This window comes from Pyxicephalus adspersus, chromosome 5 (genome assembly GCF_032062135.1).
Source record: "Pyxicephalus adspersus chromosome 5, UCB_Pads_2.0, whole genome shotgun sequence".
NCBI classification, from domain to species: domain Eukaryota; kingdom Metazoa; phylum Chordata; class Amphibia; order Anura; family Pyxicephalidae; genus Pyxicephalus; species Pyxicephalus adspersus.
The window spans coordinates 75,771,211-75,915,389 of NC_092862.1; the positions used below are offsets into that span (position 1 = coordinate 75,771,211).

Sequence of the window (144,179 nt, forward strand, 5' to 3'; positions counted from 1 at the left end):
TTTCCAGTGCTTATTGTAGCTTGTTTTAATGTCGTGTGATTTTCTATTGCTGACCAATGCCTGTTCCCTGACTTACATTTGTAATCAGTCTGGACGGACCCCTGCCTGTGACCCCGACTCTGCTTGTGCCTACTCCCTCTGTACCTTGCTTGGTGGACTGATCACCCGTTTATGACTTTGGCTTTGTACTTTGGATTGGCTGGTAGTTCTTGTACTGCTTATGTGTGGGCCCCTGGTCTTCTGCCAGCCTATCCCCATACACCATTCTTTGCGCACTAAGTCCTGGGGGCAACCATGTGCTGGGAGACAAAAAAAACAGTCTCCCGAGGCTGAGCTAAAGGTGAAGACTGCGGTGTTGGATTGGGGGACTGATGTCTGGGGAATACTCCTGACCAGGGCCTTACATAGGCTTTGTCAATTCTTATAAAAAGAGGAACAAACATTCTTTTTCAATCTGTATATATCTGCTTTTCTAAAAGTGCCACCTATGTTGTTCACTAAATAGAATGTATACGTATGTTTTATTGGTCAGCGCTGAAGATGAGTCGTACTCAGAGAGGGCAACTCCCATGCAGTTCTTCTCTGGGTCCTAACACATGAGAATGACATAATCAACTTATGATTATGATATTAATTCATATTCTTACATTCACAAAACCTCTAAGTGAATGGAATGTGGAAAAAGTGCAATTTTTTCATAGTTGAGTGAATCCTAAAAAAACATTTATAAGTAGACCACTAAGTGTTCCAGCAGACCAATCATCATAGGTTTTCATAAATTTGTATATATGTTTGTATACATACGTAGGTAATGTGTAAATACTTCACCTGTAGGCATCCACTTTGTTCTATGAATATGTCCCACACAGATCAGTCCTACGTTGCTCCAGTGATTTGTTCCTGAGTATTCCATTTTTGTTTCCCTGCCAGGAACAAATTTTAGCTCCTTTCTGTTGTGTCTGTGTTTGTGCAATCAATGTTTTGTGATACAACTGTTTATGAGTGTTTATACACAGGTCTCCTTGTGACTTTCTACACAACGTACAGTCAGAGAGATTACAGAAAAAGGAAATGCTGCAGTTCACTTCCAGCTGTATTTATTAATGGTTAGTCAAGAAATGACTTTATGGACTAAAACAGGTATAAAGGTCCACTAGAAGATTACTTAAGATGGAATTTAAAGGCTAATTATCAGAGTGCATGTGCCACATTACATAAACGCTTATAAACATTAGTGTCACAAAGCATTGATTGCATTAACACAGACACAACAGAAAGGAGCTAAGGTTCGTTCCTGGCAGGGAAACAAAAATGGAATAACCAGGAACAGATCACTGTTGGGGCATCCAAGACTTCTAATAAACCTGATTCTGCCCACAAGCCTCTCTGGTTATCTTTATTTACTTGGCTTTAGGATGGTTGACCATTGAGGAATTTTACATATACTTTTATTGACAGGGGAACGAACCCATTAATATTATGTTCCCTGCCTAATCTATATCATAATTGTTACATACATTTTCCAGTTTTGCTGTCTTGTTTTTCCCACTCAAATATTTCTTCTTCTCAGTTTCAATCTACAGATAACTAATGTATTTTCTGTCTGTTGTTAAAATAGCTTTCATTGTATCTGCATGATATAAATAATGAGTATCTTCTGAACTAATTCACTTAGCCATGAATTGGCTCTTGGGATAGGACTGCCATCTCCCGAGTGATGAACTGTTTCTGCAAAGTACACTGTAAAGGTCCATAGCCTTTCTGTAAAGGTCATGCTGTAACTTCTCTTCATTTACCATTTGCTTCACATTAATGAAGTTTATTGTATACGTCTTATGGATCGATGTGATCTTCAGTGAAGGATGCACTTGTTTCCTTTAGTTAAGTACCAGTAGCAAACCTTGACTGCAGAGTGAAATATTATTGTAACTGCGGTGTGCACTATACATTCTGCAAACAAATAAATATGTGGCTAAAACTATTGGCTTGTCATAACAAGAAGCATTCTGTAATATATTCCTTTCTGATTCCATACATCAGGTTACAATAGTAATTAATTCACAGCATGATAACGACCAATCTATAGTTCCATATATCTAGTTAATAATGTTCATTCATACAAATTTGTCATTTTTCTTTATGATATCAATTCAGAATATACTATTTATATAAATCAATCACTAAACCATATATTAAAAAAATCACATTCACCTTGCCAGTGAATGTTCTTTATTAAATTTGATCGCAGACATTCTCCACACATTTATTGTATTTATATTTTGTTTATTATTTGAATTATTGCGTATACAGACATCCCTGAAATGGCCCTTTAACCGAAGGGTCACCTGTATAGAATTACATACCTGATAAAATTAGTACAGAATATACTTACCTTTCCAGTGGCCCATTAGTTGAATTACTATTTCTTCTCTAATTACCAACTGCTGCACGTATTCCAGGTGAATAGAATATCTTCTCTTTGTTACACATCGCTGTTTATAAATGTGGATGAAACAATAGCCTGCAGTGCGGGAAATACACATCTGCTCATCTGATTTGTTAAATACCTGCAGCAGTCAATCAGAGAACAGGAGGGGTTTTAAAAACTGGCAATATTTTAGTAGGTATGTAATTCTATTCAAGTGACCTTGTCTGGGAGAGATAGTTTCTATTTTTTGTATGTTAAAAATGTTACTTATAAAAAGTGTATTTTTTTATAACAATGGGAAGACACAGTGGCAGTGATACATAAGGGCATGTGCAACAGCTCATAGACACTGTGCTCCACTGGGGAATCCATAGGTACTGAGCCTGCAAACCCCTGGCACTTTGCTGCGGTGATAACTCCACCACCAGTGAGACCTCAGATCAAATGGCTTTTTGTGCTCTAATGCAGCAAGCAAGTTTTAGAGTCCAGAAGTAGAAGGCCTTCTTCTAGATCCAGAGGTGTCAATTCTTTCTGGTGCACAAGACCCACACTGGAGGAAGTAGCACACGGAACAGGGAAAGCCAGATTCTGCACCTGTGAGGGACACAGAAATATATATTGGATTTATTCTTAGAAACATATCTAATGCAGTGTATTTTACTTATAAAAGAGTTACTTACACCACCATTTATGTGCTCCAACACAGTGCAGTATTTTTCTTATTCCCCAATGCCTTTTTCCACATGCTGTGCAGTATTTCCCTATTCTGTATGCTGCACAGAACACACAATACTCTCCACCACCTTAATCTGTATGGCGAGTGGTCCATTTTGTATTATCAGCTATCTTTTTTAATGCTGCACAGTATGCTCTATATTTCATGCTATTTGGTCCAAAGGGTTTTATGCATATTTATGCAACTTTTTGTCGTTCACCATAGTGCACTGCATTTATAGAAAAGTTCTAAAAACAAAAGAGTGGAAAATCCAAAGGGAATTGAGCAGTTGACACTACAAAGAGGGTGAATGTAACTATAATACATTTACCTGACAATGTTGTGGCCATGAATGCACTGTATAGGCTGATAGAATGTACAGCAAATGGTATATATAATTTCTATCTTTCTATCAGAGATTTAGGGTGGTAATTTACAAAAGAAGTGTAAACTATTAACTAAGCTAAGTCCATATGTTAGTTATATATTATTATATATATTATATATTATTGTATTATTATATAATATTGTATAAAATCATATGGGTCAATGTGAAGTACTGCCAAGATAAAAAAAAATCCATAGTACAATAGGTGACAGAGTGCACAAAAATGCAATTTATGCCTCTATGAGGTTTGCATACACAAGTATGATATGTGTCTACTTCTGAATGATTGAAATCAATCAAGACATAAATATCTGTACTAACAATGCCTTATTTGAATTGTTAGCATGATGTTTGAGATTTTAAAAGCTGCTGCTTTGTTGCATGTACCTTTCATTCCCTAATTTACAATAATTTGTGTCACATTACAGTTTTAAGTAAATATATTGTGGCATAATGTTTCTTTCTCTATTCTAAAACTTTTGTGTCATAGAGGCACAAAATACATACTTTCTTAAATATTCAATACACAAACAGGGACCACTGTGATGAAATTGGAGTATTTGCTATAGTATCTTTTGTGCTCTAGTGAGAAAGCAGGCCTGAAGCAACGGAATAGGCGAAGGGCCTCATGACAGGGGGAGTATTGAAGGCCGAATAAGAGGGGTGAAAAGTTCAAGAGGAGCCATGTGGAGGTGAAGGAGAAAAATGCAGGTAAGAGAAGGGGGGTTAAAAGTTCAAAGAAAAAAAAACATAAAAAAACTGGAGGGTTGAGAAGGTGAAGATACCTCGTGCAAGGATGTTAAGAAAGAGGTTAATAGTTCAAAAAAAAAAAAAAAAAAAAAAGAATATAAGAAAAAGGATTGGAGGAGAGGGTGAAGGGGTGGTGAGACTTATGCGTTTAAAAAGCAGGGTTTTCTGGGGTGGGAGCAGAACCTTGAAAATTTTGCTGTTAAACTGCATTCCCACCCTCCCTCCCTATTGTAAGGAAGGTGTAGGGTTATTGTCACAGCAGCAGTGCCCCGGGGCAGGTTTTTTGTTGTTCGGGTCCATGGAAGTTAGAGGGGGGGTAATGTAAATATAGAGGAGATGGGGACACGAAAAAGTTTTGGTTTGGGACAGTAAGGTTGGCCTTGCATGACACTTGGTTGTTGTGGAGGCTAAGTTGGAGTATGGGGATCCGCTAATTGTCCCCGAGGCGGGGTATGAGCGTCTGGGGGCCTGGCAGGGGATCGGTGACAGCTGGATTACTAAGGAAGATTGGTGACTTTCATGGACCTGTATGAAGAATTGTTCCGGTTTATTCTAAAAATATGGTTTCTACAAAAGGTTGTTGTGTTAAAAAACATGTGTTAATAAAGGGGGCTGCTGTGGCCAATTTTTTCTACCAAAGAATGTGTAATGGTTTTTTCTTTTCTTTGTTGTGAGCGGTTTTGGGGAATGGGTGAATTAATTGGTTATGGCAGAAGAGGACTTTTCATGCTGTACCCTGGTCATGCATTCACAGGGTGTATAAAGGTCGGTGCACTCATACAATCATAGAAGTATTTCAGTTATCTTTGCCCTGCCCTGTGTATTTCTTTTATTATATCCAACCTAAAACTTCATCTTAAGCAACATTTTCCATCTAGCTGCCTATTTAAAATGTTGAATCATTCGTAGTGTAAGTTTGAATTCAGGACTTTCTGGTGCAGTATAATAATAAATAATGTGTGTTTTCTGTTTAATAACAAGCATTGTGTTAAATCAGCAAAATAAATGAATGGGCTGACAGCAAACCAAACTGTCCTAACAAACATACATCATTTTTGGTAATTGAAGACACTAGAAAGGTGTCAAAGAGCCCAGCATTTCTTCTCAATAATGGTAAATAAATCAACATAGATTTTCAAAATTCACAAAATAGTGAACTGAAGCTAAGAAATGTGACATTTTATTACATTTCTAGGGGATATGCACAGTATTTGCAAAGATTATATGAAACTATTGGCTCCTAATTCACTGTGTTTGAATGGCATCATTTGTAGCTCTAACAGTAAGAACTGCACTTGATTGGTTAATATACTGAGGATTACATATCCTACAACATATTATACAAATATTCATGCAACATTAAAACATGTTGTCATATACTATATATCTTGCTGTGCAGCTTGTGGAAATAAAACAGCCATCTCATTGGAGTATATTTATAAATTATTACCCCTGTCAATTTGGCTGGGTTTTTGTTCCCTGCCATGCAAATGCATTGCTTGTTTCAGTGCATATTAAAACTAAGACTCTTTCTGCCACATCAACAGTCACTAATATTAGTAAATGCTCGATCTTCTAATGAATAAACTGCTGAACCTAAGTTGAATTGGCGGGAATAGTTTATAAATATATCCCATTGGTCATAAAGACCTACCTGGCATTTTTTTTCATCCTTTGGAGTCTTTGCCAAAAATGTGGCACACAGTTTATAAAAAAGTTTGTTTTGTCATGGCCCCAGAGTTATATCCTCAATGGGCTTTTTTGCCAAGTGTTATCTAATTGTAATTTGACCTAACATTCAAAGGTCTTATAGTTCCAGAATTGTAAATAATTCATATATTTTTATGTTTTATAAGTTATTAACTAGCTAAAGGGTAAAAAAGGGCATGAAAATTGTTACAAATATGTTGGAAAGGATGAAAAAATATATGACGCCACCACTTTCTTTTTCAGATTACATTATTTCCCATTAGAAATACTACCGCCTGGGACTTGTTATTCTGTAGACAACACAAGCTCATCAAGATTTTTTTGTTCCTCCTGCTGCTTTCAAATGGCTGCTGTGGAGATTTTCAGAAAACAAGATAGCCCTATTGCTTTCAAAATAATTAGCTACATGTGATACTCTGTCAGTCTGACCTTTCTTTTTACTTTATTATCTGTCTCTGCCTTCTCTTCAGAATCAAAGGATAAGAGAATAATACACTTCTTTACAAAGAATTCAAATGAAAATGTAAATATTATCAAAATCCCATGGAGAAACATTACGAGAGGGAAGATTTAACCAATTTACTAAAACAGTGGAAAGCGTAATGTACAAAGTACAATTTGTGGTATCCAACAACAAGCAATATAAATAATTGTTTTCACCTGTTTTTTATCCTACACAGATTACTGAGGACGGGTTATTGGAATATTATGTTTATTAGGACAGTCATAGGTGTCACAGTCTTTGATAACCCAAGGTCATTGATATGCTCAGTCCAAATTTAGTAGCATGTGTCTGTTAGCTTGACAGTAACTTTTTAATGACAAATAAGGTTTTTATTTGGTGTATTGTTTTAATAAAAACGTAGCAGAAATGTAAAAAGATCTATGATTTAAAACAATTTTTTTTTTGTAGTGCAATCTGTTTAAAATGGATAGCATTGAAGGTTAGCTGTGAGCCGAAGGTACCAGTGTTAATCTAAAAAAGTTTTTTTTCATTGAAAGCTCCTGCCTGCATGTGAACACGTGTCATAGCTGACGTAGTTATCACATGATAATAACACAAGTCAACGGGTCATTTTCATCAGTGATAAATTTTTGGGGGGTTTTGTAGTATGTTTCATGCCAAGTGCATCTGGTTTTATGTCCAGCGTGTCTGGCAACCAGGAAGAACCAGTTTAAAAAAAAGTAATAAAAAACCTTGTAAAATAAAGCAAACTTACATGGTTTTTAGTACCTTGTTGAGAAATTCTGAGCACTGCAAAAATGAAGGAAGGGATATTTATAGGTCCACAGATCAAGTTTGTTTTGTAGGATGAATGTTTTACACAATCCCTCTCAGCAGCAGGGTTAGAAGCTTGGGAAACATTCAAGTGACTGCGCGCCCATCTAAAGTTCTTTCCAGAAAATCCAGCATTATGCATGACGAGCAAGGAGAACATTTTCCCCAGAACATTCAGTCAATGAACTGTCGCTACCAAGACATACAGAATAAGAGCAGGATAGCCGACTACTGCTGGGTTCTGTACCATGACAGACACAATCCAGACTTGGCATACACATGAAAATTATACTCTACATAGTCCTACAAGTGTTTTTGAGGAAAAAGTGGTAGCTGACTGACCCTTTTTATATATCTGTCACTTTGTGCCTATTTCACGTTAAACTAAATATATATAGAAATCTTTAGTGGTGAATTAGGTAAAAATACATGCAAGCACATTGTAAAGTAACATTACTCAAAAAGTTCACCTGACTGAAAAAAAAATGAAAGCAGATCTAAAATCAGAGTGAATGACTGATTTGGAAAAAAGTCTAGTGGTCCCTGATGATTACAAAAAAATGTTTTTCTGTTGCCTTAAAATGTTTTGAATAAAATATGTGGAACCACTTTAATTGATTCTTAGTTATCGGGGGAGTAGGATTACATCTACAAGTTTTGTTGGTGGCTGGGTCTAAAGTTGGGGGTGTTGGGCATGCTGGGAAATTACACAGATTGTGTGTCCTGAATCTATTTAGTGTATATGAATTTAGTGAAGTTACCTTGGCGATTGCTGCCAGATCTGTTCCCAACACGTCTCTGTTTGATTCTACAGTAAACATGATTAGAGGTTTATTCTGCAATACATTTAGGTAGAAGTCTGCAGGGAATTTTTTAAAAAAACTGTTTAGACATGTATGCAAAAATTAGGCTTTTTTTCACCATGTGGCAAGTTTAAGGTTAATTGCAAAGCTCTTAAACATGGTATTCCCACCAAAATTGCTTGGGGTATCAGGGAGACAAATGGGAGCATGCCCCAAGTGAAAAAAAACACAGGAAACTATGTTCAAGGACTTTGCAAATATAATGAGGGGAGTTTGCTATAACCTTAAAATTCAACAGGGTCAGCTGCATTTTCTGACTTTACTTAACACAAATATGATTTTTAAGAAAATAATAATAAAACATCAATCACTGGGCACATGTCCCCACAGTTCTCTTTGACCCTCCAGCAATATTAGTGACAATACCTTGTTTATGAACTTTTTGATTAGTTTATTATTGTCAGACAAAACTTTCGCAAAACCACATATTTGCAACATCACGTCATCACTAGTACTGACTAGTGCTGTTCGAATATCTCACTATTCGATTCAACAGCTATTCCATCAAATAGTGAAATATTGTTCAGGTGATCGAATGTCAATGGTGGGAGAATTTGGGTTATTTTTAGGGACTATTAAGGGCTTCAAGACCAATCAGATTGATCTTGCAGCCCTTTACTAGTTGCATGTGCTCTTGAAGAGAGTTTCTCTATCCAAGAACACAGGGAGTTCTGTGTTCTTGGATAGAGAAACCCTATCCAGGAACACATACTACAGGACTGCAACAGCGATCCTGATTGCTGTTGCTAATAGTATGTGTTCTTAGGTATGTGGAAACTTGTCCCCATGCAACCTCCAGTGCCCGGGGATCGCCTGCAGTCACAGCTGTGACCGCAAAGTTCCCACGGTCATGTATACCTCTTAACATCTTTAGATGGATAATAGGAGCAATTATTAACACTGAGCAGAAAGATATAATACAAAACTTCACATGCCTAAACACTTAATATAGCAATAAAAAACACATTTTAACATCACATTCTTAGTAAAAAACAGTGGAGAGGAAAAAATGTTACTTTGAAAAAAGCAAAAATATATAGGGACTTAACTATTATACTTTACTACTATACATGGAAGTATACATGATGTGCATATCTGTCCACCCAGTAATAGGATTTACACAACACATAAAACCTAAATGACACATTGGGCCTAATTTAAAAAAGCTTTCAAGGCTGGAGAGGTTGCACATTCATCAGGAAAGCTGAGTGATCATGGAGTGGATTTCTTCTTCAAGTCATTTGCTATATGTTAGCAAAAATTTTCAATCCTGGACCAGATCCATTTCAGGTTTGCTGAATCACTCAGCTTCACTGACAAAAGTGTATCCTCTCCAGCCTTGGAGAGCTTTAATAAATCAGAGCCATTAATGGATACAGTTGTGCATTAATTTGTGGCTATGGTATCTCCCTGGAATTCAGCATTAGAAGAAGGACTTATGTGAGGAAAGAAAGAAGTAGGACTTTATTGAAGTGCTAAGCTATATCTTCTAATTATTTTGCCCTCTCTCACCATCAACATTCTAAAACATTTTTAAATAAAATTAGTTTTCATGACATACTTCATTTTAGACCCCATGACATCACCAGGTCTCTGTGCTTCTCTTTACAATGCAGGCAGATCATAGCTGGTGGGAGGGGTTGTCAGGAGTTCTGTACATAGGTTTTTGAAAACATTAAAGCACCCTGCCCCAGTATTATTCTCCAGCAAGGTGCAAGCAGTTGGCTGGCTGTGTGGTGAAATCAACAGAAACAGTTTTAATACAGGAGAGGAGCCTGTACAAATGTGCAACACTGAAAGTAAGCTTTAAAATATTAAAACAAGTAGAATAATAGTTATGCAATTTTTAATTTAAAATGGCCATACAATATTGATAGAGGATTAATGTTTTTTTCCTGGAATAATTACCTTATATGCAAATGCTGTATTGTCTTTGTGTTGAAGTAGATAACAGCAACCTTGACATTGCAGTGTACTTAATAAAAGGAAAACACTCGCTATAAAGTGACATTAGTTATTTTTAACCTTTATAGCTACTGTAAACATTTCTAAATATAATTTTTGCACACATACATATTTTAACAATCTGAGCTATACAACATAATAATTATGATACCATCTAAGAATGTAGGCATATTATTAAGTCATTTGTATAGGTGTACACCATATTGCATGAACAGCAAAAGCATAAATGTATTTTCAGTTGTGTGTGTAATTTAATGAACTTGATCTATGTGAACAACCCACTGGCTGTCTAATTTATCATCACCAGCAAGGATGTAGTGAGATAGGACAAGCTTGTGCTCTTGCTGCAAGTAATTCCTAAATGGACATTCCCACTACATTTTATAATTATCCCCAGTGTTGTAATAACATTTATTGCAGGTCCTTGGCATCCATCAAAGCCTTGGACTACACTTTAAATTACATTTCTTTGCTACTAAAGATTTACCTACTTGTTGCTTATTACCTCATTAACACAACATTAATTTTAATATACTGCAAATGACGATGCTGTCATAAAAAGTTCTATATAGCTTATCCTGCACTTTCTTAGTTTTGAGTGGTGAAAGTTCCGAAAGTCCTTTCAGGTTTTCACAGCCATCCATGGTTCTATCAGAGAGATTTTCACTCACTTGTACTAAAGATGTTTTGCCAAATAGAAGGTAAGTAAGTAAGGTCATACTATATAACCAATGCAAACAGAATTAAAAATGTTCTTCATTGGAGTAAAAGAAGGCTGATACCCGTATCAGATTTTTCTTTCTGTTGCAAATGTCCCATCTGGTGAAACCCATCAGCAGGACAGGACATGAGAATAAATCTCTCTAGTTGAGTCCTTGAAAGTTTTATTATTTCCTCTGTATATACAAAACTAGAGGAAATCTTTGGCTTTACTTAATTGCCAGGGTAACCCTATCTAATCCTACCTTTTATTTCATTTTCAAAATTAAGTAGGAAAGTAAAAGTGTGGGGGATTTTGCAATGCAGGAAAAGAGAAGCTTTGCCTTAAATAGAGGACATCAGGGTGAAAACAGGAATCTCTTGTCAAGGGCATACATGATGCTAAAGCCCCAAGAATTAATTAACTAAAATCCAATAAATGAAAGGAGTAGGTCTGTGAAAATAAAGCTGAGGGGGAAAGGGCTAGCTGCCTTGAGACTCTCACCCAAGTGGTTCACTTAGTATGATCTCTTTCTTTTTGTGTCGGAGTTTAGACATCAGTGGGGGCAGGCAAATATCTCCAAATACTCTTTCCTACTCCACTAAAACTAAACTCCAATGGATCCAACTAAAACCTCTGGTTTCTACGGAGGTTGCTGGAGCTTCCTTGATCTGTGGCTGATCGACCTCCTATCTGATATCAGTCACTTTAGACCTGGTATTTTCTAAACTCTGCAACCTCACCCTCCTTGACAACTCATCATTTCCCCTCTCTGATCATAACCTTATCACTTTCAACCTATCAAGCCCTTGCCCTCCCTTGCCGCATCCCAGACTTGGCCAATGGCAGAGAGATATCCGTAACCTTGACCACAACCTTTTCTCAAACTGCCTTGCGTCCCTAACCCCCTCCCTCTCCAAAATCACCTCCCCAGACGAAGCTGCCATGATGTTAAACCACTCTTTTTCCCTGGCTTTGGATAGTGTTGCTCCTGCCACCTTCCGCTACCCCCGCCCTGCAAATCCCCGACCCTGGCTAGCGCTGCGTAATATGTTGGCGCTATATAAATCCTGTTTAATAATAATAATAATAATAATAATATTAATAATAATAATTATTATTATTATTAATAATAATAATAATAATAATAATAAAAAACAGTAATTATATAGCGCCAACATATTACACAAACATGCATATTTCAAATGACAGACAGATACAAACGGAGACACAGGAGGTGGTGAGGATGCTGCCTAAGAGCTTACAATCTAAGAGGAACATTTTGCTGTCTGTAAGGTTTGCATTCTTACCACCACTGTAAGTTTTGTTTTTCACTGGCCTCCAATGTACAGGGCATTTTTTCCCAGTGAATTGGTTTTAATAGTTCCCCAAGACCTACAAATGTTTTTAATACTTCCTCTGGGGAAAAAGGTTAAGAAAAGTTGATCCAGAGAAAAGCAAAAAACTAATTTGCTCCAACAGGAAAAAGACAATTGTATATTCCCTGGATCAACACTTTTCCATGTCATTAGCTATAATATTTGAAGCCAGGCATATTTAGTGCATTTTAAAACATTTCCAGACTTCAAAAAAAAAATCTTGAGTTGGCCAAAACTAGATCTTTGAAAGTCTATTTCACATTTTCACAGCTCCAAAAGAAAACTATATGAAGAATAAACCTATTTTATGCTAGACAAAAAACATACCCTTTATTAATTGCAAAGCAAACCCTAAGTAAAAAAATCTGGCACCAAGGATTTATCTTTGAAAGCAGATGAAAATCCTAGTGTACCCTACCTATCATACCCAACACCAACTTCACTGAGCCACCTACCATTTCATAACATGAGGCTGTTTAATGAGTGGATAAATAGAAAACTGCAATATCATAGGAATGGCAAGATAAACAACAACCTAGATAGATTTGGCAATACTCTCTTTTTTTTAACGTATTTTTGGGATTCTTTTTTTCTGTTTCATGTAATTTATTGCATCTATATGGAATATGGTTTTGTCTTTCCTGCTTTAATTGGTCCTTTGTCACAGTTGACAAGTCAAATGAACATGTTTTCTTTGTCTTTTGTGTGAAATGTTATCGTTCAGGGAACAGCTAGATATCCCAAAATATCCAGTTATAATACAATTTTCACTTCTCTGCAGCCACAAGAAAATCATTTTGCAGCCTACATACCAGATGATGAATGGTTTTCAATCATGTATCATAGTTACTTTTCTGTGTAGGAAGATAGAAGATTGACAGCTTTTATATAAACACAAAATTTCTGCAGTGTGGATGAAACCTGTATATTGCAGTAAATACCGTAGACATATCTATTTTTACAAGTGCAAATTATATAAAGTTGCTCAATCATAAAACTTGAAATTGGACTTGTTAGCATATACCCTGCTAACAGTTTGTATCTATTTTACAGATGCAAAATATTATGGTGTATTTTAAGGTAAATAGACGCTGTTTCTGAAGTCCCTTTCATAATCAAGCCTTTTCATCAGTAGAACACACTTCATGCACCACAGGAAAATGGAATTTAAACAAAGTAATTTAAGTACTCATGTATATAATGTTGCTGCAGCAAAGTGCAACACCAGAAATATGGTGTGCTTTATTATGTGTCCTGGGGGCCACAGATATGAGTAATAATACTGGACAACATACATTTTGTATATTTTAGGAAAACTAGAGCTCTAGGCAAGGTAGCAGTTTTAGTTATTTTATCTCTTTCATCGACATCGATAAAGATTAATGTAAACACAGACAAGCCTTCACACTTGCACTCTCTGTACTAGAATAACATCATCAGAGACTAATTGCCTTCATCTCCTGATAAAGCTGTCACTCAGTTCAACCACACTCTTTCATCGGCTCGGGATAGTTGCCCCTGCCACCTTCTGATACTCCCCGTCCTGTAACCCCTGACCCTGGTACAACAATCACACCAAACATCTACATGCAGCTGAGCACAAGTGGAGGAAATCTGGCCTCGGCGCTGACTTCATGGACTACAAAGCCAGACTACAACACTTTAAAACTGCACTTACTGTCACCAAGAAAAGTTATTTCTCTGCTGTCTTTTCCTCTCAAGCTTCCAACTCTTGCAACCTCTTCTCAACTTGACTCCTTCCAAAACCCCACATCTGCTCCACCCATAACTATGTGCTCTGCTCAAGACATTGCCACCTACTTTAGAGATAAAATTGTCAAAATCAGACATGATGTCTCTGCTCGCCTTGTTACTCCAACCATATCTACCTCTTCACTTGTAAAACATCTTTAGCCTTCCTCAGCCCTGTTACTCTGGATAAAGTCTCCTCTCTTGTCTCATTATCATGGTAATTATTATTATTATTATTATTATTATTAATAAACAGGATTTATATAGCGCCAACATATTACGCAGCGCTGTACTATAAATAGGGAAATTCTTTTTCTCCCACTCTTCTCCCTGTTGGTGTTCCCCAAGGGTCAGTGTTTGGACCGGTTTTCTCTGTACACCTCCTCTCTCGGTAGTCTCATATCCTCCTTTGACTTACATTATCATCTGTATGCTGATGACACTCAAATCAATCTGTCCACCCCTGACCTGTCTCCCTCAGTCCTGGATAAGTTTTTATGCTGCCAGTCAGCCATATACATGGCTTACAGATTTTTGAAACTCAACCTGGATAAAACAGGACTCATCATCTTCCCCCTCAAATTCGAAATCTCCGCCTGACATATTCCTAACTGTTAACAATGTTATTCGTTCCTCCCCTTGTCTTTGCGTCACCCTTGACTCGGCCCTCTCATTTACCCCCCATATTGAGAACATTTCCAGGTCCTGTCACCTTCAGCTACGCAACATCCCCAAAATCTGCCCCTACCTGTCTCCAGAGACCACCAAACATCCTCCTCTCTGGTACTCCACTAACCTGACTCTCTCCTCCACAATCTATCACAGCTCAACGACATTTTTTTTTTCAATTGACAGGGATTTTTTAATATATTTAGTGTATTTCAGGTCTGCTGAATTAAAAAATGACATCGGTTTCTTTGAATTGGCTCTAGTTCTTGTGATACAGGATATGGAAAAGACGATTTTACCAAAAACAAATATTAACACAGCATATTATTATCAATCTTTATTTACACCAATGTTTTGCATTTTATATACTTTTTAAATGTAGCATTTTTTTCATGAAACTTTCATTTGCCTTCTTTTTATTCATACATTTTCTTTTTTTACAGAAATATGAAAGAAGTTGTTTAAATGACCCGAACATTACAGAATTTGTGAAACAAGCATATCTTGCACATTTTGGTATTAAACTGGGAGACCAAGATAAGTATTGGGCTCCCCATATGGTATGCAAAATTTGTGTCTACGTCACTGGAAAAAGGGAAAACTGAAAAGTTTGAAATTTGGTATACCTATGGTATGGAAAGAGCCCAAAACACATCATAATGATTGTTATTTTTGTGTTGGGAATGTAATAAGTTTTATTCGTTACAAGAAAAACAAGTGGGAGCACCCTGATTTGGAATCAGCAAGATGACCTGTGCCGCACGGTGCTGATGTTCCCATACCAGTGTTCAGTACACTCCCTGATATTCCTGTATCAGACATGGAGGATATACAGAGTTTGGAGTGTAATCCAGGAGCGGTGGAAGTGAATATGAAGGAAGTGTTTCATCAAACCAGCAGATCTCCCAAGAAAAGCTCAATGATTTAATACGTGACCTAAGTCTGTCAAAACACGCATCTGAACTTTTATCATCCAGGCTAAAAGAAATGAACTGTCTGAGACAAGAAAGGTATTTCAGTGAAGATGGAGACTTTGTGTACTGTTGTACCACCCCTGGACTACTAGCCCATATGGGAGTACCAGAATACCGAGCAGAAGACTGGCTGCTTTTCATAGACGGTTCCATTTGAAGTTTTAAATCTGTTTTACTGCATAATGGCAACTGCTATGCATCAATTCTAATTGGTCACTCAACAAAACCTAAAGAAGAATGTAAAAATATCTAAATGGTCTTACAAAAGCTTTGCTATCATGAACACCAGTGGTCCATATGTGTTGATTTAAAAATGGTGAACTTCCTACGTGGACAGCAAAGTGGATACACAAAGTACCCATGTTTCATCTGCTTGTGGGATAGTAGAGCAAAGCAGGATCACTGGAAAAAGGTGACATGGCCTCCAGGGGAAAACATGAAAAAAGGTGCAGCAAACATCATTAACGAGCCAATGGTTGACAAAGAAAAAATCATTCTCCCTCCACTACACATAAAGTTGGGACTAATTAAGCAATTTGTTAGAGCTCTGAACAAGGGCGGTGATTGCTTCAAATACATTTGTAGATTCTTCTACTTCTTGAATAAATACTGAAAAATTTAAAGCAGGAATCTTTGATGGACCCCAGATTTGGAAACTGATAAATGATTCAAATTTCAAGTACATGACTGATACTGAAGTTTCTGCCTGGCACAGCTATGTCATGGTTGTCAGGAACTTCTTGGGTAACCATAAAGCACAACATTATAAAGGACTGGTACAAAACTTGCTCTTAAACTTTAAAAATTTGGGTGCTACTATGAGCATAAAGGTACACTCCATAGCCATTTGCAATAATTTCCAGAAAATCCTGGCAATTTCAGTAAAGAACAAGGGGAGAGGTTCCATCAAGATATAAAGGTGATGGAAGAAAGGTATCAGGGCAGATGGGATAGACACATGATGGTAGACTACTGCTGGAGCCTTCAACGTGATTGTCCTGATCATCAGCATAAAAAGAAATCATACAAATGGAGTTTTTCGATGACTTCTTTGTGATTGGTTCTGTAAATATACTGAATATAGAATATATTGACATTATTTCAAAAATTTAATTTTGTATTGGTAGGCATATCTAGTTTTTTTTTTGCTTAATTTTCATGTTTCATTTATTTTCTATGAGGTTAATTATTTCAAAAACTAAAGCCAATCTAACAAAACCAATACAATATTTGGAATATGTGCATCAAACATAACATAAAATGACTTTAATCTGTTTAGCAAGAAAATGTTTGTTGACCAGTGTTATGAATGCTGCAGCCAGAATTATCCATTCCTCCCACTACTCCTCTTCTGCTGCCTTTCTTTGTAGTTCTTTTCATTAGCTTCCATTTTCCTTAGTATTCAACCTCTTGTGCTTCAAATCCCTCCACAGTTCTTGCCCACCTACATTTCTGACCTGGTGGAAAAATACACCCCCATCCCCTCTCTTCACTCCTCCAATGACCTACTAATGACTTCCTCACTCATAACCTCATCACACGCACGGCTCCAATACTTTTCTAGAGCTGCCTGACTCTTTGGAATGGTCTTCCTGATCCTATTCGGTTTGCTCCTACTTTCTGCTCCTTTAAAATAGCACTCAAAACCCATCTTTTCAAACTTGCCTACCCATCTTCTTCTGTCTCCTAAAACCCTCACTGCTTCCCACGATTCCATATACTGTCTCCTATTATGTGATACTTCCCCCATCACTTAGATTGTAAGCTCTTCTTAAATGATTATTATGATGTATTATATAGAACTGACACAGCAGTGCTTTACAGAGTCCACAGGCATGTCACTAGCTGTGCCGCAGAGGAGTTTAAAATCTAAATGCTTCTGTTTGTATCTGGCATCTCCTCCTGATCTACTACCTCTAGTGTAAACTTCGCTTACTAGCTTTTAACTACAACATTTGATGTACCTTCATCTAGAACAGTGGTTCTTAACCTGGGTTCGACCGAACCCCAGGGGTTCGGTGAGTCAGTCTCGCGGGTTCGGCGGAGGTCAAAACACACCAAGCGCTTATGATTCGTGATGATACGCCCCGCTTGTCCATAATTGGCTGGAGGTGATCACGTTTGGTGTCAACAATTGGTAACGTACCCTGTTATTGCTAAGAAAGCTTTGGAAATTTTCATACCGTTTGTTACAACATATCTTTGCGAGCAATCCTTTTCGAAGATGCTGGACATAAAAACGAAGAAAAGGAACAGACTTTGTTGTGAAAATGACATGAGAGTGGCACTTGCCAAGGTAAAGCCGCGCATTCCTGAACTGGTCTCTGGGAGGCAACAGCAGAAGTCACACTGATATGCAGTAAGTTTCATTATTATGTTATTATTATTCGAAATATAGAACTTTTTTGTTTTCAAAATAGATATATTTTTTTCCCTCACTGTATACCTATGTTTTGAATTTGTAAAAATCATATTTTTTTTTTCCAATAAAGAAGGGTTCGGTGAACACGCATATGAAACTGGTGGGGTTCAGTTGTTCCAACAAGGTTAAGAACCACTGATCTAGAAGGTGTTCTTTATAACTGGAGCTCTATTTGGGCTTTTTTCACCCTAACGTAAGGCCATTTGGTGCAGCTACCCCACTGAAGCACCGTTAACAAAGCTACATAATGTTTATCAAATCCATATTTTTTATAATTATAATTTGAAAGTTTGTGGTTTCATTGACAGAATTTTGTTTTGTCAGAACAGAGGATTATCTCATCAACATGAACATTGATTTGTGTCTAATGTTGACTAATAAGAAATCACTTAATAAAAATTCTTGTTTCAGTCAGGTAAATATTGTTAATAGGAAAAATGTTTGAACTTATGGTCCTTAATATAGGAAATTCGTAGGAAATGTTGCTTGCCGTGACGAAGAGGTTCATTGTTTTTCCAAAACAACGTTGGAACATGAGTAAAGGGATGTTGAAAGAACTATAAAGGGCTAACATTTTTCTACTTATAATAATATGGTGTCCCTGTTGTCATTCACCACAACCTTTATTTTTATATAGTATATATAGTTTGAGGTAAAAATTGTTTTTTAATTTTGTTTCATGCGTATCAAACACATACATTTACATAAATTACATTACCACATATTTACATGGTCAGTTCTTCAATACAATAAGTTGTGTGTATACTGTATCTGAATAATGCAGTCAACCCATTATGTATTTTTAACACCATAGCAACCTAATGCTAAATAATGTTTGTTATCATTATGTTATATAAAGTTCCTGATCATAGCATTTCACATGTTTAAAGTTTCTGATAACCTTGGATTGGCTTTTACTGTGTGAAAATGTTTTTGAGTTTACCATTTCTCATTGTTCTCTAATATTCATTATGTGAATTCAAAACAATTGCTTCATCACTGCTTGACACCTACCAACAAGCTGTGCTGTTATAAAAATGAAACACATTAGTATAAAACATGTTTTTGTACATCCCTAAATATCGTTTTGCTCTTGAATCAGTTATGCTATTCTCTATATTCCCACAGAGTTTGCATAAGTATACCTTGTCAAATACCAGACATGATTATCTTTGCAGGAATACTGTAATGTGTGTATAATAGAAGAAATTAAAAAAAAAATATTACACACATTCCAATACCAATAAATAGGATGTTAAAATCATGTTTCCAAACACAGTCAGTTAAGTTTCTAATTAGTATAAAAGTATTTCAAAGAGGTCAAATAAAGTGTATTTTAATTTGCATTTTAGTCAGCACTTTGGTCCTAACATTTCTTCTAAGCTGTTTATGTTTAAAGTAAATTGTGAAATTATATTTACATGGAAAGAAAAAATTAATTGCACTGGCTCCATTTTCTTTTTCCTATCATGTTTTTACCATCAGAGCTGTACTTTAATCCCTCTGAGAATTTATCCCTGGGCAGACTGTGGTTTATGAATTTTAATTACTTTATTTATTTTTGTGCATATAATATTAGTCCTGCTGACCAACAACACTTAGCTTCATCATTGAGAATTTTAATGCAGTCTTTTGAGCCAGTATTATTTTAGGAATAGAATAAACTTTTTACACGCATACTAATTTTTTCAGGACTGAACTTTGTTTTGGTAATCATTTAGTTAGAAATTATGACAATGGGTGGAATTTTTTTTAAAGAATTTTCTAAATATGACATGTGTGAGGTATCAGCTTCAAACGACCAGCTGGCAATGAAGTATCTCCAGGAAACAGCTTCTCCTTAGGGCTCCTGCTCGCATTTATTAAACGAAGGTGGAAAACAAACAAAGAAGTCTTCACTTGCAGGGGTGGTGCCAGCAATACAAGAGTCTTTTAAATCAAAAGAATAGCCTCTTAGCTGGCAAAATAGATTGTTGAAGCTGGCTTCCAAACCATCACTTCACCTTACGCAGGCACAAGCTCAGGTAAACTGGCTCACAAATTTACGGGACCCTTGCTGCACCAGGTGAGCTATATAGGCTTGTGGGTCTCGGGAAAACGTGGAACCTGGAATTGGGAATCTGCCCCACCCTACTCTTGCAGATTTCCAATAAACGTGTCCCCAGGGTGGAAATTTAAAACAAACAGCAGTGAAAGCTAATAAAAATGCAAATAAAAGTGCACCGGTTTTACCTCAGTAACTAAACCTGCGGATCCCGGTCCCATATAACGCCCATCCAAGACTTTTCCCAGTAACATAGTTGCCCTCTTTGTCCCTGTGTTACATAGGCCAGTAGAAACAGGTAACCATTGCTTATTGAACCTCAGAAAAAAAGTTTGCCAAAAGTTGCAAAAATTATATTTTTTTCCAAAGTCTTGTTTGTTTTCTGTTTTTTTAATGTCTCTTGTAGTGGTAGTGGCACCCCTAAAATTCCTGGCCTACAATTCTCTCTATATATTTAAATTATGCAAATGTTTCCACATTTATTGTTCAAGATGCCACACTTATCAGTGACCAAGTAACTTTTGTTCCATACAGAATAGCAGAGATAGGCCTGGGACTCTCCAACATCCTACCTAATACAGCTTTACATGCTCTAGGACAAAGTGTGATGTTGTTGTGCAAAGACACTAGTAGCAGTGTTACCACCGATTCACATTGTTGCAGAACTATTCCTATTGGCCTGTTTCCTGGGCCTTTGACCACTTAAGCCTGTAACCAAGTCAACCAGCATATACGTCCCTAGCATTAGAAACAATTGCACATGCATGACAGCAAACTGAACAACGAGGACTCGGGGACTCGGGACAAGAGGAGACAGAGATTTCCATGACATACTGACTGATAAGGTGTAGAACCAAAATCATTACTGAAGCTAACTGAGGCACTTTAGATTACTGAAGCACCACAACTGTTTTATGGGGTGAATGTCAGTTCCAAGCTACCTGTAAGGAACTTACCCATCCTGCGAGCCCGCGGTGTCCCTGGGGATCCCAGCCGCAGAGGGAGACGCCGCTGTAGCAGGGAGCATGGGCGAGGCTGCTGCTCTGCTCGCAGCTTGTCTCTCTCTGCAGGCGGAGGGATCCGTCCTGGCCAAACTACTGTTCAGCCAGGCGGCATCCCTTGCATCCCTTCGGACGTGGTTACTGAAACTCCTGCTCTCAGCACTCCTTTGCATGTGGCACTCGGCTGCCTCGCCGCGGGGCGGGACATAGTTAGTTTGAGTTCCCTGCGGCCAATCGGCTGCAGGGGATTCAGTTAGTCTCCTATCAGACGGCGCCAGGTGGCGCAAGGTCATTGGTCACTCTGGCCATTTAAGGAGAGCCTGTCCTGTACACCATTGCCCACTATAAGCCTCTGTTAACACAGTGTGCTTGGGTGCGTCCTTGTGTTGGTTTAAATTTATCTGCTTTTGTCATCTCCATAGTGACCTGGTCTGAAGTTGACTCCGCTTGAACGCTGCCTGCCCTGACCTTGGATTGTTAATGACCATTCTGCCTGCTATATGCCCTGACCTCGGATTGTTATTGACCTGTCTTTGCCTTACCCTCTTGTACTTCGCCTGTTTGGACTTAACCCTTGTCGTGCTTTATGACATTGAATAAAGCCTGATTGAAGGATATCTGGAGTTGGTCGTGGTTTGTGTGCCGAGGCGCATTACACTAACGCATTGTAGATACAGCAGTAGAAATAAAGGCCACTGGCGCCACAGTAGCACAAAAATTGCTATATCATACAATAAAAAACAAAGACTGTGTTTATGCTACATACAATCCTGGTATATATGTTATGGGACAAACAGCCCCCAAGTTACTGGGAGAATGCAACTTTTATAGAGTTAAATCTACTTCGATGTGGAGGCTGAACGGTGGCTCTAGTTTTTTGTTAGCAGATATTACATTAATTCAATATAAATATATTTCTAAAATAAAAATAAACATTGGCAGCATACTATTAAACCACTTAGGCTCAAAGACTTGTGGACCACTTATGTACCAGGGCAATTTTTACCATGCTACTATGACTTTCATTTGTACAGCCACATTGGATATTGTGAATGTTGGTCAGCTTTAAGGATAAGTTCTTACTGAACATATACAACCTTTCCCACAAGTATTATCTACAGTCAGGGGATTTCCTGATATAGTCGTGACATCAGCAAGACACAAAATCAATATATTTTGTGTTTTGATTTCTAAGCAGCTGATTATTGGGTTATTTGTGGGCTGATAATAAATAATAAATATCTCTGCATAGGTTGGAGTAATAAATGCTCCTGTATACCTGGGAGTAAAACATGACCTAGTGGGAGTAAAACATGACCTGGCTTCAGTGGGGTAAATAAATCAGTCAGTGGGAAAAAAATTACACCAGTCACAATCAGAAGGAGTAAAAAATGGCTTTGCATGTCAGCTAAAAAAATATATACTTTTACCCTAAAAACATTTGTACTTTTATTTATAAAAATGTAAGCGAATTATCATCTTCCAATGAATATAACACATAACATTTTTTTAAGACAAGGTTATCACACCAAAGAAGAAATATTTATTTGAATATGAATAAAACATCACATTCAAAAGAACAAAATCATGTAATACACTTGAACAATAGGCTGCAGAGTCGATATATAAATTCCCACTAGAGTGACATAACTTTTAGGATATTATCCCAGAGAGTAGACCCATGGAAGCAAAAGTTACACCACTTCTTCAGATTATAATTGCAGCCAAAAGTAAGTCTGTATAAATTTAAACACACTAAGACAGTATCAGCATTTATAGAGAAAAACTGTTTAATCCCAAGAAATGCCTGGATTTTTGCTCAGACCTTCAATATTTTAGAACTTATCTTTTTCAAAAATCCCCAAGTGGTTAGTTAGAAAACACATTTTTGGCCCCAGAAATATTACAGAACATTATAGAAGTAATACACATTATTTTAATTTTTGAGAAATTGGTCTATTCGTATCCATATAAGAATGTATGAACTCCAGTTTCATGAGAATTCATTATTTTGAACTGGAATTATCATTTATCAACAAAAGGTTAACTTATAAATATATATATATATATATATATATATATATATATAAGGCAAAAATTAGTGCAAACGTGTATTGAATAACACGTCATTGAAAGTATTTTTAAATGCTTGCAGTGTAAATACCGGTAACTTGTAAGTACCTGAATTTGACCTGGTATGAGCCTCTTTCACTCCCTATATAGCAGGGCTGGAGTGTGAAAGGTTAAAGCAGCACAGTAACAATTTAGTAATGTGCTGACAAAACGTATGCTGATAGAAAAAGAATACATGCCTTATGGGACAATGTCTTTATGTCTATGTTCTTTCTGCAATAATGTGTGTTGCCTGATTGCTCTAGTTTTATGGCCAAAGCTGAGCCGCACATGGACAGTGTCAGCTTTGGTTTCAGAGTAACCCGGCAATTCCAGACTTCCTTGTTCGTATTTGAACACATGGATGAACAATGGGTGCATGAACACCTGCGTGCCTGCTCGTAAGTCGCATTGCCATTTAAGATGTCCAAAGATCGTCTCCAGGAAGAAAAAGAGGAGGAAGATGGCTGCACCCAGTGATGGAACACAGATAGGTGATTCACGAGGCTTTAGTTCTGGTTTGACTTGAGTTTTTGTCTTTATGTTGACATATTTATATTTTACAATCCCAAAAAGGGCCAAGGCCAAAAATTTTTTACATTCATTTGGATAGATGGATGTACAATTACATGTATAAGGTTATAAAGTGTTACTTATGGGTTAAAAAGGAATACATTTTATTTAAAAAAAATTTTTTTTTATTTAATGCTGAAAGTTAAATATAAATGTTTACATTATTTCTGGTTGCAGTGATCCATAAAAAAAACTCGCTTAGTGCTTCATTATGTGCACCTAAACAAACACGGGAAAATAGGGTGTTTCTAGTCTAGTGTGCAGTGCTCATTTAACCCCTTTGTCTTACATATACACTAACAAGACCTAAACTAAGTTTCAGGGGATGTGAATATACTATTGTGTAAACATCAAATGGTTAAAACAAAATGATCAATAATATATTTTTAGTAAGGCTCATTTAATTTCTTCATATGAATATTTTGTATTCAGTTCATAAAGCTTTATGTTCCTTTTTCACGTCCTCTATGCTATTTGTTAGCTCAAGTTGAAACTTAAACATGCAAGTGAATGAGTTTTAACAGTGACTCATAGGTCTCTACTAGCTTTTAAATATATTAACCCCCCCTCCATATTACAAAAACATTTGGTTGTTGCAGTATGTCCTTGTGTTCTTTTTGGATGTGAAAAATACATGTCATTAGGATATTTTCTTCTCCTGAAATGTTTATTATTTTCTATCCCTGGACTATAGGCTGACTTAATTAATCTTTCTAAGAAATCTTTTTTAATTTTAGAGGGAGAAAAAGATAAAACAACAAAATTTATTACAAGAAACTCAATTCAGATAGAAGTTTTAGACAATCTTATTACTGTTAATCAATCTATTCTCTAACCCCAGCTTTGCCACAGGCAATATTAAATATGATTATCAGTGGTGGTTTATCAACCACTTAAAAATTCACCACTTTATCCTGATTGGTAATTCTGAGAGGCAACTCAATAATGCAATCTGCAAGGTAATGACAGCAAAAAAAATATTTTACAGGACAAGTAATGTTTACTTGTAGTTCAGAAAAAAATCCTGCTGGCAGCTACAGAGATTGTGTAGATATAGCTTGTATTGTAGATATACAATTGTACAATATTATTTTTTACATTGTAGATGACTGGTCATTAAACACTACTGATGTTTCTTTTCTTAGTCTACTGAAATACATTGCACCTGAATGGTAAAGTGAAGGCTGAGTCTTTGTAAAGTGGAAATATGGAGTGCCTCCATTCAAGCAGTTAAACCCTCTACTCCATTGAGACCTTCTATAAGTTGTTGAAGATGAAAATGAAATACAATATGGCAACCTGGAGCCCTTCTGTATACTATTAGTATACAGAAATGTCATGTAAAATTTTAGGCATCCCCTGTGTTCAGGTAAGTAAGCCTGACAAGGTACGATCAACTTACAGAACATCTTAAAGTTAGAATTTTAGTTTTGATGAGCAGAATTATTTTACAAATCATTTTTCAGAACATAATAAGGTAGAAATCTACTAAAAGTTTCTTAAAATTCTTGTAGTTTTTATTATATTAAAGTTCTATAGTTAAACGGAGATACAAGCTACTTAAAGGGAGGAATCATGCTTGACCTTTAGGATGAGGATTTCATTTCAAAAGAGAAGTAATGAAAATTATCTAAAGGGTTAAAAAAGAGCATGACAAGGCTCTACTCAATTGGCTATATATATAAAACAGGAAATCTGATATTCCTTTCAAAATCCGCCCCTACCTGTCCCCTGAGACCACCAAACTCCTTGTACACGCTCTTATCATTTCTCGTCTGGACTACTGTAACATCCTTCTCGCTGGTATTCCACTAACCCGACTCTCTCCTCTACAATCTATTATGAATGCTGCAGCCAGACTCATCCATCCTTCCCTCCGCTCCTCTTCCGCTGCATCTCTTTGTAGTTCTGTCTATTGGCTTCCATTTCACCTTAGAATCAAATTTAAGCTCCTGTGCTTTGCCTTCAAATCCCTACACAGTTATTGTCCCACTTACATCTCTGACATGGTTAAAAAATACTCCCCTGCTGCTCTCTCCGCTCCTCCAATGACCTACTAATGACTTCCTCACTCATAACCTTATCACACGCACGAATACAAGACTTTTCTAGAGCTGCTCCAACTCTCTGGAATGGTCTTCCTCGTCCTATTCGGCTTGCTCCTACTTTCTGCTCATTTAAAAGAGCGCTCAAAACCCATTTTTTCAAACTTGCCTACCCGGCTTCTTCTGTCATTTGAAACCATCACTACTTCCCACCACTACATATCTCCTATCCTATTGTGTGTGAAATTTCCCCACCTACTAGATTGTAAGCTCTTCGGGGCAGGGTCCTCTCCTCCTGTATCACTGTCTGTATTAGTCTGTCATTTGCAATCCCTATTTAATGTACAGCGCTGCGTAATATGTTGGCGCTATATAAATCCTGTTTAATAATAATAATAATAACATTCCATGGTGAATCAATTACTGCCATTGAAACACGTGGATCTGGAAAATTCCCACAAGGGAATTCTCAGCTTTAAAAAAAGAGCCCAGTATCCAGAAGATGGCGTGACTTCACTAGGAAATATACGGTTGTCAAATCCCCAATCAAGAACCTTTAAAATTGTAAAAATCAGAGCACAATTTTTAAATCAAAATTAGATTAAAAAGAAACACAATTGTATTTTTCTTTAAAAAAATGATTTTTTTTTTCTAAAACATTTTATTGGTGTTTTTTTAATAAGTTGGAGCGATGGCTATCTTGGATTTAGTAAATCTTGCATGGTAATATAAGAAGATCACAGCATCTGTAGACAATTTTGCAATGGGAATGTTGTTGCATTATTTTTGATCTAGGTAATCTAGGTTTTGATTATACTAACTACTAGTTAGCAAATATGATTTACAATTTGTGTTTTATTTGCCCTTTGTCACTATGTTACAAAAATTGCACAATAAAGTTCGACTGTGGTAATTTATGTGTGTCTAACACTGAATCAAACTTAGTCTATTTGTTATAACATTTTTATGGCAATTTTAGCATTCTCCGTTTTTCAACATGAAAAAGATACTGGATCAGACTTTTTTTACCGCCTAGTACTCTTTGAAATCATTTTCAGGTAACCACTGCTAACCACTGCACACAGTACATTAGTATGGTAATTAAACTGTTTAAAATAAATAAGGGTATATTAATCATTTTTTTTTACAACCCTATTTCTATTTATACAATTTTCAGTAATATTTTAAAGAAAATTAACCATAGTAACAGAAAAAAATGACCAGCAACACTGTTCCTCGGGTCAGTCCCCTCCCTGATGTGGGCACACTTCCTCACCCCTAATTTACCTCTTTTTTTTATATTTTATGTCTTGACAGGTCAAACAATTCTACAAAGACTGCCCTGATTTTTGGAGTTGTGTTTATTCTCTTTATCTCTTTATATCTGTTGTGTTCTTGTTGTGTTATGTTCATATAATACCGGTACTTTTCTGTTTTTGTTTATTTAATTGTTGTGTTCAATTCACATTTTCTAGTTTTCTTCTGAATAAAAATGTATTGAAATAAAAAAATGATCAGGAAAATTGTGTTTTTCCCTTTCACATTGGTATTCAGTGTAAAGGTGACCCTTTGCATTGGGGAGTGGTGCAGGTGACAAATACATTTTCCATTTATTATTGGACAAGTAGTCCTTAGTCAGCATAGGAAAATCTCTGCTTGATAGGCTGTACTTGTTACTTTGAAAACCTCACATTAACAATGCTGCATTAGAAAATTGCCAAAAGGTACTTGTATGTTTTAATTGAAATTTTATTATTCCTATTCATTTTGTATTAGTGAGTTTTTTCTGGTTAGACATGTTTTGTTGTGAACACTCATGTGGAATGTACAGCGCTGCGTAATATGTTGGCACTGTAAAAATCCTGTTTATTAATAATAATAATAATAATAATAATAATAAAAGAATGTATTAAGAAAAACTGCCCTGCTTCCCAAGTTCATTTGTACCTTCAACAGGTCAGGCAAACACCTGGCCCTTCTTCTAACTGCACCCCGATGAAAAGTAATTTACCAACTTCTGTTCTGCAATAGATTTTCATTGTGTTGCTTTTACCTTCAGGTGTTTACAATATTCTGAGGATGAAAGCTAGCCATCCCCCTTTATCAGTGATAATGTAATCAAGCATCCCCAGTCCAATAGGGGTTTTTATGTCCCAAGATGAAATGAGTAGATTGCATTGAGTAGTTGTTACTCTAGAAACACTAGTAAGTAACATTCTAGTAAGTTTACAGCTGTGTTATACATTGAAATATAATGTCTTCATGCAAGTGTTACTAAAAGTTAAATTGCAATTAAATTGCAAAGGCAATATTGGCCTATCGTTTATGAAGTACTAACCCAGAACCATTTCCCCCATAAATGGATCAATAGTTTAGGCACAACAAGCATACTGCTTATATATAAAACATATCACGTCTTTATTGTCACACAATATTAAAATTAATAATATTAAAACAGCCTCCTATCCAAAATCAATTGTAGCAGACTATATTTCCATTCTCTCTTGTGGACTTATCCGCTTCCAAACTTTTCTCATGCAAATGTCTGTAGGTGTGCTAAATGTCAGGGGAGACCATAACCTTCCTTGTTCTTCCCCTGGCCTCATCTGTAGGCATCCTGGTACTTTCATACCCTCAACAACACTCCCCAGTGCTGGACTGGTCTACTCCAGAGGTATTTACTTGGGGTCCCTCGTGTCACTCCAAATGCCTGACCAAGCTCACACCTCTCAGGCCTCTGGCTCTCTCCGCTCTCTCAATGGAGGTTGCTCGATCCATCCCTATCCCAGTATATGGATTTCAGGGATGTCTTTTCAAAGCGCAAGGCTGAGCAGCTACCTCCCCACCGGTCCTACGACTGTGCTCTTGACCTCATTCCTAACTCCACACCTCCCAAAGGTTGGGTATACCCCAATTTTTACATAAATCCTCTTCCCATGCTGGAGCAGGGTTTTTCTTTGTCCACAAAAAAGATGGGAGTCCTGGACCATGTATTGAGTACCATCGTCTGAATGCCATCACCATAAAGAACCCCTATCTACTGACGCTCATTCCTGACCTGTTTGATCGTCTCTGTGGTGCACAGATCTTCACCAAACTAGACCTCCGAGGTGCATGTAATCTAACTCAGATCAAGGAAGGGGATGAATGGAAAATAGCATTTCACACCAGAGATAGGCATTATGAATACCTTGTGATGCCCTTCGATTTCTGTAATGCCCCGGCTTTTTTCCAACGCTTTGTGAATGAGGTGTTTCATGACCTGTTATATATCTGTGTTGTGGTTTTATCTGGATGACATTTTGTTTTTTTCCCTGACTTGCCCATTCACGGACAGCATGTCTGTTTAGTCCCTCAATGGCTCAGTCCTAAATGGACTCTATGCAAAGGCAAAAAAGTGTTTGTTTGAACTTCCCCAGGTGCCCTTTCTGGACTACATGGATCCTCCCATGGATCCTGAAAAGCTTGCAGCTATTTCTAACATTCTCTAGGCCAACATTTAATATTCTCTAGGCCAACTTAATATTAAAATTATTATAAATAAACTTCCACCATAAATATCTGTTATCCACCCTTCACCCTACAGACAACTTTGTGGAAACTCACCTATGTTTACTAATGAGATATCCCTTTTAGGAAATCCTACAACCAGTTTAACCTCCCCAGCAAATTTCCATGCAAAAAGTAGAACAATTTTTTGCAATGAAATGTATTTTTCATTGTGGGCTATAATTCTTAGCCATAATTCACCGATAATTAATACATTTAATACATTTAATATTAAACTTTAAATACCAAAACACAAAAATCTGTTAAAAAAAAATAATAAAACGTAATGTTTTAAGTGTTCAGTAGCATGTATATTATATATATAATAAAATTATATATCATATGAATATTTCTTTGTATTGGACGCAATACAGCTATTTTGTATTGAATCCAATACAAAATTATTTGAATTTCCTGCCGATCCGCCCGCCGGCACTAACGCATGCCCTGACGTCACCAGGAAACCCCGGAGATCATCGCTGCATTCTCCGGCTGGAGATCGAGGAGGAAGAATGTGTCCCTGGGACCTGCGGGGACCAGCAGAATCACGGGGGACGACAACAGAGCAAGTTAAGTTTTTTTTTTAATTAAAAGCTACCCCGAGTGTGACTCGGGATTACCGCTATTTGCAGGTAAAATCCACCCCGAGTCACACTCAGGAATACCACTAGGGGGGTTAAGTAAGTAGCTATTCATTAATGACCAAATCCACCAGTTTTCTGTGGTTATTTCACTACTATAATAATATTTTTACTTTCCTACATCCTCAGACTTATTCTCACTTTAGAATACATACCTTAAGGTCTAATAATGAATAATCTACTTATGTCAGACATCGTCCTAAGATGTATACACACATCCTCATTTTTTGAACTATGAAAATCAATGAATACACTTGCTTAGTACACTTTTTTGAATCAATGAATCTCAGAAAAGAAATACTCTTGATTGCAATATGTTATTTCATTTATCTATTATATTTAATAACGTCATCTGCTTTATTAGTGCATATGTTAATACATGACTTTCAGTATGTAATATATAGTCACCTTGATTGATTTTTAAATTGTTAATTTATGCATCCCTATATATTACCTTTTTGTACAGTCTATATTGTTCTCCGCAAGTCTTCTGAGAAGGCCGTCAGGCAAAATGTGTCGGTTAAAAGATGTTTTTTCATATATGCATGTCAGCGCTTCTTAAACCTAGGGATCCTCTGTAGAGTCACCAGGCTGTATTTCCCATGGTTGTTAATAGGTATGTCCTGATACTGCTCTCAATTTATGTCACGTAGCGATTTGTGCTTTATATGATTTATTTAAATTCAATATAATCACATTTGCCACGAAATCATTTATTTCTTCTATTACTTGATTTTCTGGGGTTGGCAACTATCTTAAAGATTTGGAGAAAGCATAGGCTACATTCCATTTTTACTAATTCAGCTATTTCTAACTAGCCAGTACCCTGTGGCCTTAAGGTTACCCAGCGCTTCCTGGGATCTACCAATTATTACTGCTAAGTTATTAAAAATTACTCCAAGCTGCAAGCTTCCATCACGGCACAAACCTGGGGGGATGCTGATGCTAAGGACTGGCCCTCTAAGGCTATTGAGACTTTTCATACCTTAAAACAAGTCTTTCTTTGTGGCCTAGCTTTGGTTAGGCCAGGTGTCACCAAGCCCTTCACCATAGAGGTTGACACTTCCGCTGTTGGAACGGGAACTATTCTCTTTTAGACCCTCAATGGAGCCAGATGCCTCTTTCTAAGAAGTTTTCCCCAGCAGAAAAGAATTATTCAATTGGAGACAGGGAACTCCTAGCAGTCAAGTTAGGTTTGGAGGAAAGGCATTACCTTTTGGAGGGTTCCCCCCACAAGATAACTATTTTTACTGATCATAAAATCTGTCATCTCAACCCCCAGCATGCCCATTGGTCTTTGTTCTTTTCTTGGTTTGATTTTGTTATCAACTTTAAACCTGGTTCCACCAACTCCCAAGCAGATGCTTTTTCTTGTGCCTATAATCCAAGGATTCCAAGACTTCTGTGGAACCAGAGTTTAACATCCCTCCACACCCCATCCTAGCCTTGACCTCTATCCAGGAATCCACTATCCTTCCTGGAAAGACATCGGTGCCTCCCTATTTCTGTATCTAAAATCTTACGTTGGGCACATGATTCAAAACATTCTGGTCATCCGGGCATATGGTTATTTGGGTGGAGGTGAATTACTTTTCTAAAATGACCAATTTTGTACCTCTCCCAGCTTTACAATTTGCAGCAGCATTGCTGCAAATCTTTTTTTGGGACATTTTTTCGACTTCACGGTATGCCCACACATAATGACCCTGATTTATAAAAGCTCTCCAAGGCTGGAGAGAATACACTTTCATCAGTGAAGCTGGGTGATACAGAAACCTGGAATGGATCTGGTCCAGGATTCAAAACATTTGCAAACACTAGCAAATAGCAAATGATTTTTAAAAATCCATTTCTTGTTTTCTGGATCACCCAGTTCACTTCTGAAAGTGTATTCCAGCCTTGGTGAGCTTTCATAAATCAGGGCCATTGTGTCAGATTGTTGGGTGCAATTTACTTCCCGCTTCTGAGAAGGATTCTACAAATACCTGCAAATCTCTCCTCAGCACCTATCACCCACAAACCAATGGTTGTCAACCTCGAGGCAACTAAAGCAGTCGGATTCTCAATACAAGATGTTTGCTGATCGACGTTGCCGTAAGGTGCCTCTTTTCCAACCTTGGGACAAAGTCTGTCTCTCCACAAAAAAAAATTAATTGTAGGGTGCCTTCTCTGAAGTTTGCTCCTTGTTTTGTTGGACCTTTTGTCATTTCTGCCAAGATTAACCCAATCTGTTATAGGTTACGCCTTCCCCTACATCTCTAGCTGCTCAATGCTTTCCATGTGTATCTGTATAAGCCGTTTGTCCTGAATCGCTTTTCTCATCCCTCTTCAATAGCTACTCCTGCACCTGATTCTTCTCAGGAATATGAAGTCCATGAAATGTTGGATTACAAAATTTCTCACAAGAAGTTTATGTACCTGATTTACTGGAAAGGGTTTGGTCCAGAGGGGAGATTGTGGGTTCCAGCTGCAGATGTGTCTACTCCTGTTTTTGCCAAAAAGTTCCATCTTCGGTTCCCTCTGAAACCTGGACCTCGGCGGGTGGGCGGCCCCAGAATTGGGGGGGGGGAATGGTAAAACCAACCCCATCCTTGCTAAAGGGCAGGAGCCTCTCTCCTGCTCGTGCGGGTATTTCTGACCCTTAGCACGCCAAGTTTTATCAATTTCGCCCAAATTTTCTCTACACCTGCTGTTTAATTCAGTGCTCTCCCTGTCCAGCATCTGTGTTAACCCCTTGTTGCCCAGTCTAGTGTTTCCCTGTCTGTTCCCTTGTGCAGATCCAGTGTTCCTCTGTGTCTGCAGTGTACCCCAAGCCTCCCATGTCACTTGTGCCTCCTGTTGCTCCCTGTGTCTCCTGTGTTCCCTGTGTCTGCAGTGGCCCCCATGTCACCAGTGTCTATTTCCTCAATTTCTAGTTCTTGACTCCTGGCTTGTTCCTTACCTTTCTTGCCTGCCTTGACCTCAGCCTTCCTTGACAATCTCTCTGCCTAGTATTTTAGTGCCGTGAATCATCCTGCCCACCCTAATGTGCCCAAGGACCGCAACCTGGCAGTAACCATTAGCGCAACATCCTCACCGCTAGAGGCTCCGAAGAAAACCTAATTACTGCTTAAACTCTGCGCCTTGGCCCTTTCCAGGGCTCACACGTTTTCTTTGCAAGCCACAGTGACTTCTAGAGGCCCTGTCTCTCCAAGTGGGATAATAATTACTGGATAAAGATAATATATAGATTTTTTGTAATCAATGCTAGGATAGAATATTATACAATCCACATCTGTAAAGATTATAGGAAGGGCTGATAGCTAATGCATTCATTTAAGCCTGAAAATATTGTAGCATTTAAATTATATATACACATAGTTTCCTGTTGTAAAAGTTTTTGGTTCAAGTTCCCAACACCTATGTTCATGTAGTTTGTTCAACGCTAGAAAAATGACACCCTTAAATCATAATTATGATTTTTAGCAAAATGCCAACCCACTGGTGTCATATAATTCCCATCTGTAATATCCTTGTTATGTTCAAATGTACGTTTCTTCAGAGGTCCCATTGTTTTACCTACATAAAAAGCATTACACTGGATTGGAGCAATTAAACTACATTTAATTGCTGGTGTTACAAAAGACAAAGTGTTTAGGTTCATATGTTTTACTATTTGGTATCTGCGTTATTTGTTTAGTTGAGATATACCGTATTTTTCGGACCATAAGACGCACTGGACCATAAGACGCACCAGTTTTTTAGAGAAGGGAAATGAAGAAAAAAAAGATTCTGAAACAAATAGTGTCCTAAAATATTTTATGTGCTTTAAAAACCAACGTCACAGTCAGTAAAGTAAACAGCAGCATTTAGAACCATTATTAACAAAGTCAGCAAAAGACAAAATTACTGTAAAACACAATAACAAGAGACTTCAGTAATAAAATAGAATAAAGTTGAAGATTTACGGTAAAGGTTCTGCTCGTTTTATGAGAACCCCAAGAACTCCTCATTGCTAGAGTCAGAATCTAGAAAGCTCAGTTCCTCACAGTGCAGTGACGTAGTGCCCCTTTAATTCTGCTTTTATAACAAAAGACATTAACCTCCTGGGCGTTACACTGAGGTCTGGATTTCTGTACCAAAAGCGTTACAGTTTTTCATGAATTTTTTTTTTTTTTACATTTTAGACCTGTAAGTTACAGAAATGTCCGAACAAGGATCTAGTAGATATCATGAATATAAAAAAATGTTTGAAACACACAATCATGTAAAAAAAAAAAAAATGTACTTTTAATAAAATCCTATCCTATTTTCTTTTTGCATAGAAATTTTTGTTTATATTGTGGGCTTGTAATTCTTAGGATTAACTCCCGGGTATGATAATTATATTTATTTATTATATTAAAATCATAAATTATAATATACATAAATATAAATAATAATTTAAAACAATAATGAAATAATAGACAACAATGTAATCTAAAAATAAAATTAAAAATGTACGGTACTTTTATTTTTATGTTGTATGGTGTTTTTGTACTGTAAAAACCATTTAGAAGCAGATTACATTGTAATATGCCTTTAAATTTTCCTCACATCACTGGAAGAGGACTCATCCTCCGAGTGCTGTGAGGGGGGGGGGTTCCCTGCGTGCCTCACACAGAGACACAGGCACAGCTGGAAGCTGCATGCTGCTCGTATCCATGGAGAGATGCATAGCACAATGTAGGATTTCTGCATCTCACTACAGATACCAGCAAGCAGAGCTGCGGACACTGGGTGAGTATTTCCTTTCAGTTGTAATAAGATTGCAATATAACATTTGTTTACATTGTGTTTGTGTGCTGTGAGTGATCTTCAGCACGCTATTCAGGGAACACAGCATGACTTTGTCAGCCAATCATGCTGAGAGTGGGAGGACGCTGGGAGCAAGATACAGGAGACAGTCACTCTGGCCGCGCTGAACAGGAGACGGGACGGGACAGCAGCTGGGAAGGATACATTTTGATACATTTGGACCATAAGACGCAGGGACTTTTTCCCCCCACTTCTGGGGGAAAAAAAGTGCGTCTTATGGTCCGAAAAATACGGTATACACATTGTGTACATATGGGAAGGTACCTTTTGGTTTTGTTACACAAGGATCCTCACCCCTCACCCCAGTGTAATGACTTTTTAACTAATGTGTCTAGTAAAGAAGGACACCTTCTTAAAGTTATTTAAGGATTTTTATCAAAATATTTCCATTTGTAAGGGTCGTCTTGTAGCAAATGCCATTGTTTTTGTAAACAATGTTTTATTTTGACTGTATGAGTAATCCACTATAATCCATGTTTTATCAACATTTCTCTTTTGTTTTTGGTCAAACAAAAGGTTAGAGCGTGAGCTAAATTTCAATCTTTTATATTCTCCTTCTAAAAATATGTTACTGTAGCCCGGTTGATGTAATCTATCCCTAAACCTATCTGCCGCCACCTAAAACTGGGTCACATAGGAACAATTCCGCCTAAAATGCAAATATTCACTGACGGCTATACTGTTTATGAGATCTCTTGGATGTGAGCTCTGAGCTGTTTAAATTGTGTTACCTGTTGTGGCTTTCTGATATATTTAGGTTTGAATTTTGTTACTATCATCTTTAAAGATTAGCAAATACAAAAAATACATTTTTGGTTTATCAACTTCTTTGGTGATCCTTAGATTGTATTCATTTTCATCAATAATATTGTCAAAGAGTGGTTTAAGACTGACCTGTTCTACATTCAATAAAATAAAATCCCATCTATAGTGGTACCATAAAGTAATCCAAGTAAGGTGTTCAATTTGAATTAGCAAAAAGATCTGATTTCCATCCCCCCAGGTACAGGTAACCATACGAGGTAGCGCAAGTAGTCCCCATCACAACTCCCTGCACCTGGAGGTAATGGAAACGATTAAAAATAAAATAGTTGTTTGTCAAAATACATTTCAACAGTTCACACAAAAAATCATTAAATGGCCAGCATGTTTTACTTTGTGTTTTCAATATTTTTCCTATCACTTCAATTCCCCTATTATGTGAGATGCAATTATATAAGCATTCCACATTTATGGTAACCAGAAGAGTATCAGAAAATACCTGCACCTCATCAATATTATGCAGAAAGTGGATACTTAACATATAAAGGTAGTCCCGTCACATGAGGTCGCAAAAATTAATCAATATATGTGCTGGCATTAGAAGTCAACAAATTTATCCTTGATATCCTGGATGAAATCCTAGGGGGTTTGTCATGTTTTTCAGAATTTTTGGCAAGCAATAAAAGGTAGAAGTATTTGGGTGAATGATTTCAAAAACACTTATAGTGTCTTCAGAAATAAGGCTGTTTTGATATGCTTTTTGAATTATTAAGAAAAACTCATTCATATACACTGCATACCATATTTGTTTAATACACGGTAGCACATGTCCTCATATTGGTCATTGTTAATTTGAACAATATTGTCCCCCTTATCTGATGGTTTAATCACTAAATTGTTATCTTTTTGTAAATTAGGACGTGCTTGTTTTTTTTTTGATATGTAAAATTCCTCATAGGTTTTTTTTTTTTGTTTTGGTAGTTAATTTCCTGTAAACATTTGTTACAAACAAATAAAGATTTCTATTCTGACTAACAGAAGGGCAAAATGTTGATTTTGGACAGAATTTCAAATTGCGTTTCAATTCATCCATCTTGACTGCTAATTCATCATTTGTTTGAGAAGTATTTTTTTTCTTAGTTCATTTTAGGTAACAGCTGAGTAACATAAAAATGTAATTTCCTATGTGCATAGGTACTGCCAGGTTCTCTGACCATGCCCAGATTAGCATAGCTCTTGCATCAGATATCTTGACGCCCAGATCCTGCTCCTGGAGATTAAATGAGGACTTCATACAGTCTTCTAATAATAATTTGTTAGTGGAAAAAGAGTTGCGGGAATATTTTCTTTGTAACTCTTCCTCAGTCCAAAATCCATTGGTTTTCTGGGAGGCGCATAAATGTGTTATTAGGGGCCTCCTTATACAGCTGGGACATAGAGCAAAAAAAGAATGGCAGGTGAAACACAGTGACCTGTTGCAAGAGCCATTTAAACTAGAAACCAAAACCTTTCTAATTTAGGAACCCTGATGGATCATGTCCCACAGCAACCGCCAACTAAAGATTATTTAGTGTCCTCAGGGATCCCAAAAGTTCCAGAGGAAGTGCTGGAAGTACTAGATGCTCTGATTACCCTGCCCGAGTTACAGTCTGTGCTTTCTAAGGCTGCGACAGGTAAAGCGAGTTATAGGCCAATCTCGTTGTTGAATGCTGATCTAAAACTTATCTAGCATTATAGCTCGCAAACTGACCATTATTCTTCAATCCATTATACAAAGTGACCAAAGTGACCAAGTTTTTGCCCTATCGGGAAGCTAGAGATAATACAGTCCACACATAATATAATTCATCATGTACATTCTATTAACATACCTACGATGCTTCTCTCCACCGATGCCGAGAAGGCATTCGATAGGATAGATTGGGATTACCTCTAATTAACACTGTTCCATATCGGTATCCCCCAGAGACTCCTTCAATGGATACCAGCTCTTTACCCAAATCCCACTGCACAGGTGAGAGCAAATGGAATTCTCTCTGACTCGTTTTCCATTGTGAATGGGACAAGGCAGGGATGCCCCCTTTCACCTCTACTATTTATTTTGATGCTTGAACCTTTGCTGAGACGCAAAGATCAAATCAGAATATCACAGGTGTCTCAATATGTGACTCCTCCTATTAAATATGGGCACCTTTATCCCTTCTGACCTTTCCCGTATAGCTACGCTGAAATTTCTACCACTGCTCAATGAGATAAGACATGACCCACCCAGAGATGGAGACAGAACACGTTTTCTTGATTCAGGCGTTGTAACATTCTCAAAATGAATGTTATGCCCTGGTTATTGTATCTACTACAAACCATACCCATTCACCTACCCGCCCCGTTATTACTAAAGTTTCGCTCTGAGTTTATACGTTTCATATGGGGTAATGATTCACCCAGAATCAGTTTCAGGGTTCTTGGAATCTCCAAACTGCTAGGAGGTATGGGCTTCCCGGACCCAGTGCTCTACCACACAGCGGTCCATTTGACCTGTCTGATAGATTGGTGTCGACACAAAGATCTGAAGTGTTGGGTCAGATTGGAAGATATTGTCTCTCTGGTGCCTATACATTTAGTGATATGGTAACCGCCCAGCACCGTTGCTCAAGTTAGGAGACCCCCTCTTATAGGAAGACTGTGCATGTGGTTACTAAATTTTTCTGTGACTCAAAAGTTGAGCCATATCCCTCCCCGCTGTCTCCTGTCTTGGGCCATCCAGCATTCCCGCCTAGCTCTACAGATCCTGTTTTTTTTTTGTAATTGAAGATGTTTGAGAATAGAACAGATGAAACAGTTTCTTTGTTCTGGTAGCTAGGCATCAGGGAGAAAGTTGCGGGATGATTATTCATTACCTGATCTTGGTCCCTGGAGAACATTACAACTCTGACATTTTTTGGGTTCTCTGCCGGCTCCACACCGCATTTATAGATCTCTTACGATGCTGGAACAAGTGTGTATGGCCAGTGAGAGGAACTCTGTCGTATTCCTATCAGATATTACTTACTTACTCACATTATTTGGGAGGTACACCTAGGTATGTTGAGAGATGGGAGAGGGAGTTGCAGCTATCTTTTTTAGACGAACAAAGAGAGGAAATGCTTTATTTTGGCCATAAGGCATCTATTAGTAGCCAATATCAGGAAAGAAATAATTTTAAAATACTCACAAGATTGTACAGAACACCGGTGGTTCTGGCTAAAATGTACCCTGAGGTTAGCCCTCTTTGCTGGCGCTGTCAAAGTGCCCAGGGAACATTACTGCACATATTTTGGAATTGTCCGCTTCTACAGTAATTTTGGGGAAAGGTAGCAGATAAAATAAAAGCACTAACAGATGTGTCTATTGGTGATAAGCCAGGGTTGGCCTTACTCCATGTCTCCACCATGTCCAGAAAGAAATAAAGTGTGTCACTTTTACGTCACCTACTAAATGCTGCGAAAAGCTGCATCCCTGTTTTGTGGAAACAGGGTCACCGACTATTAAACAGTGGATAAATGGAGTTAGTGATATTAGAGCTATGGAAGATCTATTGGCAACTAATGAACCGTCCAAAGCCAAAAACACATGTACATGGTTTTATTGGGAACAATGTATTTGGTCAGCAGATTATGTTACCTGTCAATGATAACTATGCAGATTTTTCTTGAAGTTTTCTGTAATGTCTGGTACAATGTATTGCTGAAATGTGTATATGCTATGCATTGTACAATGTGTATCCTTTATCATCTTGAGAGACTTGTCCCCTCCCCCACCCCTTCCTCCCCTACTCTTTTTCATGCTTTTTCCTTGTCCCCCCCCCCCCCCCCCCCCCCTTTTTTTTTTTTTTTTTTTTTCCCCCCCCCCCCCCCCTTTTCTCTTTGTTTCTTAAATAATGTTTAAAAATAGTTGACCCCCGGGAGGCTGTTCTAAGCAGATGTCTCATTTACTGTACCTATGATGTTCAGTATATTACTGACTAGCGATCATCTGTTTTTTCTGAATAATGCTATTTTTTCTGTTTGTTGTTAGCTTCTTGGATGTCAAATTAAAAAATAAAGTTTAAAAAAATGATTTTTATTAACTGAGACATTTTTGTTTTTTCTTTTTTGCTAGGTCACATTACTTGTTACACAAGGATCCTTACCAATTGCCCCAGTATATTGTTTTTTTAGATTATTAAATTAGATAAATTAGATAAAGGTATTCTTCATTTTGTAACATTGGACACGCAACAAAGTGATGCCAAAAATATCCTACCCTCATTCTCCTTCTTCTTTATATTATAATCCATATGTAGCATTCATAGAGAAAATTACATTTAAAAGCAAACATCCATTACTTGGGTCTTGGTATTGAAATCAAATTAAAAAAATTGCAGAAACTCAAGTGCCACAATGAAATGTAACATGTCTATGATACTTATAATTCCATAAGCGGCCTCTAGATGGTATGTTTTCATCTTGCCTGAAACATAAACGTATGTGCGTGCATGCTGTGCCCGTTTATTGTCGGGGCTGTTGGGTGTGTGGCCATGTTGCTGGATAGCGCTGAAACGGGGATCAGGTGAATGGTCCTTTACAGTCATCTGGAGTAACATTTTTTAAACATCACATGTGTGAGTGACATTGTTCGTAAAATAAGTCAAAGAACCATTTGCTATGATTGCAAAACATCTGAACATTTACTAGAAATTTCTTGCTATAGGGTCTTCAAGAGTAGAAATATTGAAAGTTCTAAAATTTTGCAGTACCAAACTTAATAATTAAATGTCAATGTATCTGAAATATCCAACTATGGTTGTGGTGATGGTGGTATCAAGCTGTTTAAGATACACTTCAAGAGTCAAAGACAGACTTGGCATTCATGCACTATTTTCTTAGCACAAAGGGGTTTTTTATGAACCATTGAATCTGACATTGAAAACACATTCTCTCATGTAGAATCAATCACTTCCATTAAACTTCCACCAGATACTGCAAGCTGAATGTTGGATTTACTGTTAGACTTTTTATTTTTTTCCTTTTGTTCTGTATTATTGAAGGTTTTGCAAAGATTTGATGGGCAAAAATAGACTAGAGAAATATTTACATTAGATTAGTAAATGAAAGGGAGGTTAGTGGATTTTTAAGGGAAATCCAAGGCCTTATTTTGTATGTTTTATAGAAGTTAAAACTTTGCCCCTATTTATTAAAAAGTAGTAGAGGTTTACAGGAAGGTAACAAAGGAGAAAATGTGTTAAAACAAATTGTAACACGGAGTTAAGGTGCTCATACTTAGAAAATATATAATTTACTGTGTCATAAGCAATGTAATTATGTTGACCATATGTCTGGCCTTGAACACTATTTCTCTTTGTAATTGTTTGTCCTGATAAGAATACTGTCTAATATGTATTTATATATTGTCTACATCAGCGATCCCAACCTGTGGTCCGTAAAATGTTGGTGGTCCGCGGTGCTGGGGGTGGCACACCGGCCAGAGCCGTGGACCATGTCTCCTGTATGCATTGCAGGCTCAGGGCGGTGGGCGTGTCTGAGCCTGCCATAGGAGAGTGGGTGGTTTGTGGTATCATGACGTCACTCTATGGGCATGCGCATGCGCGGTCTGTAAATTTAGTGGTCCGTGACGTCCAAAAGGTTGGGGACCACTGGTCTACATGACCAAATGGTTATATTTGTTCATCTAAATGTATTGTCCCTTTATAGTATAGGGTATTTGCTGAACAGTTCTAGAATCTGTTCTCCCTACTGAGTGATGGTCAGCTACTTTCTGTCACAGGGGAAGAACCTAGCCTTAGTAAGGTAGGAACCAATCACCACCCCGGTGCAGTTACCTGTTTATCCTATTGTGATGTTTGGGGCATTTTTTATGAGGATTCTGAAACAGAATAAATATATGGGAAATTGAGTTTTAGGGAGCTCTATCATAGATGACTAAAAGAAACTAGGGCAGACTAGGCATGTTGGCCCTGTGGCCCCTGGGCCTGGCTAGGCTGGAGCCTGAAGACTGAAATGATGAGGCTGGTTTTTAGTGATTGAAGATTTAGCTTCAGCAAGGGGAAACTGAAGGAGAAGGGACCTAGAAGAGAGGTACTTTAGTACAGGATCCAGTTAGTGCTACGTTTTAGACTGTCACTTCATTTGGGGAGATCCACTCCAGATTGGGGATCCTTTTTTAATTGCCTGTCATGGATTTAGGAGTTCAGCAATGATGCTAAAGGTCAGCAGTCAGTGATGACTGATTAATTGATATTGCATGTGAAATGCTATAGTATGATACTCCACTATCTTAACCCTCTCTCCATATGTGTTGAGTCCCAATAAATTTCCCAAATTATGATGTACAAACCTTTGTGACTACAAGGAAGCACCTGAGTAAAATGTAGCCGCTCCAATGGGGTTGAGGTAGAGAAAAAAGACAAAAAACACAGACAAAGCTAGAGTGCAAGTGTGTGACTTGAAGTTTTCCTTTATTCTGTTCTTATGTTATGGTCTTTTTTTTATTTAATTGAGTTTTATTAACTATCTTAAAATGCTAAACAGGAAAGAACGCTCCCAAAACTAACAGACATATTTTATGTAAAAAGAGGTTGATTGGAGCAAATTTGTACATTGTTGGGACCTACAAGTGCTTTGATTTACTGAAATATTCATAGTAAATTGCAATGCGTTTTGCATATCTTTCATCACTTCTGCCATTGGGCAGTGACTATTAAACTACCTGTTGATTACATTTAAGATTAAATCAATCTAATTGCCATGCGGGACTGATTTCTATCTTGTTCTGATGCAAAAAATAGCATACCTTAGTAATGGAAATTTTTTTGGAATTTGCATTCCCCTTTTTGCATGAATATTTTTTGTATTTTGTTATTTTTTTTGCAGTCTTCTGCGTAAATGTCTAATGCATGCAAAACATTACGATTCCCTCCAAAAAAAGGAAACCTGACACAAACCTGAGTTTGATGAAAAAAAATGAGGGAAGGGGCAAAGCTCATCATTTAAAGAAAAAGGTGAGATTTGCATATAACTTTCCTACATTTCTGGATATAATGATCATCCTGATAGGGATACTTAATGCAAAGTGGGCACATTTTTACAGGATTACTTCTAAACAACTGTTGCTAGAATAAACAACATAAAACTATATTTCCCTGTAAAGAAAAAAATGCTGTCTCCTCAAGCGTGCTGCTGATTTTTGCAAAACTACAGATGCTGAAGAATGTTCAGCATCCAAGTCACCCGCAGTGTGTGTTGGACATCAGTGTACACATTTACAAATGGCAATTGTCAAAGTGTCAGCCATGCTAATGTCCATCTCCCACTGGTTTGTTGGTTTAGTCAAACCCTTTGTGAATGGTGGTTGTTATGGAGGTATTGCCCCTATCAACCACCAGCCAATTGGATGCTACCTGCTATTCACATTAAACCTGACTTCAGTGTTACTATGTAAATGTCAGCCAGTGTTCTCATTGGCTGGTGTTTTTAGGGGCAATGTTACATATCTGCTGAAGACCTGGGCCGCATGCATGCTTGCTGACCATACCAACCAGTCTTTGTGTTTCATTTACAAATCAGTACTCTATGTAGTACTGACAGTTGGAAACTGGACATAAGTTTTAGTAAGACCAACAGTATTTCCCACTGTTGGCAATCCTGGTGATACATTTCCTGTGCTAATGTATATTAATGAGGGATTTCAAGCCTAAAAAAAACTTACAGTCAGAAAATAAATCAAAATAGCATGCATTTTTTATCACTCATTTTATTTGTACATTTATGCTTACTTTTACTATTACTTCCTGTTGATACAAAAAAGTCCTGCCACTGACCAATCTTATTCTTAACAAGAGAAAACTCATAGAACAATGTAAAATTGGCCCGCAACATGGCATTTTTAATGAAAGGGAATAAAAATAAAGTACTTAAAATGAAAGCACAAGCAGTTGTTTAACGACAAGATTTAAGACATGACAGGTGACATAACAGTGTAAAATTGGCCAGCAGTGGGACAATTAAAATCAGCAAAGTTAGGCCCAAATTTACCAGATACAAAGAGCATAGGCTGGGGTTTAATACAAAACTACTGCAAAGGGTTCAGTATTGTGAATTTGTCTAGCAGCAGAGGATTATTTATCAGGGATAATAGTACTAATCGCTGTATGTATGCATAACCTTTATTTTATCAAATGTGATAGAAAAGGAAGTTAAATGCAGCTTATATATTACTACCAGTAAATGTGTTTAATAACTTCTGACTTCAGACCACTACTGACAGTCAAGTAACAGTTACAGCAAGAAAGAAGCTTCACTTTGTTGGCTGCAGGGTCTCGAAAAAGCATTACAAATAATAAAGTGTGGCTTGTTTTTTAGTTTTGATTGGTGTGGTGTAGGGTTGGAGACACTTTGAGTTTTTTTTCCCTTTCCTGTACTGCCTTTTGGAGAGATTTATTCTTATTTTCTTTCACCAACACAAACAGGAAGTGAGAAGAAATCTACATCAGTAAGGGAAAGACATGCCTGTAAAAGTTGTCATGGGAAAAATCTGTCTCCATTGAACCTTGTTCAACATGTTAATCCTTGTTTGCAATACACCCATAAAATGTTGATATACAACTGTTACAGGAAGTGAGTTATCCTTCTAAAAAAAAAAAACAACATAAATAGTAAAACAATGGTTACAGGGATGCTAACCTTTACCCATACTATCCAACAAAATTGTCTAGAGTTGGAGTTACAATTGAAACTAAAAATACACTTTAAACCATGATACCTGTCACTGTGCAAATTCACATGTAAAAAGCAACAGACTATATATACAAAACTATTTAAATATATGTAATCATCTTAATGTAAAGTTTCTTTATTTTAAAGGCTATTTTTTGTTCACTGAGCTTAGAAATATAGCAAAATTTTGAAAAGTATCAGGGTGTTTATTAAGAAGAAATCATTTTTGCCTATGTCAAAAAACTCTAGTTTTGTACCTTGAAATATGTTTCTGCATGCACAGTATATTGTCTTCCTGACAGTGAGCGTGTGGGTGGTTAAATGGCATACAGACATTAATAGAGCCATTATCAAACAACATACATAGGGAAAAACACAAAAGAGAACACATGTATAATAATACTAATAGCTCAGAGTATTGCCCATAATAGCAAATAACAAACAAACTGATTATTATGGAGATGTGAGAAAATGGAAAGCTTTTATTTTACAAAAATTATTGAACACAGTGTAATTTCAAAGTCATCGCTCTGAGCTTTGTGTTATAACTCATGATCTGAACAAATATAACAATATCTAAAATAAAGCTTTAAAAAGAGAAAAAGGGTACTCATGCATATACTGGCTGTGTTGGTGGCAAAAATAACAGGGTTAAAACCAAATTGGTCAAAAATAAATGTAAGTATAGATATATAGCAGAATGCGCCATATTACACATGAAATATTTAAAGATGATCTCCTGCCAAAGGGACATCCTTCTTCTGTTACTGGGCCTGATCTAGTAAAGCTTTCCAAGGATAGAGAGGAGTGTTCATCAGTGAAGCTAGGTGATCCAGCAAATCTGGAATGAATCTGGTCAAGGATTCAAAATATTTGCTAGCATTTTGTTAGAAATCCAGTCCAGGTTTTTTTGATCACCCAGCTTCACTGATGAAAATGTATCCTCTCCAGCCTTGGAGAGCTTTGTTAAATCAGATTCTCTGTCTCCTGTACCCCATCTAACTAACCTCTTGGAAAAAAAATTGTATCCACTAAGGCAATGGTTGCATGTTGCCCCAAGCATTTTCCTTTTAGATTGAAAATAGATCGAAAAGGGATGACAACAGGGATGATTTAGGCATACTAGTGTCCTTATTTACTTGTCTTGTTAGTCCTGCAGTGCTCCCTGGCAGTCCATTCGCTCTTCAGTTGACTCATTTGGTGCATGTTCTTCTAGCTATGTGTGGTTTAGGTTTGTGACCTGTTTTCCCTTTAAATAGTTAGCTTCCACCTGTCTTATTAGTACCCTGGCCCTCTCTGACACGACCTGCCCCCTATCTGTCCTCCATTTTCCCCTTAAGATGGGGTGCTCCATTCCAGAATTGACTAAAAAGAGCTTTAGGTTCTGAATCTCCTAGCTTGATGATTGGTCACTGTTTCCTGTTATAAGGAAGACTTCCTGGTTTATAGTAGAGAAGGAAACCAAAATAAAGTGAGGGATGTTTATACACAATAGGGTAGGTCTGTGATAAATATTGGGAGATTCTTTAGTAGGGGGAGCCAGCCCCGTGGGGCCCAGCTACCCAGGCCCTAGAGCTCAGCCTGGCCAAGGCTTGTTTTTCAGTAAGCCTCAAGGAAACAGAAGGACCTCTGATGGGCAAAGGGCCCAGAGATCCAACAAGATATCTGTTAGGGAAGTAAATATTAGTTGACCCTATGAGAGGGCAGGGACCCATAAATGCTTCAGTATTTCGGACTGTAAAAGAAGGGTTACACCTCCCAGACAGGGAGGATTGTTGTGCCCTGATAGCCACTGAGGCAGATAAGGACTGCAACTGCACTGCAACCTTGGATTGTAAGCTCTTCTGGGGTGGGTCCTCTCCTCCTCTTGTGTCATTGTCTGCATTGTCTGTCATTTGCTACCCCTATTTAATGTACAGCACTGTGTATTATGTTGTCACTGTATAAAAACTGTTTATTATTAATAATAATAACTCCATGCCAGTGTGAACATAGCCTTACTATTTAGTAAATGCTCTGTAAAATGACCACAAGCCCAGAATTTAGTTCACTGAAAATGCTTAATGGTAGCATTAATGCAATAATTGCCTGGAGACCCCACAATATGATATATTAAAAAAAAAGATTGGAACAAAGTGTTTCCATCTCATTGCAATTTTTATATATAGGCTGGGCATGCACATAGGCCTTGCTACATACCCAAAAAGCTACGGTAAATATTTGGAGTAAAAATGAAATACAAAGAAAGTGTGAGGATGCACAAATGAATTCCAGCCTTGAAAAGCAAATGACATACAGTATAATAAACTGGGGAGTGTTTAATACTAGTACTAAATAGCACTTTGCATTGGCCCAAATCTAAAAGGGTTTCATTAAAAGTGAGACCACATCCAAAAATTTTATTTAATTTATGGATGAATGGGAAGGTCTTGTCTATCTATTTATCCATGTGCTTCCAAGTTTCTTTCTGTGCAATTTAATATACTTATCTAGGAACTGTATGGAGATCATTTGGCACTTGTGGGAATCAAAGCCTCTCAAAATAATGTCAGCAGTACAGGCACCAGCACACTCTTTGGTTTTCCTAGGAAATTGCCTTTTACAATGGAATAAAACATAATGATGCTGTGTAAGATCACAAAGAGCAAATGAATGGCTAAATCAACTGCTTTAAGTGTATTCAAACACCCCCATGAGATTAGCATTAGCAAGTCTGATTTCAGTCAGATTGCCTGTTATTGTTCAGACTGTCTCTGTGTCTGCTGGAGATGCTTTCTATTCAGTGAAATAATAACAGGAAGGAAATAGAGGTATAATATATCCATACCAATGCAACTTTTTCCTTTTTTATTTTTTTACATTTAAAAAAAATACACACCTTTCAGCAATGAACAATAAATTTGTGTATTATTTTTAATTGTGACTAGGAAAAAGAAATATACCAGTAAATATTGATTTTCAGTCAGGTGAATATGAAATACTATTTTCATATTTATTTACATTTCAAACCCAAAGATGGAGGTCTGGGCACCTTTCCATCATTCTGCAAGGCTAAATACTTTTTATTATTATTATTATTATTATTATTATTATTATTATTATTAATAATAATAATAATAATAAAAATATTTTTTTAAAAAGTTGTGGTTTACAGGGCTCCTAAACTCAAGCTTACATTTTATAGACAGAGTGACTCAACACGCTTCTTCCTCCATTGGCATATTCAGTTAAAAAAAGGCAGTCTTGGAGCTTCTGCTGTGCTCTCTTTGAAATTGCTGTTATAATGTTCTTTAAAAACATACAATAGATCTATTTCATAGGGTAAAGTAGTTTGTATTTTTGAGTTGAGTATGCTGGGTTACTTGCTCCTAAATGATCTTTTGTCCATGATTGTTAGCCCCCATTAGATGGAGCTGTGTCCCCATATTAAGTATGTAACAAACTTTATTAATGTCTACAATGGCAAAAGAGAATGGGGATAATGGCCCTGATTTACTAAAGTTCTCCAAGGCTGGAGAGAATACACTTTCATCAGTGAAGCTAGGTTATACAGAAAACCTGGAATGGATTTCCTAAAAGTCAATACTTATTTGTTAGCAAATATTTTCAATTCTGGACCAGATCCATTCCAGGTTTGCTGGATCACCCAGCTTCACTGTTGAAAGTGTATTCTCTCCAGTCTTGGAGAACTTTATTAATTCAGGGCCAATGTATGGATACTAGAATGATTGACATTAAAGGTGACCTAAACCAAGAAAAACACCTGTAGGTATTATTATTTGACATAGGAGACATACAACATAAAAAAACTCCCTGGCTCTTGGTGACTTTTTGTTTCTGCTTTAAACATATGTTGCTGCACAAGGGGCAGCCGTGGGAATAATGTATCCCTGGCACATACCAATGCCAATGCTGCTGTGCAATAACCCTGCAGAACAAAGCATTTTCCCTCCTTTGCAGAAAGTCGCAAAATACCAGATAAACTAATCAACAGATTATGTTACAAGGAGTACTCAGAAGATATAAAACCGCTGTGTTAATGCTAGTGACAGACTGCATCATACGTGTATTTTACATTTTAGGGTGAGTGGATGGCAGGATAGGAGCATAGTATTAAGTGGCCTTCCATACAAAGATCTTTTGTTAGACTTGTGGTGATTTTGGTAGGGAAGCACTGAAAGGGAAACTATAAAAAAAAAACTAATATGCATTAAGAAAGGTTAACAAAATATATCCAAAACAAACATATGATTGCACTAATGCAATTGGTCCCATTGGTTACATACAGAAAATGTGTTATATGTTTTGTGTTTATAATTAGACTTTGTTTTCTCTGATTACTAGGTTTATATTAGGAAACAATTGGCATTGTAGTTATACTTCATTTCTTTTGTGAAACTGTTATTTTGTTGGGTTAAAGTAAGGTGTCTTCATAGCTAGGCAAAATATGCCTCACTATATAATAGATTTTAAGTATCAAGCTTCTCATCTTTCTTTGCTGCAACATGCTGTCTCTTTGTTATTGACACTCTCCTAAACCTCCATACCTTCTTTCCTTTCTTCATAACTTCTCTGTCCTAGACATAGCCACTTACCGTAAAGATAAATTCATCAAAATCAGAAGTGATTTCTCAGCTTACTGCACCACTCCAGTCCCATTCACCTATTACATTTCCTATACCATTTAGTACTTGGTCTACAAACTAACAAGTGCCTTGAGTAGAAAAACCTAACAAACTATTACATTGAAATGGCTCTAAGAAATTTGACTATAATTCCAACAGAGCAAATGCAAAGTGAGGAAGACGAATTTGTCATCTTTTCCTGAACCTTTTGACAATGTATCCCCCCCCCCCCCCCCCTTCGTTAACTGCAATTAAAAATCTGCACACACAGTGGCGTATTCAGTTCACCTGAAAACGCCACTGATATAGCTAAATACACAGATGAAGTACACATATGCTTTAAGCATACCTAGAAATATGATGACTTTTATTACTGTGACAAAAAAAAGGGAAAAGCTAAAGTATGTTGATAAAGTTATGTTGTCACTGGGTCAGAAATAAAGAAGAAATCTCCCCAGGGGGTGACAACTGTGTAAAAAGGTTTAGAAATTCACTGTAAGGGGCACTCCAATACAGAAGAAATTGGGAAACTTCTCTTGGTATGACTTTTTCGGACACACAATGGGAGGACACCTGCCAATTGACACCCAAATGATCTATTAGTAATCAAATCTAAGAATTTTCATACAAGATTTTCATTCAGTGGTATGCTATTCCAGACAAAGTTAATAAGTGGTTCCCTGACAGTTCAGATACATTTTGGAGGTGTGGGTTGCATGGTGGGACTGTCCAGTGCTTCAGCCTTATTGGAGAAAGGTGTTGCGCCCTGCCCAGAAAATTCTGGGATTTCCAATAGGTGCTGAGGTTTGCCTACTTTATATTTCCAAACTGTCATTAGACCAATATAAAGCTTCGCTATTACTCCACCTTTTGAACGCAGCAAAGTACCTAATTGCTTTGTTTTGTATGTCCACTAATGTCCCCTCTATCCGGATGTAGTTGCCTAAAATACACAAGGTTTATCTTATGGATGAAGCCTGTGCTATTGCTGCAGGTAGGGTTGAAAAGTTCTTTCAGACCTGGACAGCATGGTTTATGTTTGAATATTCTGAGTTATATAAATAGCTCACAAAGTAATGTCTTGAGTAACCCTTGTTGCTTCTTTCAATTGCAGAATATTATGGGAGATGACCCTTCCCCCTTTCCCTTACCTTTTTTTTTTTGTTCTGTTTCAGCCCTTGTGAGTTTGTTCACTTGTCAAAAATACTAGTTGTTGTGTTGTTTTTGATCCTTTGATTTTCTTTTCTTGTTTATAACTGGTAATGTGAAATTAAAAATGTTCAACGTAAACCATTTTCTTGTGTGTCATCTGTACATTACCTTTCAACTTGCAATTAAAATTTAAAATGTGAAAAAATAAAAAAAGAGATTTACCCCAATTTGGAGAGCTTACCTCTCACTTTCTGTTATGTCTTGACACAACAAAAAAATTCTCTATAATGGGACACAGAAACAAAAATTCAATTCTCTAGTCAAAATAACTAAATCACATGTATTTAAACTGTGAATTTAGCTGCTTGTCTGGAGAATAGTTTTAAAATGTACTTAGTACTGGTAGACAAAGACAGCACTTCAAAGTTAATGCTGACGGTCAAAAGTGATAAAAAATGTTTAAGTATTTTGAAAATCAAAACAAAGAGTTTTGCAAATCCATAAAAAAATGAGAGTGGGATTTAATAACTTGGCAAAAACCAGAAGATACTGTGTACTTAGCTTTACTGTTAGAAGTTACTAAGCTGTCAAGGGACCCCTGTCAATAACAAAGCACTAATGAGCAGCCCAATGTTTAAGGGGTGGTATCATCCCCACTTATTAGGAAACACAGGCGAATGTGAACAGACTCATCTGGGAATCTCTTAGTAGATATTGTATATATTATCAGATGTTCCTATTAAGCAGACAGCAGCCAGGGAAGATTTGTTAAATTCATTTCAATTTGTGGTACAATACTTATGCAAATCTATTTTAGTTGTATAGGAATATTCTAGGCATCATGTGAAAACATGTCTGAAAAAAAAAACTTCTGCACAAAACTCCTAGCTGCAAATACATTTAGGATTTTCTTTCAATATATAAATAGAAAAGGAAGGCATCATTTCTAATTTACATGTGCTAAGTGAGTATTTTTATTTATAATATTAGGAGACTATACAGTTGCCCTAACCATATATTTAAGGCACGAAAAATGCAGTTTTAAAGCGGAACTATCACAAAAACAAAAATGACACTTTAAAGATGGAAAGCTGCAGTCCCTCTGTGATCCTAGTCGAGTTGGTCGCACGCCGTCCCGTCTTCCTTCTTTATCCCAGCGTAGGCTGATCACTGGGCACGGCTATCGTCTGTATTTTTTCACAAGATTTTCTGATAAATAAACAAAGAAAGACAGGGTTTTGGGTGGCACAAAAATCTATTAAATCTTTTCTATATTAAACATCATGTAAAACACATAACAATGTGTAGCATACAAATATACAAGGTATTATAGGTTATTCCCAATCACATTTAGATGGGATAAAAGATCTTTTGGCTAGAGAAAGTATCCCTGAATAAGAAATCGTGCATATAGTAATAACATCTTGTAACCCAACGCGTTTCGCCTAGTGGCTTACTCTGGGATTTGCGAGAGATGTTTTAAAGCTGTACATAGAGGTGATATACACATATGTTAAAGGATGGTATATGCATAAAAATTTTAAATACACAAAATAATATAAAAAAAGTAGTGCATATATGAACTTCTTCGCTTGCTATCCCTATCAAACTGAGGGAGGGAGGTGTAACACCTTTGGTCAAATGATGGGTGCTATCTCCAACAGTCTACAGGCAAAGTGTGTCATAGTTGGTGTGAAGGAAGGGGCTCCCTGCAGCCCAAATTCCCATTGGTCCCCCAGCTTCCTGTGTGTCTTTATCCCCCCCATACCTGTCCCTTGTGGCTGGCAGATCACAAAGGGATCAGCAGTGTTCATCTGAGGGGGGTGACTGGCTGCTTAGTAACAGGTTGTGTGTACACCCTTGTGCCTAGGACTCTCAAGACATGATTTAAGGTCTGAGAGGGGCCACAGTTGTTGTTCTCTCTGACTGGAAGATCAGAGCCTGCGCTTAGGCCAGGATCTGCATGCTTCAAGGATCTGCTATGCAGAGGCTGGCTGTTAGCTAACTCTGAGGATACAGCTGAACAGACAATGTGAGTACTGCTGGGATTTCTGGTGCCTCCATAGCTGAGAGCTGCTGAGAGTTTTGGGACTTGTAGTGCTCTCTCCATGCTGGATATTGCTGAAGAGTCGGATTACTGGGAGGCACCCCCGGAACTTTGCTGTGTGTATTTCTGGAACTATGAACTGGTTGTATACTTTCAGTTTGCCATACTCCAGTCTATCTCTTTCCTGTGTTATATCTAAGACCCTGTAATAAACCTCTGGCCTGTTGGTTCCCTGTGATTGGTTTCTGTGTCCTTTCTTTCTGCCCTCCTAGTTTGTCACAGTTAGTATCAAATGGATTTTGCATTGTGATATAATGGGCAAATGGTCTATGGAAATTCAAAATCCACAGGAAGCAGTGAGATCCAGGACCAGAGGAGGTTATACCAGTACATTTTGGCTGACATCAGAAGCATTTGAAAAAGATACAATCAGCCCATGGACACAAGCCCCAACTTTGCTTCTTCAATCTACAGTCCCAACTTTGAGGCAGAAAGGTTTCCTAGCAATATAATTTACCATATATACTTGAATATAAATTGATCCAAATATAAACGGAGGTACCTATTTTTACCTGAAAATACTGGAAAATGCTTTGACTTAAGTACAAGTCTTGGGTGCAACATGTGTCCATCACAGTTAACATTAAAAAGACTAATCAATACCAATACTAATAAAATAAAGTTAAAAAAATATATCCATGGAGTGTTATTTAAACATTTAATTTTACATTTTCTTAAAAGGGGAAAATTAAAATCACTTGTGCTCAATCTGTATATCATTTTCCCTCTTTTTGCAGGGTAAAGTGATTTTGTACTTTAAAGTTCAAGATCTTCTGTGCGTTGTTGTTCGCCATCAGTAGATGGTGCTGTGTTCGTATGTAAGGTGTGTAACAAACTACCGTGTTTCCCCGAAAATAAGACCTACCCCGAAAGTAAGACCTAGCACTATTTTGTAAACCTGCCCTAATATAAGACCTACACCGAAAATAAGACCTAGGAGAAAAAGAAAATAAAAGCATACATACCGAGTGATCATGAGTGACTTTCAACAATAAATGTGTACTGTAGTCTTCTTCATGGAAAAATAAGACATCCCCTGAAAATAAGACCTAGTGTGTTTTTGGGAGCCAAAAAAAATATAAGACAGTGTCTTATTTTCGGGGAAACACGGTATGTAACCACTGCTCATTATATTTCAGAAGGCAACAGTTTGTTACACACTTTACATAAGGACAAAGCACTATCTACTGGTGTGACCAGTATAAACTGAGAATCTTTATCTAATGGAATTTTGAGAGGGAAAAAAAAAGCTTGGTTTATACTTGAGTATATGCAACCTAGATAGGACAGTTCACATAAATGTATTTTAGTTATGTATTTGTGTCCTTTACATTCTGCTTTAATTATAATTCTCTTCACAGTTCCAGGGATACGTATTTTCCCATCATTTTCATCATGATAATGGCAAGCAGATCACCTTCCACACCTTTTTATATTAAAGCATTTTACAGACAACACCTTTTTGGCCTAATTAAAAAAGTGAGTAATGTACAGTGGTAATTTATATGTGTAATGTAGTTAGATGTTCAAGTCAGTGAAAGATGGATTAATATTGTGATTTCTGGGGGCAATTGTACGTATTTGTACATTGTCAAATGTTTACTTATTAAATAAGCCTGTGTTTGTTAGAAATGTCTCTGTTTTAATACAGGTTTTCAAGAAATGCAAAAGAAGCTTAACACAAGAAAAATGCAGGGTAGACCAAGTCAACTGCAGGTGACAACACTATCTTAAACTAATGTCAAATGCAAGCTTTTTTTGGTCCAATGACTAATTATGTTGCAAGAAAGAAAAGACACACTTTACTTTGTAGCAATGCATTATTTTGGTTATTATTCTTTTAATGCCATTGCATGGATTCTAGCTAACGGAAAAAAAATAAATAACTGTATATGCATATTTGTTTGTTTGTGCATAATAATTTTTAGGATCTGCAAAATAAAATTCTTGTACTTTGTGAATATTGTGAACATGTGTTGTAATTTACAGTTACAGATACCCTGTTTCCCCGATTATAAGGCACTGTATTATATTTTTTGAAATGCCAAAATATGCCCTAGGTCTTATTTTCAGGGGATGTCTTAGTTTTCCATGAAGAAGACTACAGTACACATTTATTGTTGAAAGTCACTCATGATCACTCATGTGCCATTGATTGTCCCCTTCTGATCACTCATGTGCCATTGATTGTCCCCTTCTGATCACTCATGTGCCGTTCATATTCCCCTTCTGATCACTCTATGCCATTCATTGTCCCCTTCTGATCACTCATGTGCCATTCATTGTCCCCTTCTGATCACTCTATGCCATTGATTGTCCCCTTCTGATCACTCTATGCCATTGACTGTCCCCTTCTAATCACTCTATGCAATGATTGTCCCCTTCTGATCACTCTATGCAATGATTGTCCCCTTCTGATCACTCTATGCCATTGATTGTCCCCTTCTGTTCACTTACCAGTAATTAAGTGTAGGGATCTCCGTTAGGGAAGGGATCAGCAGCTTGCTTCCTGGTGCAGAATGCCGGCTTGTTACTTTCAGTTTCACTCTGCACTGCAGCCAGGAGGAGACACGCGCTGCAGCCAGCATCAAGGAGACACACACACAGGATCGGATATCGGGGGATGTCACGGGTGAGTGTCTTATTTTAATTATTTTTTCAAAAATCGGGGGTAGCTTATTTAATGGGGATGACTTAAAATCGGGGAAACACGGTATGTGAAGTAGGAACAGTCCATGAAAACTGTTGACTTCCTTAGCATATTTGAACAGGTAAACATTAGGCATTTTATTTGTAATGCACTGACATTCTGCACACACTTTCTGGTAGAGAATCAAACTCGGAGATTAAAAAAACACATGCATCTGAAAGATTCACGCCTAGAATATATGTCACATTCACTGCTTTATATACATTTATTAAATTAAAATCAGGTGTTTATGATTATCATCATAGTTAGAACCTGCTTATGGAGTATGGAGCATTCTTTCATACTTCAGTGTGTAAAATGTGTCACATTTAAAAGGAAGGGATAGGACAGGTTTTTAAAAGGGTTGTCAAAACATATATCTTACAATGAAAGTATTTTATTTTAAGTAGATCTCTCATGACATTTAAATAAATTATTTTTTAGGAAAAACAAGCCAGGATCATGATCATAAATATTGGAATCGGGTGTGCACTGCAATTTAAAAAACAGATCTATAAGTCATACAGTCGTGAGTTTCTGCTGTGATAGTTTTTTTTTTAGCCTGAGGGATCTAGGCACTAACATGTTTTGCTTAACCTGTAGATCAAATATTCCATGCATACTTTATCAGGCAATATATTTGCCTTACAGACATAGCTCCAGTGTACCCTTATTTCTATTACATAGTTGGATGGCCAGATAGACAAGCAAGTGGATTACAAACATTACAAATGTAACATTGTTATTGTCAATACAAAAATATTTCACTTGGATGCTAGTCTCTTGCAGGTTACTACTACAGTCATTCATTATACTGCAGAAATTGTTGGTCTGCTGTTCAGCTGAATACTCAAAGGACTGCTGACAGCATCATGAAGGCAAATGCAGCCTTTGGCTACAATTGATTGAGTGGGAGGAAACATGGAAACACAAACAAGTCTGACTTTTATTGCACAACGATTACAGCGCACAGTTAGAATGAGTATGCAATATCTTTGTTCTATATGGTTAAACATTGCTTTTTCAGCAGATTTATTCTAAATGTACAGTAATGTCTTTGCATTGAGACAATTTACATGTTGTTTTGTGGAAATAGATATTTTTTATTTCTCAGTATACCCAGTTTATCTAACATTTTGCTATAATTAGGGAATATGTTAAATAATAGTTTGGGTTTATGTGCACAATAAAATGTTTAATGTTTTCTACATGTGTTTAACAGAGTTCTATTTACACTTTTTTGTCTAAAAATACATTGAGCTGGTAAATCTGACAAATGAAACATTCTTCATTTCTATGGCCTTAACTGATCACGCATAAGTAGATTACCTAGGCAAGGAAGATCCACCAGATTTCTGGTGGAGCCGATACCTTAGCATTCACCAGCAGACAGACTCTGACCTTTGTAATGTGAGTTATTGGGTTTGCAGTATAACTTTAAATTATTCACAGTACAATAAAGCTAAATGCCAAAAAAAATTGTCAAAAAAGAATTGTTCTTCTAGGCAACCTATAGTTCCACAGACGTATGTTTTGGCAATTGATACAGAGGTATGTTCGGTAACATGAATGCCTAATTAACCTTTCCAATGGATAAAGATGATTTATTTCAGTAGTAATTGTGTCATCAGAATTTATATCCATTATAAATGCATCATCAGTTGCAGGAATTAGATTCCTAAATCATTGCACCTCTGGGACACATTGTCAAATTGTCTCACTGTTACACCATCTTTTATAGACATTTAGGGAAAACAAAAACAATAAACCAGAAATTATCTCCTCATACAATCCATTTCAGGAATGCCTCTACAGGATATTGTATATATACTCTAAGATGGATTCCGACCAAGTTATACCAACTGCAGCTTGTTCACTAGAGTCACGTTTCCTGTGGTGCTACAAAATCAGTTACACTTAAATCACAATAATTGCAAATCCAACTCTTAAGAAAAAAAAATAAACCTTACCTTTAGTAAAATGTTTGCCATGATTTAGGTTAAAGCTGCGTACACACTTGCAATAATTATCATTGAAAACGAATGACTAACAACCAATCGTCTGATAATCGTTAACAAAAATAGTGCACAACGACGCCAACTAACGAGGATTGTCGCTGGAAACAAACAACCCTCCCGGCGGATCTGATTGAGCGACGATCGTTCACTATCTATTGCGTATATGGTCGTTCAGTGATCGTGGATGGTTCTGCAGTACACTTTCTCCTTTACATGTCACTTCCTGCATCGTTCAAACAATTGTATCTAGTGTGTGTACATTATTGGTGGATTATATTTGAATGATCGTATTGTTACAACATGTACAGAATTGTGCACAATACAATCCTTCAAAAAAATTGTGCATAATCGTTACTCGTTCGTTTTCTAACGATAGTTATTGCAAGTGTGTACCTAGCTTAAATGTTTAGCAATGTATAAAAGAAAACATGGTCAAAGCAGAGAAATGGCAAGAGCCTACTAGGGCACTACTTTTTTGTTCACCATTTTTTTTATTACCTCAGATATTTATAAATATCAGATTTTTAAAAGGGCTATCAGTTTTTTTGGTGATTTCCCTAAATTATTCTAAATTGTAGATCAGGAGCTCTATCCACCTAAATGGAGTAAGTGGTTAAAACTTCTAATGACCCCACTGATCTCCTTTGTGATCTTTGATCAGGTACATTGCCAGTAAATAAACAGTAAACCTACTGAAAAGTAGCAATTTTTTTGTCCGAAAATGATTTTAGTTGTCTATAATACATTTTTTCTGCCTGTTAACATGTTAACTCATTTATGAGAACCCACCATAGCAAATAATGCCAGAGAATAATTCACTTTAATTAATAAAAAGTGATAGGTATTCTACATTTGTAAAATGAAGTAGCTAGCAAACACATTTACGTTTTAACAATTTTATTTGAACATTTACTCTAGTTAAATCCATGGAACAATTGTTAATGTGGCCTCTTTGGTTCTAATACCCAGTCTATATTTATCGATTTTCAGCTTGACCAGCCTTCATATAACAGGTATTGGAAAAAAATACTAAAGGAATACTTTCCTATTTGCATACATTTAAATACATTTTCCAACAGACGTATGACCTACATGCTAGCTGCTATCTAAACTGCTTAAAGCTAAACAGAAGTTAAAAGTCAGCCTACATTTTAATTCTGTTTTATTCCACCATTGAAATCAGGCTCCATATTTGCCATATTTTAAATTGCTGATTACCAGCTGGAACAGTGGTTCCTGTGTGGCCAACCTCTCAACCATTCGCACCACTGCACTGGTTTTGAAAGAACCAGTGTTTGAGAAATTTACAATGAGTGGGAGCTGGTGGTACTGAACCACTTACGTATGTCCCTATTTGTTCTCTATATAAGTTTTATGGTGAGGAGTTACATGATGTCTCACACAAGAACACAGTTGGGGAGAAGTGGCAACCGCACTCCAACCTCATCACCAGTACAAACATAGTCTAAGCTATTACTTTGGCACTTCCTTTGTAAAAAGAATTTGGAAACAGCTATTTTGCAATCAAACCCTTCTTAAGTGGTCGTTTAGATGCAGCACAAATGTGACAAAGTGTATATATCCTGGGGTATAAAACTTCCTCTTTTCCTGCTTTCTGTAACACCAACAAAGTCAAACTTCAAAAGTAGATTTGAATGTGACTTGTGGCTGTGAGAAACATATTATTATTGGTGACCTTGTAATCACCAGCAGCAGGATTTTCAGTTAACCATTTAACCAACATAAAGGAATGTATTGTTTAAATGCTGATGTTGAAAAAGGATTTAAAACCATAAACATTTTCTTCTACAGGAAAGTTAGTTTATGACTCTATTGTATCCCATCACTTTGTAGAGACTGTCCATAAGGCTATGTCATTAAAATGGTTCATGTTCTCCTTTTGCAGGGAAAAGGCAACCACAAATAACCAACCAACCATAAATAAATACTACGGAAAGAACTAATGTCGGTATAGAGAATGGATTGCATGCCTCCAAAAGAAGTAAATGAAGAAATCAACTTTGAATTCTTTCCAGCTTGTTTTTTTCAGACAAATGACCAAAGTTAATTCTGCAGTGCAGTGATATAGGACACATCGGGTATGGACATTTATATTTTTCTATGGGCTTTGTTTTAGTATCTATCAGAGATAAGGTACATATGGTTGGTGCAGTTCTCCTTTGGGGTTTGCAATGTTAATTTTTTCATTACACTTTGAATTACTTGGTGCCCCAAGGTCACTTGGTCACAGTGCATTACTGTGTGTTACTGCTGATTAAAGGTTCAGTCACACAAAATGTGTAACGTTTACTTAGATGCTGAGTGCTAACACAAATGAATCCAGTGTCATGCTTAGCTTGTTTCACCTAATGCTATATACTGCCATTGGGGGTGGTGTGCCCAGGTAGAACAACAGCAATCTAATATTTCTAGAGTCTTTAATGTAAAATGTGAATTTAGGAATAGACTTTAACATGCTCACTTTATTACCATCACATGAAATACATAGCATAGTATTTGTGGGCAATGTATATTCCATCTAAACATTTTATAAACATCTACGGGACATTAAATGCATGGCACAGCACAATTCTGTTTACAGTATCAATTGTAATTAAGTGCAAATACCTAGTAAACTGTGTATATAGTATTGTTGTAATATAGGTATACAGTTGCTGAGAACTGTAATCAAGACCTTTTAAAAAGGATACAAGAACAAAATGTAAGTTGCAAGGTTGATCATTTTGCTGTTCCGGCTCAGAATAACACACTAGTCAAAAACAAATGTAAAAAGTCAAAACACCCTTTAAAGCTGACCTAAACTAAAAAAAAAAAAAAATCACCAAGAGCTAACGCTAATTGATTAAAGAGACATGCAAAGAAAAAAAAAACTCTGTCTCCTGAAGGTTAGTTTTAGCCCTACACGGTATGCCACATGTGGTATGTAGTGAAGAGCTTGGCTCTACATACAGCACAGGAGTTATACCATCAGTGACCATCCACTGTTTGAAAAGGATTGCCATAGACTCGGAAGTCCACCATGGAGCCAGAAACAAGGATGGCTGCTTTCTTGGATGAGGAGGAGACAGGACCCTGCGTCTATCATTGCAGCATACCTTTGCCATATTCAAATAGTTGCAAGTATGCTGTACAAAACCTTTTTTTTTCATTGTGTGAAAATTAGGATTATCCAAATCTAAAATAAAAATGATGTCGATACAAGTTTCGTTACCTGGATATTTAAACAACCCCAAGTACAATTTAATTTGTTTCATTTTTTTTTCAGGTAATCAGCTGTATATTTAATAATTTCCTTTTACCCAGCCATAAATTCTACTTCCAATGAGGCCCAAAATTCAGAGATATTATGGCTGACCTAGAAAATAATATAACATCAAATGAAAGTGCATCAGATACAGTGTAACAATGCAAAGTCCAATGTATTTTATCCTTTGTTAAACTATAATAAAATGCAAAGGCCATATACAACCTTGGGGTCTTTTTGTCCCACGTTTATTCTGAAGTAGGAAAATGACTTTTCTGAGTGTACAATACTTTTTCCAACATGTCTCCTTCTGATGGCTGTTTTCTTTAAACTCTGCTTATACACCTCTACCTATTATCAATGTATAAAATATGACACTTGCTGCCTCTCCTATCTGCATGATCAATCAGTCAATGTTCTGATCCATACTTTTCAATACAACAATTAGTGTAGGAACTTCTATTGTCAAACTGACATTAAACTTCATCTGGTGTTCTAAGAATCAAAAGACATTAATATAAACAACCATACAGGTAATTAAACCTAGCACAGTTCTGAAATGTGCCTGGAGGTTTTATTTAATGAACAGTATGTTATATTTTATGAATGATTCAATATGTATTTTTCATTACTTCATTCAGCCAGGCAGATCGGTTGTTCACAGTGTGAGATAATCAACAATTGAAGCACATCTGCTGATTTGGTGATGCAGAATAGTTATAAATGCATGTCTATAATCAACGCATCACATCAGCCATTCTATTTGAATAAAAAAGAAAAATATTCTGCAAATTTTGAGTTTAAAGTGTATGTAAACTCTACAGAAAGATGCCCCTTCCTTTCCTGGTGGTAGTGCTAGCAACTATAACACCCCATCCATACTACACTGGTGGCAGTGAGAATGATTATACCATCTGAAATCCACTGGCCCAAGCTCATCGTTGGCATTGTGAGTGAATATAACCCCCTCTCCTTAGCTCTTTTGTTGCAGTTTGAGCATTTTTACTAAGCCCATATGACTGCCACCAAAAAAAGAGTGACAGACCATAATTATTCACACTACCACTAAAAAACTTTGGAGGAAGGGTTGTTATCATTGCTCCCACTGTGCCAGCAATTGTAACAGATCCTTCATTCAGCTTTATTGGTATCAGCAGCACAGTATAACCACCTCAACCTCCAAATAAGCTTCATATAAAGAATAGTACAAATAATTTACATGTGTCAGTGTCAGTAGTACCTACCTTTAATCTGTGTGTAGACTTTCTAATCATTTCCTGTAGCAGCTGCAGACTCTTACTTAATGCTGGTACTTTTAGGCAGCACTCAATAGGAGATCCCTTCTCAGAGATCAGACACACAGGTGAAGGGGAAGTGATCATTGACAAAAGCACGAGCAGAAGTAACAAGGTGACATGTAAACAACTGGCAACAACCCGACAAGTTCAAAATGGTGGACCAAGATGGAGTAGATGGAATAGACGGAATAGATTTTCATAAAAAAATGGTTTGCTTAAGAAAAATATGTTAAACATATTAAAAAATAGATTTTGAGATTTTGAATTTACATACACTAACTTTCCTTGACTAATAATATGCTGTGTGACATTTAGACAAAGTGAAAATGTAACTACAGACTGAAAGATGCAATTAATTACATACATACTCAAGAATAAACAAAGATTTTGCCTTTTTTGCCTTCAAAATGATGTTAGAAAAAGCATCACAGGTTATACTTGGGTGTTACTTATTAGCATATCCTGGATCTGCATTTGTTTTTGGTGTGACAGATCAGAGCTAAGAAACAATATTTGTAGCCCTCTGTATGTGCAGTATCAGCTTAGGTTGCCAGGGAATCCAAGCATTCCCAGCGACCTTGCCTGTGCAGGAGTTATGTCACCCCAACACAGCCGAAGATTCAAAGATCATTGCATGGCAAAAGAAGGAAGAAAGATGGCAACACCCAGCTAGGGAGCATGGATAGGTAAGTGCTGCAAGGTTTGATTCCGCTTTAACATGAAGACAGTTCCATCCGCTAGTGGACAACAATATTGTGAAAGAGATCAAATTATAACCCATTATAGCCAACTCAGTAGTCTTAAATTCTTCAACCCGTAAAAGGGGGAAAAGTGTGCTGAGTCAATGTTAAATACATGTTTTAAAAAGAACACACAGCATGCTATTATTTACATTCATTTTATTGGCATACTTATTCATTACTGTTTTGAATGTTGACAGTGACAGCCACATTTTGCACTCTAGGTTTACCCATTCTGCTGCCATCTGTACCCAATGAATGCATATACATTCTGCTGTCCATTGTGCCCTAATTTTTCTACAACATTTGTACACATGCAAAGATGTAAACAGTTCTGTAGCCCATGTACTCAGAAATAATTTCATGTAAACTGATTGCAGTAGCTTTTCATGTTATCATAACTCTTCACATTGTTTTACTGCCTACAGCCATCCAGTACTAAAAAATGTAACCACACATTGACTTGCAACTTTTAGCAGGTTACTGTTGTAACTAAAATATTAAATCTGGTTGTATGACAAACAGGAGTTAAAACTGGAGATCAATTGCAACCATTCTAGCTTAATGCTACAAATTACCAGCTAAGCAGAACTATTATTGATTACTCTCCTTAGTTCTTGCATGTACTGTAGACGTTATTGGGACCAAACAATTAATCCCCTCAGTAATTACTTTTACCTGATTCTTGGACTAAATTAAAGTACCAAATCCTGTTACTATGTGATAAAAAGCCCCATAAAGTAAACAAAAACTTTTTTTTAGCTTCCCTGAATAAGCCAGTTTTTCTTAGTTTGTGTCTCACATGCTTCGCCTCACAGACGTTTCAGCATAGAGTGTGAGAGTTTCAGTAACAGAGGCTGTTCTGTAAATCCAAAAAGCAATGGGTAGGGCTGGGTGTGGCGAGGTGCTGGCTGACCAGTTAAAGGGCTGTGAAGCAGCAGTAACAATGCTTGAAAGCCTGTTTTTGCCTTATTCCTGTTACAAATGGTTTTACAAGACAGGAAGTGAGAGCAAACATACATATATTATGACAGAGGTTCTATACTTTCCTACTCTACCAAAAGAAAAACTTGAAAAAAAAACATGAAAACTTTGCATGAAGTGAGGCTACGTCCCTTTTTAGAGCCCTGGAGAGCAGCAAAAATCTTACAGGGGTTCTATCACTTCCTCAATCTAAAACTGAAAAAAAAGTTTTGGCTAGGTACACATTTGAAGTTATTTAACTGTAAACAACTATTGTCACAGAAGAGGTTAAATAATGAATAGGTTTCTGGAAAAAAAATATGACATCTACTTATACAGTAGATGAAGCAGTGAGAAGAACACTTATGTCCTAAAGCAGTTGATCTTCCACTCTGAGGAGCACAGATTAGCTCCCGGTGAAGAGATTAGATGTAGAAACTGGCAGCAAGTCTACAATTCTGATGAAAAGGGAGGAAGATTATACATTTAGCAAAATCACGAAATGTGGCAATTGTACAACTTTTTCGTTTTGCTTTTTCTCTGTGTCCTCAAAAACTAGAACACATCATTACTGAACTAGAAACAAAAAGTAACTTTTGTAAGTAGTTTCTACTGTATGTCTTATAAAAAAAAAATCACAACGTAAATTGCTTGCTTAATATCAAGTTTAGCATATATTAGAAACAAAACTACATAATATTTGTGCTAGGGATTTAGCACATAACTGAAGTAAACAAAAGTTATGGTTCTAGTAAAATGAGTCCTAGCAGAAATGTCAGTGTGAAGATTAACTTTTTGTAATATTCTGTAATAAATTAAAGGTATGTGGTAGTCAAAACATCTTGAACACCTGCACATAGCGGATCATGTCTATGCAATGAATGTTGCCACCGCTGTTTATAGTGTCCATAGGGAGAGCATGTGCCAAAGTGACAACACAAGACAACATTTGGGAGACAGCGACAGAGGACCTGAATGGGGACTTTAATTACTGGATCACTAGGAAGTATTTTATTGATAGATGCAGTTTAAAAAATATCTAAAATCACATTACCTTTGTCAAAAAATATAGATAGTAGGATTATTTAAGATTTTAGAGAGTAGGTCTGGGTTTACTTTAAATGCCATTACTAAAAGAGACACTATGGGCAATATGATAATGTCTTTTGATTCAGCACCCCCCCCCCCCACTTTGACACTCATCACATACTCCCCCACACCAGAGAGTACAGTTGGCACGGTGAGTATGACTGGGTAGTGGTACTTTGGGTGCCTTTACAAGGACGTCACCACTTTGTCCTATACAGAGCAGGTTGGCAGTGTCTCATTGAAGCCACCAGTCTGATATAATCCTGTACTGATACATCAATAGAAAATGAATGGCATTTAGAATGCACACTCACCCCACATATAAAGAGTTTCCTAGAAACTAGTTAGAAGAAGTTATTAAAGTTAGGGTTAAAGTTAAAGTGAATAATACAATTTTATTGGCAATGTTTCCTGGACAGCACTAGTAGGTGATTTAACTTTAAAGCCAGAAGAAAATTTGCAATCAAAAGAGACTTTATAATTTGTTGCTGCCAAAAAAAACTTTTATTGATCTGCTGGATTTTTTTCTTTTATTTCTATTCTGTGTCACGTGGCACATAAAATGTTTGGCCCTGGCTTATTTCAGGTTACAAGAATGAAACTTGGTAGCTAAAATAATGTAAATCGCAATGTGTAAGAATACATCATTAGTTCCTCCCAAACAGGTGAAGTTTAAAGCCAGTGGATAAGAAAGTAATACAGACATATTAATAGTGGGGAAGGGAAGGATGTGGAAAGTGAACCAAAGGAAAGTGCATATGTGCTGTACATATTGCTACATTATGGCAAATGCTGACTGCCTTCCCCAACATGTTTTAATCTAGATTTATTAAATTATTTAGCTGGTCACAAGTAAATGTTTCTTGTGTGTGTCCTTTAACTTCTACTGTATATAAGACTTAGCATTTAAATGTAATTTAGAAAATCACTATCTTTTTTTCACTAAAAAGACTTGGTGTTTGTTCAGGTATTCAGTTATAGGGTAGGAATATGTCTCCAGATGCTCATTGGAGTTGTTAAATTGTCCCACAAGCTTTCCCCAGAGCCTACAAATGACCGATTAAATGCACATTAGGTAGGCATGGGCTACTGTGATCACTATCTGAAATCACACTCTGAAGAAACTCCTTTGGTTTTGATTGCCTTTTGTAGATTTAACTTAGCTGCAGGAGTTCAGCAGCAATAAGCTTGTGTGCCTGAAATTTTCCAGTTTTTTTTGGCATAAAGAATCACAGAGGCTCGTACATATTTAGTCCTGGGGTACTTTATTTTAAGTCAAATTTCTAGAAAAGAGGGTTAGAGCAGCAAAGTGTAAGAGACAGGCAGTTCAGGTACATTAGTGGATAAATTACACTGGGGAACGCATTTTTTGTTAGTTTTGTTGTGAGTTAGATCTTACACTTGTTGTTTACTAATTTTTGGGTGGTGAAACCAGTAATGGCCCCAGTTTTTACAGAGTACCCTCCATTTTTGTAAAAAAAAATACAAATTTTACATACATTAAAAAAATAATGAAATACTAACTTGAATGTACTGATTATTTAAATGTCTATTGTTCATACAAAGAATTTATTGTTACTCTATGACATTTTTTTACAGTAAAACCTTTAGAAAACTAATCAGGTATGCGGTTAAGGTAAACATTTACGCTTATAGCTTTTCCTGGAGTGTTCAGTTTTAGGACAATCCCGCTGGATGCTCCAACAATAGTCAGCCATCATATGTACATCCCATCTACCCTGATACCGTTCTTCCATGACCTTCAAATTTGGTGGAATTCTTCTCCTTGCTCATCACTGACGGCACCAAGTTTTTCTGGGAAGTTAGAAAGATGGCTATGCAGAAAATGCACCTTAAAGCTCATATTGCAGCCAAACATTTTGTAGCTCTCCAAGAGTTTCTGGACAATTTCTGTGTAATTATTTGCTTGTGTTTTTCCAAGAAAGTCCTTGACAATGGCTTTGAATGATAACGAAGCATTCTTTTCCACTTCTGACATTGTCCTGATGAAATGTTCATCTTTGATGAGCTGCCGAATCTGTAGACCATCAAACACACCAGCCTTTATTTTTTTTTAAAATGACAGGCTAGGAAATGCCAAAATGAGGTATTTGAAACAGTCTCCTTCAGTTGGCAAAGCTTTAACGAACTGCCTCATCAGACCCAGTTTTATGTACCCAGCGGGAATAAAATATTCTTTCTATCAACAAGTGGCTCATGTAGAATGTTTGGATCACCTGGTTCTAGAGCAGATCTTGGAGGCCAATTGCTTTCCACCCAATGCCTCTCACGAGCTCTGCTGTCCCACATGCACAGATAACAGGGATATTTGGTGTATCCCCGTTGCTGACCAAAAAGGAAGCATGCCATTTTAAGGTCAACACAGATGACCTAATTGTGTGGGTGATATTGCAACAACTCAATGACTCTCTTTATGTCTGCATATTCTGAATGGCCAATTGGGACTGACGCAAATATATTGCCATTGTGAAGGAGGACACACCTTAAGCTCCGCTTTGAGCTATTGATGAATAGTTGCCATTCAGTTGAGTTAGATAGATTGTAATTCCCTATTCCAAATGGCAATACACAAAGCCACTGTCAGTTCTAAAGTAATGCAGAAATGCATTTTCTCTGGTTCGAAAGTACGATACCTTTGTTCCTTTTTCAAGCAGTCTTGATGCTAGGAGTTCTGAAGCCTTCTTCCACAGTCCCAAATCATGTGCCAAATCACTCAACTCATGCTGATCAAATCCCTTACAAACAGAGTCCTCTTCAATTTCAAACTCTTCATCATTGTTGTCACCTAGTTCATCACCATAATCATGTTCTTCAAGAAAGGGTAGTGTAACGAAAACCGACACTGGGATTTCATCTGAATGAGCCACTGGGTGTAAAGCCAATGGTAGGCTAGGACAGCGGTCCCCAACCTTTTTGGCCCCAGGGACCGGTTTCACGGAAGCAAATTTCTCTGAGGACCGGGATTTCTATTGTTACTACATTGAAATCTATACAAAGAAACTTATACAACTTACCATAATGCAGAGTCAGTGGGATGCTCAGCCAATCGAGCTGCATGTCATGTGCTCGCATTGCTTGTACACAGACTACTGTGTAGATTTACCGGCATCTCATACAAACACCTCTGCGGACCACTTCCGGTCCGCGGATGGTGGTTGGGTGCCGCTTCGTTTTCAATCATGGATGATGTACTCGCGGCCCACTGAAAACACCGCCGCGGACCGGTAGTGGGCCGCGACCCGGTGGTTGGGGACCGCTGGGCTAGGATACTCCATGTTACATTTATTTTTTATAACAAGAATACCATTTTTGTTATATCCTGAAGTTTTCACTATACAAAAGTAACAATCACTGAAATGATCTCCTGGCTCTTATCTTATCATGTGTTCCCTTTGTCCACATCCATAAACCCTCCACACACTGTTTGCACACCTTATGAGGGGCCCAAGACTTATCTTGGTCACCAAGTTTAACTTTGAAATATGCCAAATAGGCTTGCTCTACAAATTTGCTGATGTTTGCCCCTTGACTGGGAATGGTGAAACCGCCACGAAAGAAAGGAAATTTTGCTTATTCACTATGTAGAGCAGTGCACAACCTCCGACCACACTGTCTTCCGTGTAAATGATTAGCCTATACAAATCCACGCTACAGTAATCACATTTTTATAAGCGGTAGAGAAAAAACCTGACAAAATAGAAGAAAACTAATTGTATTTTCCGAATGAGCATACCTATTTTAGTGTAAATAAGCTTAAAAATTTAAGTCAACAAAAAATTGGTTCAAAATTGTTCCCAGTTTAATAGTGAGCACTGAGAGCTAACATCCTGTATTCCAACCAAGCTCATCATCCTCACAGGCAGTGAGAGAAGTTCATTTCATCTGCAGTGGGTCTCCTCTTTGAAGTTACAGTCCACAAACTTAGCACAATTAGGCTCTTGTCTTGAACAACCTTACCTAAGTATCCTAGACACTAAGAACCAGGCGTATCCCCCCAGTGATACATAATACAGACTGTGGCCTAACTTTTCAGCTTTTATACTCCCATGATGAGTGGTCCCTCAATTTCAGTTTCATCCACACATTTATCCTGTTTAAAGTACTGCCTATTATATACCAACTGGCACCACATGTCCATCAGGTAAATGCACCAGGATAGTGAAAGTTCTTACCTGGCTTGGGCCAGGTTCATTCTCTGCAACAGTAGGTAGACAACCATCCCACCTTATGGAGAAACAGAATCTAGAACATTCCAGCACATTACAAAATAACCTTACTTAAAAGATGTCAGTAAATATTAACAAGTATTTCAACAAATTCAATGTCATGCTGTTAAGTTTTACAGATTATTTAAATGAATTCATTTTGAAAAGAGTTTGTCTATGATAATCTTTTTTCTGGGTGATGCTGCCAAAAAATTAATGCTAGATTAAAAAAGATCCTATTTTAAAACTATACTAATACGGTATATTAGATATATACATACATATTGCTGTGTATCCCTGCACAGCTAGGAAGATTGTTTTAACATGTTAACACACACATGCATATATATTTGCAATGTCTGCTCTACAAATAGCCAGAAAGCACTTACAAATCTTTATATAAAAATGATCATGTCAATTTATCACAAAAAGTATTAAAAGGATTTTATAAACAAACAGATTTTACAATAAAATTCAAAAAGAATACTAGTTGCAAATATATGTGAGCAAATATTATAAATATATGAATGAATAATATTTATTTATGTTTATGTTTTATTAGTGGAAGAAATTTGAATTAGTAATTTCCTCTGATTTATTTTATCCTTTCTGCTTGAAAACCCAGCAAGTCTGTGACATGCCATACTAAACACATGCAGCAAAATGATAATATATTCAATCTCAATATCCAGTATGATCTCTAAAAAATCTCATCTGTTGTCAAATTTGCATCATGCACTTGTCTTTACCCTAAACACATGAATCTGAGTGAGCCCTTCATCATTGCAAATGAGGGGCAATATATTATTATTGAGTTGGTTGAAGGATTAGACACCTGCTTCCAGTGTGACAGCTGTTCACAGAGGCTGTGTGTCACTCATCAATAATTGCATGGCTGTGTCTACTGCATAAATTGGATCATGCTAATCATTTTTATACTAAAAAATTGAAACAAATTGGTAATTATAATGAATGTATGAGATGCACTTTATTGATAACTAGATTAAGTTTTATGGTCTGTCTCTATGATTATGTTACAGTATCTGTATCTTCCATATGACTGAGTATTTGTTTGTCTTGCAGACAAGTTTATCAACCATTCTAAACCTTCAAATATTTTGCCTATGAAAACCAATAAATACCAATGTGATTTACTATATTCAGACCTGTAAATTGGGTAACCTGCATCAGATACTTGACCCAATGTACAATATATACATTTATTTTTGTATTTTAAAATGCTTTATAAATCCTTAGAAAGGCATATAAAGAACAATGCCATAACAATGGCATATACATGGCATATACCGTGTTTCCCCGATTTTAGGACATCCCCATTAAGTAAGCCACCCCCGATTTTTAAAAAAATAATTAAAATAAGACGGGAGATCGGCGGACGATGATCGATGGAGGACGACGCTGGATGAGCACAGGGGGACCAGGTAAGTAAGGATGTGAAAAATCTCGGGGTTAACCATCCTTGCAATTTTTTTTTGCCCGAGCGAAGGTCGGGCTTAACTGCAAGGAGGTTAAGCAAACAATGACCTTTAAATGACCTTTAATGACAGAAGCTCCTTTTAACAATACTGGATCTGTTTATATGTTAATAAAGTCCTTCATTATCCTTATTATTTTCAACACACACCAGACAAGTTGGGTTAGAATATTGGGCAGCAGTTCATAAATACCATAAAAACACCAAAACCCCCAAATTCAATAAACTAAACTATGCTAAACATAATAAAAAAGTGCTGGTATTTTATTAAGCAAATTTTGCATAGGCAAGTATGACATTTGTCACATGAATTTTTAAAGAGGCAACATTTTACACATGGCAAAATAAATACCTTTGCTGGGAAATAATTTTTGCAAGGTTCATGCCTAATCAGTCACAGAAAAACATTTTGTTTATATAACCTAAACACTTCTACCAAAGGTTATTCTTTATTTAAACAGGTCAGAGTCACCAATAACAAAGAGTCACCAATAACAAAGTTTGGTAAGAGTCCTGGTTTCACTAGAAGATTGCAGAAATCTTGCAGAAAAATATTTTCACAATCTTTAGAAGCTCAGCCTTTTGTACTTTTTAAACAAGAGACTCCTTACTGAAGTCAATATCCCTCCATTTCACTAAAACCTGTCAGTTTCAACCAGGACCCTAATCCACATCAAGTGGGATTTATCCCAATATCAGTTTTATAAGGAGATCACATCTAAATGCATCACATGTGGTATTTGTGGCTAAGTGGCCCAAATTAAAGGTAGTCACCTTATATGGCTACACTTTACAGTGTTCTGCAGATGAAAGTACTTGAGTTTTTAGTTTGCGGATAATAAAGAGATTAATGCAAAATACCTCAGTTTGCCCACAAAGAGTCGATGAACGTGGTAACTAAAACCACTATACACTCCTATTCAGAGACTCCTGAGAAAAGTAGCAGGCTTTAAAGAGATAAAACATAATACCTTCAAAACTATTATTGGCACTTCAGGAAAGCACAAAGAACTTTTCCACCCAAAAAGGTATTCAGGTTTAAGGGATCACTTTACTTCCCAAATTATGTCAACATATGAAGGGTCTTCACCTAGAGACAGGACTAATATAATGCCCTCTGATCCTCTGAGTTATGATACCTAGTACGGGTAAAATAAATACCTAGGCATAGCTCTAGACTCTAGGGCAATTAGTTCAGTCGAGCATACTATAAGCTCTCCCTTTATGCCTTTTTACTTTCTTGGATGTTCAAAATATTGCACCAATCTCCCATATGTCTTTAAAAAGGGAAATTCAAAATTTTAGTATAATTTTCCTTAAAGCTGTGCAAATTTTTTTTTTTGTAATGCCAGTTAAAGTGGGAGGAGTGGGGTGTGTGTATGGGGGGTGAATAGGGGGGATACAGAAAAAGAGTACAGATCAACAGAATTACCAAATACATTTTTTTCTGCTAAATTTTAAAAGAAAATGTGAAATATGTTGTAAATAATTGGCAGAAATATAATGGCAATACAATACAAAAATGAACTTAAAACAAAATGCTTGGGAGATGGCTAAAAGCTGTACATTGTGTTACTTGTTCTTGGAGCTGTTCTTGTTCAAGAAGTTCCTGATATATTTGAGAGAGATCCTAAAACGACAGACCTTATACACTGCTTTAACAATACCAAATTTGGTTGCTCCGGATTCCCTGCAGGTACATTACTGCACCTCAGGGGAGTGTGATGGGTTAGCATCATTAGTTGCCATGTCAAAGTGATTGACGCACGTATTAACACATGCACTATGACACATGACAACGAGATTTATGTGCATCATGATGTGCGCCAATATACGTATATGCACATTATGATGCATGCTGATTTTCAATATAAATTTCATTGCAATGCACATGGAAAACATGGAAGAATGCATATTAATTCACATTGGCATGTGTTTTATTACATTTAAAAATGCATGGGGCAAAAGGCATAGGGGTGATATGGAGGTATTTCAGCAGACATGTTACAGGAATTTTGCAAAGCGTGGAAATGCACCTTTTGACACAGAATCAATTCCATGGAAATGCGTTGGTAATTATTACTCAGTAGATAGGTGAAATCACTCTGTATAACTCAAAGGTGGCTAAAGACTATCTGAAATCTTCACAAATGCTATGCTAAGAAAATCACCACGCCCAGCCTAGAAAATATATGATTTCATTTATTCATGACTGTGTATATCCCAGTTCATGTTGCAGATGCAATTCTTAGAGTTTAACTAATTTACACATTTTTTTGTTTTGCAAAACATTTCAAGAGTTTTTAAGGAAGTGAATCAAGTAATCTAGTAAGGAAAATTTTATCAGCGGGTAATATTCAAAAATTTTAGTAGCTAACCTGGTAATTCTTAGATATTGGAAATTCCAGAACCCCTATGTCTCCTTACTCTTATAATCATTGTGTAGCTAAAGGAGTTATTATTACCCAGTATTTACATAACACTGGCATATTACGCAGCGCTGTACAAAGTCCATAGTTATGTCACTAGCTATGCCTCAAAGGAGCTGACAATCTAATGTCCCTACCATAATCATATGTCAATAACACAGTCTAAGATCAATTTTGGGGGGAAGCCAAATAACTAAACTGCATGTTTTCCGAACATAGGGGAAAACCAGCTTAAACACGGGGAGAACCTTCAAACTCCATGCACATAGTCTCTTGGCCAGGAGTTGAACCTGGAACCAAGGACTGCAAAGGCTAAAGTGCCAACCTCTGAGCCACCATTTATGGTGTGCAACATTCTCATGTCCTGCTGGATATATTTAAGAGAAATTCATATCTGCTGTAACCCCCCCCCAAGTGTAGCTAATTTTCATCAACTTACCATTAACTGTGTTTCATAGTTAGCATTTTTCTTTCTCTTCCCACTTTTCTCTTTCTTAGGCTATTCTTGGTCCAAAGAGATGGAATATAATATAATAAATAAGCTACCTATATATGTATCATTATACTACTTCTATAATTCTTTTTTTGCCTATTGAAAACCTCTAATAAAACACATTGATCCCAAAATAAAATCAATTACTGAAGCACATTCAACAAACTAATGTGTGCTCGGACATAAGCATATCTTTTATCTGTACTTTGCATTGTAGTGGAATAGACAGAAGTAGAAAAGATGAATGCTTGTGTTCAGTTGCATCATTCTTTGCAATCTATATTGTTAACAAGAACAGAATTAAACAGATGTGTTTCCTAACCACTCTATCCTGCTAACACTTAATGCTGTGTTAAAAATAATGGCTTTTCAAGCATTAGTGTTCACAAATGTTTAGCAGGGAACATAATACAACTGTCAATAGAAAGAGAAAAGACACCCGAATAAGGCAACCAGCATCTGAAAATGCTTAGTGTGAATTGGAGAACATGCAAATAAGGCAATAAAGAAATTGCTGTCTTAACAACGGGGGGCTTATGAATGAGAGAAGTATAAAAATATAAACCAAAGACATAATAATGACTTAGGATTCATTGAAGGTTGGGTGAGCAAATCAGGGCTGTACCCATAAGCCAAGGAAAAAAGTCAGCTTAAACTTGTTTCTTTTTCTTAATGTTTCGAAAGAATGGACAGACTTGTCATTTTGTTCTACAAGAATGCACTACAGTAGAGAAAAAAAATTGCCACAAAAAAGATCCACATGTGTTTTTTTTCATGGTCTTCCATTTCCATCCATTTGAACATTCTTCCGTACGTTCTATTTTTATTTGTTGCATGGTATTTTGCATATTTAATGTAAAGCAGATAGATGGACATGGAGAACTATAATGGACAAAAAAGAGACATGGATGAAAAAACATAAGTAAACTGGGTATGGGTATTATTGGATGACCATAAATATTCTCTTTCAGAGTGAAAAGAAAAGGTGGTGGTGTCTGTATGGGAGAGGTGATCTGAAAGTGAATGTGAAAGAAGAAATTGTTGATGGAGCAAGTGATGATGTTGAGACATTACAGATGGAGTTACATATGGGGATGCATAATACACAGTCTTTACAGTCTGTATCCATAATACATGGCCCCGCAGTGCTAAAGAAGAGATTGAGAATAAACTACTTGACAACTCAATTACTATAGAAAAGGCTGCATGGGCTGAGACAGTGGTAGTGATGGGTGATTTTAGCTAATGGCACTACAGATACAGCAAAAGGGAGAAAATGTATGAATTTTATGCAAGATAATTTCATCGTACAGTTCACAGAATTCCCAATGAGAAATGATACTCTGCTGGAACAATTTTTTTTAACAACACAGAGCTTATTAAATGAAAAGCGAATATAAAAAAAATCTGGGTAGCATTGACCATAATATGATTTCAATTAGTGTAAGTGTTAGCAGAAAATTATCTGGTTGGTGATTCTGTGCTGTAAGCAATCTTAGGACAGCGTACTCTGTTTATTCTCCTTGATGGCGTTGTTTGCAGCATGAGCGAAGATCAAGCAAATAGCTGTCAGTCCTCTGCTCTGCAGTCTGTGCCATTTCAGGTTTTCCTTTGGCTGTGAATGGTCCCTCAGCATCTCCTGCTCTGGGACTGTGTGCAACTGAAGGAATTTAGAGTTGTGCTGAGGATATCGAGCAGAGTAGTTCCTGATCTGGCTGCTGGGGTAATATAGCCTCTCTGCTCCCATCAACCTGTGCTTGTTGTAGCAATAAGCTAGGTTGACTTGCTGTTTGTGTAGAAATACATTTGATATACTGTTCCTGACATTGCCTGGTCCTGACACTTGGATTGTATGCTGCCTGGACTGATTTTATGCCTGTGATACCAACTCTGCTTTCTGTTTCCCCTTGGATACCCCGTCTGGTGAACTGATAACCCATGTAAGATCTCGTGCTTAGTATTCTGGATTTGCCTTTGTAAGAACCATGTATTATTATTATTGTTATTATTAATAAACAGGATTTATATAGCGCCAACATATTATGCAGCGCTGTACATTAAATAGGGATTGCAAATGACAGACTAATACAGACAGTGATACAGGAGGATAGAACCCTGTCCCAAAGAGCTTACAATCTAGTAGGTGGGGGAACTTCACACACAATAGGATGGGAGATATGTAGTGCTGGGAAGTAGTGGTGGTTTCAAAAAAACAGAAGAAGACGGGTAGGCAAGTTTGAAAAAATGGGTTTTGAGCGCTCTTTTAAATGAGCAGAAAGTAGGAGCAAGCCGAATAGGATGAGGAAGACCATTCCAGAGAGTGGGGGCAGGTCTAGAGAAGTCTTGTATCCGTGCGTGTGATGAGGTTATGAGTGAGGAAGTCATTAGTAGGTCATTGGAGGAGCGGAGAGAGCAGCAGGGGGAGTATTTTCCTACCAGGTCAGAAAGGTAAGTGGGACAATAACTGTGTAGGGATTTGAAGGCAAAGCACAGGAGCTTAAATTTGATTCTAAGGTGAAATGGAAGCCAATGGAGAGAACTACAAAAAGATGCAGTGAAAGAGGAGCGGAGGGTCTCCTGGTCCTCTGTTAGCACTTTTCCAGATGCCATTCCTTGCCCACCAAATCCTGGGAGCATGGGGGTGCTGGGAGACGCAACCAGTCTCCTGAGGCTGAGTAGGGGCTTGTTATAGGTAAAGACTGCGGCGTTAGAATGGGAGACTGATGTCTGGCGAGTACTGGTGCTGGACCAGGGCCTTACAGTATGTAGACAGGAAACAAATTTTCCAATATTAAGGGAGGCTAAAAATGAAGGACCTCTTTCATCATTTGAAAATAATAAAGAATATAACAAAACATATAAAAAGGAAATCAAATGTGCAATTTCGAATTTAAATATTGCAAAAGAAAGTAAGGCAAACCCCATTGTTTTTAAAATATGTTAATAGCAAAAAGATCACATCTGAGCATGTAGGCACCTTAAGAGATGTCTTGGGGTTGATATGATAACTTGGGATAAAGAAAAGGCGGATTTACTAAACATTTTTTTAGCCCTGTGTACACAAAGGAAAAACGCAAATAGCAGTGTCACAGCCTTAAACGAGCCACAGTGGCTAAAAATTCATATGAGAAACCGTTGGATAAAATGAAGGTTGATAAAGCACCAGGCCCTGATAGATTATGCCAACATGTCCTCAAAGAGTTGTGCTCAGTGTTTTAATACGATTGTTTTAAAATTTTAGAGACACTTTAATCACTAGCATTGTACCAATAGGTTAGCATAAGGCTAACATGGTTCCTATGTTTGAAAAGGGAAGTTTCATTTCTACAGTTGGAAAGATCCTAGAGAGTTTGATAAAGAACCACATAGAAGAGTTTCTGCTATAAAATATTATACATGATAGTCAGCATGGATTAAAGAATAACCAAAGTTGTCAAACAAATATACTTTCTTTTTATGGGGAAGTAAGTAAACAGGTAGACAGTGGAGAGTAGTAGTTTATATAGTGTACTTTGACTTTGCCACAGCATTTAATACAGTACCCCACAAAAATACAATCAGTAAATGGATAGAGAACTAGCTTAAAGACCACATCCATAGAGTTGTAATTAATGATTCATACTCTGAATGGTCTAAGGTTATTAGTGGTGTACCCAGGATTCACTGTTAGGACCTTTACTGTTTAACATCTTTATAAATTATTTAGTTTGTGATTAACAGTACCATTTCTGTGTTTGCAGATAACTCCAAACTATGTAATGGAAGTCCATACAGGATGTCTATAATCCATAACCAGACCTGGATGTATTGTTTGGGCAACCAAGTGGCAAATTACATTTAATATGGATAAATGTAAAGTTATGCACTTGACATTCATGCTTCATGCTGTCTAGGGCAGGGTTTCAAACTCTGGCCCGCAGGCCCGAAACGTCCTTTTTGGCCCCCAAAAGTAGTAGCGGCATCACTTGCGTCTATATAACAGCTCTCTGCCTATGCATTGCCCCGCATTGGAGTTTATACTGACAGGTAAGTTCATTACAAAATGTTGAAAAAATTTGGTATTAATATAAAACTAGTGCATGCAGCAATTCATTTGGTTTCACATTGCATTCTCTGGCAAAGTAAAACAATTAATCTAAATAGGAAGAAACAAGAACACATGGGAATGCAGTAATATGCAATGGACTTATTTAAATTTGTTCCTTGGCACAGTAACCCTATTGAAATTTAACTCAGAAGTCTGCAAATAGAGAAAGAGGCATAAGATTTTTTCTTAAATAAAATAAAAAAAAAATCTTAGGCCTCTTTCTCTATTATAGGAATGTTACAGATTGAATGTTAAGCTAATCTCTTTGTTTCCATGTGAAAATGTTTTATATCTAATGGGAAAAACGTGCTCAATTTTTTCAATAAATTTGTTCAAGTTTGGCTCGTCACTTGGTCTAAGTTTTTAATTTTGGCCCACTGTGTATTTGAGTTTGACACTCCTGGTCTAGAGGCAATACATTTGGGGAAGTTAACAATGGAAAAGGATCTGGGGGTTTTGGTAGACTTAATAACAGCATACAGTTGGTTTATGGGTTGTATTAAAGGAGGATTAGACTGCAGAGATCAAGACATTATTCTGCCCCTGTACAAAGCATTGGTCAGACTTCATCTGGAATATGCAGTCTAGTTTTGGGCACCAGTTCAGATAGGATCACCCTATATACTGTAAATATATAAATGGTCCATTTAGAGAACTCACTTCTCAATTATTGACTTTAAGGTCATTACAAAGGACAAGGGGTACTCTTTGTGTCTGGAAAAAAAGACATTTAATTTATGCATTGTACTTTCTTCTGGATCTATGTCTATAGGGTTTTTATCTGGGATATGTTTATTTACGTAGTTTTTTCAACCTTACTATGCAACTATATAAATTTGAATTGACGTGGAAAGGAAAAAAGGAATTGACGTGGAAAGGAAAGGTCAAAAAATGGTAGAGAATGGCCAAAGCAAAACAAGCATGGATGAATATGGAGAATGACCATTACTACTTCAAGGAACCTGTCTGGAGGAAAAGTTAATAATGTTGCTTGTCCCCTAAAAATAGTTACTTTTTGGCAATCATGTTGATCCTTTGATTTGATGTACTCATAAAAGAGTTCCTTTAACAAGTATGCTTTTTACTTCAAAATAAATTATGCTTAGCTGTTATCCAGCACCACGTTCCAGGCATATATGCTGACAAAAATGGCAAAGCAGCCTGTTTGAAATCCTCCAGTTGGAGCAAAAACAACATAATAGACACAGTACGAATGCAAAAGCATTGTGGGTTTGTTTTGGAAAAACACAAAGCTAGCTGTACAGTGTAATTTTAGGCAATTTTAAAATGGCTTGATTTGAGATAGATATCATACTCTTTTGTGATTCACCAACTGAATTACTATTCTCTTTGTTTAACTTGTTCAAATATGACAGGAACACAGTCATTATAAGCTTTCCTTTCAAAAAAAATATCATAAAAGATCAAAGTTATCTGCATCTATTGCCCAGATTGTAGTAAATCATTTATATTGTGATATCGTTTGTAATAACAATAAAATATTCTCAATCTTGCCTTTTTCTCACAATCTGTGTATTTTAAATGTACAATAGTTTGATTGTTGTAAATGGTTGAAAATTTTCTAATTGTTAAACCTTTCCTCCACCTTCTTAGAACTTAGAAGGGTACGTGTATACATATGACTACATATCTGAACTAAAGTACTAATACTATTTTATGAATTATACAGATTTTAATAAATTTTTGGATAATGAGCATATTGTAATAAAACATTTTTTAATTGTTTTTCCCTGATGGTGGTTTGCAGACTCCTACATATTTTTTGCAAACCTTTCCAGCGTACTCACTTCCCATGGTAACTCTGCAAAGTTGTGTGATCAGGCACAACCCCATGTAAAGGCATTAAAGGAGCCTAGTAGTCATCAGGTTCAAAGTGCAAATGCCCACAAGTAAGAACCCACAATTCAAACAGAGGATGTAAACTGAAGAATATACCAGGATAAAGATCCAAACGTTATTCCTAAATAAAAATAATGAGGAAATTTAAAAAAATGTCATGTAATCACTAAATTAGTCATTGAAAGATTGACAATCCATATGTTTCTCCACTTTCTGCCATTGGGCATTCGTTAATAACAACACAGTTGAAAATAGAACAATAAAGTTAGTTTTATATTTGCCTCATTGCATTAAATGCAAAGCATTGATGCTTTCCCCAATATAGTGGCATTGTTTATGACAAACCTCCTCCTACTAATAAATCTGTTTCTCCCGAATGACCCAGGAAGAGGTTAAACAGGCTGTGGACAAAAAAGTATGTGCAGAAAAAAAAATTAAAACCAAAAAATGTAACTACACAACAAAGGTGAATGGTATTATCTGCAATTAGGATAGCTGGCTCTCTAAAATTGAGAACCATGAGAAGGGTTTGGTATATCATTTTTAAAAGCCTATTTTAAAGCATCTAACAATACAATGTAGATACCTTTTATAACTTGCATGCTGAATTTTTGGCTCTAACTTGCTAAACCCACTGTAAAACATGTCTTGTTCAATAGAAAAACCTCAAACCATTTGAACATCAAAATAACTTGGAGCAGAATCAATGTCAAAAATGTACCCCCTGATCAAAAAGATTTGCCATGCCATTATTCTAAAACCTGTAAAACATATTCTGTGTGAATGAATAAGCCTAGTTTTTCAAGGTTTGCATCTTCCAGGAAATGTGGTGAATGGGGTAAAGACCATGTGCTAGTGTCACGGTCCCTTCCGTGACAGAAGTTTGAGGATCTGTCAGACAAGCTGCATATGTGAATATCTGACAGTCTCTTTGGTTTTACTTGTTTCTGTGTTGTTGTTTGTAAAGACCACTCCCCTTGCATCAGGTGCAGGTGCTGGTCATTACTGCTCCTCCATTTAGTCTGGCCTCACACTTCTTGCTGTGCGGTTGATATTCACTGCTGGGTTGTGAATAGCTGGAGTGTTGAACCATCCTGTGTTCCTGTTGATATCTGCTAAAAGATAAGTTGCTTTCCTTTTGGTGTATTGGTGTTTTTGTTATTCAGTTGTTTACTAGGCCTCAGGGAGACACTGGGTCCTTCATAGGGGAAGGAACCAGCAGTCTCAAGCCAGACACTACTGCCAGGGCTATACAGGGCTGGTAGGGCCTAGGTTCCTGAGTATGAGCTTTCCTACCATCAGGGGATGCTCATACGGTTAGGAGTTAGGGCCAGATTAGGGTGTCTGCAAGGGGTGACCATTCCCTTTTCCCTAGTCATTTGAGGCCTAGTAGTATATACACCTTTCTGTTACCGCCCCTCCCTGTTATACGTGACAGCTAGACAATGAATTCCTACTGAATTGATGTAAGTGAATAAGAATCTTGTGGCCTGACGCGTTTCGCCATTTTAGGCTTCCCCAGGGGATTTGATAAGAAACTTTCGATCGTCAGGACTGGTCTTTGAAATGATAGAAAAATGTATTTAAAAGATAAGGTGTATAATTATTAGCACCAATTTAATTATATTCAGGTTTGATCTTTGATATGATGAAAAGATGTTTCAAAAATAAGGTGTATAGATGTTGACACTTTATTTAATAATATCTGTGAAATCCGGAAACTGATGAGCCTGCAGCAGAGGGGCTGTGTGAAAATCCAAACAAAAAAGGTGGAGTTGAGGAAACAAAAAGGTGGAGTTCTTATGTGAGACATGATTTATACGTAAGTGTAAATGAAGACCTTGTTGATGGAGAGTGTGATTGTGCTGAGGCATTATCAGAAATATAACTGGGGAAGTCAATTTAGAAGGATCTGGGTGGTTCAAGTGTAATAATAACATGCAAAGCTTAGCTATTATTTCAAAAGAAGGCAAAATAATTTCCTGTATTAAAAGAGGTATAGACTTAGACTTATAGAGCTAAAGACATATTCCTCCCCTGTACAAAGCATTGTTTAAACCACATCTGGAATATGGAGTGCAGTTTTGGGCACCAGCTCACAAAAACGATATCGTGGAACTGAAGGGAGTGTAATGTCTTTGCGTCCAAAGATAAAGAGGTTTATTCTGTGCATACAGAAAGGCTTTTTACAGTAAGAGCACTGAAAATGTAAACTTACTTGGGGAATACCAAGCCAGCTCAATGGATTGCTTTAAAACAGAGCAGGAAGCAATTCTAAATGCTCAGAATAAATATGGCTATTAGCATTTACATAATGTAGCAACACCAAACGTTACTTTTAAAGGAAATATCAGAAAAAAAATTATTTTCCTCTGTTGGGCCTTGACTATGATTTGTAGGTTTTTTTTTGCCTTCCTCTTGATCAACTTATTGGTTTAGCTCGATGGACTTGGATATCCTTTCTTAACCTAATTATGCACGGGGTAGTTATAACATGAATTAAAAAGAATGTACAGGTAGTCTACAGGTTACATATGGGATAGGGACTGTAGGTTTGTTCTTAGGTTGAATTTGTATGTAAGTTGGAACAGGTACATTATTTTATAAAATGCAATTAGGACAGATGCTTGTCTCAACATATTATTAGGCAGCACAATGTCAGTTAATGTAAAAATACTCACTGTGAGTTAATCACAAACAAAGCAAAAAAAAAATCTTTATGGATTCTAGACATTCAATAACTTCTAGAGCAAGCTGTGCTTTGATATGCAAAAAGAAACAGCTACAAAGGGCTACAAAGGCTGCAGAAAGAGCTCACCCCCTAAGATCACCCACAACCTCAGCTGTGTTTAGCAAAAGATTTTTTTCTGCAAGTCTTTCAACCTGCCCCTCCAAATCTCCATTCTGCACACATCGAGCAGGGAAGCCCCGTTCGTATACAGGAGGCGTCCGTATGTCGGATGTCCTTAACCTGGGAACTACCTGTATCCTACTATACTAACATTTTCATAGTTAATTTGTAAGAGGTTATTCTTTTATATGGGAGCCATTTCATGGGCAGTCCTTCCAGTGGTACAATCATTCTTCAACAAGGCAGTCCTTTGACATTAGCGTTATTCTTAGAATCAGACAGTAACTCTTTAACATTGTAGTCTCTGTTTTAAAAAAAGGAACATATCTCCAATAATGCACACAATCACAAGTCTTTCTTTGTGTTCAACTGGTTGGAGGTAAACAGGTCTCTCTTCTGAACTAGGCAGTCTGAAGAAACTGTCTCTAAAATTGCAGACCTGCTCACCCGTTTTAAAACCAGATTGAATTTATTTTGCTTTGCACCAATAAGAACCTCCAAAATGAGTTTGTTCAAGGCTAAAAGCTGCTCACCTCCCCCGTCCCCCCGGACTGATGACTATCCATATACTTTTACAGAAATGACCATTATATAACAGCCAACACCCTGACCATTAAAAATCACCCCAGGCTTTTATTTATTCATCCAACCAAGTCCACCTCTGAACCTTGTGCCTAACTGCTAAACACTGTGCTAAACACCTGAAGGATGCATTACAACCAACAACTTAGCAAGTGATAGACTCTAATACTACCGCTCTCGCTTAATGACTGGTAATGTGTTCTGAAAGTGCCTTGAGCAAGCATATCAACAGGTAATGAGCCATAACGTATTCCAACAGTGACATGTTCTGTCTTATCTGTTGTATAGCGTTTCTTTTACAGGCATTTTACACTTTCTATCACATAAACTGCTGAATTACACATATCATCATTTATTATTGCATTTTTGCTTCATTATTCACTATTTATGTTTTATACATTTATGCATATTTTTCTACACATTTATTTTTTCTTTTCAATTTTTCTCATTTCATTTATCACTTAAAGTGGACCTAAACTCAACATTTTCACTTACATAAAATGGTAGACAGCCCTTAGATTTAAAGAAAAATATTTAAAAAACAAAAGGGTGCTGCGTCGCCCCCTTCAGTGGTAATCCGGGAGCGCAGAGCCTCCTGGGATACCTACGTCATGCATCCAGGGAGGCTATGGGTGCTCCTCCTGCACATGCCCAAAATTGGACATGCACAGAAGAGATATTTTTTCTAGGGGGAATGAGATGCCAATCTCATGCATGCGTAGTGTGATCAGCTCTTTTTTTTCCCCCTTTACAGCGGGCTACGTCACTCGATCTCACACCTGCACAGTGCAAGATCGCGTGACGTAGCAAGAAGACAGGAAGAAAATGGAATAGAAGACTGAAGATGGCGGTGCTTCCTCTGCGCAGGGACGAAGAGGAATTCTAAGAAACACGGGAACGGATTAGGGGAAAGTCCAGTGGCATCAGGGGATCTGCATGATTTAGGGAAGGTGTACTTTTTTTCCAGTTCAGTTCTGCTTTAATATGAATTCTATTTTTATAAAATGTATTTATTATGTCAAACACATAAGTACATGTTGTTCTTTTTTCCTTTCTGCGTTTCTACCATTTAGTAAAAGGGCACTATTTTGCCAGACATGTCCCTATAATTGCAGCATTTCCAAGAAATGTGCACAAAAGCACAATGCACATGTTTATTTGTCTTGTAACATAGTCTCAGTTGCCAGAAAAGTTCCAGAGCACTGCAAGAGACTGTAGCCTCAGGCAAAAACCAGTGACTGCTGTCCCTTTTCTCTGTCAAGTTTGGCTGTGTATATAAGGCTATGTTATTGATAAGGGATATTACTGTGTAAAAAGCAGACTGTTCTGTTGGCGTTATGCCAGCCCTTTCTTTGTAATCAACACAAGCTGCACTTGTGGCCCTTCACGCATGTCTGTCTGCACTGCTGGAAGGAACAAACTGTCCTTGAATTAACCAAAACCCTAATGTAATCTAATTTGACAGTGGCCAGCATTTCCAAATAACAAAGTATTTAATCATCAGTTCTTGTATGGTCTATCGTAGGTTCAACAATTGTCTAAGTGCAATTTATGAATTATGTCTACTAGCCTTTCTTGTGTACCTTTTGATGTGGTATTTAACTTTCTCTGGCAGCAGCATGCCTATTGCAATACAATACAGATGTACATATATACAAGTAGTATATTTGCCTCCCAGCTTTCAGCTTAATGTCACAGTGAATGATTTTAAGTTCTGAAAGTATGGCAGTTTTAGCAAATGATGGGGCTTAGTAAATAAAAAGGCATTGTAGCTAAGATGTTAAAATATATGAGACTCTAGATTCAGGAGCATTTATGCTTCGATCAGACTTAAGTTGTTGCCACTTGCCATGATTAATCTCTATTAGTTTAAAAAAATAGCATAAATAATAATTGCACTCTGCAGCCAACTGCACGCTGTCACACTGGCAAGCACCAAAACACTTCATTACAAAGAAAAAAGCTATTACAAACTATCAGGACTAAGAGTTATTAAAAGGTCATGTATGAGGGAGAATTACATTAGCAAAGCAGAATTATTACCAAACATGTCATAATATATAGGAGACAATGAAGTTGAGTTACTAATGGGAATAGAAGCTGTTCACTTCATTAGTTATTCTTTGCAAAAATAATTTTTAACACATTTATTAAGCTAAGTGAAATTTCCCTTGCAGTATGATAATTTGCTTTGTTGAGTGATCAGCCTATACACGTTAGAAAGTCCATTCCAATGTTGCTATGGGTACTCTGCAACCTCAGTGGTCATACTACTGTTCAGCAAGACAGATAAAGTCAGTGCTTTAGCATCATTGCAAACAAAGAATGAAAAATGGCAAGGATTAGTTCATCGGCCCTCTGTCATTCCTTCTAAAAGTAGAACGTATTCTAAAATCTATATCAGTGGTCTCCAACTTGTTTTTGCAGCGCAGTGTCAGGCATGACAATTTTTTCTCATTTCACTTAGCCAATTACGTAAGTCTGCTCTTTTCTCCACTTTGTTCAGCCAAATATTCAAGCCAGCTTACCGGTATAGCTAAACGAAATGACAGCAGCAGGAGGACCCCAGGCATGTGTAGAAGAGGCTTTTCTAAAATGTGCAGTCAGTTCGACATTTCTTTTTTTTACATTTAAAGCCAATCTTTCTTCTGCTCAGTGCCAGATTGGGTGACGTCACAAAAATAAGACAAAAGAAGATGGCTGCGCCCAGTGTATAGCCCACACCAGGATGAAGACGGAAGACGGAACAGCCTGGGACTGATTGGACCAGGATTGCGGTGGGATTGGGGGCTTTCCATCTCTAAAGGTAAGTATCATTTTTTTAAACTTAATACTGCTTTAAGATTTATTTTATGCCCTGCATAGAACCAGGACACCACACTTCATCTTGAAACTTTCCCAGAGATTATAATACTATTTGGAAAGCTTTTTCACATGTGGCCTTTATGTCATGTAAATGGTTTGACATAATACAGTATTTACTAACTAAGGATGAGTTATCTTTGCTACAGTTTGATTGTATCCAGTAACATAAAGTATGAAAAAACTAAAGACATTAACTTCAAAGTCAGCCATGAAGGATAATTAGTCAGGTCATGGTGAGATGGGTACGACGTATCAAGAAGTCCTTCTTAACTATACCATGAATAAAACATTGTCTTCTAAAACAAAACATTTTTGTCATTTGCATAACAATTAAAAAAAAAACAGATGGTTTATTGCTCATTTATAGATAGCAGACAGTGCTATTCAAATCTTCTAAAAAAAAAAATATTTCCTTTTACCCAACTGTACTTCTTTCAACAACTTTTACACAGTTGTTTTAGCCTTGTTATTCCTTATCAATGCAGGATATTGCTTCTATGGAGCAAGGCCTTTGAAGAATCAGGATAAAATAATTAATCAGTCCAACTGCACATAATATACGCTGTGCTCCCCACAGAGCCTTTGACAAAATGCAGGAGTGCGAAACAGTCGTTAGACTGGGAATCAAGAGCACTTTTATTCGCTTTTACACTATTGAAGTTTTATTAATGTAGTTTTAGAGCCTGTCCCCAACTGGGTTCTGCAGAACTTGGAGAGAATATATAATAAATAATTTCAAAGTTTCATGTACAGTTTAATCAATAATTTTTTTTGCCAGTTTAATTCTGTAGAATTACTGATTGTACTTCGCATTGATAATTATCTGCTAGGCTGTATTTATACTTTTCTCCTCTAGGCTAGCTACTTTGTGCCCCTCTAACATCTTCTTTGAAACGCTATATCCCCACACTCCCCAAACACACGCAAAGCACACAGAAATTAGCGGATTAGACATGAATTAGCTGTACTGAAAAACAAAATTACCCAAAAAGCTTTCAGTAAACAGCTAATAAATAAATACCAGCTCAATACTAAAAACCATATGAACACAGATACAATCATTATCATACTGACACAGCCAGAAATGTTCACTGATGCAGAATCAGCACCATACGGATACAACATAAATTATTATATATTATATGTTTGGCAGCTGCAATTTAAGGAAATTTTTGTTGTTTTTTTAAACTGAGTATACAATAGTACATAGAACCTCATTTGTAATCTATCACCACTTAAAAGACAAAAATAAAAACTACATGCAAAAGAAACATTTTTACCTGCCCCATTACTAATTTTTATAGTATTTATGGAATGCTACCACCTGAAGAATCTTCTGCAGCTGCCATGTCAAATTATTTTTTTGCCTGAGTTTATTATATATCTTTACTGCACTTATTGTTCGCCTCCCAGTTTACTTTCTCCACCCCTGCAGTATGTCACTTTACTGTGATTCACCTTCCTGTCAAACTTCCTATTCCCTCCAGACCTGCACCTTACCTCCACCTCTGATATCCTGAGGAAGTAAGTGATGTGCAAAACACAAACCAGGGAGGATTACTTGATAGGCTGCTGAACTTTACTGTACAGGCTCTAGCATTTTACAGCATAATTTAGTGATTAGAAAGGGTAAAACTCAGTTTTGACTTTGAAGGATGTTTATACCTTGTCTATAGCTAGTACCAAATATATAGGATTTTCACAGGTACATTTAAACTGGTCAAAGGACTAACACAGGTACTTGAAGCTACCACAATGTGCTTGCTTATCGGCACTATATTTATCATAATCATTATTGTTTTAGGGTGATTGAAAGACCCCCGTGCAACGTCAATTTCTACCCAGGCACCATTCCCCCAATCTACTTCTGTACTATTTACCATCCTAGCACTCCAGGTATACAAAGGATGGCATCTGGGGAAATAAAAACTTATTGAGCAGGACAGGGTCAAGAGGGAAACCAAAACACCAAGCCAAAATGCAGAGGAAAACAAAGTCAAAGGTTGTAGCCAAAAGTCATACATAGGAGTCAAACTCCAGGTAAAGAGGGAGTTTAAGGTTGAAATTACCAAATAACTAGTTAATGTTAATAAATAAGGTTATTTTTTTCCTGAAATATTTTTTTCTAGCTCTATCTTGCATGGTTTATCATAAATCATATGATTTTGAGATGTATTTGACGTATTCAAGAACTAGTGGGTTTTAAGACATGCAATGGCACTTAAGCCTTTGATGACAGCTACTTAATGTTAAATTAACTATAATATGGCCTTAGTTCAGCGAATCTACTTTAGTCACTTTAGTTCTGTGGGTTATTACCTTCCCCTAAAGGTACGGCATTTTTTTAAGATGATGGCAAAGGACACACAGAGCGAAATAGGATATGTTGTAAAGATAATGTCAATGTGTTCTAAAAATGAAAGTAATAAAATATTTCTGTAAAAGCCAAATGACATTTGGCAGACATTCCTTTGAATTTGAAAGTTACTTGGTATGCTAATTTTATCTATAAACGAGGTAATCTCTGGCAGAAACAAAAAACTAACATGTTTTGATAATATTACATAAAAGTACAAGAAAATGAGTCTAGTCAGAAGACAAAAGACTAAAGGTGCGTACACACTTCCAATTTTTATCGTTCCAATCGAACGACGAACGTTCGATTGGGCAAAAAATCGTTGGTAAAAAAGTAACCAACGACGCCGACGAACGAGGAAAGTCGCTGGAAACGAACGACCGGACTGACGGATCGGATTGGACGACGATCGTTGAACATCGTTCGTGTGTACGGTCGTTCGTTGATCGTCCATGGACTGAGCATGCGTGATGAACGAACGTCCGTTCACTTTACTGTCGTGCACATAGTTCCTCTGTCGCTCAAACGATCGTATCTATTGTGTGTACAATATCTATGTGTGTACAATATCTATGAACGATCGTGTCGTTAACTCTATGTGCAGGATCGGTGCTATACGATCGTTCGTATATATCGTGCAGGATCGTTCGTCGTTCGTTTTCCAACGATAATAATTGGAAGTGTGTATGTAGCTTAAAGGGATCATGCAAAGATGTAAGAGGACCCTATTATGTTCTTATCAATTATGTTTTTGGAAACATTGAAAGAGATGCTATATTTTGTGTACACAGATGTAGTATGATGCTAAAGAATAGTAATGCAGTATAATTAGGAGTAGGAGAGTTCACTAACAAGCGCTAAAAAATATAACAAACTTTATCTACAAACTTGCTTCAAATGTAATATTGTTACTAGAGTATACTGGTTGCTAGATTGACATTAGAAAGTTTTTTTTCTAATGTTAACAGGTAAGTCCTATTTATCCAAATAGGGGTAAAATTTGCTAGCTGTGTATTTACAATAAAAATAACTCTTGTTAAAGGGGTTAAGAGGATTATTGTGTTCCAGAAATGCAGGCATACCTCTTGGAAGAAACAAAATGAAGGAAGAATCAAAACTCAATGTATTACAACTCTCGGATCTCTCTTTTGTGCATGTGTGTATGTGGAATGGAGTAAGGGCATTTTATTAAAGCATATTATTTAAATGTACTACTGTTTAGATGTGGCTGCATTCATTTTCATTTTTAAGAACTGCTTCTGGTCACTCCTAGTGAGGGGAACTATGAGCATAAATCAATGTTTCCTTTCTTTCCTTCTGTAAACTACTTATCCTCTCACCCCATTTTACACTTGTTAAAAAATTGAGCTTGTGTAACAAACATGGCTGAAACATACAGTGTAGTCAGTTAACATAGACATAGGGAGTGATGCATGATTACCAACCTCATCTACAGACTTGTAACCTGCAATAACCTGCAAGAATTTTTTTTTGGATTTGGATGCACTTTAACCTAGAAAAACATATGAAGAACAAGTAAACTCTATGCAGATAGAGTTTTTTTTGAAAGTTCTAGTAATGATATGTTGTTAAACTGTCATTATTGGTTAGGTAAGTTCAGCTGATCACACACAAGGGCAATTGAGGACAGCTTTCCCCAGCTGCCCGGCTGAACAAATTTAACAAGAAACTTGTCCAAAGCGGACACTGTTGTCACTGTCAGAAAGAAAAACAGCAGAATTGCTGGATGTGGACCGGCTCAGCGCTAGAATCATTTGTTATAGGAAAAGACATCACAAAACCTTAAGTGGTAAGTGTTATTTTAAGAAGTTATGGGGAGAATGATTTGTTGTCAGATAGAGGCATCTACATATATAATTCTTGATGTTTGCTTCTATGGGTTTGATAATCTTACAGAGAGAATAGAGAAAGAAAGGCTTTTGTGGCTAGGATTTGAGCATATAAAAACAAGAGCATTTATTTAGTTTCATAAATCATAAACAGGATTCACACTATGTACAGAAATTCTTTAAAATTACATATAATCTGTGAAATTCCTTTAGAATCCTACAGATTAAATGTAATAATTCCGCGCAAGTGCCTTTTCCAACTCCTTGTTCAAACGGAAGTTAGGGCGGAAGCCAATAAACAGTTTGATCTAAGTATTATTCTGCGTGTGCGCGGCAGTTCGCGCATGCTCGTCTACAACCATGGCACTAAACCCCTTGTTCAAATAAAAGTCAGGGCGGAAGCCAATACACAGATTGACCTCAAGCATTTAGCAACCATGGCACTAATGAAACTAAGGCTGGCAGCCAGAAAGATATCTGGCTTCAACAACCACAATGAACATGCGCAAATTAGGATGCCTGCACAGGATTTGGAATAGCAGGCAATCTTTAAGCATTTAAAAGGGCAGACTGTCTGTAGTGTCAGCACTCCCTCCGGCTGACTGCAGACACTTTGCTGTTCCTATGTATCACCAACGGTTAATGTAAGTACGTTTTCTTGGCACTAAACCTATATTCAGTTGAAACTTTTTTCCACTGGATATAATAGATCCCAAACACTTTTTCTCTTTTTCTATATTCCCTAGGATACAATAAGATAAGACTTTCCTACCAACTATCTGTCTAACATAAAATTGTTATCTGGTTCCCTGTACAAGGAAAGACATCAATCAATATTGAAATGTAAGTAGTAAATTAACTATAGAAGACTCCTAACAATAAGGAGATCTAGGAGAACCCCTCAATATTCTTATATGTTTTTCCATTCTCAGAATATGTACAACTAAATAAGAAGGAATCTACCAAACGTAGAGTATGTGAGTCTTTTGTGACAATATGTATACATTATATATCTGATACATATGAAATTATCTGATACATATAAATTTGCTTTATACACCCCAGTCGGATCAGAATCTATTGGAGTACACGCATTATCTATCGATAAATAAGTCAGTAGTGAAAGTACAGCCAGACCAACGTAGATAGTAATGTATTTAGGACTTTTTCGCTTCAAATAACCCTCATACATGGCTATTTCATTTAATATATGTTCTGAATGCAAATCTTCTTCTCTGTGTCAGGACTTTACATGCTTGGGATTATTACCAACCACTATAATTTTTACAGTGTCATCCCTAAAGTTCCAACGCTTATAAAAACGTAAGTTGATATATGAATTACTTATCTTGTTGCCGCACTATAATTACCTTATTACCATATTTCACTATAAGAAAATCAAGTAATCATTAGAAATATGAACTATAGAAACATCACCATATCTCATCAAAAACACTGAATATATATTAGAAACTGAAACATCCATTTTATTTTTTCTTATTTGAATTAATTATAAAGAATTTCTGTATATAGTTTGAATTCTGTTTATGATTTATGAAACTAAATAAATGCTCTTGTTAATATCTGCTCAAACTCTAGCCAGAAAAGCCTTTTTTGTTCTTTTCTCTCTATAAGATTATTTTAAGAAGAACAATAAATTTTTTTTTTCCATGGTGTGATGTTATTGTTTCAAGGGCTAATTTAACCCTTTCCGTGAATGGATAGGATGTACCTATGTACCCCTGTACTCATTCCTCTTGGTGAAGGGCAGATATCTGATATCTTTCCTATTAAATGGGCTTCCAGATTCCATATAATCTCCACACCGGCAGACCTCACAACATAGTTCCAAAGTTACATAGTAGGTTAGGTTGAAAAAAGACATAAGTCCATCAAGTTCAACCACTAGAGAAATAAACATATCCCAGATATAAAACCCTATAAGACATAGTTGGTCCAAAGGAAGGCAAAAAACCCTGGCATACATTGCTTCAACAGGGGAACAAAATTTCTTCCGGATTCCACGAGGCAATCAGATGTTCCCTGGATCAACTACCTCTGTTATTTTTACTTTAAATCCCTAATACCCAGTTAAATTCTGTGCTTCAAGAAAAGCATCTAGCTTTTTCTTAAAGCAATCTATAGTAGTTGGTGAAACTACTTCCTGAGGGCGATTCCACATTTTCACAGATCTTACAGTGAAGAATCCCTTCCTTATCCGAAGCTTAAACTTCTTTTCCTCCAGACGCAAAGAGTGCCCTCTTGTTCTTTAAAATCTCAAACTGAATAATTGGGAAGAAAGTTCTCTATATGGACAATTTATATATTTGTACAGGGTGATAATATCCCCCCTTAAACGTCTCTTCTCAAGGGAGAATAGATTCAGTTCAGCTAATCTCTCCTCATAGCTGAGCTCCTCCATTCCTTTTATTAGTTTAGTTGCCCTTCTCTGCATTCTCTCCAATTCCACAATGTCCTTTTTGTGAACTGGTGACCAAAACTGGACTGCATACTGCAGATGTGGTCTGACCAATGCTTTGTATAGGGACAGGATTATGTCTCCATCTCTGCAGTCTATTCCCCTTTTAATACAAGAAAGTACTTTGCTAGGTTTAGATATTGCAGCTTGGCATTGCATGCTGTTATTCGTTCTATGATCTACCAGAACCCCCAGATCCTTTTCTATTTCTGACTCCCCCAAATGTATTCCCCCTAGACAGTATGAATCTCCCAAGTTCATAACTTTACATTTATCTATATTAAATGTCATTTGCCACTTGGCTGCCCAATCAAACATTACAGCCAGGTCTGCTTGTAGATTATAGACATCCTGTATGGACTTACTTCCATTACATAGTTTGGTGTCATCTGCAAACACAGAAATGGTACTTTTAATCCCAAACTCTTTACGGTTAGATACTTCTATTCTTTCTTTTTTTTGCAAACTAGATTCCGGAATACTTTTTGTGGATCATAGAGGGGGCACACATGCTCACTGACCCATTTCCTAACCAGGACGTTTCCAAGCCTATTAAGTTTCAATATTGGGGGAACTGTTTTTTTATGGCTTTAAGCATTAAAAATGTCTAAATACAACTATACAAGCATTTGCAAGCAATTCCTATTAATGAGGTTGCAGTGTGGTTACCAATTCCTCATCCCAGCAAACTGCTGCCTTCCAGAAAAAATGACAAGTAGTGTAACCCCATGGCAGGCCCATAAACATTGATTGCTGCAGAAGTATACCAATACCACCAGCTATAAAATGTGCATACACTGGTTCTTTAGAAACCAGTGCTGCTGTAAGAGTGACCAAGTGGTTGGAAATCGTTCAATCTCAAGGAAGGTGTGAACCTGGCCTTAAAGAGTGAAAAGTACTCCAGGATGATCCAAGCTAATCTGTTTTCGGTGGGCCAGTTTGGAGGGCAATAGAAAAAAAAGGAAACTGGTGGAATGAGAAAAGTGAATTTGACAAGGAAGAGAAAAAAAGGATCAAATATGATGCATATAAAATATATAAAAAGACTCCTTAGGGTCTTACTTCATTGGTGAAATCTTTCATCTGTAATATACATTTGAACAATAGCAAAGAAGTTATCATCTCCTCATTCACAACAACCCACTTGTCATTTTTTGCTCATCTCCTCAATGTGTTGTGCCTTGTGTTTAATCATGTACCCAGTTCATCCACTTGTATATATATTTGGTCTTGCACTGTATATACAATGCAGTACGCAGCTAATGTCACCCAGTACTTGGATAACATCTGGATTAGTGCTCGGACACAGGACCCTTGCAAAAGATGTTAGCCCCTGTTTAGTGCTTTGGGAAGTTCACCTGAAATTATTCTTCAAATATCTGTATCTGCTACTTCAGATAAAGCTTGTAGCTTATAACCTCTGTTTGGTTATTACTGGCTGGTGTCATCTTGAATCCTAGATTGCTTTGTATATCCTAAATATCTACCTGGTTTCTAAACTATCTTTCTCCTGGCTGTACTACTTAAAGACAATTAGAGTTACAAGTCTCCAATTTTATTTGGCACTGCCCACTTTTTACCAATCTAATGTTGCCAGTTAGACAATTTGGAAGATCAGACTTTGGGAGCTGTATCCATGTGTTCTAGGCTACTTTTTCAACTGGCAACAGAGGGAACATTTCCAGTAGTATATCTGATTTAATTTTGAGCATGATGTTTCTGAATATAATTTACTCTTCTGTTGCACTATTTTGTTTGTTTTTTTGAGATCTCTCATCACTGAATCCCAAGAGATATAAGCATGCAATTCAGCTTTATAGCAACTACACAAACATGAGCAGTTATTCTAATAACTACATTTATTCACATAAGTGGTTTGGGACAGCTTTTGTTCACAAACCCAAACTTCACCTTAAAAAATAAATACACAAATAGGTTTTTTATTCCTCCAACATAAACTTGCTTTTATCATATTCATAAGAATTTAAAATAATGCAGCACATAAAAGCCTCCATTTTCTTATACTTAATATTTTCTTTTCTTTGCATTGTTCAGTCTTATTCAGCTCAAATAAAAGAGGTAACAGAGCATAGCTTTGAAACAAAAGAAGATGCTGCATAACTTAACCATTAGAATTGAAGAGGAAGGAAGGGTGCTGAGAAATTGTAACAAGACTGATCACAACTAGGCAATAAAAAGTATTACTGTACATCCTATTGCTGGCAAATATTCTTGTTTCAGCCCTTCCAATGTATGTAACAAAATGCAAGATAAAAGTTCTAAATATACATGTCCCTTTTTATTGAAGACCATTGCACCATTACATTTAATAAAAAATTTTTAATAAATAAAATACAAAAGTTCCCTTTTTTTGTACAAGTATACATGTATCTTTATATCACCCTTGTCTGTTGACACAGTTTGAACGAAGTTCTAATGTTTGCCTGTTCCAATATGTGGAAAAGGCCAACTTAGTGTTGAAGGTAGTTCTTAGTGGTTTCTCCCAGTTCCCTCCCTAACAAATAATGTGTTATGTAAGGACAAGATTTTTTAGATAGCCTTTATCGCTTCTACCCAGGGGTTTCGGGAATTAAACTTTATTGTAATTTGTTAAATGCATTAGCTTGTGTATGCAGTAGAAGCTTGCTGTGTAGCAACTAAATTTAGGAAGAGCATCCACTGATGTCACATTTGTCCTAATGCTATGTCAAAACATCTCAATCTCTCCTGCCGTGGGTCTCTGCAGGTTTATAGCTGGAACCTCTGGCTGTCTGAGACACCTACTAGGCCCAAAAATTGAACTGATCACCTTATTGGTTTTCGACCCTGCTACAGATCTTTCAATAGGAGCCTTCCATAGCAACACAGGGCAACAAATACCTTTTTGCATTTTGTTTAAAGAAGAAGTGTGAAGTCATCAGCACTTTCATAGATTTCAGCAGTCATTTTTAGTGGGATTAATTCAACCTTTCTACCCCTAAACATAATCAATCAAAATGTATCTATTAATTCTTAGATCTCACCAAATACATTGAATTTTCTAAGTCAATGAAGGAGCCTGGCCAGACTTTTCCAGGTAGTAAACGGGTGTACCTAAGTATCACAGGTTTCTGACAGCTCTGAGCTGATGGCTCTGCTGAAGACATACTGATTTCAAAAGGGAATAAGCAGAATGTTTCTTCTATCTGATGCACTCTTTCCTAAGCCAACTTCTGTGCCTACAGTCCTTAATGTTGCCTGTTTATTTGTGCTTAACAGCACATCTTAAATTCATGTCTGCTTTGAAATCTTTGCCTGGAAGAGACCTTGCTGATGTAGAATAACTATCTTGTGTCTTGTTGCTGCGCTCATTCTTGCCATGACATATAACCCATGAAAAGATGGCCTGTAGCATTAAAAAAAAAAAATATATATATATATATATATATAGGCGAAAGGCCACATGACTGGGTGAGAAGGGGAGGCGGGAAGAAATATGAAAAATTTGTTTAAAAAATGATTGGATAAAGGGCATGGGGTGATGCTGGTCTGAGGGGTGGGTCAAAGGGCAGTTATAAGGGGAGCCAACTGAGGGGAGAGGTCAGTTGATGAAGAGACAGCTTGGAGGAAAAATTTTGTGTCACTGCTGGCTGGAGTGCTATGGCGGACATTGATATATTACTTGGGCAATTGAGAGCCGAGGCTGCGGTGCGTGGAGTGGACTGGCTTCAAGCTCAGGTGGAGGCTGCTAATGGGGGGGCGCAGCAGGGTATAAGTGAAAGACTACCCGTGCCACCACGTGCTCGGCGGTCTAGGCCGCCGGAGCGATACAGGTTTGGACACGGGCAGTTTATTACAAAGTTTGCATGCGTTGTTAATGTGGCGATGTGGAGTTGTTAAAGTTTGGCGATGTGGGGAAGGAGAATCTGGGGCGGACAGATGTTGGGGTGGGGGTTGCCATGGACTGTGTGGCTGACACTAGACCCCCTTCAGTGGTGGGGGTGGGGGAGCGTACGTCAGTGGGGGATGGTGTCCTTTCTTCCCCTCCGTCAGTTCATTCAGAAGGGGGGACTGCTGGGGCAGGGCCAATAGAGGGAGAAAAACCACAGGAGGGGGTCTCGGGGGAGACAGCTTCAGGTGTCACGGATGGAGCAAAAGGCGAGGTTTATGTATGTTTTGAGGGTCCGCTGGGTTCACATCTACCGCAGGAGGTCCGCGAACGCATATGGAGGGGTGAATATGTGGAGATTTTTTCACTGTTACCAGTGGAGCGTTTTGGTGCCCGAGAGGCCAAGGTGAGTGAGGGTAAGAGGAAGGGGGAGGATAAGGGGCTTTGGCAGTTGATACCACGCACATTTCAAAATTGGTTACAGGCTTTTGCTATTATGGCCAGTTTAATCGGCGAAAAAGCGCCTGAAAATTGTTCGGCCCTTTTTTGTTATCTTGATGCTATTAGCGAGGCGCACAGGGTTTATGGCCTGGCTGCGCTATGACGAACAGTTTCGTCAGCGGAAGGCTATGCGCCCAGGGATGAGGTAGGATCACAAAGACATTAGCCTTTGGATGAGATTGATGATGTCAGCGCGGATGGGGCCGCAGTCGTTTCTGGGGGGCGCCGGGGGTTCCAGTTTCGGGGGGGCCCCGGCAGGTAAGCGTAAGGGACTTTGTTGGATATACAACGAGGGAGCTTGCAAGTTTGGAACCTCTTGTCATTTGAAACACGAGTGTTCTGGATCTGGGGGGCTGCACCCGTTGGCGCGTTGTCCAGGAAGAGGAAAAGGACGTCCGGGTGAGCCTGCAGGAAAAAGGGAGGATGCCGGTGAAAGTGGAAAACATAGAGTTTTTCCTCGGTGAGTATCCGGACAAGGGGGCGGCGGGGATGTTGAAAATGGGGTTTAAGGAAGGTTTTAGAATTCCTTGCAGTTTGTCTGGTGTGCCACCCAGGGCTAGGAATTTGCTGTAAGCATTGCAGAACCCAGGGGTGATAGGGGCCAAGCTGGAAAAGGAAGTGACGCTTGGGCGTATGGCTGGCCCGTTTGCAGAGCCCCGTTTTCCGGATTTGGTTGTGTCACCTTTGGCTGTTGTTCCTAAGAAGGAACCTGGCCAGTTTCGGATGATTCATCATTTATCGTTTCCAAAAGGGGGATCGGTGAATGATGCTATTGATCCTGAGTTGTGTAAAGTGGCTTACACTTCGTTTGACAAGGCTGTGGATTTTGTTCGAAGGGCGGGTAGGGGTTGTTTAATGGCCAAGGCTGACATTGAAGCAGCCTTCCCATTGTTGCCGGTTCATCCGGACTGTTTTCGCTTGCTGGGTTGTGAGTGGCAAGGAGAATTTTTTGTGGATAAATGTTTGCCTATGGGTTGTTCGATACCATGTGCATTGTTTGAGATGTTTAGCACTTTTATTGAATGGGTGGTTAGGAGGGTGACGGGAGTCCACTCTATTTTGCATTACCTCGATGACTTTCTTTGTATTGGTCTGGCTGGGTCGTTTGTATGTGCTGCTTTGTTAAGTTGTCTGGAGGATGTTACTAAGAATTTTGGAGGCCCTTGGCTGCAGAAAAAACTGTGCTCCCGACTACGCAATTATGTTTTCTAGGGATTGTGTTGGATTCCCAGCGGATGGAGTGTCGGTTGCCAGAGGATAAAGTGGCTGATTTGAAAATGGCGGTGGTGAGAGCGGTTAAATTAAAAAAAAAATTGTTTACGGGAATAGCAGTCGCTATTGGGTAAATTGAATTTTGCTTGTAGAATTATGCCCATGGGACGGATTTTTAGCCGCAGGCTTGCGGCGGCGACTGCAGGGGCAAAATCGCCACATCACTACATTAGACTGACTAGGGTGTTGAAGGAGGACTTGGGAGTGTGGCACTCATTTTTGGGACAGTACAATGGTCGTTCGGTGTGGATGGCTGAGGCAGTTGATAATTTGACCCTGGATCTGTTGACAGACGCGGCGGGGGCTTTCGGATATGGAGTGTATTTCCGGGGTAAGTGGAGTGCTGAAGCATGGCCTGAAGAGTGGAGGAATGCTGGGTTTTGCAAGAACTTGGTGTTGCTGGAGTTGTTCCCTATAGTGGTGGAGCTGGTGATATGGGGTTCGGAACTTAGGGATCGTAAGATTCGTCTGTTATGTGACAATATGGGGGTGGTTCAAGCCATTAATAACAATTCAGCATCTTCCCCGCCAGTTATTTGCCTACTTCGGCACATGGTACTTTTGTGTCTGCAATTTAATATTTGGGTTAAGACGGTACATGTGCCTGGTAGAGATAATATAATCGCTGATTCTCTTTCTCGTTTTCAGTGGGGAAGGTTTCGAGAAGCAGCACCGTTGGCAGAGGAGAGGGGAGTGGCTTGCCCTCCGGAGGTTTGGAAAGTGGTTTGGGGATCATCGCTGGTTTAATACAACGTTCAGTCAGCTCTGGAACGTGGAAATCGTATGTAGGGACATGGAGGGAATGGTTATTGTTTTTGCAGTCTGAGGTGATAGAAGGGAATCCAAACGGAAATGAGTCATTTGTCCTTTTATTTATGGTGCGTAACTTTCAGAGGGGTGTGTTGGGGTCGGCCATGGCCAGAAAACTGTCTGCTCTGGCCTTTTTATTTAAATTGATGAGCTGGCATGATGGCACAAAGGGTTTTGCAGTCCGACAAGCCTTGAAAGGCTACCGTAAGGGGAGTGTGCGAAAAGACACCAGAAAGCCGGTGACCTTTCCTTTGTTGGTTGATTTGCTACAGCAGGTGGGGTTGCAATGTGAGGATGGTTTTGAGGCGGTTTTGTTCAGGGCCATATTCGTGGGTACGTTTTTTGCTGCTCTGCGGGTGGGGGAGGTGATTAGCCCCAGCAAAGTGTGGGGTGGGGTTGATGAAAGAGGATGTGGTGTTAGCTGAGGACAAAATTGTCATCTGGGTGCGGCAGTCAAAAACAGATCAGGTGGGCAGAGGGGTGCGGTTGGAGCTGCAAGCAATTGCAGGATCGGTGGCTTGTCCAGTAAGAGCGGTAGGTGAGTACTGGGTTTTGCGTCCGGACACGCCGGGACCTTTCTTTGTTCATGCGGATGGTTCATTTGTGTCTCGTTTCCAGTTTGTGGCGGTGTTCAAAAAATGTATTGCGGCTGCTGGACGGGCAGTGGGTGAGTACTCTTCACACTCATTCAGGATCAGGGCTGCAACGGAGGCGGCCAGATGGGGACTTGGTGAGGAGGTCATAAAAAGGCATTGGTAGGTGGGAATCCCGGCGTTTCCAACTGTATATTCGCCCCCACTGGCTGTAGAGCGGTGGGGGGTTTGCCGGGTGTTTTTGGGGATATTCAAGGTGGGATGTCGGGTTTTGGCTGGTTGGTTTGGGTGATAGTACGGTATTTCAGTATTAGTGTTGTCAATTGTTTCTTGCAGGTCCTCAGGAAATTTTGGTGTGGATCCTGGGACATTCATTTGTTTATTGGGGTTGCAGACGGGCTGATATGCGGCACGACGGAAGGCAGTTGGGAGTACCACGGGGGACTGCGCAGGTTCGGTGGATTGGCATCCCGGGTATGCAGTGGAACCGGGTGTTGCCGGAGGTTAGTAGATTTAGTAGGTTAGAGATTAGTAGGTTAGAGATTGGCCCGCTTAGACAGGCCTCCCAGCGTGGTGGTGATTCACGCTGGAGGGAATGATATTGGATCCTGGTCCATGCGTGAGCTTGTCCGGGACATCAAGTTTGATTTTTTGAGGTTGAGGGGGCTGTTTCCACATACACTGTTTATATGGTCGGACATAGTGGCAAGATTGGTGTGGCTCAATGCGAGGTCTGTGGATAAGTTGAATAGAGCTCGCATAAAGATTATTAAGGAGGTGGGGAAATTTGTTACTAGGATTGGAGGCTTGGTGGTACGCCACAAGGATTTGGAGAAGGAGCCGCATTTGTTTTTAAGGGGTGACGGGGTACACCTGAATGTGGTGGGGACCGAATTGTGGTTACTGGATTTGAAGGAAGGGGTTCACAAAGCGTTAAGGGTGTGGCGGTGCTCGCAAGCATAAGTAGGTCATGCTTGCGGCTTGTGGCGGTTCGTTGGTTGGTCCATGGGAGTTAAAATCCTAAATTTAAATTGAGGATTGGGAACCCATCAAGGTATGGAGTTCTTGAAAATGGAGCCCCACAAGGGCAAGGATGGAGCGGAAGATGCCCGCTGATTGCTCCAGAGCCGGGGTGGTAGCGGCTGGGAGCCTGTTGTTGGGGGAGAAATATTTTTGGGGAGGAGTTAGTAGAAGAAGGGGTACTCTCATGGACCTTTAAAAAATGATAACTGTTTGGTAAAATGTGTGGAAAATGTTCAATATGTTAAAATTGTGTGGAAAATGTTTTAATGTGTTTTTAAAATGTTTTTAAATGATTGTAAAACGTTTTTGAATTTATGAGTTAAAAAGGTTATAGCAATAAAAAGGGCTGCTATGGCCAAAGTTTTTCCAAGAAAAAGAAGGTGTAGTGTGTTTTATTACAGGGGGATGGGGTTGGTGAGAACGGGATGTTTGTTGAAAGGATGAGCGACTTCATATTCTTTACCATAGTCATGAATATGCCTTCCACAACCTCAACTTGGTAGCAGAGTTTGGCTATTCCTCACCGTGTTTGAAGCCACCTACACAACTGTTTGTTTTTCAGTTTATGACTGTATTGAAACCTATATATAAATATGATGATTATCAGCACCAGTTTGATATAAATGGTTAATCATAAATATACAAAAAACATAAATAAACAAACAATACCAGCAGGGATTGCACATTAAGGTCCATTGTCAGTCTATGGTGGCTGCAGTTACTAAAATACACATGGCTTGGAATGTTCAGTGAATACATTTCCTGAGAAGAGAGGATAGACAGCAGACATATCCTTTGAAAGGGAATTTCAAGTAAGGCACATAACTCTAAGATCAACACATGTCATGAAGGACAGGGTCCAGGTGATACCTAAACACCGGGGTTTCCCTTTTATACATCCAGCTACCCCAGAATGTATCAAATGGTCTTCCATGATCATGTCATTTACTTTACGCAGCCATAACCCAATTGTTGGTGGTTACAAAATTAAAGCCCTATCTGTTCCAATTAAAAAAAATGGTTGGTAGACACAATAGTTTAAGGTGCAGAATTGAGATACTCTGAAATACTCTAAAACAAAGTGAAAAAGATTAGGAGATTAATGTGAATAAAGTAAATACAACAAAATTGCTGCCAATAAAAATATCAACTGTGGCTGTCGGCCTCCGCTGTAAGCAGTTTAGCAAATGCACATTCACTCTGATCAATGATGTGATTCTTTGACACTAATGCATTTTTTCAGATTAAATATTAAATACCTAAATATTTGTCAGTTTTGATGGAAAATTACATAAAGTAGAAGTGTGACCTGCCACTAGTCACATTCTTCTGTAAGCAAATTTGATAAATGCACAGGCACTATGGGCATTAGTCTAAATATGAGGTGCTGATCCAGTTTTAAAAACAAAATTATATTAAGAATATTCAGTACAGCAGCAGTCTTTTCATAACTGTCCTAAACAGTAACTAACATTAGTTCCAAGTACAAAATTGCAAATTGCGTATCAGAACTCTCTAGGCTATATGACTCCTGGGGAGCTCTGCAAGGTATCTGAGCATACATGCATATATACATTTTCAAATAATCCGTGTTTTAATATCAAGAAAATTTGATGTTTCTGTTTAATGAATTTTGAAGAAGCTGAATGAATATTAATTTTTAGCTTGATATTGAAAAGAGCTGACTGAACCATTGACAAGTTCTGTTAAGTCAACTTTAACTCTTTTCCAGAGAAATGGACTTTTTAGTATGTTAAAATCATTCTTCTATTGTAAATACTGGTACTGCTTGTTTAGAAAAAGGTAAATAGTCAATTTTTCACTAAGCACCAATATCAAGATGTAAATTGTTTAAAAAAATATGAATGTGTTTAACTCACATGTATTATAATACAAAAAAACTCTTCACTGTCTTCTTTCTTTTAGGTCCAACTGTGTGTCACCCTGAGAAAGAGATCATTGATGCAGTGCAATGATGCAATGAACAGTTATAAAGCCATGAAGATTTTGGGGCATATTCACACCTGCCTCTTTATTGCATGATTTCACTCACACAGCTGAAATAGTTCCAAAAAGAACCAAGGTCTGCACATATGACAGCTGGAGGCAGCTCACTGCAGCCCCTATTCATTCCCCATGGGGTTGCCGCAGGGAGACACTACATCTAGCATCATCCCAAGCAGCAGCATTTCAAGGTGCGAGGAAGCACTAAACATACCACAACATGAACATACCGCAACAGTATGAATTAGCTTTTAGAGAGATGATTTACTATTATTACATACAATACAGTTGGATATTATAATATTATTGCTGGGACTGCTGTTTTTTTGAAACAATCTGAAGTAAAATGTAATGCTGTCAGACTCAAATTATAATATTAGAAAAGACTGTCTAAAAATAAATATTATCAGAAAAGATTGTAATATAATATTAATCCTGTCTTTGTCATACTAAATTTCTTTGACTTGAAGGGGCTGTCCTATTCTTCACCCAGACTCTAAATATTTAATTTGTTATTGTATAATTAGTTATGGAAAAAGTATCTGTTGGTTTAACCAATCATTTATTATTATTTTATTTATTTATTTTTTATTGTGCACAAATAGGGCGTGGCCAGGCGTGTGGCAATTGTTCACATACAGTACATCCCTCTTGTCTATGTCTAGCGTTAGGGGTATGCGCTATAATGTCCTTTTCAAGCTTCAATTCTCTGAAAAACATGAGAAACTATTAGTTAACTGGTGCATTCCTGTCACTTTATTTGAATGTCTGCTGCATAGATTTCTACCAAATCCCTAATACTATCTTAATAACAATAATATAGTAATGGGAAGCAGTCAAGTGATAGAATTTTTGTGCTGCTCACTATGGCCCTGATTTAATAAAGCTCTCCAAGGCCAGAGAGAATACACTTTGATCAGTGAAGCTGGGTGATACAGCAAAACTGGATTGAATCTGGTCCAGGATGCAAAACATTTGCTAGCAAAGAGCAAATGATTTTAGGAAATCCATTCAAGGTTTTCTGGATCACCCAGCTTCACTGAAGAAAGTGTATTCTCTCCAGCCTTGGAGAGCTTTAGTAAATCAGAGCCTTTATCTCAGAAAGCACAATGAAGAGGTAAGTGTATCTACACTTACTGGACCTGATTTATTAAAGCTCCTCGAGGCTGGAAAGGATGCACTTTCATCAATTAAGCTGGGTAATGCAGCAAATCTGGAATGGATTTGTTCAAAGTAATTTGCTAGCAAATGTTTTAAATCCTGGACCAGATCCATTTCAGGTTTGCTGGATCACCCAGCTTTACTGATGAAAGTGTATTTTCTCCAGCCTTGGTGAGCTTTAATAAATCAGGCCCACTGTATCTCCTAATAGTCCATTGCAATAAAAATGATTGGAGCTGTTCTTCAATTTTGATTTTCGCTCGTTTGAAGCAGATTTCTTTCCCTAAAAACTGTGAAGCCGAGCCCATAGCCCTTGGCCCTGAATGTTGACATTTCACTAGTATTTCTGGGAAAGTTAATGGTAATATACATAATTCCCACAATGGAAGTTTCAAATGCTGAATACCCAGCAAGTGCTTACCATTACTGACACAATAATACAGCTGGGGACAGGCCCTGCATAATATTTTTCCTATTTGGTGACCAAGTGTGCACCACTCATTATAAATGACAGGTATGAATACATTTAAATCATTCTTCTAGATATTTGTTTATGGTTTCGGGTTTTTCTTGATTGACGGTATACATATTTACAGAATAAATTGAACATACTGTGCAGAAATAATAAAAAATGTTATAAATATTGCAAATATATACTCATAGACAAAACAGATTAAATTGCCTAAAAGTGCACTTTTAAACAGACTTTACATATTCTTAACAAATAGTAAAATTGCTTTAAATCAAACATTATTGACCTTGCTAGTTCCTTCAAAGATCCTGAGATAAATTAAGACTTGGTTTCAGTCATTTTCTAACAGCTTAGAAACATCTACTGGTTTTTATTAGACTGCTGACAAACCTGCCAAGATCTATTTCCATACAAAAAGTAGCTAAGATTTTATTGAACCTTAAAGTCAAATTTCACTCTCTCACTAACCGGTGTTACTATTCCCAGTCTACATGTGGTGCTGTCAAGCTAAAAGGTTAACCCCAGTTGGACTGAGGCATTACTACTCAATCGTTCCCTGCTCAACAGTTAAAATCTTATGTATGATTTAACATTCTAAAGTGATTTTCAACATAATTTTTATTATTTTAAATCCATAGTCTAAATTAAAATAATAGTTGGCTATTCTGCCATGGTCTTTGTACATATTGTAGGTAGCCAATGCTTCCAAACGATCCTGCCTAGTCACATTTTCACACACACATTGAGCTGTTCCCTCTGAAGCTATTCCCTCTGTTTTCATTATAAAAAAAAAAAACTCAAGAAGTCAATGCGATTTTCCATGGCATGCATGTGAGGAAAAATGGTGGTAAAGAGGATTGAGAACATCTGCAGCAATGAGATGCAACAGTAAAGGAGAAAAGTATTTTATTAACCAAAATTGCAGTTGTTTATGATGCACAGAATTTTTCCAAACCATATGTTCCATTCAGTTGGGGTTTTCATATAGTTAAATATTATACACATTATAAGGTTATCTGTTATTATACCAAGCTAATGATATGTTCTCTAATATTGTCTGTATAAAGTACTCCCACTAGCCTACACATTACATTGAAATGATGCCTTTTAATGTCACACCAAGACTGACAATTTCTTAGAGTTAAAAGACCGCTATTATATAAATCAAAGTCCCAACTACCAGCTGTGAGCCCCTGACTTTGAAACCATAGTTCAGGCTGTGGTTGTTTGCATTCACATTCACAAGACAGATTTCTGGATCAGTTGCAATTTGGCACAGCCATAGACAATTGACATCCACATCAGTGGACCGAGTCTATCTGTAATTGGTATAAAAAGAAACTACAAGTGCAAAACGAAGTTAGAGAACAGAGATACAAATATGATTTTTTTTATCAAGTCTTTCTCCACGTAGGTTAACACATGACTCTGTAAAAACAAATCTGATTCTGTTATATATACATTGAATACTATAACTTAAAATAAAAAAATCCAATTCAATGTATTACTTAAAGATGTAAGATACAGAAGAATATTTTAACTTATATTAAAAAAGTATGCTATGTGGATAGACTGTTCATGTGGCGATACTACATATGATATTGTACATGTTTGCTGTTGTGAAAAATTATTTTAAAGGTTATTTACAAATGCCTTACACCAGGGACAAAATTCGGTGGCAATAGTTCTAAGAAAGTCCCTTTTCTTTACACTGCTGAACGTTCCTTTTACTTTTTTAACACTATTTCAGATCAGGTTGTTTTGGTACAGGGGTTTTGGAGTCATAAACATGTAAAAACAACGTATGGATCTCCCTACTCTTTAATTTATCCCTCACAGTTAACCCTTATTCTGATACTGTTGACATCTTTAACTGGTCCTCTTATGGGTTCAGGATTTCTGGCTATCATGAGTGGCCAGGTTGGAATGACATAACTCTGGCTCATGAGCAGGGGAAGTAATTTATTCCCAGCAGCCAGCTATGTCATGATCATACGCTGAGATTCCATTAGTACTAGTAGAATTCCTAACATTTCTTCCCATTATCTCAACAATAAGGATGATCAGGTAGTTTTGTCATAAAAGTTGTATTTTAGAGTGTTAAAAAACATTTCCAAGTAAATTCCCTGCTCCTAATTATTATTAGATAGAAAGTGTAAAGGAGTAGCAGGGGTAGAACTTTATAGAAGAAGAAGGAATTTTTCAGCTGTATTACAGTCAGTATCTTTAGCAGCGACAAATTCTATTAGGGGTACAGGTAAAGGGATACTTTGCCCCTCCATTTTTCATCCCCTTTTTTATCCCCTTTATCAATTCCCTGAAAACACTATTTATCATAAAGTTCCCCCTTCTTGTTGATGATTTAACAAATGAATTGGTAATGAAATTAAATTCCCCTAGAATTCAATATAACTAAAATAAACACCTAAAAAACTACTCAAAAAAAAGTGATTTCTATTGCTAATATATTTATTATGTTCCATACTATAATTCATACTGCATGTGGGTTTCAGAGTCTGTGGGTTTTGTCCTGTTAGCAGAGGTGTTATTTGTACGACTTTTTATTATCAGTATTCTCTGAATAAATCCATGATTTTAGCCACCTCAGAAGAAGCTTTTCTTTCTTTGATATATGATTATTTTAAAACAATTTGAGCAAGCCCTAATAAATTCTGGTATACCTTTAATGCTAGGGTGGAATGAAGCAAACTAACCAGCTTCCATAGATACTCCACTACCTTGGAGATAATAGGTGTCATAAAACAAATCTAGTTGAAAATAAATAAATATTGTGTCCTTGGCAGTCAGTATTCCTTGAAATCTTCCCCATGAGAACTGTATACATTAAGGGTAGAATTTTAGAGCCATAAGATTTCAATGTCTTTAAATTCAAAGCCATAGTAAATCATATATAGTTAGGCTCCCAAATGTGTTTTGTGTCTCAGTTGACGAAAGACCTCCATTTTTGGTGCTGTAACTTTTACCATTTTCCTCCGCTCAACTTGAACCTTGACAGATCAAAACATCTCTGCCATGGTGGCTATGTAAACAGTGTACATCCTTTACTTATTGGTGCTTCTGTTCTATGATTTATAAAATTAAAGAAAAACCATGGAGTGCAACGAGAAAGCAAAGAAAGAGGTTTTTTAGGCTCAAGAGTTTTAAGTCCAGCTATGAATGTATTATTATATATTTACTTCATATATAACAAGGTCATAAAAATACATAGTTCACAGACCTAGAACATGTAGTACATTGTCTTGCCTGATTATAATATACAAGAAACACAGAAGTAAAAGTATTATTGCAGGTTAACATAACATGTTCTGTTAGTTACACCTATTTCTGTTCTGAGTCACAGAAATGGGGTGTCTTACTAGACAAATTGGTGCTAGCATGAACAGTAGACAGCAAAGAAAAATGAGAAAAAGTAATAATATAATAAGACTGTATTTTCCGTATACAAGTCCCCACCATGTTTTGCCCAGTTTAGGCTTCCTCAGGGGGATATGACTTTATACGATTTATGGTCTGTGTGCACAGGAAGGATATTTGTGGGCTCTGTACTCTGCATTTGTGGGTGCCGGGTCGACTGCCGGCCTATGTCCATACACCATTCCTTGCGCACCAAGTCCTGGGGGCAACCAAGTGCTGAGAGTCTCCCGAGGCTGAGCGGGGGCTGCTATAGGTGAAGACTGCAGCGATAGATTAGGGGACTGGTGTCTGGGGAAAACTGGTATTGACCAGGGCCTTACAGATACTTTTAATTTGGCACTACACACTCTCTTACGAGCTGAACTAAGGCAAAAAAATACTTCTGAAATATCATGTATGTGGGATTGCATATGTGATTTAAATCATTGAGATTGAGATATTATTTCTTCAGATATTTATTACTTACCTCCTCTCTGCATATATAACTGATGAAGAGGATTTATATCTGTGAAACGCGTTGAAACTCTTCTGGTTGACATTCTACATTCATTGTATGCCCCTGTACTAATATTGTATATGTGATATATATATATATATATATATATATATATATATATATATATATGTATATAAAGTCCCTTTTTTTGTACTACTTTGGATTAATCTGGGATGTGGCAGTAGTGACACAAATTTAAGTATATCTGAATATTTGGTATTGACATATCTTACACACTCAGTTGAAGAAAGACTTATGAAAGCAGGCATAGGCTTATGAAATAAAAAATAGGGGAATGGTTTTCCCTTTTTTTAAGAAGATCTAATTTGGACACTACAGGCAGTGGCATACCCATGACTGTAGCAGTCCATATAGCTACTATGGTGTCCCAGGAAAATGGAGCCCAAATGGAAGGCTGTTGAGGCAGATACAACATAGAAAATATTTATACATGTGAGTGTGCATTTTTTGTTACTGACCACGAGAAGCCCTCTTTTAACACCTTCTTACTATGATTGTAGTAGGAGTGGAGGAGATTATAATTTGAACCAAGGCTAAAAATGATTAGATGATTTTGTAGGAATAGTATTAGGAAAATAAAGTGGTATTTCACCAAATCATCCATTCCATCCCATTTCCTCACCAATAGCCACTTGTTATGTATTAACTGCTGACTAGCTTACTGTATTTATTTTCTTACTTAAATTTCAAAGTATCTCATAAAGCCAGGCTTTGGATTGTGAATACTACACGCTTGTGGTTTACTCTAGATATAAAATCCTTTTTGTTTTTGTACATCCCATGTATTTAAGAAATGTGTATAAATGTCTGTCACAATGGATGCCATATGGTTATACTATTTAGTTTTTTGTATTTGTGTGTGTTGGTTTATTTTAACTAAAATGTATGGGGTCTCTTCATAAATGTTTTGACACAACTTTTACACAAAGTTTTCAATAGGATAACTGTATGATTGACAAGTAACTGTTGAATCGTACATTTTCTAATAGAATGAAACATTAGTACATTTGAGGTAAAAGTTTGGTGAATCTTGGATGAAAACATTTAGTAATAGACCCCAAATGTGTCATTTTGAAGTACAGCTATGTAGAAAGTAAACACTTTAGTCAGCAGCAGCATTGTGGAGGCTAGCCTAAAAAATGCTTTAATAATACAATTGTTAATACTATTGTTTTTGCAGCTGTGAAAAAACCTATAACCATTTGCTGGGATACTGCTAACCATGAATGCTGTAGGGTGTTATCTGCAGACATGGTGTTTATTTAAGGCTACACATGTCATTTGCCTATTAGCAGATGTCAGGAAATATCAGACGGGTATCAATCAGGGCTGATTGCTGTTACTATGCATTGAATTTAAGTTTACATTTATATTTCCACACACGCCAATCATTTTAACCTTTGATAAAATAAAGAGATTGTAATAAAGCTCTGCTGACTTCAACTGTCTAGTAAAGTACGGGCAAAATAATTTAGTTTTTTATTCCTTTGTATATGATTTGTTACGTTTTACAAAATTACTTTCATCACCTTCACTAAGCCTAAAGTTCCTCATTAAATCATCTCTAATGTATTGCATGACCATTCCCAACTTCTTCAGTATAGCAAACTCTTTCTCTCAGAAGTGTGATTTGATGTGTCAAGGCCACCTATTCACTTTGATTGTACTGCTAAAACCACATCTGGCTTTTTTTGGGCACAGTATAGCTTTGTGAGTGCATCTTCACAGGTGCTTTGCAAAATAAATGGCACTGCAATCCAGAAAGCAAAGTTAACACTGTTCAGATATTGAATGGTTGGGATGGTAAATCCTGTCATGTTGATCTCATTAATCATTGTACTTCCCAATTGCAAAATGACTGGATCATATATAATGCACTCATGTATGTAAAGGGCCCCAGAGGACAAGGTTAGATATATAGGACCTTCCTTGATTTGAACTCCTTACTTTGTTCTGCCTCTTCATTCTTTAGAATTGTTTATAAAAAATACAGCCAAATAGCAAAGATACAGATAGTTAGCAATCATGTTTGTTATCCATGCATTTATGCATGGAAAATATGCATAAATATTTGTAGCTCAGATTGGGATATTGTTCTGAGCCGTTTCGATACATACAGATTGTCTCTTTAGTTAAATCGAAACTCAGGAAGGGTCCCCCTTTTTGAGAAATCTTGTATTTCAACAGCCAAAGGTCAGATTTCTGATCTTTATCAAAAAATGTTACAACCTAACAAGTAAACTACCATATATGGTCACATTTGTAGGGGGCAGACCTGCGCTTGACCTGTTAGTTGGGACTTTCAGAAAGTGGCCGATGTCTTTCTAAGGTTTCAATTAACACATCACTGGTGGAGGCCAACTACAAAACCATTCTATTCAGCTATATAGTACTTCAAAGGATCACAAGGTTTGACCCATTGACTTTCCCTCTCCGTTTCTAAGGATGTATCCAAGAAAAAATTGTTGATCCACATCTGGTAGACATGACCTAAAGTATGACAGTTTTGGACCCAGGTCTTCAGTTTCAAAAATTCTGTTACAAAAATTAATATCCCAAAGATGCCAAAAAGGCCTTGTTTAGCAAAGTTGACCTGCCCATATCCAAGTCTCTCCCTAAGCTTATTAAATAAATATTCCTGACAGCCAGAATCACTATTGCTAAACATTAAAATATGAGGGGGTGCTGAGAAGTTCCTGGCTTTGCCCAGAAAGAAGAGAGCCAGAGTTATGAAATAACACATTTATTCAACATATTCCCCCCTGAAACTGATGCACTTGGTACAGCGTAGTTGAAGCTTTTCTAGACCGTTCAAATAAAAGTCCTTTGGTTGGCTCGCAAACCAGCTCTCAGCAACATCTTTGACATTAGAAATGTCCTCAAAACACTGCCCCTTCAGGTGTTTCTTCAAATTTGGGAACAGATAATAGTCCGAAGAGGCCAGAGGCCAGTCCTAAATGCCTCCATCAGCTCCTCAGGTCAGGAGGAGGTTAGCATATCAGGTCCAGGAGGTTAGCATAATACTGTCTGGTGATATTAGAGCCCTGAGGTAGGTAGTCCACCAACAGATTACTTTTGTTGTCCCAGAAAACGGATGCCATGACTTTTTGGCCGATTTCTGGGTTTGGAACTTCTTCAGCCGCGGGGACCCGCTTTGGCGCTTTTCGTTTGACTGTTCTTTGGTTTCAGGATCATAGATGTGGAGCCAGGTTTCATCCTCAGTCACTAACCTAGCCAAAAAGTTCTGTGCAGCTTCATAATAGGCAAAAACGGCTTTGGATGCTTTAACTAGTTCCTTCTTCTGATCACTGTTCAAACATTTCAGCACCCACTTCAGTGAAAGCTTGCACATGTCTAGAATAGTGGTAATAACAAACACAACACGCTCCCATAAGATCTCAAGTATCTGGACTATCTTTTTTGCGGATATTCGCCGGTCCTCAATAATCAGTTAATGGACAGCATCGCAGGTTGCTGGGTCAGTTGAGGTTGAAGGGCTCCCACTGTGGGGCTCATCTTCAACAGTGAAATGCCCAGTCTTGAAATGAGATATCCAGGTTTTGACAGTGCTGTAGGAAGGACACTTCTCCCCCAGTGTTTGTGACATCTCAGTGTGAATGTCCTTTGCCGATTTTCCCTGCAGAAACAAAAACTTCATGACGGCCCGTAACTCCAACGACGTGAAACTTGCTTGTGCCTCTGCCACCACAGCTTCTCACTAAAAGAAAAAACAGTTTTAAGAATCGCAAAGACCTGATATTTGCAAACTTACATACTAAGATATTAGGCTGTCATATTCCCCCACACTCATTTTTCTATTTCATCTGGAAGAGGGCAAAGCCAGGAACTTCTCAGCACCCCCTCGTACATCTATGCTACCTCTAATTTACATGAAAACCAAACTGAACTGGATAACGAGCAATAATAGGCTATCTATTGTCACACTTACCTCTTCCTCACTAAAGCACAGACACCTCTCTCCTGAGCATGTTCTGACACTGGGAGTGCCTCTGTTTCCAAGCCTTATCAATTCCGTCCAATCTGCTGGCCAATCATAAAATAGCCTCTGGACCATCCCTGGCTATTTAGCTAGCTCACACACTGCACCCAGTGTTCGTGTAACATGTCTCCATTGTGCTGAGCCCCTGGTTCTGTTGAGCTATTTCCTGTTGACCTGGTGCTTGATTCAGTGTTTCCTCTGTCCAGCTCCTGCCTTGGGCCCTCGTTATCCAGTCTGTTGGTTTCCAGCCAACTTACCTGTGCTGTTCCAGTGTTCCTCTCTGTCTGTGGATATCCCTGAGTCACCTGTGCCTCCTGTTGCCTCCAGAGTCCCCTGTGTTCCCTGTGCCCACAATTGCCCCTGTGTCACTAGTGTCTGTCTCCTGGATCCCTGGCAATTGACCCCTGGTGTGTGACCTGACCTCTCTTGCTTGCTGACTGCCTCAACCCGGTCTTCCTCAACTATCCTTCTGCTTTGTGATTTGGTACCGTGTTTTGCCCACCTTGGTGTGCCCAAGGACTGCAACCTGGCAGGAACCAGCGGCACAACATCCTCACCATCAGAGGCTCTAGAGAAGACCTGGTACTGCTTGGGCACCTTGGCCCATCCCAGGGCTCACACCACCTCTGTGCAAGTCGTAGCGTCCTCTATTGTTCCTGTCTCTCCGTGTGTGACATTTATTAGAATTGTTTTCATTAGACATGGGATCCATAGATACAATATGAATAGAACTACTGAACAGGAGGCCTTCCTCTTTCCCTCTATTCCTGTCTCTTCTTTTTCACTTTTCTACAGTCATTAGTTGAAATGTTATACTGCATTCAGGTTGTAAGGACGGGTATACATGTCTCCTAACATTCTTTATATGTGTTTTTTGTGATCTTTTTCTGTTAAGTTTCTAAAAAAAATACTGAAAAATTCTTTTGGCATAAAAGATATTAGTGTAACATGTTGCCTATACTCCGTGCTATTGCTGGGCTACTTTCCGCTGGTAGGTGACACGGAATTACCTGAGGTGCGAAATCTAAGTGACCCACTTGTCTTCACCAGTGGACCCCACAAGGAGTGATGTGCACTCCACTTGAATATTAGATAGATAGAGAACTTGCTTCCTTCAGAGTAACACATTCAAATCCACATTGCGTGAGTCTGCAATGTCATGCAGACACGTGCAATGTAGATTTGAATGTGTTAATCTGAAGGAAGCAAGTTCTCTATCTATCTAATATTCAAGTGGAGTAGGATGTTGCATGTTATAAGGAAGTGGCTCTGTCCCGTGCTATGAAATCTTTGATTGCCCCTTAATTGGGTTTACTGCATTGATGGCGGCTCTCTTCCTTCCTCCCCCCTTCTGATTATTATTATTATTATTATTTTATTATTAAACAAGATTTATATAGCGCCAACATATTATGCAGCGCTGTACATTAAATAGGGATTGCAAATGACAGACTAATACAGACAGTGATACAGGAGAGAACCCTGCCCCGAAGAGCTTACAATCTAGTAGGACTTGTGATGGACTTGTGCAATAGATATGTGGGAAAGGTATCCACACTGAGTGAGGAAATTGAGTACTTTTCACAATAATAAATCTCAACAGCTCTTTCCTAAAGAAGCGGATACATCTGTGAAATGCGTCGAAATTATATGACACTATTGCGATAATTTTTTTTTGTGCTATATGTAAATTTCAATTGTATTGATTTTTTTAAAAAAATATTGAATTAAAAGTTATGTCTTTTCTATTTTATTCAACTGCCTAAAAAGTCACTTCATGTGTTTGGAGTGGGTTTTTGGATTTAGTATTTTTTTCTCTAATGCCTGAAATAGACAATGAACAGAACTTACCTTTGGTCACCATTTAATGTAAATAGGGCTCCAAAGAAGCAATGTTATGCTGCTGGTACTGGATGTTACTCTTGGAGGTCTATTTATAAATGTAATGTTCCCTGGTAGAGAATTATTAATTGCAATTGAAATATTTGGACCTGAAAGATCCTTTACCAGGGAATGTTTTGGGGAATGTCAGCTTTAAAAATAGACCCCTTGGTGTTGTCTGGGGCAGGCTTTGCAACAGTCCATTGCTGATTGAGAAACCACTTTCAGTTTCAGTTGCTCTATAAGGCCTTGAATGTCCTCAAAGGGAGCTTTATTTGGAAAAAAGCAGGCTAAAGAAATGGCCCACAACATATTACAATACTTGTGAATTCAACAGTCAGTTATACTGGTTTTGTATATGTTTTGACATTACGCAATTGCAATCAAAGTTAAACAATGCCAAGTTAATCTAATAAACTGACATGCAATATCAATTCTATATTTTTCTTTATCCTTCTGTCTTCTGTCCTAATTTTCAACTTTTTTTGCAAGTTTTAGTTGCAAAAAGCTAATTTTTCAGCTACACTCTTTTTCTGTTAATATTGATTTCCTTTAATGTTTTTTTTCTGACCATATTCATCTATTGAAGGATACCTTTTGAGATTATATTAGGTCCCATTTCGGGTGCATCAAACTTAGCAACTCAAATGGTACAACACGAAAAAGAGAACTATTTATTCCAAGTAATGTAGTACATTTTTACTGTACTACACTAACATTTTTTTGTATTTTAATAGACTGGGCTGGTATTGTATAAAAACTATGTTAAAATTTTAGGCACTGTAAGAGAATTCTCTGTGCACAAGGGGAGAATAGTTCTTTACTGGAATGACATACAGCAATGACATTAGATGACACCATTTTTAATTTTTTAATAGAATTATCATGAATATTTCATTATGTTGAAATGCATGTAATAACCTCAGCAGGGTAGAAAATTATTTGTTACTTAATCAATCAAGAATAATATCTCTGCTTTTGAATTATTTTCATCAGCCACTTTCAAATGAGAGTTCAAAATTAGTGATGTACAAATGCGTACAAATTCCACTCACAGGTTTGAAGTTCGACAAACACTTTACAAGGCAAAGATTTTTTTTTTTAGCAAACCTTTGATTAGGCATAGATAGTAACCTATTCCTTAGGACAGCATCCCAATTGGCTAGTGGCAGTCAATGGGATTGCTGATTGGTATATACACTGTAACTGTTCCAGAGCTGGTGCTGATAGTATAAAGGTATTATTGATTTTACCCTAACTGCCAATAGAATACAGATTGCAGGGTATACTAACAATTGGAATCTGCTTGTTACCATTGTAACCTTTATGAAGTTTGCTACTCTTGACAATGAAATCCAATTGAGCGCCTTTAGAATTTGGTGGAATGAGGGATTCACATCATAGATATGCAGCTATTGTAATGCTATCATGTCAATGTGGACATAGTATGTCCCAGAGGAATGTTTACATACTTTAAATACAGTTCCCAAAGTAAATGGGGGTCCAATGGGGAAGAAAGCTGTATCAAATAAAGTGGTTGGTGATTGTATATATATTATATATATACAGCATCAACATTGAATATTATGTTAATATGGTTCATGTAGGTAATTACGTATGTGTTGTGTTGATATAAGGAAGCAATGTATACAAATAAGTATTTTTTTATAAAATTAGAGACAAGGTTGCAGAACAGAATGGAAATATCCTGATGTCATCATTATATTTGTCTCCTTTTTCTTTTTTCTACCATATACAGCAGTTTGCTGTAGTTTAACATTTAGCCCTACACCTGTTTTATGAACTTTCAGAAAGCACAAATGTGTACATATTGTATGCCACTGATATCATCACATTTGTATGCAAATAGCACTTACTTCCAAACGGAAACTATGGTAAAACACAAGTAAATGTCACAGTGATATACATTTAAAAGCTAACATATCTTGATAATAATATTTTGAGTTGCACCTAAAAGCGGTTATATGTATTGGGAAACCCAATAAGCTCTGACAACTACAAGCACATAAATAAAATTCTTTTTTTACTTTAAGATACCTAACAGCAAAATACCTATGGAAAAAGCCTCAAAAACAGAATAGTATTTTCTAATTGCAGGTTTAATCAAAGTTTTTAAATAAAGCAGCAAAGATTTTCTGATGAAAAAAAAAATCACTGTTTTTGAGAACACATGGACTTGGAAGATTCTTCACCAGGGAATATTTGTCAGGTTCACTGATTTATAAATAGATCTCATAATTTTATTTTTTATATTTACAAATAATATTTTCAAATTTTGTAACTCTTTTCTTTAAATGCAGTTACCATGTGTTAATAATTATGTAATAGTTTATTGGAGCTGGTTATTCTTAACTTAGGCTTGATAAGGGGTTAATAGAAATACATTTCTACCAAGTAGTTCTTATGTGTTCTTATAATGTGACAATTCGAGCCATAGCTTAAAAAAGATAGTCCCAAACATCTAAATATTAAGTAACATTAGTGATTTACAATATATTCAAAAGAAAGCACCCTAAAAAAGGCAGAGGCAAGCTCTAACCGTCATTTTTAGTGAGAGTTCATTTCTGGTAAACATGGCTCTGGATGCTGCTATTAGAAGGACAAATATATTGTGTGTTTGGGTGCTATTAATTCCATATACTACTCTGTGGGCCAGCAGTTGTGTGGGAATTAAGTGGGTGAGGAAAGGAATGAGTGTAAAACTGGAAACTTAAGTTTGGTACAGGCAGGCAGCATCACTCTACACTGGTATACCGACCTTCATCCACTAATCAAGTCAAGCCTATTTCTTCTACTGCTCTGTGCATTATCACTGAGACTAGCAGGAAATTCAGTTTAAAATTTGGGTGATGTCACCATTGTCTCCGTTTATTTCATCGTCCCAAAAATTCATCTGTACATGTATATTTGAATCCAGTAACATAGTGTACATTTATGAACTGGGAATTTGATTTATGATTTGGGTGACATGTTTAAAAGTGCAATTTTGGTCAGAGTTGTTGATTCCACCCCCCAAAATTCAGATACATCTGTTCATATACACTTGTGAACAGTTAATTTGATTTAGTTGGTGTGTTTAAAAAGAGGTTACTGAAACTAGAACTATGTATACAGGTGCAGATATACTTTATTTTTGGGAATAAAATGAACAGCAGTGACTAGTCAATGTAAAAAGATGTAAAAACTGCAAAAATATGAATTCTCTATTAAGTATATAACTAATAGTATTAAAGAGAATGGAAAGTTTTCTTTAAAAAAAAATATATTGCATGCAAACATTTGCAGTTTCACCATTTTCAAGTGATGTGGGTATTTCATTTTTTCTGACCTACTGCTGGGCTGTGACTACTGTGGCATATTACTGGGGGCTGCTCATGGTAATGGGATCCTTACAGGGCAGATCAAAGGCAGCAGACTCCAAAAGTTCCAAATAATAGCAGTTTTTTTTTGTTTAGGTAAGTGTTACAGCACACTCACCAGTACTTCACAACAAAACAATAAACAGTAGCCTGGCTGGGCATCTGGGTACCTCACTTAGGTGCCCTCTCTTACTAACACATACACTATATCAGTACTGTTCCACTCACAGTTTTGTAGTACTGTTTGGCTGCTGGCTTTCCTGGAACCCTGTGGCTCTCTTTTAGCCTGAAACCCACTCTGACTCTCCCTCAGCCTGGAATCCACTGTGACTCTCTCTCAGCCTGGAATCCACTCTGGCTCTCCCTTAGCCTGGAATCCACTCTGGCTCTCTCTCAGCCTGGAATCCACTTTGGCTCTCCCTCAGCCTCTTGCTGATCACTTCCCTCAGCCTCTTGCTGATCAACTCCCTCCCTTTCCTTGCACCTGAGTTCAGGTGCATATATCCTAGGCAGGATTGGGTTGGGCCAAGGAACCCATCCTTTCACTCCCTTGGCCAGCTCCAGGGCCCTAAAGAACCTGTTTTTTTTTCTAAAACCTAATAATCTTTCTTAACATTTTCTATTCCCTGGAGTCAATAATGCACTTTTCCCTTTCACACTACATACCTAATATCAGTATCACAAATTACAAAAACTCAGCTAAATAATTTAGAAAACAGATTTCACCTCCTCTAACCTTATGTAGAGATTGCTCTTCAGTTTGCAAAAGTAGTAAAGTGCAGAGCTAGTGTTGGGCTTACTTTGCTTTTTTGTAAACTATAAAATATATTACAAACTATGGTATAATGTACAAATTCCTAAATACAGACAAGTGTCTAAACTTCAAAAACACTTAAAAATATTTGCCTTTTACAAATTATTTAAATCAGTTTGAAATATGAGCCAATCTAGCAAAACTGGGATCTGTGATTACACCCCAACATAAAGTACTATAAATGCATTATTCTAAAATTATTTTAAATAATTTTTTTACCCAATAAGTGGTGCTGATTAATCGTCTCACTAAGTCTTTTTGGCAAAGAAAGCATAACCATGCACTTTTAATGAGAAGTGGTCATCTAGGGTTAACAATAGGATTAAGAAAAACACCTGGGAAATTGTATTTGATCATTTTATTGCCATTGTGGTAGACTCCCAGATTAGCTGATTCTCCTTCTAGACCAGATGTACTGACTGACCATTTTTAGTAGCTCCTAATTAGGCATCTTCTCAGACAGGGATAAAGGATTATTAAATGCTGACTACAGTAATGCTAATATTTTCTGTTGAGAGCAAATGCGTACTGGTGTGTTGAATTACCAGCTGGCTTATGTCTCTCTAAGACACCAACGATTCTCCTGCAGTAGTATCTCTCTTTTTTTCTTGGCTTAGGAAATATATTATTTAACTAACAAGAAGACATTAAAAAGGGAAATACTTCTCTTGCATAAGCCATTTAAGAACAAACTCCAGTCTTATCTCTGATATGAAAGGGAATTTTCCCACACACTTTACCATCCACATAAAACGTATTAGGGCTGCAGCAGGTATCCTACCACAATTCTTTTCTGATGGATTACAATCACCACCAAGCCTTCTGCCACTGATCTGTGCTGTCCTTAGCTTTTCTTTCCAGATGATTGCTTTTCTTTCTTACATTAATCTACTCTTAGCATCATATATGAACACACCTAGGTTAGGCAATACTCAAACCACCAGCATCAAACTTCCATACCAACTGATACAATTCGTTGTAACACACATATTTCCTTTGGTGTTATGGTTAGTGGTACTGATTGTTGAATAATAGTTGTAGTTTCAAAAGTAAAAATGTTTTTTGGGGGTGGTTACAATGTTATATGCAGTATTGGGGTGGTAATAGGGAAAAATCATTTTTCCAGGTTTATGGGTAGTGATAGAGGAGAAGATAACTCCCCTGTCACCCCCCTCCAATCAATCATCTCCGCCTTTAAGGCCCGTGATTCCTGCCCCAGGAATTTTTAAAGAAATCATCCGGAAGGTATGACATGACAGGTAACAAAACTGACATTTCTGCAGATTGTTTTATGTTTTAAACAGAAGATTATGGTTAATATAAAACGTTTTTTGCTGTAGATTTTTACTGTATCTGCCCTCCAGGCTCCAGTGTGTGTTTCTTTGGTTTCTGATCTCAGCTTTACCCTCTGCATCTCATTCACACTCCAGTCAAGAAGGCTGGTAACATGGAGGGTCCAACATATGATCTATGAATACCACACTGTCAGAATTTTTTTTTCATTCAAAACAATTTACCAACAACTGTGTGAAGTAGGTTCTACATGATAGATTCCATATTTGAATGGATTGTTTAGATAAACACCTACACTACATAGTTGATAAATTGTCCATATTTATTGACCTGACAGGTCAGAATGTGGTTGCCCATTTAAGATGGGCATGGGACCTGACAGACAGCAGAAATTAAGATTGCAATGCAGAATACATAGGAAGTGTATACATGTCTGTTGAAGCATTAAAATAGGAAAATAGAAGAACTTTGTACAATCTGTTTATGTTCATCTCATCGGCTTTTTGATTACATCCATCTGATTTTTAAGAAGTTATTGACCAAGCAGGGTGTAATCAGAACGCTAGTGATTCTTAAAAAGATTTATACATACTGAACTGGGTCTATCCCCACTGTTTTTTTACACATAGGATGAGGCATTGCTGCTAGTATATAGTATTTTGTTCTTTTTTCTAACTGTTGCGGTATTTGAACTTCTGCATTGTATATACACTTTTTGGAACAAAATTTTGTTTTTAAAAGTAATTTTTATCAGTGGTTGGTGCTGATAATTTGGGTTAGTCATCATCTTAGCAGGTTGTCTGCCTTGTAGCCCTAAGGAATTATTTGAAATAATATCCAAAAAGTAGCACAAATTCAAAGAACTGTCTGCTTCAAAGCCCTAAGTTCAAAGCCCTTCAGTATACACTGCTGTCCAGGATTCTAAAATATTTCTCCACTGAATAGGAGTTTATGCCCAATCTACCTTTGAAAACTGTATGCCCAATCAATCTATGTGTTGCAAACTGTCTATTGCAATACTTAAAATAAATAGCACAGTTAGGATGCACTACAACTTACACACGTTCATTTGATTGCAAAAATATAATGAGTCTAGGAAAAAATGGCAAGTGGTCTAACTTAAGTTTGCTTTTTCATGATGCATAATGAGTTTTTTTAGCATCAAGCACTACGGTATACTGGATGTGACAACCATCATGCAATCAGTAGTACAATTACTAATCATTCAAACTTGTTCCTAATCATTCAAATATCATTCAAATATGGTAAAGGAAACAAAATGAGAGTGTACATTAAAAATGGATGGTGTTACCTGATGCATCCTTGGATAAAAGTCCCGGGCCTCCTCTCTTTTAGGGATATACCATGATGATTTAAAAATTTATGTTTTTATATTTATGACTAAGACATGCATTTAAAAAATTTATGTTACTACTTATAGTCAGCTGGTGTACTCAAAGCTGATATCCACCAGTAAAATAGTGCTATGTTGCTTTTAGTTTGAGAAGCCAATGTATTTGATGTATTTTTATTTGGATCTATTCACAATGAGTAAGTCCTCTGTTGTAAAACAAGTAAAGGGAACATGAGGACCATGTTCTCAAGCCATTAAAATTTGGCCTTTCAAATGCTGGGTTCAGCTTGTAAAGACCAAAATATTTAAGTTCGATTTTGATCTAAAACCCAGAGAACCATATTCTTCTGACAGATATAATAGAGGTAACAGGTAATATATTGTATTCCCAACACCTTACTACAGTTAAATAAGTCAGAAAAGGGGAACTTCCACCACCCCCTTGCTGAGTCTTTTGCACATATGGCCATCCCAAATTTCAACCCTGCATTGGGGCATGCAGGTGTTTAAACTCATTACACATGCTATTTATATATTGTTGATAGTCACCTGCGTTATGGAAAATAAGAACAAGAAATCCTTATGTCAAGGGGGGTATATTTTTTTAAATGTAAAGTGATTTGTTAAAACCTTTTAGCTTTGTTTCCAGCCACTACTTTTTATATATTTACTTGCATCCTAGAAAAAGCATTTGAGCACTGAATGCCCTTTCTGTAAAACAAATGTACTTTGTACGAAGCACCACTTTGTCCAATTATCTGTGATCATATTAGGCCGAACAGGTGCTTTTTGAGTTACTATAAGTGGAATAAGAATCTATTTTTATCAAGTTCATGTGTATGGACCCTACCAAGTAAAAGAGGAAACATTTTACTTTATAGCATTTACACAGTGCATTAACTTCAAAAAAATAGATTTTATCAAGTAAACAGGGGATAACTATAACTTACAAAAATGGAAAAAAAATGGAAATTTTCCAACCTAAACTCATATATTGTAATATTTCCATTTATAAAATGCAAAAAAAGTAATCAGTGGTAGTTAGTATCACATGTATATATATATATATATATATATATATATATATATATATATATTATTACACAGTATTTATATAGCGCCATCATATTACGCAGCGCTGTACAAAGTCCATGGTCGTGTCACTAACTGTCCCTCAAAGGAGCTCACAATCTAATGTCCCTACTATAGTCATATGTCATTAATGTAGTCTAGGGTCAATTTTTTAGGGGGAAGCCAATTAACCTAACTTCATGTTTTTGGGATGTGGGAGGAAACCGGAGTACCCGGAGGAAACCCACACAGGCACGGGGAGAACCTGCAAACTCCATGCAGATAGTGTCCTGGCCTATATATATAGAGTCACATCACTGCCTAAATGCCACTTTTTTATTTATTAGGATATTTCAATCCACAATTATAGAGTAGATGATTTTTTGCAGATTAAGAAAGTAAGAAGTAATGCACAAATACCACACATTTTAGAATGTTTTTAATGTCTGTCATGATAGTGCCAGTTTTAGACACAATGGCCCTGATTTATTAAAGCTCTCCAAGGCTTGAGAGTATACACTTTCATCAGTGAAACTGGGTGATCTAGCAAACCTGGAAAGGATCTGGTCCAGGATTCAAAACATTTGCTACCACTAGCAAATGACTTTTAAAAAATCCATTCCAGGTTTGCAGGATCATCCAGCTTCACCGATGAAAATGTATACTCTCAAGCCTTGGAGAGCTTTAATAAATCAGACACATTGACAAAGGTAAGAAGACTATTGTGCAGCATTGGGATTGTTTTGGCTTTAAGGGAAACATTATAAATACACAAAGTATTAAAAAAACATGCTTGGGGAATGCCTTTCAGCTACATGTGTGTGTGTTTTTTCATGTGTTCAAAAAAGGAAAAAAATAAACTTAGGTCGCCCTTAATACTTATATACTGTACCATATGATCGATTGGACCTAGTATGGTAAAGGTACATGTTCCTGGCTATCTAGGTTTCATGCCCAGATAAGGGTTTGGTATGTATATTAGGTATACCCATATAATTAATTTTTATTTTTAAGGATACTGTGACTCCCCTACCTACAATTCACTACTTACAGCATTGGAGAGCTTTATTAAATCATGCCCATTGCACCCAGTGAATATTGCAAACTTTTTAAACCTAAATGTATTTCTAAATGTAATTGACATCATCATAGTGTGCTGTCCTTGTCTTCTGCAGCCTTCATTGTCACACGAAGGATTTGCACCCTATCCCCTGTCATTTTTTTCCAGCCAATCACATAAGCTAGCAACAATAAGTAACACATAGTATAAAACATACCATATAGAGTTCAACAACCAGGACTATGTAGTATAAAACATAGTACTTTTATAGGATTCATACAGCATAATATTTAATGTTCCCCAGTTCAGTTTATGTAACATGAAACATAGCATATACGTATACAGTGTATCAGTCAAGAGTTTGGAATATACAAGAAATCATACAGTGTGCTGTAATAAGGAATATGAAAGATATTATCCCTATATATACATAGCGATATTATAGCTGGACAATGTGGAAAAGTTGGAAGTCAGTGAAGCTTGTAGTAGAACATCGGCTCCTGGAATCAGTGGGAGGTAAAAATGACATCATGATGGTTAGTTGTATAAGGTATGCCACATGATCTGGAATCAGTTGTAGAAAAAGTTTTCTCAACTCCTCTGCCCCTTATGTTACAACAAGACATAACATTGTATTTAATATGCAAGGGGCAATGCTTTAGAATGGTACCAAAATGACAGTTACCAGATTTCTAGGGCGGTTCACACCATGGGCCTTATTTATTAAAGTTCTCCTAGACTGAGTAAAGTAGATGGACTATTATAGAAGATCCAGCAAACCTAGAATGGGTCTAACACAGGATTGAAAACCTTTGCCAGGTAATAGTAAAATGATTTTTTTTTTAAAAACACTCCAGGTTTGCTAGATCACCCAGGTTCTCCCTTAATATTCTGTTAATACTTAATAGTCCATCCTTCCTGGTCTTAGGGCCCAAATGCAAGATGGTGATGCTCAGAAGATGTCTCAGGACTTTCTGGAAGCATTAACCAGTAAATAATGTACAGAGAATATGTTCAATGCACATAAAGTCTTATAAGAATTTTTTGTTTCAACAAAATCCTGCCCTCTATGTATCCATTTGATTGTAGCAGCTTTAGATTGTAAGCTTTGAGACAAAATAATGATAAATATTACAAAAGGTTTTATTACTAAATAAATAAATAAATATTCACACAGTACATGATTCATATTGGCACTAACTAAACTGTTCAGATATATCAGGCAGCTATAAATATATATGAAACATTTTATTGTAAGCTTTCCTTATAATTTGTTTCATGCTACATAATATCCTGTGAATAACCCGGAACATTTAATGTCTATAAATCTACAGGGTTCAGTTTAAATATACGCAGATATTTTTTTTTAGCTTCTTAGAAATATTGTAGCAATAAAATGAAAATATCAGAGCATTTAAAATTTGAAAGATTTCTCCTGACACCCTTTCAATAAAAGCATGCATTAACCATTTATTTTAAGGCTACATAAATATAGCTGTTTATATATTATTTAGGGTGAATAGAATTATGTGTCTTGTAAAAAAGTGAAATCATATCTTTCTCCAGTACAAAAATATATTTGACCTCTTGCTGTCTCGATTACAGATCTGTCTCAGTGACTTCACCTCCCCCACTTTACAGGCGTCAGTTAACAAATCAGCAGAAATGGCTGCACATGGTTTGAATTGTGGCCCTGGACCCCATGCTGCTACACTGATCATGTCAGGTCAGATAGCAGTATAGTAGTCATGGCAAGGACAGATGAATGCGGAAATAAAAAAAGTGGGAGAAGGGAAATTACAATCATAGGATACAAAGGAAATAAACCAATGTTTATTTTATATATATTATATGTATAATGCATTAATAATAAAAAAAGTAAACCATCATTAAGCACATCTTCATGTTTATATAAAAACAATTTATAGTTTATGAATTTTTTAAAATATATTAATTTTGAAAAGCTAACAATTTAACTGAATCGGGAATCTTTATAATAGACTTTATCATTTTTTTCCAGGTCACTAGATTAAAAATTAAAGAAGCATCTTGATTAGTATTAAATCCTAACAAACAGCTTTCTTTAAATATATTAAGAATTCAACATGCATGTATACTCCACACAGGTTTCCTTTACCCTAATAGTAAGGATTAGGCACTGAAAGATTTTTTTTTTATTTTATGATATTCAGTGTAACTTGTTTTAGGTGCAGAGCCCTGGAATGAATAGGATTAACCAGCCTACAGAAGCAAAGTGGCCATCAATATTTACAGGTCTCTGTCTATAATGGGTCTTGTCTCCCCACACAATTTAATGGGTATGTAAAGACAGCTAGATGCAGCCCAGAATAGGGTTAAATAGAGGCTAGAAGTAGTTTAGATACACCTATGAAGCAAAGCAAGCATTACCAATTAATCTCAAATACTATCTGAATGCACCTGAATGCAAAGTTACCAGAACTACAACCCTAAATGAAACGGGTGTGAACATACCAACACAATGAAATAAATTTGTAACAGGTAGTGAAAGGACCAAATGGGTTGTGACACAGGAATGTGATCAGTTTGTTATCTTGGGTGTACTTTCGGTAACAGCATTATTTATATCTCACTCAAAGCCTTTAACCTTGCAACATGGCATAAATTTTAATTTAATTGGTTGTAAAGTCTACCAAGGACAACAGAGAATGGAACAGCTGATAGGGATAAAATTATCAATAGTTTTCAGGACAAATGGATTTATCTGGAAATGTTTTACCTGGATAACTATTTTTAAATTAGTGCTGCCCATTTGAATTCTGTGTGCTGTCTTGATTTCCTGGGTAGCATACATTGCCAGCATTAATACCAGACTGGGAAAAAGTATTCATGTCCAAAAATACAAAATAACACCAGATACTAAGAATCATACTCAGCATACAGAATAAGCAAGGCAGCTCTGTGGGGTTACGAAAAGTCAGAAATTCTCCCAAGGTATAAAACAAACAAAGAACATGCCTATAATGACATTCAACACATTGCATGTAACAATCTTTCACTGACTGCCAGCAGTAATGGCGCATCATGTACTACAAACTGCTGTACGATGTACACTAGGCTATATATGATATTTATCACACTGCATTGTTGTTGTTTTTTGTGCATTTCATCCCATACAACACTTGACACACTTTTCTCTGGTGGTGAAATGACTCATTGGGCCTGGTTTATTAAAGCTCTCGAAGGCTGGAGAGGATACACTTTCTTCAGTAAACCAGAATTGAAAACATTTGCTAACAAATAGCAAATAACAATTTTTTAAACAAACATAAACATATGAACAGATAAAAAAAGAAAAAAGAAAAAAAACGTACAAAATGTATACATTCAGGGTAGGGCAGGGGTGTCCTAACTTTTTAAAAGGAGGGCCAGATTTGGTGAGGTGAAAATGTGTGGGGGCCAACCATTCAGCCTGATATTCTTTGAATCATTATCATTAAATGTATATGAACTATTTTATGAAATTTTTATTGACATACTTTTTATTTCTTTTCACAGAACACAAATAAATCTAAACAAGTTTTTACCATAATCACTCTTCCAAAATTGATGCACAGCACACGCCTACTACACACGCCCACTACAAACGTAGGGGATTCCCTGTGTGCACACACACACACACACACACGGGCCACATATTATTGATTTTATGACAGAGGCTCCGCTCCCTGAGTTGCTGAGGAAAGGGAAATCCTGATCAGGCTTTCCCTTTCCTCAGGGAGCGGAGCAATCAGCGGAGCTTTATGCTGACAGCTCTGCTCCCCTGATCCTGGAGCCAATACGAGGGCAATAGAGGTTGAATGGAATTACTATGTCCATTCATACCTCTACTGCTCTGTGATTGGTCTATTTCTCAGCCAATCACAGAGAAGTAGAGGTAATGAATGAACATAGTATTTCCATTCATTGCCCTCCTATTGCCTGCAGTTACAGCTAACTGAAGGCACCTGCTTTCAATTAACTGTGACCGCACAGTTCCCACGGTCCAGAAATCCCACAATGACATTATGATTCATAATGTCATTGTAGGATAACCTGTTAAAAATAAAAAAAAAAACAAGTTTAAAATTAAAAACTAGAAACGAAATAAATAATTTAAAAAAAAAAAAAAAAAAAAATTTTTTTTTCTCCCGAATTTTTGCTGTCGAATGCAGCAAATTTCGGTTCGGGTATACCCGAATTCGAACAGCCATATTCGGGTCGAATATAGGGACAACCCGAATTCGAACATCAACACTAGTAGTAAGCATCCCAGCTCTCCCATGTTTGTTCAAATTTGTCAATATTATTCCTAAGTCGAGCAGTAAGGTACTCCATTAGTCAAACATCCTGAGAGGGCAGAAACAGAAAATGTGTTCCAGAGTAGCCATGTGCTTCGCAACGCCTACAAACTGGGTTGGCACTAGGGAACAACCGGTGAAGTACATCTGGATTATGGTACCATCCAAAAATTATTTTATATACATTTTATCAATAAAGTGTACAAACTGAGCTTTTGTGCGTTTCTTCCCAAATCTCTGACCACTTACCGGCATCCAGTGTTCGATCTAGTATGTCCTCTTCATGTGTGCATATATGCAAAATTGCCTTGTTGTTTGCATTGTTGTATGGAGGAGACGGTATATGGAAGAGATGAGACCCTTACAGTATGGGCCATCAGCACATATCCTTTCAAAAGGAGTTACGTCAGAATACCTGGAGGATGGATGAAGGGAAGAAACTGCAAATAGGCATAAAAAGATGTTTGGGGAAGCTCAAATTTGTCCAGGAGCTCAGAGAAAGAGAGAAATCTCTTCTCAACCGGGTGTGATATATGTCTTATCTGAAATAACCCTCTTTCCCTCCAAGGTTTCAACATGGCCCTTTGAAAGGCTGCCGGGTATCTGCTGGGTGTGAATGTCAGATGTCAGCACTCAGGCTGGAAATAGAAGGTTATACCTGCCTTTAGAGGTTTGCCACATGTTCCTTGCAAACACCATGGGAGAGCGTAACATTGGAGTGTATGGGAACAATCCAATTCCCCTTTAGTTCTCTAAAGTTACTGCATGATGTAAGCGAAACCCACCGCAGATGAGCCACTACGTAATATTTGTGCAGATCTAGGGCCCCTAATCCTTCAAGTTCTCTGGGGATACATAAAATCTGCCTAGCCAGTCTATGCTGATTGTACACCAAGATAAAATTAAAAAAATCTGTCTGTATTTTCTTTATTGTCTGCGCTGGTAACCTAACTGGAAGAGTCTCAAATAAATAAAGCAGTTTAGGGAGAAGCATCATTTTCACTGAGGCTATCTGCCCCGGTAGCAATAAGGAGTGGTTCTTCTATCTGCCTAGGAGGGTCTGGAGTTCTTGAAAAATTGATGGGAAATTGTGTGAGTATAGTTGGTTGTAAGTGGATGTGATTTGAGTCCCCAGATAGCGAATGGAGTGTTCCCTCCACATAAAAGGGTAAGGGTCTCGCAATACAGAGAACTGCAAAGGGGATATATGCAGAGGTAGCACTTCAGTTTTCGTTGAGTTTACTTTACAAGTAGTTCCCAGATTACATACGAGATAGGGACTGTAGGTTTGTTCTTAAGTTGAATGTGTATGTAAGTCGGAACAGGTACATTATTTAAATAAATGCAATTAGGACAGATGTTTGTCTCAACATAATATTAGGCAGCGTGGTGTCAGTTACTGTATAAAATCCTCACTGTTAGGTAATTGCAAAGCAAAAAAAAACTTTATGGAGCCTAGACATTCATTAACTTCTGGAGCAAGCTGTGTTTTGATATGCAAAAAGAAATAACTGCAGAGTTTGTCTTGGTCATTAAAGAGCACCTACAAGAGCGTGCAAAACAGCAAAAGATTTTTTCTCCAAGCATGTTTTCAGGCTGAAAATAAGCTGTTAGAAAAAACTATTCAGTTCAGTTGGTTTTCCTTCAAACAAAGACATCTTCTATGTAAAAAAAATCTAATATAAAATGATAAATATTAGATAAAATAAGTATCCATTTGGCAGATTTCTCTAGAGCATTAAAGAACAAGATGTCTCCCCACCCTGGACCCTCAAGCCTGCAGAAAATACCATGGCACGCTTGATACCTTTATCTTAAAACCTAACTTGACTGCTGCAAAGGATTTTCTTTTTCCTTTGTACTTCAGAGGTAAAATCAGGAAAAACCATGATATTCACAATGGCATAGTTAATCTCTCTCAGACAGCGAGCCTCCTGCAGTCTTAATCTACAAATAAATATTTTGCATAAATGGATCTTATTTTCTGGGTAATTTCTTTCACTGTACATCTTAAAAAGTCACCAATAAAAATAAATTAAAGTGACATGTATGTATAGCTCTAATGCCAAAATAATTGTAGATCTCATCTGCCATTCTTTTATGGTACGCTTTGTCACACTGCCTAGACAAAATGGTGACACTGCCATTTCCAATTATTGATTTGCAGCTTCTGAGCAACTTACTTTTCCATGGCATTTCCAGTATTGTAGATATAGTAGATATTGTTTCTCCAGTGATCTAATTTCCCTGTACAGTACAGCCAATTTGTGGCACTACACCTATCATGAAAAATCTGTTGATGTTTGGCCCAGTTATGCACATAGCATAATTTAAACCTAATTCCAGCCAAAAAGTCCACATCATCAAAACCCTGCTACACAATTTCAGTGGCTATGCGTGGAACCATATCTGCCATACTCCTGCAAACGAACAGTTTTAGGACTGTGTTAACACTTAGTAACAGTTTATAATAATTCCTGGAGTTCTCTTTTAATGTTTGTAATTCCACACCATGTGATCATGTCAGACCAAAAGATCTCCTATTAAGTGCTACAAGTAACAATACAATTTCCTCTCACTCTTGTCTTTCTTATCATGCTGAGGCAATGCACCCATCATTAACTCAGAAGTTAATTTGCAAGCTGTGAGTGAATAAAATATGACTGTCAGAGGAAGCTCTGGTGTGATACAGTCCTAATTCATACGGGGTCCTGACATGGAAATAGCTAAATGTACAATTTCTGATCTTCTACTTGGAAATAGCATACACAGCTGATTATGTGCACATGATGGCACAATGCCATGCATTTTTCTCCTACTGTTTTGGGGTCTGCTATTCTGTTAGATAAAAGCATCTTTCCTCAAATTGTGCAGCATATAAAGCAGGGTCAGAGTGCTTCCCACAAATGTTCTCTTTGAAAGGAATATTTAATTATCAAGTCAATGTAGAATTTTGTTCAAGGTAATAATCGCCAAGATAATAATTGTGCAAAAAATTTTTTTGCACATAACCTTAAGTGAACAGTTAAATTAAATGACATCAATCACAGTGTCCCAGCAAACCTGTTTGATTTATACACTCATATATTTCCCATTTTCTATTAAATCTGAAGTGTAGCCTTGGCTACAACACACATGCATACAAAGACATTCTTTCCAGACTAGCCCACACCCCTTTGGAGCACCATCCACCTTTGAATCAGATATTTTTTTTCTAGGTGGCTCTAGACTATTTTATTAGTTAGGAAGAAAGGCAGAGGATAGCCAGAGTTTCTTTATGTTGCAATATATTGTAGAACAGATTGTAAATACACACTTCATTCAAGATGTTTAACATAATAGTTCATTTTCCACTCCCATATACAGTACATAGGCATGGAAAATTTGACCAATATACTAGACAGTGATATCCCTATTAAACCTCCCTAGCAGTAATCCTGAGTGTGCCTCGAGGTGAATTATCCATACCAAAAGCGGTAACCCCGAGCCGCATTTGTGGTGGAGTTGCCAGGGAGTTTAAAAAGCTTACCTGGTAAATGGTGCCCGCGGTGTCCTCCAGTGATGCCCGGCATCTTCTTTCCCTGGCGATGCCGGACGCGTATCTGTGTAAAGGGCATCTGCGTGAGCCTGAGCCTCGGGGGCCAGACCCTAAGTATTTTTAAATGTACTACTTTTACATTTAAAAATACGTAATATGCATACCGCCAGGGAGGTTAAATATTAGTAATAAAGGGAAAACAACATCTTGTATCCCGACGCGTTTTCATCTGGCAGCTTCTTTAGGGGATTTTTAGTTTGTGCGTGAGAATAGTACATATGCATCTAAAATTCACATATTCACATATACAAAAATTATTATACATCTATTTTTGCCAAGCTAAACAGATTAACATCATAGATCCACATTTGTTTCAAAAAATATGATATTTCTGTTGGACAATGATAACCATATATAAATGAAAACAAAAACAAAAAGTGGACGTATGAGTGTAAGTTGTAAATGAGTATATCAAATGATCCTTGTCATATTTATCTGAATATGTAAAGTGTTGATGTTACTTAGCTGAGTGAGCTGAAACCATCACCTAAGGGATGTCACAAGGTAAGTATTTATGTTAATGATTTCACAACGTAGTATCTAGAGTAAAACAGGGTGAGGGTTTAGTTTATACAAGGATTTATCATGGTTTATAGATATAGCTTAGGCATAGGGGATAGGGAATTGGTATAAAAATGAATAAAATAATTTATACTTTATGATGATACTCATATCAAATATCCGAAAGATTATCAGACAAAATCAGCTGTGATTTAGGAGGTTAACTATGTCTTTTTGATATATACATTAGTGGGTAGGTGGTATTAGAAGATTTGTATGAAAATAATTATTAATGGAAAAGTTACCAAGTTACCAGGTCACAAATGAGAAGTATATTGGGAGGTTAAAAATTAAGTAAGAAAGTTACATATTTATATTATTTTGGAATGGCCACTACCATAAGGACAAGTATTATACAAGAAGGTCTTGAAGCCTTGGCTACAATACACGCATACAACACACTCTTTCCAGACTAGCCCACCCCCCTTTGGAGCACCATCCACCTTGATTTGACATGATGGTATCATGTATTGTTTTCCCACTTTTACTTCCCCAGCAGTAGGTCTGGAATGCTGCAAAGACCAGCATTATGAATTGGTGACATTCTCTGTAGCATTGCTTTCTGAGCCGAGAACCAATGTGATAATAGTTCCCAGCAGCCCAGGCTCACCAAAAGTGGGTTGGAGAACAACTATCGTCATTCAACATGGAACATGGACTGCATCTAGTAACAGAGAAAGAGTTCAGTGTTGGATGGCCACTAAAAACTTCTAAAATCATTAGGTAATTAAATTTTACAATTTTTGAATAATTTTTGTTTGTGTTTTTGAATATTTAGCCTTTAGCTTTAATTTTGTTAGATCCTTGGTGAAATGGGACCTAAGTTAGCATTTATATTCTGAAGAGAGATGTCAGGTAACTACTCTTTATAATTGATTTAAGCTGTAACTTTGTTTCATATATATGTCATATTGAATTTTTTTTTGTGTGTGTATGTATAAGTCAAAGAATGAGTAGTATGGAAGTCCTGTGCTTTGGCTCTTTTACACATGCATTGTTATTTGGGAGAAAATTCTTGCAAACATGAAACTGCTTGTAGCCTTTAAGGAACTGGATCCCTCTCCTCTACCCTTATGTGAACTCTAAATTAATGTCCGTGCTGAGCTATTATCTAACCCCACTATCAGTAAATCACCTTCATGAAATCTTTGATCTCAAGTGAGGAAATCTGAGGAATTGACCATCTGGAGCAGTGGTGGTCAACTTACTTAATTTAGGGGCCTCAAGTGTGACCCCTGACATCAACAAAGGGCCGCACATAATTTTTATTATTGAGTTCCTACAAAGACAACGTGCAACAGAAGATAGTCAAAACATTCTAAGAGGCTACAGGAGTTGTTGAAGACCTGTTTCAGGAGGCAATCCTAGCCCAGAGGCACAATATATCACAGCTATTACAGCTCCATTACAAATCAATGGACCAACTAAACTATACTATACCATAACTAATCTATAAATTATATAGTTGGTGTTCTGATACCAACTTGGTGATCATAACCTGGTGTTATCATGACTTTAATACCTCCTGAATCGCTGACCCAGAATGTGTATGGAGCTCAGGTGTGTTAATTGTCACATAACATGCTCATTTCAAGTGAAACGAAAACTACTGAAATCCATAAACCAACCTTACATTTAGACAAATAGCACTTACCACTCACATATTCTGTCGATGGTCAGTCTATCTTTTGAAGGGGTCAGCAGCAAAATGTGACCATTGTCTTTAAATTAATCACAAATAAACAATGAAAGAAAAGCCCCCTCTCCTCCCAAAAAAGAAAAATATTAGAAGGAAGGCAAAAAAGGCAGCTAAGGGGGTGATTGTGAACCTGGGGTGTAGTTGGCTTAGGACAAAGTCTTCTTATGCAGATGTTTGCCCTGCCAAATTCATTCAAAATTTGTCTGTTTAAGGTGAATTGAAATCTTAAAATGTTTTCACTGTTTTCAGTAAATGGAATACAAATCTAATCTCTACTCCTAACGGTAGGCAGATCCCTGAGGTTTTACCTTACTACTGGTCAGTTTCTGCAATCAGGTTTATTGGTCGTTGTGTCTCCGCAATACAGCAACATTTACTAGCTGAAGTTTATATGCAAGGTAATAAATCTGCTGTGTTCTTCCATTGTTACAGCATAGGAATATTAATACTTTTCAATTTTTTACAATGGTTTATATGTCTCCTTTTATTACATTATGTTAAATACAGTACAGCTGGCCAAGCCAGGAAAGCTACTACAATGTATAATAGAAGTGGAGCTTTATTTGGCTCGGGTACGTTAATCTATAGTTTGCAAAGGAGCAATGAGTGGCCAGACACAGAAGCTGAGATTTTTTGCCTGTCTGGCACAGTCCTTACAAATTTATAACTTTCAGGGAAGAGAAGGAGCGGCTACAAAAAATAATTCTAATACAGTTAGAGACATGAATTCTGTAATATTCAACAAGAATTTTTTTTCCACAAACAATGTAATTCTTTTGGCTTTGCACAACAATTACATAATAAAGGAATTGCAGGTACAACCAGTATCTTGTGGTGTTGTATGAACATGAGAATGATTTCTGTGCTGCCAGGGCTCATTTACTGTCATTAAATCAATCATTAGGAAGGTACAGGGAGATAACTGGGCTGTCCTATATAACTGCAATGTGTCCCCATCATGGAGATTCATCCAATTTACACTGCTCTGCTGAAGGTGAGGAAAATCCAAAAATATTATCCCAGAACTGGAAAAGGGAAAAAGCTCTACACTACTTTAACAACAGTCTTAGAGAGAACTAACTTCATCTTAATTTGCTTTGTGTTTACAGGAACAAAATAAAGGAAAATCACTCAAAAATGATTTTGGCTTAAGATATTGAGATGAAATGGTAAAAGGTGAATGTGCAGGTGCGAGATCAAGTGACGTAGCTGCTGTAAAGAGGAAAAAAAGAGAGCCGATCTCACTGTGCATGCGTGAGATCAACACCCCTAGGAGGAAAAAATGCCCTGAGATTAGGGCATGCGCAGAAGGAGCGGCCAGAGCCTCCCAGGATGTGTAACGTAGGTATCCCAGGAGGCTCTGTGCTCCCTATAAGTCTGCACCCTTTGTTTTCTTTCTTCTCTCTCTTTTTTTTTTAAATAAAGGCATTACAAAAAAAAAAATATTTTTACCTTACATAGAAGGGTTGTCTGCACTTCTATGTAAAGTAAAAATGTTGAGTTTAGGTACACTTTAACTTAGCTGGTGAAGAGACTACAAAAACATGAAAGGTAAATACAATATAAAATGTATTGTAATATACAATACAAATATATAACAATATCCTCTCCTCCTGTATCACTGTCTGTATTAGTCTGTCATTTGCATTCCCTATTTATTGTACAGCGCTGCGTAATATGTTGGCGCTATATAAATCCTGTTTAATAATAATAATAATAATACATTATATAATAAATAAAACTTTGGATATTTACCAATCTTGTTTGTTTTTCTGTAATAAAAAAGTTGATGATTACTGCATATACAATGGAGTTAACCTGGAGCGTATACAATAACTGACTACTTTAGATTGTAATACTTACAAATATAAATATACCATACCAGTGATACAAAAGAAAATGGACATGAGTTTATAAGCTGATTTAGATGTACAGTATGCTTTGCTGTTATATATATAATATAAATATTTAATTAGAGAGAATTACACTGTTTTCTAAACTTTGATTTAACACTTTCATATCTTTTCAGATTATGTGATTGCACATTTTAGCCTTTCAATGGGAATGAGGATAGGGAATGGGGTCTGGTATGGTGCAAGAACAAAAGGGAGAGGTGGGTGTGCTGCTTCTAAAGAGAAAAGGACATATATATGAGGCTTTTACTACAGATAATTAACTCACTGCTTGAAGGATTCATGAATAGAATGATCTGATGTATAATACTGCAAATTCTGCATCCATTGAAAATGTTAAAGTTTTGCAGTGATCATCCAGTTCAATGGTTTCTCATCTTTGTGTCTACAAGTTTCCTAATGAATAGTGTCATGTGATTTTTTTATTATCCCCATCTAAACTTCCCAGAACGGCAAAGGTTCACTTCTGAGTTTGAATAGCAGGCAAGGGGGCTGGAGTCACGTGGTCCCTGTCATCCTCCTCCTACTCCTCCTGATCTACTCGCTCCCTTTGTTGTTGCCAGAAGCCACACGTATAGCAGCCATCTCGTGGCTGGTGACAGGCTCTCTTCTCCTACTTGGAACAATAACCCGATGAGGCAGTAAAGTGGCAATCAGTGCAGAGCAGGAGGAAGGGAGGAGCCAGCAGACACAGGGCTGGGAGCACACAGCAACCTCCCTTTTATTTCTGCCATGGCACTGAGGATGGATGACATCCCCTTGTTCATCTCAGGCAGCAAGTGATCTTCTGGGGGAGGTGTATGCAGCTGCTGATACTACACTCTGCCATAGAGGAGCATTGTTGATGCTGTTCACTGGACAGCCCTGGTCCCCCTTGTCTTTGCTGTAGCAGCCAAACATAATCACCCAGCATAAGGAGGGACAGAAAGGCAGGGAATGAACTGCTGTGTGCTGGAGAATCCAGAGAGGAGCCTGGCTGCTGCTCTGTGCTGGTATTAATGCTCCTGGCCTGTTATACCAAGCTCTCACCCTTCTCACCCCTGCCTCTTCTACCACCAGCATCTCATCATGGAAGGATTGCATTCTGCACCCAGGCTGCTGGGACCCCTGGCTTTCTGGTCTACATCTTCAGTGCTTGTCTTCTTCTTAGCCTTCTCCGGTATCCAAGCGTCCAACCAAGTACCCAGCGAATGCCACAATGCCAAAGGCAAGGGGATCAACTGCTCAGGTAACCTATATATCCATCAATATATCTATCTTTCAAGATATTCATATAACCGATATATATCTATCAATCTATGTATCTATCAAGATATTCATATAACCGCTATATATCTATCAATATATGTATCTATCAAGATAATTCATATACCCGATATATATCCATCTATAAATATATCTATTTATCAAGATATTCATATAACCGATATATATCTATCAATATATCTATCAAGATATTCAGGTAACTGCTATATATCTATCAATATATCCATCTTTCAAGATATTCAGGTAACCTCAATATATCCATCAATATATATATTTTTCAAAATATTCATATAACCAATATTTATCCATTAATATATATATCTATCAAGCAATTCAGGTAACCTTAATATATCCATCAATATATATATCTATCAGGATATTCAGATAACCGATATATATCCATCAATATATATATCCATCAAGATGCCAGTTCTGTGCCCGCTATGTATGCAGCATGTTTGAATACATTTCTGTGTGGGCATAATAGAGACACGCACGCCTTCTTATAATATAATATGAATATGGCAAGTTTCTCATTATATACCCATAGCATTATATGTGCACCTTTATTTAGGTGTAAAAAGAGATCTAGATTTTTAGTGCCATATATATAGTGCTGTCTATATGTATACAACCCTTATTTTCTATATATAAAAAAGATACAAAAATGCAGACGTGTATATTCCATATGGCTCGTGCAGTGGTGCATTTGTATATTTCTGTACATGTTTTAATCAGTAAAGTCACAAATGTAATTGCTGCTTTTTTTTTTTTTTTTTGGTATTCTTTTTAAAGAAAAGATTTGTGCATGAATGGGTGATAATCCCTGTGGTTCTAATAAACAAAGACCACCAGGCCACCTCATAACACAATGCTATTGTTTTAGGATATTCCTGTGTTGGCGGTGTAGTGTGAACAAAAGGATGTGCAAGTCCTTCTGTGCAGTTACAGTGTGCAGGCTGATGATCCATCAGTGCCTGGACCCTGGCAGGTGGATGGCAATAGTCATTAATAAGTAAACCGCACCCCTTCTTGGATATTCCTAGGGTCTCTGTGTTTTGTGCCACTTTTCTGCATAACTAGGAAGTGGCCAAATGAGTGCAGATTGTGCCACGTGACCTGACCCTTAGGACTGGCATTGACATAAAAGATGATTGTTCTGGGCAGATCAAATAAATAAATAAAGCCCTGGCAGCTGCTCCGCTCATGCACAAAGTCCGGTTCCTTGACACTCCAGCTTTTATGTCAGTTTACCAAAGGATAACATAGCATCTGAGAATTATTCCTGTATTTCCATTTTTATTAGTCTGGTTTGGCTTTCAACCATTCGGTTTTGTACCGATGTGTACTTAATTTGAAGTTTTGGTCAGGCTCATTTATTCATGTTGGGTTAATTTATTTTCATCCCCTAAGGGACACTCAACAATAGCGTAATAACGGCAACATATGCTAATCACTCATAATGGTGTATTTTCTTTATCAGTCTCATGGCTAAAAGGCTTAACTTGATAAATATATATTAAAACCAGGGACATGAAATTGTTTTAATTGATTGATGTTTACACAAAGCTTTCCTGTTATTTTATTCCGACCCCTTTCCATTGGCTATATTGTCTGGTTTAATATTTGGACACAAGTTGGTAGTATGGTCATGTGCTGTGTAAGGATAAACATTCAATCTGCACAAATAATAACCTATTGCCAATGTAGTTATTGTGTTTTAGTGTATGGATTGTGTTGGCGTACTTTAGTTCTGTTTTACCTTCCGAAGGATAACAGATAATAATATTTGATTACTTGTTAGCATAATATTTGTCTAAATAAAATTGCTTGGCAATAACATCCAGCTGCTTCAGTCTGACTGACGTGCCCCAATTTCATTTGTGATGCCATTGGTTTTGTGAAGAGAAAGGTTAACAGGTTAGTGTGTTCTTCTTAATAAGGGCTGCTTTTAATGAGGTATATAGGTCACTTGAACACAGTGTAAAAAATGTGTGTTACCAGGAACAATTTATCCCACATCCTGCTGTGAAGACTTGTAGATGTATCTTCAGAAAGATTGGCACCTCTTTAAGGATGAAGGTAGTCTCAGCATGAATTAACCTCTTCGCCAGGGGTTATAAAATCAGTCTCCAGGGATAATTTACATTTTTTACTGTATTTATTGGCAAGAAATGTTTTTTAAATGAAAACAAAATCAATAATTATCTCACCTGTGTTTAAGGAGAGCACAGAACACCTGTAATGAGCTTGTCATGGGTTGTTGTGAATTGCAAAATCAAAGCACTGACTTAATTTGTGCTGTTTCAAATACTGTAACACACATTCAATACATCTGTGTTGCCTTTGCAGTTGAATTAGTCCTTAATCTCTCCCACACCTTGCAGTTAACTCTTTGGGTTCAGCTATATGTCATTCTTTTTTATAGGTTTTAAATTATTATCTGCAAAGAGAAATCAAATGGTTAGCCTAGCAAAATGGTGTTTTATCTATATTCAGGGATTATCAATTTGAATCATGAAATGATTGGCATAGTGGCTACCGATTAAAGAGTAAACATGTAGGGACATTTAACCTAGTATTGTAATTTTGACTTTAAATATTACACAGCAATGTTCAATAAATAAGGTCTGTAAATACTAATAAATAAATATATATATATATATATATATATTTATATATATATATATGACAACTACAAACTATGACACTGGAGGATAAGAGAACCCTATTAAGGTACAGAAGCACAGTATACAATAGATAAAGGATAATTATACAGAGATAGGTATATGGATGGGTGAGTTTGATATTTTACAAAATTTCCATTCCTATTTTATCTTCTTTCTCTACTGGCTATCTTTCTATAAAATGTAGTCAGTCACCTCTTTGAAGTGCAAACATTCACATCTCAGACACACAGTAAGACAGACCTTTCTGATTGACTTGTACTGAGCAGGGGAAAAGCTAGGGATGCTGAGTATTGGTGCTTTGGTTTAGGAGCATTTGGGCAGCCATTATTCAGTTCCCTTGGAGTTCAGTGGGACCTGTTATTGTTCAACTTTCCATCTTGTTTTTTCAACCCTACACTTTTCCTGAAAAGGCATGTGCCCATTTCTTTTCCTATATTTTTATCGATCATTTTTGGGTCACTATGTTGTCCAGAGTTTTGTTTCATATTTATGGTAAAGTCAGCCAGAGCAATTACATCTCCTGAGCCAAAATATACAGGATTGACTCGTTTTGTTTAGGGGGTCAAGTGATTTGGGCTTTTTTAAAGCAGCATTATTAATATTTATTAATATTATTAAATTAGCCTCATATTATTCTTTTAGAGAAGAGATCAGACTTGGGACAGAACAAGCAGCAGTGTAAAGTGGAAGTTATATATGCTAGCAGTGTAAGAAACAATATAATAGAAGGAGAGAGCATAGTGACAGAGACGTTAGCTTAATAGCCTACCATTTCTCCTTCTGCTATCCAGTTATAGTTTGGAATAGAGCAAGACCTGTAAGCATTACTGACCTGCAGCAAAGTCAGCACTGCCAGACAGGAATGTGCTGTGTGGTTCAACGGTGTAAATTTAACAACTAGATACACAGTAATTAAAAGTCATTAGCAGGTAATGTAAGGTACTTTCTATGTGTATTTGGCTGCTTGCCTGGAGTTCTGTTTTAAAAATATTAATTATATACAGAGGAGTGTATTTGGACTTACATGGGTAAAATCAGCCTGAACCTCCACCTTTACCCAGGTAATAATTTAGCTACTCTATTTTATCAGCTTTGTTCACCTGCTCTATTATTCTATTTTATTAATGTGTTATAGGAGTATTACTTTGGTTCATGTTTTATTCATTCAGACATTATGACGCAAGAAAGCATAAAGCATTTCTGTATAGGACTGCACTCATGATATTACTTAAGAAACAGACCACAAACTGCAAGAAGCAGCCTTCACTTGAAAAAACCTAGCAAATTGTTGCTGTCCACTTCCCCAACCTATGTCAGTCCAGCAAGCCAATTTTGTAAAGCAAAGTGAACTACTGGAGGGATCCTGCAGACATGTTCTTTCTACACTGTAGTTGTGCACTGTAGATTAACACTGCAGGAGATGTTTGCTTCTACTTTTGGACAGCACTCAAAGCATGGAAGATCAAAAACAGAATAAAAGGGTTATAGCAGCAAAGTGTCTTGGTGTCTTATCAGATGGATTAGTCTGAGGGTTTTATCAGGCAAATGGAGCCTCAAACAAGCAGTTTGCCATACTGTCTGTTCAGCTAGCCTGCAGTGCTCTGAGTATCCGTTATCATGTATTAAATATTTATTTCTAAAATTAGGACTAAATATGGATGGCGAAAAACTATCATAAAAATCACCATAAAACTGTATAACTTTTGTAAAGACTAATACATTTGTCCCCAAACTAGTAAAATATAGATGTATTTAAGTGCTGTGGTACATTGATGTTTCTAATGTCTTTGAGATGCATTTGTTATGTATTAGAGATGGGTTTTACCATATATATGGTTCATTTCAAATGTGAAATCTCCTAGGCTTTGTTTTTTTGTTTTTTTTTTGTCTGTTGATTTTCAGTGTTTAGACTTTAAACTCTAAAATCACTAAAGACTAAAAGAGTGCTACAAATCTTTCTTTAAGTTCAAATGATTGTGACAGAGTCTGATTTTAGATTGCATGTAAAAAAAATCTTGGTCCGCTGCATAAAAAGCAGGGGTTTCCACTCACTCCTCCTGCATGTACGTCCTCAGTTAACATTATCACACCACAGATTAAGTATATATATATATGCCTGCAGTCTGTATGGCACACCCATGTACATATAAGTTATTGGCAAACACACATTAAATAAAATAAACCTGAACTATAGTCAGCAGCTTTAATACCATAAACCCCTCTCTTCTCAACTGTGTCGTGTTCTTTATTATTTTAATTTCCTTGACCCCTTACTGTGTAATCCCCTTCTAATCCCTTGTGACATCATTACAGGGGCTTCTAAAGAGCTATCCTCAGGAGCCAGAAGGAGGAGTCCACAATATATATGGCAGTCTGTATGACCAGTGACCAATCTCTGAAAGGGGCATGTCAGTGTAGGGAAGACAGGAACCATCTCTCTCTCCACTGCTTTCACAGCTCAGTTTTGTCACCCTGCAAATCCTTGGTGCCTTTCATGGTTCTCAAATTGTGTAGGCATGCTGTACTAATATTTTAATGTGCAGGCAACCATTTATCTCTCCCATTTACTTAAATCAGGACAACCATAATTCCTGTGTGAACCTTTGTTTAATGTACTGTCAACAGTGGCAGAGAAGAACTGATACTTCATACATCGTGTTGACAGTACATTAAAGCACAAACCTTGTTTTTGTTTTGTTTTTTTGTGTTGTGTATGTTCGTAGGTTGTCATTGCTTTGGGACTCCACTAAGTGTAAGTTTTGTAGAAGCCTTTGTGAAATAAACACCAAGAAAGCAGAACAGTAAATTTGAGCAAATTAGGGATTTCTCAGCTCACATACTACGTCAGGACATTCCTGGACAGATACAGAGCACCTTAGAGAACACCACACATGAAGCTGAGACTAAATGACTGACTGGACACAGATTAGCTGAAATGGGTGGACAACATAAATGGGAAGGAGTGGGCTTATTCTTGTAGTCCTTAAGACTGGAAATGGAAAGGCACAGTGTGGAAGGCACAGTGAACAGGGAAATAGGACTAATAGCATTCAGCATAAATAAGGACTATCTACAAGTTTGCAAAAAGAAGTGCTTTATTGGGCTCTTAATGGTCCTTTTAAAGAGAATGGTCTGTTTTAAAGCAGTCCTTTCAGGGCAAACAGAAAGTATACTCAAAGTATACTCAATGTCAGTCCGTTTCTCCAACACTAAAAAGAAATCAAACATTTATAAGCTAAAAGGTTGGAAATGTAGGTGACAATGATATCATGGTACCATATAATGGTACCATATTGTTCTGGTCAGGGTCCTCACTTTCTCCTGTGTCATTGTTTGTATAGGTTTGTCATTTAATGTACTGCACTGCGTAATATGTTGGCACTATATAAATACTGTTTATTAATAATATTAATAATAATAATAAGAAAAATAATAATTATATTGTATCTTTTTAGAAAGAGTATTGTGACATGATTGACATGAAATATAGTTGGTTAACCAGCTTACATAATAGTTATCCAACTCTTGAAACCTTTGTTTTCACCTCCATACAAGTGTTGTATTCGTTTTTGATGTTTTCATAGTTTATGTCTAAAGACAAGAGATATTATGATGGAGAATACCAATAATAAAAAGGCAGAATGGTAAACTTGTGAAGTTCCCTAAGATAATGTATTATTATATTTGCAATTCAGCCCTAATGACTTGGCCATTAGTCATCACCACCCCATATGTAAGGTTGTAAATTATATCAAATAAACCTGTATGTCAATTTGACTCTTAACATGAAGGACTATACCTTTGGCAGTGTCCCAACTAGACTTGAATGAGGTTGTACTCTTGAGTGTTTTCAATCTTGAAGGGGAGCCCCATTGAAGTCTATGAATAAAAGCTGACTTTACATGGCCGGAAAAATTTACATCCAGAAAATGTAAATAGTATAGGGCACAGTTGTTATTTGTATAAAGTATGCATATCATGGGAGAGGTGTTAAGGTTGAGTTTGAACCACTTGTAGTACTTTTTTCAGTTACATTTTTTTTTTTTTTTAAAAAGCTGTAAATTGGATTTTTTTTTTTAAATAAAGCAGGATAAATGAATATAAAAGTGTTTTGGTCTTCACCAGAATGACAGCACTTCTTTGGATTTCTTTTATTTTTATCCAAAGTAAAATGCTTTTGTAATTTTTTAATCATTCCTAATTTATATATATAGGTAAAAAGGGAGATAACTGTGATAATGACTGACAAAGTACAGCAAAAAAGAACACTACAGAGGAACAAACAGGTTTTATTAGAGAATATTTTCTTGGGCAGCTAATAGTATAGTGTGTTCCCTACCTCAGAGCAATACACATAATCCAAGCATGATTCAAAAGAGGAAAATAAGTGGCCACCCATATAAAACAAGTTAAAAAAACAGGGAACTGACATTACAGACATATACATGGATACTTAGGGATATCCCCAAAGGCATCATTATTTCGTACTCCCTCTGACTCAATTATCTCATCTACACAGTACATATAATCTTAGTTTACTAGAAGGTTATAAGAAAAAGAAAAGAATCAGCAAAAACAATAGGTGAGGAGGGAGAGGAGGTGGGGGAAGTAAATAAGGCAAAAGATGAGGGATGGGAGGAATGAAGGAAGGAAACTATAAGGAAACCAAGAAGGAAGGTTGGTAACAAGAGCGATGCAAAGTTCAGAATAACTCTATTTCTAGTCTCCTGAATCTTCACCTCACCTATTTGGGGAAGTGACTGTGTGATATTTGAGTCAAAATGAATTTGCAAAAAGCCTCCTAGTTATATGGTTACAGCCTAAAGGGTTGGTCACCCAACCATCATAGTATAAAGGAGATCCCTAATATCAGGATGATGAAGAAATCCTACAGTAAAAAGAGGGGGACAACTATCCTGGGCACCAATAAATACTAAGCATTGTCTGCAACCTTTAAAAACATTTAGGGCCCCCAGATTTCAAAATCATATCCAGGAGATCAAAATGTCCAGCTATGTTTAAATAAGATCATAGAAAATAGGTGGTTCCTGATTCACACACCAAATGAAAGGGGAAACCCTTGAATCAAAGTCCACTGGACTCTTTACCCATATCACTCTCATAATGGCTTCTTTATTGCTATAAAAGTGTACTCTATAAAGTATATCTCGCGGCCTATTGGGGTACAGTTAGCGTGAGCCAAACATGAAATGAACTCTGCCGACTCTATATCATATAGAGAATCGGTTCCAAAATCCTCCGAGAGACACGCAAATTATTATTATTTCTTTGTTACCTGTTCTCAATGTTATTCATTGATAGTTGTAGGGGTATCAGCTGTTGAGAATGTTTTTATTCCTTTCCATTTTCGAGACCTTCAGTACCAAGCAGGATATTTCCACCTTTAATTAATTGGCTTTTTCTGTAACCTTTTTCTGTAAGCAAAATCCTGTTTAACCTGATAAATTGAGGTGTTTGATGAGCAGCTTCTAACCTTGTAATCAGGGCCTCCATTTCTACTATAGTGGGCTGTGCCTTTATCAGAGCGCTTAGATAAGAGTTTCCAGTAATATCCAAAGTTTGAGAGGGTAATAGGAGCAAGATTACTCAGGCCACTTACTGTGCCTGGGGGAGGCCAAACTGGCGAGTCCAAGACAGAATCCACTGGGCTCCACGTGTACCTTGAGAATGGCAAGCGTGCTTGAGCACTCCCAGAGATACTGGAGAACACCTTGCCATGATTTCCAGGTATAGAAGAAATTTAGCGCTGCACATCTTGCCATTCCTGCTTGGCGTGG

The 144,179-nt window shown here is 37.2% G+C and overlaps 1 protein-coding gene across 1 annotated transcript in view; it reads left to right on the forward strand.

Annotated features, from left to right (window-relative positions):
• The first annotated feature begins 135,006 nt into the window (after window positions 1–135,006).
• The window catches only part of TMEFF1 (transmembrane protein with EGF like and two follistatin like domains 1), a 94,497-nt gene continuing 85,324 nt past the window's right edge, over window positions 135,007–144,179 (forward strand). The window contains exon 1 of the mRNA XM_072411889.1: window positions 135,007–135,653. Within this exon, the coding sequence (XP_072267990.1) occupies window positions 135,494–135,653 (160 nt within the window). The 5' untranslated portion in view covers window positions 135,007–135,493. The remainder of the gene's footprint in view (window positions 135,654–144,179) is intronic.